The sequence below is a fragment of the Melospiza melodia genome, chromosome 4 (assembly GCF_035770615.1).
Source record: "Melospiza melodia melodia isolate bMelMel2 chromosome 4, bMelMel2.pri, whole genome shotgun sequence".
In the NCBI taxonomy this organism is placed as follows: Eukaryota; Metazoa; Chordata; class Aves; order Passeriformes; family Passerellidae; genus Melospiza; species Melospiza melodia.
The window spans coordinates 88,736,896-88,839,581 of NC_086197.1; the positions used below are offsets into that span (position 1 = coordinate 88,736,896).

Sequence of the window (102,686 nt, forward strand, 5' to 3'; positions counted from 1 at the left end):
TCATAAACCTCTTATTTCCTTCTGCAGCGGTGAAAACATGAAAATCAAAGATTATTGCCTGACAGATGTTTCCATAAAGCAATAAAACAAGCAGGGAGAAGAGCAGTCTTCCATGAAGACAATAATTTCCCTTTGGATGCTTGACTGCTGCTTCACTGGGAAGTTTTCCATGTCCTGCTCCATCCCCCTGACTAGCAGCCATTCTTCTCTGTGAGCAATTTCTAGAAGCCATGAGGGAAAGCCTTGGGACAAGAAAACCTCTGGAGTGGGAAACCTCCAGAACACACCTCTTCAATGCTGTGTGTTCTCTGCAACCTCCTGCAGGGAAACTTCTCCCAGGGGCTGTTTCAATACTCAACAGAAATAACTTTCCTGTGTTCTCTGTGAAGCCATGTGTCAGAATTACTCCAGATATTTTATTAATGGGACAATGCCCACATGCAGTGTACTGAAGCCAGCTCTTGGCCCCTCCAGACCAGCAGCAATACCTCCATAAGGGTGAATAAGTAATGCCCCAAGCAGCTAAAGCTCTCAGGTGCTGTTTTATCCTCAATACCAGTATGTGAGAGTGAAGGTCTGGTTTTGGAATTGAAACTGCTTATTGCATCCCCAGCATTTCTTTGGCCAGTGGGGAAAAGGCAGTAATGCAAATTTCTGTTTTGTGGTATGATCTGAGGAAAGCTTCATTTAGTAATACCCATGTATTATTTAAACATTTATCACTTTGCTCTTTCTCAGAACTAGTTCTCATCAATTTATCATGTGCTTTACATTTTGCTACCTACATTTTCTTCCTTTTTGTAAATCTTTTAAAGGCAACCTTTAAAAGTTACAGCACCAACCATGAGCCACTTTGCATGCTGGTGGCGGGTGCCTGAATTACTCTGCTGCTTAGGGTTCAGAAAATTGTGTCTGAAAACCCCAGTCCCACTCTTCTGATGGTAACATCCCACTCCCAGCACCCTCCCTTTCCACCAAGACACCCACCCCCAGACAAGGCACTGAAATAAAACCCTAGGGATGTGAAGGAAAGCATCTTTTGGTATCTCTCTCTGCCTCCTCTGCCCACCTTGGCATCCAGGCCCTGGGCAGTGCTGGCTGGGGCACAGAACTGTGCCCCTGAGGGCTGGAACCAACCTGCAGCATCTGGCTGCAGGGCTGTGGTGAACAGCTGCACCAGTGGTACCTCCTACCTAGACAGGGCATTGGGGTCTTTGGTAAGTGCTGGGAGTGCTCCTCTGAGTCTGGGCTCACAGTCTGGGGTCTGGGAGGTCTGCAAAAACCTGGCTGAACCCTGGCCAGAGGAAGCTCCTCAGCCACCCCACTTCACCCATTATGGATAAGCAGCTTCCAGATACCCTGGGGGCAGTGAGCACCCAGGAAGTCAATGAGGAGAGATGGAATCTCTCCCTGCTGGAACAGAGGTCTGGGGCAGCTGAGCCCTCTCCCCTGCTGGCATGGGGAGAGCTGGGACTGGCATGCTGCTTGTGCCCATCACCCCAAAGTGTTTCACAGTGCACCAGATTCCAGCTTTGAACATTTAAGTGCAGGCTGGCTGCTTCCCCTCTTCACAAAGGAGTTGTTTCTTTGCATGTTTTATTTATAGATGAACATTAGCATTTGCAAGAGGAATGACTTAGGCTCTGAGTTATCACTTCCTATTAACCTGAAATTATTGAGTGTCTGAAATTCGTGAGGAAACCCAGTGAGCAGAAAGTATAAGGAAAATGTTCCTCTCCTTTCCTTGTAGCACAGAGAATAAACAGCCTCCCCCCTTTGGAGGGCTGTGCACAGAAATGTCAAACAAAAGTGACAGCAATTGCCTTTTAAAGAATCACAGACATTATCCATTTTCCATCTCATATGTATACAGCTCTTAATATATATTGCATAACACGCACATTATCGGATTCCTGTTTGCCATTAATAATTGATTTTAGATTGCACAGAAGGGCAGGTCCTGCAGCCTTCTGTTGTGCTTTACAGCCCTTGCTCCTATGAAAATGTTTCCCTCTAGCAAGAGTACAGCAGCCTTGGGGTTTTGTTTAAACAGGATCTGTGGGGGCTGAGGAAGAAAAAATGTACCTTTCAGCTACAGGGCTGGGCAAGGGATGGGGAAGGACAAAGGCTCCTTTGCCCCACTGCTGTGGGGCCAGACCCATTCCCATCCCCAGCAGTGAATTTTGTGTTGGCTTTTGGGTGGCTTGGGATACAGGGCAAGGCTCATCTTGGCAAGTTTAGATACCCACAGTTTAGGCACCTCAATCTGATTGCCTGGGTCCCTCCTCCATCCTGCCTGGGGGCCCGGCCCCACACAGAGGCGGCCAAACAGGCAATCACAGACGGCTGAGCTGCTCTGCCCTCTTCCCCAGGGACAGCAGGGAGCACCTCCCCAATCAGCTCACCCGAGATGCTTAACTTCTTTTCAGGTGTATCAGTGATGCAGCAGGAAGCTTAGGCTGTGAGGAGGAGGGCATTCCTCACACCCCTAGAGCAGAGCCTGCAGTTTTACAGAAGGCCCCTTGCGGTCCCTGAGCCCAAATATCAGGGCAAGGCTCGGAAACGAAGCCTTCATCTTTTAACCTCCACATCTGAAAGGCAATATTTTTAGTGCCTCATTTTCAGGCATTCTTCCTCTTCATTCATCCAAATCACGAATAATCATTTGCATTTATCTAGCAACTTTGAGGCAGAACTCTAAAATGCTTTACAGATCCAAGATGGCTCTTTAAATTGCTTTTTTTAAAAAATCCTCCTTATGTTCTGGATAGGGACAAGCTGGTATCAATCAATTCTTTCCGTGCTTATGAACTTCCATGATCTGTGACTGACAACTTTAATAATCATCTTTATAAGCCTAGGCAGCATCCAGAGTAGCACCTAAATGGCCCCCAGGAGCTGTAATTAAAATTAAGCCGCCCATGGGTTGCTTTGATTACAACGGGGCAGGCCAGCTTAACCTTCAATTTATGCTGACTTAAAAGATGGCTCATACAGAGAACCTGTTTGCCAGACATAGATTTGAATTAATTATGCTGATTCTCTGGTTTTATTTCACTATCTGATTAGGCTTACAAATGAAATCATGGTCCCATCTTTTGCAGAGCCTTTGGTGGAATGCCACGTCCCAGCAGGCTGCTGGGGGTACCTGTGGGCTTTCTGTCCATTCCCCAGCACAAGGGAGGAGTTTGGGCATCTGTGGGAGCTGGTGGCCTGTCATGTGCCCACTGCTGAACTACTCCTGGCTGCAGACACAAAGCTTCTAATTCGATCTCAGAGCTGCTGGGCTGGAAATGCATACTGAGCATAAACAACCAAGCCTGGCAAACCCCAGCTCAGCCAGATGCACTTCTTCCTCCTGCTTCTCACAAATGGAACAGGTTTTCAGGCATTTCTTGTCTTCCAGCTGCAAGGAATAGACTCTTAATTAGCAGCAACGGAATCTGGAAAACTAATCAGAAAATATGATTTCTTAGGTAAGGTTATTTTCTAACTCCTGTGTACCAAAATACAGCTTCATATAGGGCATTTTGCATAAATTAAGCTAGGTGTCTCTCACATTGTGTGGTTTGAAAAGCCAGAACTGAAAGGTGGTGGATGCATTACAACAAGGCTGTAATTTTGTTAAAATAACTTTTTGAAAATGTCAAAATACAGATATGAAACCTCCCCCTCAGCAAATTTACCAAACCCATTGCTAGTTGAGCAGCACATAGCATTGCTTCTTATCAAACTTTTTTTGTTAACTTAATAATTATATTTTTATTTCTTTTTCTTTCCTAAAAGCCTGTATCATATAACCAGCTGAGCTACAGTATTGCTTTCCCATAACTTGACAACATACATGGAATCAGGGAATTTCTTATGTTTGTTTTCCTCTGTGTTGTGGTTCAACCCCAGCCAGCAACTCATCCCCACAAAGCCACTCACTCCTCCATGGTAGGATGGATGAGAAAATCAGAAGGGTTTAAGCAAGAAAAATTTGTGTGTTGAGCTAAAGAGTGTTTAATAGATAAAGGCTGTGCACACAAGCAGAGCATAACAAGCAATTAATTAATCCCTTCCCATGGGCAGGCAGGTGTTCAGGGGTTCCATCATGGAAAACAATGACTTAGGAGGACAAACAACACCATCACCTGGACTGCTTCTGCCTCTTCTTTCTTCTTCCCACAGCCCTACATGCTGAGCATGATGCCCACATGGTCTGGAAATCCCCAGGGCCAGCTGGGGTCACCTGTCCTGGCTGTCCCCTGCCACCCCTCGAGGTGGGGTGATGGGCAGGAAAGGTCTTGACTCTGTGTAAGCTCAGCAGGGACTGAAACACCCCTGAACTGGCAGCACTGCTTCTAGCACAAATGCACAGCACAGCCCCATGCCAGCTACTGTGAAGGAAATTAGCTCTACCCCAGCCAAAGCCAGCACACTGACAAAATATTATCCTTTTCCAGCAGCAGAGACATTCCATGCACTTTTCCTGCAAAAATCCAGACTGCATTTTCCATTGGCATCTTTTAATGCACTACAGATAAAATAAAGCTACTATGTGCCTTTCTTGGTGAGTATGGCACAAAACAGGCTTGAACTCCTCTTATCAGTCCATGGACAGATGAGTAGGTTGAGATAAGAAAATACTAGAATGGAGTGACTGCCAGTGCATAAGACCATGCATATCCCTGGTGATCTTGGGGTGCCACTGTCCACAGCTGCCTACCCCTGGCTTTCCAGGGCAGAGCTGGCACCCCCACCTCTTGTGGGACAGCAGCCAGGGGTCCTGGGTTGGCTAAATGGGGGAGAAATCTCCCTCTATCCTTGTACCTGCAGGGGGAGATGGATCCCACTTGAGGATGAGGGCCCCCCATGAGCAGACCACGGCACCAGCCTGGGCTCTGTGCACACAGGAACCTTGCACAGGACAGGAAATGTTGGCCAAGCACAGCTTATTTCTCACATGTGATTTTTAAAGTTTCAAGACACTGCTTTTGCAAGTTCAGGTGGTTGATGTGATAATTTCTGCTGCTCTTCTGTTGAGGATGTCTTTACAGAGAATTATTTCCCATCTTCTGTAAAGTTATTGGCTCAGCATGTGAGCAGCTTCTTCAAACACCATCCTAAAATGTCCACTGCAAGGATAGCAGAATATTGAGTGCTTTGGTAGGAAGGTTTTGGAGAGTTTAAGCCTAAAACTCCTCTCCTCTGTCAGCTTCAGGCACTCAGCTCTTGCAGTGAGAGCCACAGTGCTGCAGTTGGAGTAGGTCTTACTCTGAAAAGAGAATCAGGAATTTGCCAGATACCTGGCTTATCCTGCACTGTGTTCCAGATGGTTTAGGAAGACTTTAAATACAGGGCATGAGATTTACTTCTTCATTTACACAGATTATTAAACTGGCAATCTTCATATTGCTGGTGAAACTCTATTAAAATTGTTCAAATTATCATTACAAATTGAATCTTCTCCCGTGTGTCTCATGTACTGAGTCTTATTTTCTTAGCACAGCAATATTTCAAGTCTAGAATTAAAGCCAGAAGAATTGGTATAGCAATTAGCCTTTGAAATAACTCTATCTGCAGTACTCTAATGCCTTTTAATTGGTCAGTTTATGGCAGAGCTCTTCCTAGCAGCAGCTCTGTCTCTGCATTTTTATGATGCCATTTGAAATGGGAATTGGTTTAACTGGGAAAGGGCTGGGTCCAATCATGTGCAGTAGCTGAGAGATACCTTTGGATGGTGACTGTAAGGACAGGAAAGGAGAAGGACCAGGCTTTGCCTTGCTTTCAGAGGCTCTGGGGACACAGCCTGGCAGGGATGTGTCTCCTGTGCCCTGCAGCAGCAAGGGAGGAGCCCAGAGCCTGCCTTTGCCTTACCTGTATGTGAGCTCCCAAAGATGTGTCTCAGTGACTGGGTACAATCCTGCACCTCCTGGGACCACCTTACCTGCATATGTCACCTTCTGCTAAGTCCTGGTCTGTGGCAGCCCACTTCCAAGGCAGCTTCTCAAAAATGTTCTGCTGACTTGACCTATGTAAACCTCAGCCACAAAATCACATGTAATCAGTGAACAATAAATTTCAAAGTTTTGAACAAGTGGGACTGGTCAGGGAGGAGAAAGAAGAGCCTCAGCCACACACAGATTTTGCCCAGTGGCAAACCCATCACTAGCAGCTAGCTGATTGTTTTTCTGGAGTCAGGCAGACTCCAGCCCATCCCTCTGCTTTAATCCCAGTCTTGTGATGGCTCAGGGGGACAAGAAACTGGTTTAAAAGTTTCATAGGCATGGTGGTTGGAAAGCCCTTGTGCAGGGATCCAGACCATCCTTGAGAAAAAAGTGGGACAAAACGCAGTGAGGCCCAGTAACTCTTATGTCCTACCTGAATGCTGAGGATCTCCACAGCCTCTCTAGGCAGCCCCTCTCTCACTGCCCTGATGAAGGGAGCGCAGCCTTACCACAGCTGATGTGCCAGGCAGCAAGGCTTGGTGTGTCCTCTCCCAGCAGCCTGGAGCCAGAGTGAAGGCAGGGGTTATCCCACAGGGGATTTTGTTCCTCTGCTTGGAATACAGACAGCTGGGTTTGACTGCCAAAGCTGCTCTGCGTCACTGCTGGGAGGCAGCACTCTTGAGGCACAACTGCTGGAGGTTATGTGGAGATAGCTGCTTTTTTTTCCTCCTGGATGTCAGTGGAAAGTAAAGCTGCAGCTGTGACCACTGAGGACGTGAATATATCTCTAGCGCAGGTAGGTTAAGTTTTAATTTACCTCCTGCTGTGTTAGTCAAATGTCAAGAAGAGAATGTGCATCATAAAGTGCCACAAAGAGCCAAGGTAGATATGGGAGGTCAGTTAATAGTTCAGGTCCTTTAAAAATCCTTTAGGTTTCCTTTTCACAAATCAAATTAATAAGGCCATTTTCATAGCTGCTTTGATTATATTGTTGCTTCCTTCCTAGAGCTCTGGAAGCATCATGAGTGTGCAGCTGATATTAACTGCTAAGGGACAGATTATTAAGGGTAACAGCCCTTAGACAAAGAATGTGGGAGAACCAAACCAAACAGAATTAAGTCAATCATCTTCAAGAAAGATATTTAAGTAGCCAAAGGGAGATAATAAATAATAGTTTGTAGAAAAACAATCTGAAAGTCAATCATTCAGAAGAACTGTCAGTTCCTTGTACAAAATGATGTTAAGATACAATTCTACCAGCATGTAGTCACACTGGAAATTGCAGCAGGAGACCAGTTTGGACTACTTCAGCTCTTCAGTAAACTCATACAAGAAAGAAGTGCAGAAAAAATGGGCTTGAGGTCAAGTGAGCAAGGATGGCTGTCAAAGAACACTATGTGCTGGAAGTGAGAAAATCAAATTCAAGAGAAGAAGAAATAAAGAATAACAAACCCCACAATGTGTGGAGGCATTGGAAAGAGAACTATCAGATGACACATTGGTTCAGTACTCACTGCAGAAGGAAAGTTAATGACAAGAAATACCAAGGAGACAGAATGCCTTTTTGCGTCTGTTGTTACAAGATGCTTTGGTAGTGATTGAACAGCCACTCTAACAGAGGGGAAATGGTTCAAACTCAGATTAAAAGAACAGAAACATGAAAGATGTTACAAAGTACAGCAATAAATAAAATATTTTCAAATTGCTGGCGCCTCATGGAATTTGAAAGTTGGATGCTCTCCGAGGATACTTCAAGAAGTGCATGTAAAATATCAGAGTAGAAGTGGAGAACCAAGAAATTCCATAAAATAAAATTGTATCTCTCACTGAGAGAAGGCAAAATCAGGCTCTGGTAAATGCACATAATTTGGCTTATTTCTGAATCTCAGAAGAGGTCTTGAAACAAAAGCCACCCTACTTCTAAGTGCTTCAACTGTATCACATATACAAGAAATAGCCACTGTAGGTTTGTCATACACCAGCAGTGTGTCTTGATGACTTTGGGCTGTGATCTTCTTGGCACCTCACAGATGTCATGGGGTGGCTCCTGGGACTGGACTGCAGGAATGGAAGGATACAGGCTCCTGAGGAATAAAGGCAGGAGAGATGAGAAGGGGGTGTTACCCTCTAGGTCAATGGGCTGTGGGGATGTGCAGCCATGGCCTGGGAAAGGGCAGTGGGAGTGGGTCAGACCAACATCCCACCCTGATGTGGGACGGCTGATCCTGTCCCTGGGGAGTGTGGGAGAGGTGCTTCTCTGGCAATGAGCCTGTGACACGCTGCTCCAGGCACCTCTCCTGCCCTACGGAGTGAGTGGTACCGAGATATCCACAAGGAATTGTGGCAGCTCTTTGATTTCTTCAACAGCTGATGTGGGAGGGACTTTGAAGGGGCCAGGGCCCCCCATACTCCAGCATGTGCATCCATGGGCACTGCAGGGGGATCTCCCTTCCCTGATCCCAGCTGTGGCAGGCACGGGAGGAGCTGCTTCCCTTCTCCGGAGTGGGGAGGAGCAGGATCATGGGTGCAGGTGACCTGACCAGTGCTGTTCCTGGTGACACCAAAGAATCAAAATGTAACCAGTTCAATGTGGCTGCAGGTGACACTGAGACAAAAGCTGTCACAGGACATGTAGGAATTAATTCAAGGGATTGTCAAATACCATCAATAAAATGATGGAGGAAAAAATGCATCCTGCTTTAACAGGTCTCAGCACTCTGGCCTTTCCAGTTGATTGTTAAGAGACTCACAAGGAATTTTAATCCTATCTAGAGAGTTCTGAACAGTGTCCTTCAACTGATTTTAATTACCATAAACACTGTCACTGTTTTTCAAGTTTCAGTATTCAGATGCAGTGAGCAAAACTTGCTCCATAAAAAAAAAATAAAAATCGAACTACACAGTGTGAAGATTAATTCATGGTTGCTGTCAAGGAACTTGGATATCATAAAGGAGAAATAAAGTGTTTCTTGTAAACCTAATATTAAAACATTGTTCCTTTCTGTTCTTCTGCAAAGAACATTTTAATGGGACTCTGTAGGTGAAAACTGCATTAAAAACAATTATCTCTGTAATTGCTATCTTGCTGCTCTTGACCTCAGAACACACAATCCTGCACTCACTGCGAGGGAATTATTCCTGGGATAGATGCCTATGTAAGTGGGGTCAGATTGAAGATCGATGGAAGCAGGAAAGCAGAGTGATCAGAGGCTACAGGTGAGTTTTCACTTGTAGGGCTTGTGCAGAGGCTGAGCTCCCAGCATTTCTCACCCCTGCTGCTCCAAGCATTCACACAATCACTGCTTCTCTGGCACTGAGCAGCCAATATTGAGGGTGTCTGACAGCAGCTGTACTCTGAACTGCTTCCAAACACTGCACTATTTACAACTGCAAATGAGTGCCCACGAGCAACTGAGGCTCACATTCCCTCCTACAATGGTACCTGGCACTCAGTCAAAAAATATCCTGGCAATTGCCTTTGTGTCAGATGATGAACCTCAGATTTACTGTGCAAGCCACAGATTTCCAGTGGGAGATGTATTGAAACAACAACAACAAAAGTTTAATCCCACCTTTTTACATATGACTAGATTAATATCTATGGCACTTGGCTGCTGAATTAGGATTCTGGATTCTGTAAACTGTCCTGTGCTGTTGGAGAAGGGCTTCCCAGTAGCCCTGATGGTAATCATCCAGTTGAATTAAAATGAAAGCAGGTAACAGGACTTCTTAGAAACCTGTAACCTTTCTGCTTTTGCACTGGAAAACGGGAAAACAGCATTTTATTTCAATCCCTCTGGCAGGATGGCTCTCCATGATGCTCAGACACCGCACCCTCAGTGCTGCCTGCCAGCAGAGGGAGGGAGAGACAGTGCTTGCGCAGCTGCTCCATGCACCCTGTGTGTGTGAGGGCTCTGGTTTGCCCACTCAGCTGAGCTGTTGCTGACACTCCTGGCAGCAGTGTCCAGGGGCTCAGGACAGCCCAGCACCTCATGGAGCATGGATTTCTGTTGGAAAGGTGCAGCTGCTCAAATGCTCTGACCTAGAGGTTGTTATGAGCCATCCCCATCACAGACGCTACTTTTAATCACTTTAACCATTGTAACTAATTCAACAAAAGGCCCTAAAATACCTGTTTGTTGTGCCTGACTCATGATGTTCGACTGGGGAATTTGAGGATTAAAAGCATTTTTCCCCATTATAAAAATGGGTGTCAGGCACCCTGCTGCCATAAATGGCATGGGGAATTTCTTCCCTACCTTTTGCACAAGACAAAGGATGTTTCTAGATCTTTTTGTCTGCAAGGCAAACATGGAATACTCTGAAACAATGTCCCTGAATCTGCAGAGAAGCAGAAGCACCAGCCTGGGACAGTGACTACCACATTTACCTGAATGGAGCACTAAGTGTCAGGTCCGGCCATGCCACAAAGAGCTGAGCTGAGAGGACTGGCAAGGGTCCCCTGTTTTTGTTCTCAGGGGTTAGAGTGTTAAACTGTCCCTGATGTGCTGGAGCAGACAAGACTGAAGGCCCTAAGGAGAATTACAGCTGATCACACACAAGGAATCAGGGAGCACACAGGGAAAGAGGGACACGTGGCCTCTACTTTTGACTTAAACTGAGTGCAGATGCCTGAAAACAGCAGGTGAGTCAGGGTTTATCTGTGGGCATGACAGCAAGTAGCTCTGTACTGGTGAGTGTGTCAGCTGGACACAGCACAGTTACAGCAATCTCCTCTGCTTGTACCTAGAGCAACTGTGGAGGAAATGCTCTGCCTCTGACCATAACCTTGTTATAAACATCTCTGTACCAGAACTGAGTCCAGACTCTTCAGAGGAAAATGCCTCCTCGGGAGAAGGAATGACCTCCCTGCAATGCCTGTGCTGCCTCCAGCTGAATCTCCAGCTCCCAGGCAGAGGGCAATTAGATGGCCAAAGCTGCAATTCCTGGGTCACATCAGCAGTGAAGCTGCTTCTGGACGGTGTCAAGTGAGTTTGTTCAGTGATACAAAATGCAAATTTTAAATCAGTGGGAATTATCAGTTTTATTGGGTTGGTCTCACTCTTTAAAGCCCAAAAGGAACTTTCATTTTATTTCTGCTTACAGTTTCAATGCCTCTTGCATTCGGAAATGGTTGTTCCTTCTCTCTGCCTGGCAGTGTATTAGTCAGAATACTTTTCACAGGCTCCTTTATATACTGAAATTAGTTTTAGAAGAGGGCACCTTGCCAGTTATTTTCCTTCCATTTTCTTGGAAAAGGATCAGACATATTTATTGTCCTTGTATTTGTAACCATGGCAAAGTATCTTATCTTCTCTGATGCTTATGTGGTAACGCTGCTGTTTTCCCCTGGAAGTGTGTCAAACTGCCTCCCAGAGCTTTTAAGTCCATTAACATTTTCATAGGTACCTTTTTTACAGATGTACTGGAGTTGAACTATACAATCTCCTCAGCAGATTTTGGGCTTTGTGTTTTGTAATGACATGAGTTCTGTGCTTACATGATCAAGGCTAGAGATCAGTGGTTTTGTTTGGTGGATATGGAAGAAAAAGGAGGAGTATCATTGTCCTGCCCAAGAAATGTGAATATCCCCAAGCAATGCCAAATCCCTGGGACCTGTCTGCTGCAGAGAAAGACACTGTATTTTCTCCAGAAATGTACTAATCAAAAAACAGATCTTTTGGGTGCAGAAAAATGACACCAAAGCATAACAAAATAGGGAAGTACAGGTGTGCAGAGATTGTGTGAAAGAATAAAGTTGCATGAGGAAAGCAAAGATAGTAGGATAAAGTGTAAATGTTCTAGATGCATGGAGGCAGTGATGACTAATAGAAATGATATTGGAGGAATATTGCAAATTGCTGCCTCCTGTATTAAACAAATTGTCTTCTATTAAGATCTTCAATACAGCAAATTTTCTTGCTTAGATTTTTGACCACTCTCAATTTCAATTGATTAAGCACAACTAAATCAGTTAAGGATATCTTTAAAGATGACCTGAAAGGGAAAGAAGTACTTCTGCTTCATTACCAAGTAAGCATCTTTTTCTTAATGTCACACACCAAGGGTATAGCACTTCTTGTTTTCTTCAATATTTTTAGTTTTTCCTTGTGCTTCGGGAATTTCTAACTGATTTTCACAAGGTATTTGTGTACTTTTTGTTGTGAGCATATACAATCAGATCATACAATTATTTTTCTGCAATACTGGAGACCAAATATATTGACAATAGAAAGAGAATACCATTTGAAAAACTGACAGAGGCAGAAGTTTTAGTCAAGCTATTTTAAAAGGTTTGACTTTGTTTTTAGGATTTACCTAAAAGGTAGGGTTTACTACCTCCAGCTTCCCACAGTGCTGTTTGTATCAGCAAAACTGTGGCCAGCAGGTCTAGGACAGGCATCATTCCCCTGTGCCTGGCACCTGTGAGGTTGCGCCTTGACTCCTGAGATCAATTTTGAGCACATCACTATGGACAGGCACTGAGGTGCTGGAGCATGTCCAGAGAAGGGCAATGGAGCTGGGCAAGGGTCTGGAGCACAAGTCCTGTGTGGAGCAGCTGAGGGAGCTGGGGCTGTTCAGCCTGGGGAAAAGGGGGCTCAGGGAGACCTTGTTGTTCTCTACAGCTGCCTGAAAGGGGGCTGTGGCCAGGTGGGTGTTGTTGTCTTCTCCCAGGTAACAAACGACAGGATCAGAGAAAATGGTCTCCAGCTGTGCCCAGGGAGGTTCAGACTGGATTTTAGGAAACATTTCTTCCCTGCAGGATTATCAAGCACTAGAACAGGCTGCCCAGGGAAGTGGTGGAGTCACAATACATGGAGGCATTTAAAGAACGTGTAGATGTGGCACTTAGGGACATGGTTTGGTGGTGGATTTGGCAGGCCTGGGTTAACAGTTGGACTTGATGTTCTTAAAGGTTTTTCCCATCAACAGTTCTTTGATTCTGTAATATTGCTGCCTGCAGGCAGAGGTAGAGCCCAGTGAGCTGCACAATGGAAAGATCTGGCATTGTAAGCAAATACAACATTGTTATCAAACACAGCAAACACTTTGCCCTGGGCCCTTCCTCCTGCAGCTTAGCTCACCTCTTCATGCACCTGGAGAAAAGGTTCAATCCTCTTACATTATTGGGATGGTTGATTTAAGAGTCACGATATTAAAAGTAGAATTGGAGATGAAAGAGAATGACAGAGTCTGTCTCAACAGGGATGAAAGGCCCAGAGGTGTCAGAGGGCAGCCAGAGCCTGCGTGTGCAAATGGCCACATCTGAGCTGGCCTTCCTTTATAGTCACCAGGGAGAAACAGGCACAACCTCTGTGAAAACTCACTGCATGCTAAGGAAGGTGACAGAAACAGTCCAGCTTAGTCACACCCCGTGAGAGCCCATTTCTCACTCTTCACAAGAAAGAGAGCTCAGGGTGATGGGCTCATCTATAGATATTTGCACCACAGATTTCTAACATTAAGGCAGATGGATCCTTTGATTCCTTCCTATCTGGCTTCAGTTCCAACACCTCCTTCCTCTGTGTACTTTTTCCTGTCTTCAGAAGTATTATATGACTTACAAGACAAGCTTCTTTGGGAAAGAACAAACAAAATTTATCAAAAATGAACTATGCCCTCTTGATACAGCAAATAGACTTAGATGAAATGAGATAAGAGAAAAGCCTGTCAATATTTGAAGGCCTTGTAAATTAGAATTTTGGCACAATTGTGCTAATTTGCAGCCTGTCTGCTGCTGTAGAATCCAGAAGTGACCCCTTGATGCTGTTATTAGCAGTCATTGATTTCTATGGTGCTACAGAAATGCAAATTTCTTTGCCAAAGAAATTGATCTTTGGAGGAGTGCAGGGTTCAGAAAGCCTGTTGGCTGTCCTGAAAACTGAGGCCACTCATGTAGGACATAAGACAGGCCCCAATCTCTCCACAGTCTATCCCAGCCCCGATGTTCAGAGCTTTCCCACCAGCTCCCTTTCCCTGGAGGTTTGAGCCAAATGAATACACAGGCTGATATTAATGATTTCATAAAAGTATTCCTGTTCCAAATACCCCAGCCAACAATTCCTCTTTAAAAAGGTAGGCAGTAACCCAGTACTGCAGAATATCCTATCATACAAGCACTCTCTTATTGGACTTTCTTCCACTGTTTGTTGGCTTTCTTCTTTTGTCCAGAAGGACATTTGATTTGGTGGTTCTCCATCAGCCCTGTGCTCTTTAACTCTGGATGTTGGACTGCTGGTGAGATCTGGTGAGTTTGACTTGATGGGACTGAAAGGTGAGAGAGAAAGCAAAATCTGTGGTGTGTCACCTAAGGTCTGTAGCTAACACTTCACAGTTGTTTTACTAACAAGTGGTCTGTGCTCCTTGGTTTGTTCAACTCATAAGGACAGCCTACAGGGCTTTGGGATCCCAGAAGGAGATTAGAGCAGATTCAATCAGCAATTTAAAGCCAGGCTTGAGAGGGGAAGAAAAAGCCACGCTCTCCATGGCTAACCAAAAACACGAAAAATGAGTTCACAGTTGACTGGTGGCACAAAGTTAGGATAGGAATAGATCATTTAGTGCAACACTTGGCGAGATCAAGAACCAAAAATTTTGGCCTGAAAAGAAATAGGTCTAAGGTTAATGGAGTCCTCACAAAAAACCCCCCTGTGCTTGTCAGTCAGTGGAACTCTGTTACAACAGTCTTAGAATCAAAGAATCACCAGCAAAGGCATTGGCAAAAGCAGATGCTGTTCATCAGGGCTGAGGCCAAATGAGCATTTCTGGGATCATGGTGCAGCTCAGGGGCCTGAAGGACCCTTCCCTGCTCCTGCAGGGACAGCCACGTGCTTTGGTGAGGGACAAAGCAGGCATCACCCTCAGCTCAGGCTGCAGGCAAATCTTGATAGCACTCGGGCAACTGCAGAGATTTATCATCTAGCCTGTAATGCCTATTTTATGTTATCAGTTTTAATTTGGCCAGGGCTTGTGTTATGCTCTTTCACGGTATCACCCTGCTCTTGGGGGAGAAGGCTCACAGAAGTACCTGATTTATCTCCCTTCCAGCACTTATTGCTTTTTGGTTACTGCTGCATCCTCTTCTGTGTCTTAGCTAAAGCCTAATACATCCAACTTTCTTGGTCCTTTCACACAGCAGTCCCAAGACACTGCTAATGAGAATAAATTATATTTTGGCATTAAAGTTTTTGAGATCCAAGGGGAGGCCTAAGGTACAAGAACCCAGAAGATATGTACCATCAATTTGTGCAATGACATTAAAATGGGGCTCTAATGACTGGAAGCTGATCCTGGATAAATTTAAGCTAGCAGGAAAACAATGACTTTCAGCAGAATAATTCATCAGTAAAATAGCTGGGCTGGGATGATGAAATACTCAATTTAATTGAAGATGAGGTGTCCCCTTCTGGAGAGGTGATTTGCTTGAATTTCTTTTCTGTTTTTTAAATCTATGTGGGAATTCTCTTTTACTGGCTTTTTTTTTCCCTTTGCCCAGGTTTGCATACTTTGTAAATCATTTTGTCTAGTTGAAAAATCAATAATCACAGGGAAGTCCACAGGAAAGTACTGTCATGTTGGCCCTGCTGAAGGGAAGAACAGATAGCTGCTATCTCCCTCACAGACTTGTAGGGCTGGTTTTGAGTTTAAGCTCTTGTCTGCAAGCACCCTACTGCTCAGTTTGCATTTTAACCCGAGTGTCCCAAGGAAGTTCATTACTTCACAGCCAGGGTAATCCAGAGCTGTGTTGGGTTTCAGCAGCAGCAAGGGCTGCTGTAGACACAAATGGATCAGGCAGCTGCTGTTGAAGGTCCATCTTCATGTCCAGGTGTAGCAGATATGTGACCCTGCCTCCCTGTGTGCTCCCCAGCTTTGGCTGGTGCTCACCCAGGAGTCCCCCAGCTCCTTGGGCAGAGAGGCAGATAAAAACCCAGCACTGCAGCGGGTTTGTGCCTCATCTGCTCAGAGGATATGTGTTTGTTAACATCACCTGGAGAGCTTGACATTCTTGTGTTGGGGAAGCAGGGAGGTGGAGCAGTGGGATCTGGTACCACATTCTGCCACATCCCCTACATGTGCTGGAGCAGCAGTATTGCCCCTCTCCAGACTGGGGAAAGGATCTGCTTCCAAACACTCTTCTGTTCTCTGTTCCTCTGGTAGGGAAGGTGGTTTGGAGGAGAAGTCACACGAACTTATATCAGGTCCAGCTGATGGATATTTCTCATGTGTTCCAGTAAAGGATTCCTCCTTAAGACAAAGGATCTGCCTTGTGTGAGGCACCACAAAGCAGAACATCAAACACCTGCACTCACTGACAGAATTCAGAAAGCTCTAGCCCTGAGCTGAAACTAATACCCGGTGTCAGGATTTCAGGAGGCCATGGCTGTACTTGGGAAGAGTGATATGGCACTTATTCTTTGTGTAAGGATTTTTAATCTGTCTTCTGAAAAATGCAGGACACTTCAGCCTTCGCCTGTTGAGGTTGTCTTAGAATGTTATGAGAATTTCTCTGACCTATGTTAAATGCAGATCATTGAGTCTTTTTTGCTACAACAGTAATGTGTCTTACAGGAGCTCCTGACAGACAGTTATACAGGTGGAAAGAAGACAGAAAAAGGCCCCCTGCTCCAGCTGGAGCTTAGGCAAATATCCTCCAGGAGCCACTGTTGGTAGAGCCATCATCATCTCTGCAGCCAGGGGCTGGGGAGAGCTCCTACTGCCACACAAACACTGCTCTTTGAGGCAGCCAAGCACAGCAATGTATCCTTCCAGTGTCTATGATAACTGGTGAAGAAAAGAGAATTCCTAAGTCCTTCTTAGCTGACAGTAAGATTAAACCTGGCCCGGCTCACTAGGCTCAACAAACGAGCCAAGAACCAGCTGTCCACCTGAAATATGTGGCAATGGCCAGACCCAGCACAGCACTGTCCCACCTGAAACATTTCCACTCCTGGGGCACCCCTGGCTCTGCAGACAGAGCTGTGGCTCTTGCACCACCAGCAAGATATTGGAAATTCAACATGGTTTATTACCATCTGCCTGTTGTCTATTACAGCATTTATAACAAAAGGAAGGCAAATTTTTCTCTGACAGTAAATCTACACTGTAAAACAGAAGAAAAAGCTTTGTTTTGACTTGTAATCTGAGCAAACCTGACAAGGAAGGAACAAAAAAAGCAAAGGAACAAAAGGCCATTTTTAATAGCAGTTTTTTACAAAATAGAAATCATGAAGCCGAAGTAAAACAGCTGAAATGTTCAAAGTGTTCCTGCTAGAGCCATTTCCTCTCAGTATTTTTCCAAAGTCACCTTCTAAACAACTAATGCAGCTATTACCTCTGTAACCATGTTAAAAACATTTGACCACTTGTTTGCAAGTATTAAGGATTTTCAAGGAAAGAGGAGTTGTATATCTGAAATTCATTCTCAAAACAGTTAAAAATAATCTAGATCAATAATCTAGGGATTGGGGATTCCCTCTGAAACCAAATAAGCAAGGCAGTAAGGTACAACTTGCTCTGATATACCTGCTGTATCTCATCTCTATCTCCTCAATATACAAGGAATTATACTTTTCAACACGTGTGCACCCCAGACTTGCTGTCTTGACATGCTTTTGAGCATGTCAAACTCCAAATCATTAAAACTTCAAATCATACAGAAAGCTCTTACATAATCACCTGATTTTTGTCCTTGTACCTCCAAATGGAAAGGGCTCTGCCTCACACACCAGGGAGGATGTGCCACAAAGGCACAGGCCCAAAGGGAAATGGCAGCAGCTCTTCCTTCACTGCTTCACTGAGGGAAAAGTAGAAACTCCAAAGCACAGAGTAGCCAGCAAATGTAAGGAATGTGGTCATTTTACGTTATTTATTTAGAGCCACATCCAGTGTCTGAGCCCTGCTCTGCCCTAGCACCCACCTGCTCTCAGTGGGGATTGCCCCATCGCCCTTTTCTCCTGACAGGGAAGCAAGCAGAAGCAGCAGTGATTTACAGTGCTGTTCTTGCCATTCCCAGCTCCTACCAAGAGGAGTCTGTGTGGTACAGAGGCCTCACTGCTGCCCAGGGGAGGTAACTGCAAGTCCAAGTTTAAGAGCAGAAGCTTCACAGCCTCTGTGGGTGAAAAATCAAACAGAGCAGACTAAATGGATTACACTAATTAGGGGATGCAATATCCAGAGAAGAGCAAGACAGTGCTTTCTTTGGGGGTATTAGTTGTTTCACAGATGAAAAATAAAGTCTTCCCAGCTGATCTGTCCTGGCTAATGTCCTTGCAGATGGGCTTTGAAATATATTTGCAAAGTCATTGGTTTGGATTTACATCTTCAGTTATCCACATCCTCTAAGACTTTTGCTATTGAAGTTCATTCCATGAAAGAATAAATAAAAACTATGTTTAGTAATTGAAAGGGAAACTAATGCTGTTTTCCCAGCACATGGGAACATGTCACACTGCCTTGCATTCAGCTACCTGAGAGCTAAGTCTTGTTATGTGACCACGGGGAGGTTTTGTTCTGCACCCTTCTGGCCAGGAGGCTGCCAAGACTGCCCCAAATTCACCACTGCCCAATGTGATTCACAGCATTGCTGGTGCAACCAGGGTTCAGCCCTGCACTCAGGAGCCTCTCAGAGCTGCAGCTGCTGACAGCTGTGCCAGGACAGCAGCTGCTGCTGCCAGGGACATCTGCCACACCCGTGCTTAAAAAGGGAACGGCAGGACCTGGAAGCAGGGTGGGGTTGGGCATTGGAGCTTGGGAATGAAACAGAACCATCAGGGGTAGGGCAAAGAGCTTGCTGGTGCATCCAAGCCTATTTAATACTTCTGGGCAAGTGGCAATGCAGTGTGCTGCAAGCAGATAAACACTGCTGAGATCTTTGTTTTGTAAGGTTTAGTCACATCACACTTGCCACAAATAAATGCTACACCCAGGGATAAATTAGTGAAGGAGGTCTCTTTTCTGACTGAAATCGAAATTATTTTTATGCTGCCACCTGAACGTCTCCAAATATTACAAAACCAGTCTTGACCCTAGCAAGTCATCCCTGTGGGTAAGGAGTAGAAGGATGCTGCTGGCAGCTCCACTGCTGGGCAGTGAAATTGCTGAGCTCTCCTTTCCCCTCCCTGCTGCCCAAACTCTGGGCTGCAGGCCTGGAGAGCCCCAGCCCCCTGCCCACACCCGCTGCCCTGGCAGTGCAGGGCTCCTCCAGGCTCCTCCTGGTGATGGGCTGCACTGCAGGCACATCCTCAGCCCGAGCTGCCTGCCCCCAGCCACATGCTCCTGGTGCAAATTGCTCTTTACAGAAATGATGTATCTTCCCCTTTGGTCTCTGTTTTCCCTTGTGCAGAATCTCCCCAATTAGGGATAGATTTTTGGCTGTTTAGTAGATCAGTCCCATGTTTATGTATTAAAATTTTCTTCAGCCTGTTTATTCCTCATCCAAGGGTTTAATCAGCAATTGTGCTTCAGGGTAGCCTGTGTTTTTATTATCTACTTAATCAGATGAAAGAAGGCTCTTTTGTCTTTTTTTATTTATTTATTCCTAATTAAGAAAATGGTGAGACTTGTTCCATAAGAGGAGTGCAGCCCTGTAGCTCCTAGGCAGGAGCAAGCAATGCTGCCAGGGGAAATATTTTGTACACAATCTTCCTTTCAAATCTGATTATAATAAAGTAGTGGCATGGACATGATCAATTTGATAAAAACCAACTGCTCACTTACTGAACCCTCCACCAACCTTGGACAACTTAAAATGCACTAATTAGAACAGCTTATCCATATTTATTTTTATAGATAAATATATAAAGTTTAAATATATAAACTAACATATGTAGTCAATACACAAACATTTCTTTTCTTTGAGGTTAGTATTGATTCCAGCAAAGCAAAATTATGCTGAAAGATAGGAAAATATATAATAGAATACATGAAATTCTAATCCCCTAGAGCAGTTCTCTGGTCTTCCCAAACCGTCTGCTTCTCAGCCACGTGTCTCCTGCCCTTGCAGGAGGAACACATACCTGGCTGGAAACCAGGCTGCAGAAGGACCCAGTGTCACAGCAGCTTCCCCACTGCTGGTTTTAGGTCAGTGACAACTCATCAGTTTTATCCCTTCAATATTCTTGTCGCAGCTTCGCTCTTCCCCTTGGGAACCAGCGCTGTGCTCAGTTCCCTTCCTTCACTGCACAGAATGTCTGATCTTTCCATGGGATCTCCTTCAGTGAGCTCCTTGTGGCCACTTTGCTGTTGCACAGCCAGGCCTGCTGGGCAATGGCATCTCCAGGGCTGTCCAGTGTGTCCCCCGTGTTGGTGTGCCCCGTGGTGACAGTGGTGGCAGGGCTGCACACCCATCCTGCGCTGTGCTTGTTCCTCTCCCCATTCCCCACATCCCTGCCACGGTGCCACTGCCACCCCTCCCTGACCACACAGCAGCCCAGTGCAGCTCCAGTGCAGTGCTGTGGGGCTGCCCTCTCCTCTGGGAAACACACGAGAGGAGAAGCTGGGTGCCTTTGGCAGGGTGACTGTGTTTGCAAATCCCCTTCTCCCCTAAGCCCAGGATGAATGCTCATGCACACTCAGGTGCCAGCACCTCTGCTCTGTCCTTCTTCTTCCACTAGAACTCACAGCAATAAATGAAACCCTCCAAGACAACCTTTTCTGGCAGCACAGCCAACACTTGACTTGGAAGATTTTCATCAGCTTCACAGAGCACTATCATGGCATTACTTCAAGTGCCAAGTGCTTGAATTTAAGCCTGGAGAATTCACTGTAGACCAAGACTCTGTACAATCACTCCTGGACCCTCCAGTGATAATTGGCCATCAGTGGAGGCTGCCAGCTCTGCAGAGAGCTGTATTCCAGGACAGCCTGTGCAAGGATGGACTTCAGCAGAGAACCCAAGAAAGGAGGCAAGAAACAAGACAGTTTCTCATGGTTATCATTACTATACAGTCTCTTAATTGAAAGCATCTACTTGGCAAATGCTTTCTTTTTGTGTCGGTTTTGTTGGTTTTTTACTGAGTTCCTTGTGAGGGCAAACACCACCCTGGTGATTCTGACAGCAGGTAAGATCTAAGTTGTTGAATTTTACCCATTTCACATCTTTGATCTTTATGAAATTTGCCTCCCACTCTTTGATGTGACAGGACAGGGGGTTATTCTTGCTTTTTCTGTCAACTCCTACCAGCAGCTGGGAAAATGGTGATTTCCTTGCAAAAAAAGCACATTCCAAAACCCATCAAAGCTGTTGATTCTACCTACATTTTGCTCATGTTTTGCTTAGGTTTAACTGAAGGTTTGTCAGCAGCTGCACAGGTATAAATGAGAAACAGCTCCATGCCTGACTCATCCAATACTCCACCACATATCCTACCTGGCAAGAGCTCCTGTTCATCTGCTGCAGCACAGATTTCTTGCTCTCAGGAGGGGGGTGAGAGGCCAGAGATCCCTTTCAGGATTTTGTTTAAAACAAAAATCTGTGAGGCCACAGCTTATGCCCTTTTATCTCCCAGGCTGGCTGTGCCCACTGCCAGAGCCAGACCTGCCCCGTCTCCCTGGCTGGGGGGCTGTGCTGGCACCTGGACCACAGGTCTTCAGACATCAACTCTTCTGCCTCTGCCAGATGGGAACACTGGAGGAAAGAAATGTGCTCCCAGAAACAGTGGCTCCCTTTGTGGCTTTGAACAGCCAGGTGTCACTCACACTCCTGCTGAGTTAGGTACAGCTGGCTGCTCTGGGTAAAGAGGGCTATTACTTCTTCCCAGAGCAGATTGTCCAGATGATGGACATACACAGTAGTTCAATCTCTAGAGAAGCCCTAAACTCCAGGAGAAGGGCTGTTGAACCAGCCCTAAAGGCCAGGACAGAGGCAGCAGATGGCAGTCCTAAAGGAGGTCACTGCCAGCCCCCACTGGGGTTTGCTCCCTCAGCTCCTGCCTGTGGGGCTCAGGGGGTGTCATGATGAAACAGGGGTGGCTGTCACTGCAGTGCTCTCACACTGCAGCCCTGTGTGCAGCAGAAGGTGCTGGACAAGCCATGAGGGTGGAGGGATGGAAAGCACCGCAATGGGAAGACAGGGAACAGAGGGAGGTGCTCCTGCTCTGTGTCTCTGCTGAAGCTCAGATTTGAGGTTAAATAGCACACAAAACAAACAGGTGGGAGAGTTTTCAAATAATGCAGGGACTTCTCCCTCCTTCTTAACACTTGTGACATCTGCCTGGGCACAGGCACAAGCCAGCGGGGAAGGCAAAGCAGTGCACGGCCAAACCCCTGCACTCCCACTCCTAATGAAATTCACACAAATTTTAGAAAGCGATGGAGATGTCTTGAGCTTCCTCCACCTGTCACTGCCTTATTTCTAACAGATGCCATAATGAGGCACCTGGAGGACAAGATCATTTAGTTTTCTTCAGAGTAATCACAATTTGGATGGTCTGTAATTTAATAAGAGTGAGAAGGCAGCAGCTAGAGGAAGAGCTCTCTGGCTGCTCAGCCTGATGAGCTGCAGCACAGGGGCCCTGCCATGTGGGCAATGCAGCTTTGCAGGGCTCACTTGCAATAGAATCTGCCTGCTGCTGTCCCTGGGGGTGGAGCATGCTGGCCTGGGGCACAGCCACCCAGCAGCTGGGTGCCCTGGCTGCCCTGCTGCTCCTCTCAGAGCATGCAGCAGTCCAGCACACAGCAAGAGCCACCAGCTCCTGCAGAGAAAAGCACATATTGCAGCTCCCGCCTACTCAGGAGGGGAGCACTCACCCACAAAGTACAGTGATACTTTAAACATCCTCTTTTTCCTATTCAGTCTAACAGGTTTTAAATAAAGCAACATTTCCGTTGGTTTTGCCATTGTGAAAAGGGTTTTTGGAAGCCTGGTACTTCCTTGCAATGACAGGTAATAGACAGATCTATTGATAATGACACAGTGCATGCATGAACGAGCATTTAGAGTCTTCTGTACCACGAAGCACCCAACAGTGCCAGAAAAACCTCTCACTAATATGGTGGGTGTGTGCTTAAATACATTTCTTTTCTTACTAATTCTTCCAGGACAGTGGGCAATGCTGCAGTGCAGCTGACAGCATATCTCCAATAATGACATGCTGTGATTCAGTGGTTTTTCACACTCACAGTGGCATCACATTCCTCCTGCCTGCATTCTTCTGAGAGGCTTAGCAAGATGGGAAAAGCTACTTCAGAAGCAACTGTGGTCTGTCTACAACTGAGGTGAAGGTTTGGGGTTTTATATGCTTGTAAAACCTCTTCCTGTGCGGGAGGGCACTCATCAACAGGTGAATAGCCAATTTCATTAGCAGGTGTGATTTCTCCATAGTGTCAGTTCTAGTGATTGAATCACTGAGTAAAATGCTAGAAAGCAGTTTTATTTTAGGCTTTTTGTAGGGCTGCCACAGTGGCACTTGCTGAGATTTGTATAGGTTTGAGTTATAGAAAAAGAGACAAGTTTTGAGGAGGTCTAGATAGGAGAAAAGGAGGATGACTCATGTTTAAAACCAGAGGGGTTCTTGTTATCAAATACTTTTCATGGTTACAACCAAAGAGTGAATGTCTGCAGCTCCAACTGGAGGAGAAAACCATGAGCTCAACAGCAGGTCAGTGAGGGAGAGCAATTACAGCTTGCATTGTAAAGTGATTTCCCCTCCACACAAAGGGGGCACTTATTTCTGAATTTTAACATGATAAACATGCAAAGCACAGATTTAAAGGCATCTGATAATGTTAACCTAACAATAGCTTTATTCCAACATCCCTTAAATATTCTTCAATGTTTTTATGCAAAGATTTGCCAGCTATCAGTGAGTGAATCAGAGATGTGAGGCAAACACCAGTTTTTGTTTCTGAAGGAACTGCATGTTTCAGTACAGCCTAGAAATTCAGTGCTATGAATCTCGAGGAGCTGAGAGCATATTGTGTGCTGTCCCTTTTAAAGGAATCACAGGGAATATTTTTGGGTTTTGCTGGGTTTTGGTTGGTAAGATCAGTTGACTGAGTACGTCAAGCCAAGGTGTCACGACTGTAGAATTGACTGTACTTAATTATCAATAATGGGACAGTTTTCCTGCTCTTCCTTGTTGCAAAACCTCAGGTGTACAGGTGGGGACTCCCACCTTGCTGTCCACTTACACCAATTTCCTTGGCATATCCTGCCCCTCAGCTGACCTTCACCAGGAGATTTTCCCTCCTCGTGGCCTTTGGTCACACACAGGGGCTGGTTACCTCTCCTGCCCACTGGATGCAAGTCTCCTAAGGGTCTCTGTGTCCATGAGCCTCTGAGCCATTACTGTGGAAACAGGTGACTGGAAGCACACATGTATTGCAGACAAGATCTCACCAGGGCTTTCTTCAGCCCTCCTGGTGCCTTCCTAACCACCCATGCACTCCAGTCCTCTCCCTCTGCATTATCCTTTCTTAATTAGGCCACCTACCTTTGCAGGACTTACTAAGGGGGCTTTAGGAGGATATTTAACTATTTAATGGATTATTTCCCTGTTTAGAAGGAGGCTGCACAATGAGGGAATCCCTAGCAACTCTCCAGTGTGGTCTGAACAAATTTCCAAGACGAAGATGATGTCATTTCCCTGAGATGCACCAGAAGGGGCCTCCAGACAGTTTGGGATGTTTGTCTGTCTGCCCATGGAAGCCACCCCTGCTGCCAAAGACAGCATCACCCATCAGTGCTGGCCTTTGAGAGCAGCACCCTTGCACAGACACAGTCACCACACTCCTCCTGGTTAGCTGCCTACAAACCACACCTAAGTGCTTTACTTTTTTCCTCACAGGTTAAAAACCATTTGGTTTTTTTCTCTCCTGGACTCTTTCAAAATTGTCTTTGTTCCTGAAGTGTGACCCCATGGACCAGACACAGCTCAGGCTTCAGCACAGCTGAGCCTGGAGAAATTATTCTCTCTCTTGCAATATGAACACACCTGCTGTCATCATCTTCCAGGGTGATCTTTGCTTTTTATGCAGCAGTATCACAATTTGATTCATATTCTGTTTGCAGCTCAGCTGTAATCTACAAATTATTTAGTACCAAACTGCTGCTTATAAAGGTGTCTTTTATTTTCATTCCATTTGTGCTTATTTATCTCCCTCCTGCATGTAATATTTTCCACCATTTTTTCCCCTGACCTTCCCTTCCACTCATCAAAACAATTTTTTAATTTATTCAGGCTTCCCAGCCTGCAATCCTGATGAGCTAATACCTTCCTTCACTGTAAAAATGTAGCCTTTAACTCCTTTGTTTACTGCATTAATGGCAACATTTGCCAGAAGCTGTCATGAGAGACTCCTGCTGGACTCTTCCTTTCCTCCAGGTTTGGCACCTATTGATATTTTCCATTCCCTCCTGCTCACAGAAAGCCATAGACCAAGGCTCCTGGTCACTCCTGTCCTTTCAGAGCCTTTCTGCCTTGTACCAGGGAAGTATTTAATCTTCTCCTCAGTCTGCAGTAGCCCTTTCCTCATGGAAGAGAGACAATTTTCTTCTCCTTGGATTCCCTCTGGCTGGTGATTGTGTGCTGATGGCCCACTCAGTTTAAAGCACAGCATTCAGTGCTAATCACTGTGCACATCCAGTCAATTGCTTTGATTCCATGATCAGCCTGGAGCAAAGCAAACCACAGAGCAACCTGTGGCACAGGGACACACAGGCCCCTCAGTCATCACTGCAATCTTGTTCTTCTCAGAGCTGGGCAGGATTTTTGCTGCCTGGGAAGGCTCTCCCACCACACTGCATGATTCCTGGGCAGGTGTCTCACAGGCCTTGTGCACCTTCTGCAGGATGGGATGTCTGTAAGAACACTCAAGTCACCTCAATGCCTTCGTTGGTTTGCAAAATAAAATCATCAAATAAAAATTCCAATGCTGAAATTTATTGTTGTCAAGTGTTCAGCTGTAGGCACATGCTCCAAACTGAAGTACTCCACACCCTTTCTTCAGATGGCCAGCTTGAAAACACCAGTCATCTACAGCCACTTGCACACTCATGGCAATGCATAATGCTGGCTGGAAAGAACACCTGAAACCATACCCTACCAACTCAGTGGCAAAGGAGCAAAAATCCACCATGGAGTGCTGCAGAAAATGTGTCCAAGTGCTACAAGCCAATCTAAAAGTGGAGGGCATTTCACATGAAAAAGATGAACAGTATAAAACAGCAACCCAGCAATGGGAACGGGCAGTCTGTCCTTCTGAAAATGTCTCTGCTGCAGTGACACCCCCCTGCTTCCCCACAGCTCCATTCCGCAGGGCTGGCCCCTTGTTCTGGGAGCTCAGAGTCAGACATCACCTCTGGTGGGGAGGGCACCCCACAGAAATCCTCCCTGATCATTTACCCAAATTGTTCTGGCAGTCCTCAGTGCCCCTCTGAGCCTTTCCAGTTGATCCATATGATATCTGAAGTCTCAAAACTGCATGAGCCAAAGCCTTATTAATGTGAGAACATGGATTATCTCAGGTGGCCATTATTCAATGTTTTACTTATGACACCCTCACCTCGCTGTTTTGTGATCCCCTACAGCCTCAGACACTGTTCTAAGGAATTGCTGCACAGCCAAAAAGTGCTGTAACTGTGCAGTAGATTTTTGTTACTCCAGTACTCTTACCTATTTGTCCTGATTGAATTTGTTCCTCTCTTTTAGGCAATTTTTCTAATTCATAAAAATAATTTCAAGTTTTAATTCAATTTTTGGAAGTGATTAAATTATCTCCAGTTGATAAAATCCAATAATTTAATAACAAAATATTATATATTGCTTCATCAATGGAAATGGCCGAGTAATATCAAAAGCAAGAAGGTGCCTAGGGAATAGCAATTGTTCTGTTTCTTGAGTTTGATGATGGAAGACTGATAGCATTTTCCTGAACAATCTAACCAGCCTTAGAATACTTCACAACACTTCAAACAAGGCCAGTATCCTGCTTTGCTTTTAAAATGTCTTCTCAAAGCAGTTGTTTCTCTTTTTTATCCTAAAGCTCGTTATATTGCTTTTTAAGAAAATTGTTCCAAAACTGTGTAGTAGTAGCAAATTTTTATTGGTAGAGGTAAACCTTAGACTGGATGTATTTATTTTTAATTGACTATTTAATTGACTATTTAATTCAATGATTATCCCTCTTCTGTGAAGCTTGAAGGAAAAAAAACCCACTGAGTATTTAGGTTTTCCCTAATGGACTAAATGCTCATCCTTTTGTTAAATAATTGATTTAACTTTCCTTCCCTTCCTAGTAGAGGTTTCATTAGGCTTTTATATTCCTAAAATTATTTCAGTTTTTCTGCTCTTTTTTACACATATCTTGCTTTTACATTTATACATAGCTACACATTCTTTCTATTCTTGCTGATTTTTCTTTTTAAAGAACTTCTGGAACAATTATAATGGCCTCTTACTATGCTCCCAGGTTTCCCACTGCACTGGTGTAACTTCTCATTATGTGTCTTTTTATTAGTTCTTAAAGATGATAAATAATTTATCATTCTGTTTGTTTCAACCATTTTATTAAGTATCCTGGAGTGAATTTCATCTGTTCCTACTTAGGTGAGAATTTCCAGCTTTCCAAAATGCAACTTCTTAGAGAGAATCCCTAAACCCACCTGAATCCTCTTCATCTCCTAGAGACACCTCCCTGTGGCACCACACAACAAACTTTTTTTGTAGACCAGAGCTGATTTGAAGTCCATGTAAATTCTACTGTACAGCTTTCCATCTTTGCCTAAAATGACAAAGTTCTAGTTTGTAACCAAGATCAAACCAGTTTCTTCTTCCAGATTGGCATCAATTCCTCACCAGTCTGAATCAAACCTAGGAGTCACTCCTGAATTAGACTGAATGAGCCAGTGGAGTCTAATTCAAGAGTGAATTTCCTCATTTGAAGGAAATTTGTGCCAGAAAATTTTCTGTATGTATTATGAATATCCATTCCAAGACGGATACCAGTGGAAGAGAGGTTTTATCAAGGCCAACAGTTTCTCTCAGGACAACTAATTTGTCACATAATGTGTCACCTTTTACTTTTTTTAAACATAAAAACCATCTGCTACTCTTCAGGTGTGGCAAATTAGTATATTTTGATAGCAGCTAGCATTTCTTGGGAAGGAATAATAATTTTGTGTTCCATTCTTCTTGAGAATAAAGCCAGGAGTAAAAACAGCTGGTGATTTTTTGGAGAAAAAATCTGCAGGTGATTTTTTTTGAGAAATTCAAGCTCAGAGCTTTAGCTCTCGTCCCAGAAAAACTGGAATGAGAGTTAATATGTGAGATTATGTAATGATTCCCACATGTTACAGATTCAAGATGCCAAGCATAGAGATAGGGAATCTCACAGGTCTGGAAAGAGCCCTTTGCCACTAGAGTCCTCAGTCCACTTATCACAACTATTTCTTTCCATTAAATATGTTTAGAACCCAATACTGAACAGAAGAAAAAAACCCTGACAGTGTGGAATAGGATAGGATAGGATAGGATAGGATAGAATAGAATAGAATAGAATAGAATAGAATAGAATAGAATAGAATAGAATAGAATAGAATAGAATAGAATAGAATAGAATAGAATAGAATAGAATAGAATAGTGCTTAGGCTGGATAGACAGAATAACTTTGATGAAGTAACACCTTTCTTTAAAAGTTCTTTCACTTGTTAAATGAACTGCTAGATTAGTTTTGAGATTAATCTTTAAACTAATAAATGTACTGGCTAAATGAGAGCTAATAAATTACTCTCAGCTGAGTAAGTTTGTTTTCTGGCCTTTTAGTGATGAATACATGGCCCACTGGGAACCAGCACAAATATCAGCATAAAGATTTGCCTAATCAAATGAAACAAGAGAAACATAGTATAACTTCAGATTTTTCAAAAGTGCCAACACTGTTTGTGCAAAAAATAAATGTAGAAGATGAAAGGAGAACACCACCACCATATATTAGATTTAAACTTACTCTTTATGATGCACTTTCATCAAAATTGTAGTTGCCAAGTATCAAATTTCACTCATGCAACATCAATCCACTAAGAAATACATATTTTGGTGAGAAAATTAAAGTCCATATTTATGTAAAAACTGTTTCAAAATAAAAATAAAACAAGATTTTTTTTTACCAAAAAAAGATTTTTTTTTTTGTTTTTGTTAACAGAATAATTATTTGGAAAACGTAATTTCCCACATGAAATAGTTAAAGGAAGTTAAATATATTTAAAAATGGAAGATTCTGCATTTACATAGTTATGCCATTAATATTGAAGATATGTTTTCTGGCAAAAAACTTCTCATGCTTAAAAAATGCACCTTAGTTTTATACTGTACATTACAACATACAGTAGTAAGAAACAGAATTAGTAAACAGGTTATATGCAAAGAAAAAATTACGTATACAAGACAATTACAACTGTGACACAAAAATAATAATGTTCAGTTTAAACAGTATCTGAAGGCAATTCACAATCATTTCAGGAGTTCTGTGAAATTTAAGGCCATTAGTTCTAAATAAAATGTATCTGACACAAACTCACAAAACTGTGTATTTTGTACAAAATATACATGCAAAACCATTTTGTAATTATATATCAACAGGCATATAATAAATTCTTTTGGGTAGTTCCGTACACAAAATTGTGAACAAAGCAACATAGTTGTGCAATTTTAAAACCATTTAATTACCTTTATTATTCATGCACCCTGAATGGAAATGTGATTAAATAAGAATATTAAACCCAAATATTATTAAGCCCAATATCCCTTTGAATGGGAAATCTAGACAAAAAAATAGTTAAGATTTAAAATTTTTTGAGTTTAAAATGGTCCATTATAAAACATCTGCTGTAATCACTTCAAAAGACATTTCTGATGCAAAATTTCCAGTGCTTTAAGGAATGTATTATATGATTTAATGAGCTCAGTGAGTCAACTATAACACTCTGATAGTTCTGGATTGAGGTAATTTTCTTTAATTAATTACAGCAAGTAACTATTCTAATTTGTTTCAGTAGTTAGTTTAAAAAACTGTAAACTTAGATAAACTCAGAAATTGGAGAATCTCTAAAAAAAATACACATACTTCCCCCTCAGTCTGGAGCCAGTTATAAGTCATATGCCATTATGTTATTTACATTTAGGAGTTGAAGTTTTCAATACATGAGATGAATGGATTACTAAGAACTGATTGAAGCACTTCAGTTACTTTAAAACACATTGATATATTTGTCCTTAGCTTTCATTTGTATTTGTCTGGACAAACATTCAAAGAGATATTGCTTCTCTTGTTATCTTGTGACAAACTATTGCAAGCTAGAAGACATGTGAGTCAATATTCCAAACTTTTATTCTTAAGAATAGTTATAAAAGTACTGAAATTTAAAAATAGTAACATGTAAACATTGATACAGAGTAATAGCATTCCTATACATTTATATACACTCAATATTCAGAGAGGACCCAATCTTCTGAGTTGAAAACCCGACTTGTGCTTCCCCCCTCCAATAAATCCATCAAAAAAGTTTTAGTTTGGACTAAAAAAAAAGTCTCAGAACATCAACATTTTGCTCCTAGCATTTAAAAGCTTTCCAGTTGCTTATGCAACTAATAGGAGAATTTTGGTATGTGAAGAGAACTTTTCTAGCTCCAAGAAGTTATCAGAAGCTACTGCTGCATCCAGAGATTTGTGATAAATGCCCAACACCTCAGAGCAGTCATATCTGAGTCTGCAACACGTGCACTGGGGGTGTGTAGGGGGGCGGTGCAGGGGATGGCTTTATTCCTCTGACTCTCATGTAGGACAGAAACTGCTCTGGGATTTCAGCCAGCACATCTTTGGCCAGTCTTGCCATGCTCAACACGTGGTTTCCACTTCTGTCAATGTAATCCCGGAATGGCACAAACTGCAGCGCAAGAGAGATGCTCACTCAGACACAGAACAGATCTTACAACATTAAAGTAAGAAAGCTTAACCTAGGGGGTTTAGAGTATACCAACATGTTACCTTACACAGTTTTAATGTACCCATACATAAGTTGCATTTTATATTATATATTTTATAAATACACATTGTATCTCAATTATTATAGACCTGCCTTCTAATAGAAATAGTGTAACACTTTCACTTGGGTGAACCGTTTCACATGAGCCACGGCGAGCTCAGGTTGGTGATCAAGTGCTTCACTGATATATTTGGGTTATCTCTCAACCCTTTCCAAGCAAGAAGGTAATTTTGTCTCAGAAAGCCATTCTCAGCTTCCATTCCCTGCTCCTGCACCACCCACCAGACTGCTTCCACTCTGGCACTTGCTGGGTAGATTTTTTTGACCTCTGAAGTGAACAGAATAGAAAGGATGACTTTGAATTTTTGATCATTTTGCATTATACCTAGTAGAACTCTGAACCACATGAACACTTTTAATATGATATTAACAAATGCATAAAGAAGCTAAGCAAAAATGATTGGATCAAAAAAGAACTTGTGATGTGATATGCAGATGTTCAACACCTAGAGCATTTACCTGCCCAGCCTTGGCTTGATTTTTTAATACTTAATGAGAATCTTGTGCTACTGGCATACCAAAAGGAAACAATCCAGGCTCCTTTATTTTTTACCTTGTGTAAAAAGTACATGCAGTTAAAGAACATGTATCCCATCCTGAGAGATCCCCTCATCCATTAGTCTGCAAACACGAAATCTCAGACCCCTGTTCTGTAGCAAAGTGGGGCTATTTCAACAGTGTAATTCTTGAAATGCAATTATACAACATATTTGGCCTGATTTAGCTCTTCTCCTCCTCTCCCCACACTGCAGAGGTGCCAGAGCAGCTGGAGGAACTATGGGCAGGGAAACAAACCTAGAGATGTACAAGGACAGCTAACATGGAGATGGCAGAGGAATAGAATGAAAGGCATAGGAGAAACCAAAGGGAAACTGATGGAATGCCAAGTGCATTTTCTGTAATTTAAGAGTTTAATTAAAAAGGCTGATATGCAAAATTCTCAGGAGAAACAGCAGGTGCATCACTATAAGTAAATATTCTCCTAAAATGCCTTAAACAGCAAAAGGATAGGAAAGGAGCAGAAATTAAAACCGAGGAAGAAGTGGTACACATGTAACACAGAGTCCCACAACATGTATCCACACTAGTGAGGAGAGACAGTGAAGAACATGCTTCTACATGAGGTGCAGCCAGTAGCAAATATAACACACAGAGAGACTCACTGTTAACAGACAGACTTTAGTACTAACTTAATCAAAATATTTCACAATACTTTTAGAATTAATAGGTAATTTCACTAGTTAATTTTAATTAATCTAATACACAAAAAACCCCACTTTTTAATTTGAGTAGTTAGTTTTATAAAGGCAAATCAGTTTCAGCTTGCTAGATACAAAATAAAGGTCAAACCAAATTTAGACAGTTTGACAGAATTCCTTTTTATTTATTTAGTTAGTCTATAAAGTCAATATTTGTTAGTATTTAGACAGAAAAAGAGCACAAAATAATTCTGTCTTTGGGTAATTCAATATGGCATGGGGCAACATTCTGATTAAAATATATTAATAATAAATAAACATTTTATTACAATTCTGATATGCAATGAATTCCAAAGAAATACAAAAGGGCATTCACTGCATTTTTTTTTCAGCACAGGTTAGTAATCTCAAGGCAAAGCATTTTCACAAATCTTGTTTATAATATGTTAGAACTCTATCCATTTATGCTCTTTAAAGATTTTTGGGCTGTTATTATTAGAGAAATTATGTTGCTTATATTTAAATGAATTTAAACATAAGCGCAACGCTTGCCAGAAGGTACGTGAATTAGCTTTAAAAAATCTGAGATGGCACAGAGGGCTTTGCAGAGCTTGGGGTCCACCCCACACACTGCTCTGCTGAAAGCACTGACATTTCCAGAGCAACACACTGCACACAGCCCCTCTCCAGCCCAACGCGGACACCAAGGAACACTGCAAAGACTTTGACAAAATGAGAAACTATTTCCTATCTCCTGTTCAGCTGTCTTACATCATCCCTACCTTCAAAACTATCTGACAACAGTTACCAAAGAAACCAGCATGTTTTACTCTTCAAAGAGTTTTGATATCTCACTTTCTCATCAGCTGTTATCTCTGTATGTTGCAAAAATGAAAAAAGTATCCTTCTCAACTATCAGAATTCAGGAATCCATGACTTTCTTTAATGTGTATCCATAGAGAGTATGAAAGTAATTTAATTTCTGTCTTATGTTCATTTCTGATCCCCATAAAAAAAAAATAGAGGGAATTTTAATGTTGTATGCAAGAAGATTGAAGAAGACTGAAAAAAGAGTTCTGATCATTTTAATTTCCATATATTTATGTAGTTTTCTTTATTTTTCTGTTCTAATAAAACCAAACTATAAAATCAGGTGTCAAACACATTTTGAACACGTCCTTGGATTGAAATATTACATTCACCAGCAGTTATCAATCAATCCTTAAACATTCACTTATCAGTATTTGTAACATTAAACATTTTGAAGTTTCAGTTCCTGCAGATATAAATGGAAACAAATAAACATATCCCAAAATTCATCAGCTGCTGTCTGACCTTAACTATCATGCAGTATGAGCTATTGATATGGCTCACTTATTCTTCCTCTATATATATTCTATTAGACAACAATATAAAAATCCAACCTGTCTTGAACAGAAATAAGTGCAAATAAGTAAGAGGAAAAATAAGCGAACAGCATGAAGTTTGACAAATAGGAGGAATAAAGGACGAAGAAGAAATGGCAGTTCTAAGGTGAGGTTTGAATCTGTCAGTGTTTAAGAGGCATTTGGACAATGCCCTTATTAACATGCTCTGACTTTCAGTCAGCCCTGTACAGAATGGCCAGGCAGTTGCACTGGATGTCTGTTGTAAGTCCCTTCCAACTTAAACACTCTATTTTATAAATGTATTCAGCCACTACCAGGAAATATGGCTTCCACAGAAGATTTACTTTTAGCCAGAAACCATTTTTCTAGAAATACCATGTTTCTCTAAATTCTCAGTAGCTAACTCTTCTCCATGGCTGTATAACACCAAGACTTTATAACAATGCCCTGCCAGTTAGGGGTCATTTCCTAACAAATGCAGATCCACTCTTGTGTGTTACAAAAAGGCTTAGAGCTGTCACAGAGAGTTCTGAGCTTGTTATAAACACCTCAAGATAAAGTATGTCAGTGCTAAGGTGAAATGAAAGGTAGGAATATAGATAGAAATGAAAATTCAAAACAAAGAGGAACAGTAAAATCTATCTATGAGAATATATTTTCTCTCCCACCTGCACAATGTCTCTTTCTGCAAATCTTCCTCTTGAAGAAATCCTCACTACATCCCCATCCAGTTCTTCCATAGCTTAAAAAAATGAACAAAAAACCCTTATGAGTTCAGGTACACAATAAAATCATCTTACTGAGGAAAAGTTCATACAAATTACGCTTTTGAGCAATAAAAAAAACCAACAATTCTTCTTTAGGTAACTCTGTTAAGATCATTTGCATCAGAAAATACATCATGTTTTGTAGCTGTTTTGCACTTTTTCATGGTGACAATACATACTTTTACCTTTATTGTACCTTCAGAAAAGAACAGACTATGACAAATACATAGTCCTTTCATCTCTCAAAACAGTAAGTACATCTGGTTTTGTAAGGCAATATATATATACTTTCAGAGGTGGAGAAGAATTCATCTTCAGCTATTGTTACAGAAGATATCAGAGGAAACAGCACAGAGAGGTAATAACTCACATTCACACTGAAAAATCAGTATCTTCTAATGCTAAGGAATGAGGAGTGCTTAAAAAATATTAAATTTATTGGGCAATTCTTCTTGTATCTTCTGAGCAGGATACAGGTAAGCTCTGTTGTCTAGATACCTGGAAGCTATTCCAGGTGGAAAGATGTACTTGCTCTCTTGTCAGTGTTGAAATGGATGGATTTGGGATCTCAGGTTATTGCTGAGATGTTGGATCTGCAGTTCAAAAACCTTCTTTTGGTGTGTGCCATGAAAACCAAAGCCCTGCACCTCAGTTTCTCAGGGGCTTCCAAACAGGGCTAAATTCACTGAAACCAGCACTTCAAACCTAGTTCTTCTGAAGCAAGAGCTAGAAAGTGCAAATGACACCATCAGGAGCCAAGCTAACAGAATTTATTTGTTCAAAGAAACAAATCAGTGTGTCTGCAGAGCATGTTGCCTGATGATGCTGTTGCAAAAATGTACATGTGTTCAAACCAGGAGACTGAACAAGTGTTTGAAGGAGTTTCACTAAAAAATTTCCAAAACAGACATGAAGCACATCCTGCCCAGCAAACTCCAACCTAAAGCCAGTATTCAGGGGAATATCAAATTTGCTTAGTCTGTTCTTAATATTCTCTAGGGAACTAACCATGGCAATGTCAGATACAGAACACTGGGCAGAAATGCTTCTGATGTGACCTGTTACAGTCACCCTCACATCCTTTAAGTGAAGCTCTGCCAAGTGTATTTGTCATCTACCCAAATTTCAAATTTTTAAGAACCCCTCTGGTATTCCCCAGGGGCTGGGAGATGCAGGGAACAGGGAGATCTGAAGAGGAGCAGCTTGGTCTCTCCAGGGCAGAACTGAAGCTCCAGGGACACTGGAATGTGCAGACACCCTGAACATCACCCTCCTGCAGGCACAGCAGACAGGGAGTCTGTTTATTGCAGAAGGAATTTCTGTTTATTGCAGAAGGAATTTCTGTTTATTGCAGAAGGAATTTCTGTAGATGGAAGTAATTCCTCTGTCCTCGTGGGCACTGAGGGACCAAAGATTTGGCATGCAGCTCAGGGTGAATCTCCCTGAGGCAGCACATGCTGAGGTTGTGGCTCCAAAGATGGAAACTGCATCCTGCAGTACAAACAGAATCCAACACCCCAAGAACATGTCCTGACTGAGAAAGGGAGCCTGGGCAAATCCAAGGACTAGACAAACGGGGAGAAAGGGAAAATGCAATGGAGGGGTCAGAGAATGGTAAGTAACACAGGACTATGTTGGAATTCCCTGGAATAAAAATGAAGTTTACAAATTTCCATCATATGGATTTATGAATATAAACTGTCCTTTCTCATTGACTGTGGCATACAATCATCTGGAGTGTAAGTGTTCACCTAGACAATTTCTTCATGGAGTAAGATACTTAAAATTATTACTATTATACCACTTGCCAAGCAGCATAATAATAAATGCTTATACTAAAATAAAATAAATTTTATACAAAATAATTTTTGTCTTGTTTTTGCCTCTTTTTTCCTACATTTAGAGTATTTGTACAAAAATTAACATGTACAGTCATTAGTGAACACTAAACATCTGTGGTAGTAGTGCTAAGTATATTTCATGTACAACAGAAGGTATACTGATGTACTAGAATTAAAAAGAAATTATTTAGGACTTTGAGGAACAGACACACACAATGTCTACACTTCATAGGGCAGTGATACACACTTAATAAATTAATACAAAAATGGAAGCAGCTTAGTTATTACAACAGAGAATGGTGTTCCAGAATATCACAGAAAGAATATATAAATAACCTGGTAATTTCCCTCCTGCTGTAATATTCTGTCAATGCTGCTGCACAGCAGGGCTCACTCCTGTCACCAAGTGAAACCCTGTTTAATCCAGACCACCTCAAATGTATTTATTTTTCTCAAGATTTTATTACTGCAGTAAGATCAATATTTTCACTCAACTGACACTTCACAAGGCATCTAAATATTTGTGTTGAGGAAATGGAACATTTATTGAGTATACTTACTTTACTGTAAATGCTGAGCCCCCATATGGCTCTGGCTTGAACAGAGAGCCTGAGGGGCTACACAGCTCCACATGGTAGCTTGTAATCACACTGAGTTATCAATCAATCAATCCAGCTGGAAATGCCAGCAGCGCTCACTCCTCACTTCATATAATGTTCTTTTAAAGACCAATATTTGTTTGAACAGCTACATATTACTAAATTGTAAGCAAATCTAAAAAACAATTAGAAAAACCACTAGAACACTTACCATCAAACTCTGCTGGTCCTACCCCCACTATAATTATGGACATTGGAAGCCTTGAAGCCTTCAAAAGAAGAAGAAAAAGAATGTTTAATGCATTACATAACCTCTACCAGTAATAGGAGATCTGAGAACAAAGTGAACAAAACTACACAGAAATTATGTTTTCAAGAACAATTTTTCCCCCTAAAAAGTTGAGTGGTGTAAACTGTCTGCTTAAGTGGTACAAAACATCTTGCATGAAGACAGAAAGGCACATGACTGTTTTATTTTTTCATTACCAAGTCTTTGAATCATATAGGATACTAATTAAAGACAACAAACCATGTTAGCATTTAATATTAGTATAACAACTAAGAGGACAAATTTCTACTAGAAACTTTTGTAAACTGACAGCAATTGCAAATATGTACCTAATAACAGTCTGACATTTACTTAAATGTGCTTTGCTGTTTCTTGATCTTACACAGCTGCTTGCAACTATGGGACACTATTTTGTACATTGATCTTATGCCAATTTTTAAAAGGAAAGAAATAATCTATTTGAGCAATCTGTATATTACATTTATCCCATTAATGAAATTTTACTCAAGTCAATCATCCATGCCACAGACAAGCAAGATATAGAATTGGCCTGTGGTAAGATTTTTCATTTTACTTTATCTTATTCATTCAAAGATATCTGGCTTTCTCTGAATAAACTCTGTAAAATCTTTAAAACTGCAAAGACACTATCTTAAATATTGGACTCTCCTGTCCTGATAGTAGCATCAGTTTATAGAAATAATGTGAATCTGCCTCTGATGAAGAAGGGATCTACTAAAACCAAAGAACACTCAGCAAATGTCAGGGTTGACAATTTACTGAGATAATTCTGGTAACTCTGTTGCTTATTGAGATATTGTGATAAACTTTAAAATGTCTACAGTCATTTTAAACATTAAACAGGAGCATACACTGGTCAAAAAAATCATAGATGTAGACTCTCTTAGTACAGAATCTTCTGTTTTCTAGAATGTTATTTTTTGATTGTAAAGAAAGTATCCTTTAAAGAGATTCCTACTCACACAGACACAGAATTATGTGATATAATGAAATATGAAACAGTAAGTGGCAAGGACAGCATAAAGACAAAGAGTTAAACTTCTGCATATAAACCCAAGTGTTGGCATTTCCTGAATGACAGCATAACCTTTAAACAGTTTGGTAAAACAGAATGTGTCTGACATATATGCTGTAATGAGAAAGATGCCTAAAAGCACAATTAATGTTAAAATTGAAATATACTCTGACTTTTATACGCATCAAGTTGCATTGGACATCATTGCTCTTTTTAGTATTATGGATATTATTAAAACTAAAAATACTGTTATTGAATAGCATTTAATTAGTTCTGTCTTGGTATACTGTGCTCACACTTCAAGGATTATGCAGAAAAATGAAAGCAACTTCATAAAAAACCCAGACAGCAAATATTATCAAACTTCCACCTATTCCAAGCTAACACATCTGCTGTGTTTCCAGACAGTCACAGACTAGCAGCCATTATTTGTTGAAATGAACCATTACTGAAAACAAGGGTAGTCTGTATGTCTTGGTGGCACAGGAATTAATCTCACAAGGTATCAGCCAACTGCACTCGCTGCTCCCTTATGCACTGACTTCAAATGGAAGGGTGAGTCAGAACCAAGAGCTGCTCCTTTTTTCTGCACCGAGTCTTTCTGTCACCTAAGAGCAGCTCATCTAAAAGAAATTATGTTTCAAACCTCTAGTCTGGGCTGGAGAATGAATTCCCAAGCTTGCTATTACACAGACTCTGTGTCTGTGCTGCAGGCTGGGACTGAGGGCATCTTGGTCCCCAGGGAGAGGCAGAACACTGGGGCAGAATTTTCATGTGCACCCCACAAACTGAAACAGCATCAAATCTCTACGGGAGGTACTAAAAGTGGATTTTCAAAACTGTGCCACCTAATTCTGCACTATTCACTTGGACATGATGCTAAATTACTTTAATGTAGGCTTTTCAACTCACCACTCTGCTGCTAACTAGATCCACTGTGGTATGTTAAAAACTATTGGTAGAGATCTTTTCCAAACATGTCTGGGAGTGTTTCTGTGAGTACTTTTATCTGAAATTTCCCACAGGCAAAAGCACAATAGAACCTGCTCATAATACAGAATATTACCTATACCCATGGCAGTTTGGAAGAGAAAAATACTGAAAACAATGCAGAAACTAAAACAGAAAATGCAGAAACTAACAAATAAGGAACTTACAGAGTTTTAGGGACTGTTTTGAGGGAAATCAGATAATTGGTTTGCTTGCCATTCGGGATCAGAAAGTTGGGGGCAGTTTCAAAAAAGTGTGGGGATCAAAACTGTCAATTATGAGAAAGACAAAAAAAAGAGTTTACTATGAAAAACTGCATGGTGGGATGTGTATGAGGAAGCAGGATGCAAGAAATAAATTAGTAAAATCATACAAACATACAGTGCTAGAGAGAAGAGTATCACCACAAAACACTATCTAATTAGGTCAAGTTCAACTTTTGCTTCCTTTTCATCTTCATGCATAATAAACTTCTCCTATTTGGTAAAAAATGGGTACTCCTGGAACAAATCTAATGCCTGAACTATTAATCCACTTGCTTTATTGCCTAAAATTGAATTCCTACAAACATTATTACAACACTTTCAATAAAACTTACATTCACTATGGATTCTTTTGTCTGAGCCATATCAGATATAACTCCATCTGTAATAATGAGAAGAACAAAATACTGGGAGCCATCTTTTACTGAAGCAGCATATCTAAGGGAAGAGAAACCAATATTATAATAGTAAAAAAACCTTTATAAAAGGAATTAATATGAATACAAGCTGGATTTGTAAAATTTGATTACCAAGGGCTAAAAAACACAGTGAATTTCAAAAGTAAAGACATTCATAACTAAGCCAGACTTTATACTTTTAAATGAGAACATTGAAAAAACAAAACTAGTACAAGATTGACAATCTGCATGTGTTGCATCAGTGAAAAATGGGAACTGCACCACTACCAAAAGGAGCAGGGACAGAATGTGCTTTATAGAATGATGAGATGTTAGAAAGCCTAAGTTGTTTAATAGGTACTACCTATGGGGTACAGAGCTTCCTATGAAGGGTATACATGAATACTGAATGGTTGGGTTTATAGCACAAATAAAACTTAATAGGAATCAACATATTGCCTATTTTTCTCTTATTTTTTTGTCTTACAAATCCAGGTTACTTACTGTTGACCATGATTGCAGATTTATAGTTCACATTTATGTGAAGGTTTGTAAAAGACCTGAACATGCACCCTGCAACCCTGGCCTCAATATTAATTTCTGTGCCCCACTCACAAATGTCCTTTCCTGCAAGACTCAAGGTTTTTCTCGTGCTGTACAGGAATGCAAGATAAAACACACACAGTGACACCCAGTGCCATTCCCACCTCAGTCAAAGGACCCAAGAAGCAACTACTCTGTGAAAATGAGCAGCTTTTGAAGGATTGCAAAGTCCTGAAAGAGAGTGAGCCCAAAAAGCCTCACTAAATTCTATGGCCTGAACTGAAGAACTTTTTGTGGGAAGCTGTTTGCTGCTTCAGAGCCACTACAGCTCCTGCTTTTATGAAGGCTCTTGGTGCTGTGAAGTCAAGAAGTAGAACTTTGTGCAGTGAGTTGTAGAGAGAGCAATAAAAGAAAAAAATTAGTTGCCTCAGGAATACTTTTGAATACATGGCCAAATACCTAATATGACTGTGAAATAACTCACTATTTTATTGGCCACTGAATATGAAAGGCCTGGCTCACTGAACAGACCCTGGGTCACTCAGTGATGGGCATGATGCTTGCATATACTTAGAAAACTCTCTAATGATAACACAGTGCATTGGCAGGCAGCTACTTCTGACAAATACAATGCTGCAGCCACAACTTTTATAAGAGCTTGGAGAAAGCCACAACTGATTTACAGAACATCAGCATCTTCCAGCCACTCCCCAGGATCCAGATGGGTAAAGAAGCCATACAAGCAGTGACCCTGTTGGATGTCACCTATTTGCATGCTGGAAGTAGGGACTGATAATTAAATATTGAGATTAGCAAGACCTACCATGGAACACGTTTTTACTGCCAAGCAGAGACTTCTTTTATCTCACTTTTCCACACTGCTTATAAACTTTACAATGATGATTGCATTGACAAGCTATGATGAGAGAGTAACTCAACACTGCCTACATACTTACACTGAAGAAATGGAACAGAAATTTGGTTATTTCAAATTTTTCACAGATTAAAATGCTCCAAAGTCTTTTGCAAGAAAGATCTTACATGAGGAAGGGAGATGGGAGGTGACACTAAGTCGAATCTCATGTAGTTTAGGTAACTCTAACTGGGGGAAGGATCAAAAAATCATTATCTGCCTAAAGAGTTTCCAAAGAATACCAAGATCACAACAGGACAGTAATATCTGACATTGGTTACAGAGATTTCATCAGAGGCACTCTTTTAAGTAGGAGGGATGTGGAAAGAAGAAATTTCTTTGAGGATGAAAGTAGGTTCAAAGAGTAACTGCAGGGCAGTACCATGTCAATGAGAGTCACCAGAATAATCAAAAAATTGAACCTTGAAGGAAATGGTGTTACTGGGAACTGGACTGATAGACAGATTGCTCTAGGGATGATCACGCAGCAGAAATCCTTGTGAAGACACTTAACTTTCCCACTATAATGTAGTCTGATTTGCTACTAGGAGGAGCTCCCTAAGTTTGCAACAACTTGGTATTTAGACAAAAGTTCAGTGGAAGGACTACTAATAGTGGTGGACAGTCTTGTGTTATTCTGCAAATGTTGGCAAATATTCCTGAAAAACAACTGGTGAGGAAAAGAACTAATTTTATGCCAATGTTTTGATAAAACTGGATCGAAATTTTCAATTTTTGCAAGGAATAGCAGGCTTGAGATAAATTTCCAAGTTCTGGGTGAGGCATCTCAGCTGCTATGACCAGTTCTGAAGAAAAAGAAAGAGCCAGAAAAATTGTTGGGTTAGATTTCCAGATAATGTGGCAAATGCAGACACTGAGTGCCACATCTATGGAAAACTGCTCCAGAAGAGATCATCTCAGAGGAAAGATTAAAGGAGACACATACTCTCAGATGACAAGCAATGTAAAATACATGTACATCATTTTAATTGTATGATCTGAAGACAAAACAACTAACCCTAATGATAAATAACCGAAATGAGCTATCTAGCCATGCTAGGGGGCACAGAAAATTCTTTGCCCCACAGAATTTGCAAACTATTTTCTGCTGGTCAGTAAAACTAACAACAGGAAACCAGATAGTACATAAATATCTCTTGCTATTAAAACCAGCTATTTTGCAAGCTCATAAATAAAACATTACCAGTACAATGATTTACACATCCCTGCTTTTTTATTTTGTAACCAGTAGCTCTTTGTGTCTATAAATAAAATAAAATCTGTTCAGCAAATCACCTAAGCCATATCCCTTTCCTATATAAATTCATGGAGGTATTACACTGCCAAGGTCTTGAGCTCAAGATTATAAGTCAAGATCTTGTCTGCCAAAAATAAGGCAATATTATCCTTCTTAAGAAACTTTCTACAAACACAGGGAGGTTTTTACTGTGAGGAATGAGATGAGGTGTTGCATAACAGCACCATGGCTCCTCAGTGGTGACAGCTGCCTTGAAAGTGCCACTACCAGCTGGGAATTGTTGGCACAGAGAGGCCTGGAAGATTTTGTTGACATTTGGGGCATTCAGAGATTAGAGAAACTACACATACCTAAAAAAACTCGGAGCTTATCAAAATTTTTGATAGATGCACATATTTTCTGTGAAGTAATAATTCTGAGCTCTAAAGGACAAAAAAGGAACATGACGTGACAAAAATTTTATTTCCTTATGATTTCTGCTAAGATTTGGACTCAGGCTGGTCAACTGGATCACCTGTATTTCTTTTTAAGCAGCAATTAAATTCTGCATAATACCAGCATATGATCTTCAAACCTACTCAAAGTCACAAGGTAATTAATTATGGGACTGAATAAACAAAACAACTGTCAATAAATACCTTTCTCTGTAACTGTCAGCCTTTTATATGCAGCACTTGTTCTGACACAAAGAAGTTTCTGCCCAGCACCTGCTGTGATGCTTACCTGGCTACATGATTAATTACAGGAGCAAAGTTTGTTGGTCCATAAAGCTGTACAGATTTTAGACTCCTGTAGTATGCCTCCATTACACCATCAATTCCATGGCAGTATGGATTTTGAGGGTTTCCATTCTAACAAAAACAAGAGATGATTAATCAGTATAAGTAATTATGAAGTAAAAACTACACAGGTTAATGAACACTACCCAGAGTAGATATTTAAAAGGCAAAGACCTAAGCATTCTAGGATCTACTCAGAGAGAGTTTACCACAAATGCCCAGCGTATGTGCCAAGTCTGCTTGTGGTGTTACCTGCTGAGGTAAGGAGGTTCCACCAGCCCCAGCAGTCTGGATCACTGGGGCTGGCTCCTGGACATAAACACCACCTTCAGTGTAATTAAACCCTCCTTCACACATACAACAGTAACAGGCATTTCCCTGTGTGGATTTAAGGTATGAATTACAGGTCAGATGTAAGCCTGGAAGCATGTTTGGGAGCACAGTTCAGGCTCAATGATTTATTCTTTTAAAAATGTGAGAAAAAGAAATGGCAGCCAGACCCTGAGTTCATACATTTAGAAGTGTGTAAGGTAAGCAGAAAACTTTCCATTGTTTTGGCTTGATATTTCTGCATTGAAAAAATTATTTTTGACCTGGTATAAGCAAAAGAAGAAAGGAATTTACTCTTTGGGAGCCCACAAAATGGCTGATAGTGTAAATTCTCAGGGTAGGCATTTTACTACCTATCTCCATAATGAGTCTTTAATGAGGATACCTATTAACAGATGGCAATACAAACACAAAAGCAGAATTCCAGACCCATGTCAGGCCAGGCAAATGATCTATGATCTTTCAAATAATTTTACTCTCCTTCACATGCCAACACCTCATTGGCTTAGTGTGCCAGTACTCATTCGGAGGTAAAGTGTGCTTGCCTGAGAATCTAGACAACCAAAGGGGATTTTGGACAGAATTTGTCTAAAACATTAAAAGGGAGAGCTGAAAACACTGCTAGGCATTACATGGGAGACACCTATATAAGTTTATATGTGGAGGAAGGAAATACACACACACACACACACATATATATGTATGTACATGTATGTATGTATGTACATATGTGGTGCTTTTTCTTCTGTAAAAGTATCACAGTGGCTCATAAAGAAACTAAATTAATTTTAGAAATATCCTTAAAACTGAAAGATGCGTCAATATATTTGGACTTGCTATACAAAGTCCAAAGTCTGCAATTTAAATGAATATTTGCAATTGCACCTGTTTTAAATTAGATCTGTGTGGAAAACATTTCCCTGAGGTAAGATATGTTGCACTCTTTTCCAGCACAGGCTGACAGAAGAAATACACATCCACAGTCTCCAATCTGCTGCCATGTCTTTGATGCTAACTGATTAGCACTCCCCTGGTACACCTACATTTGCTATAATTCTTACACATTTATCCTACCCCCTGAGAAGAACAAAAACCTCAAAATAAGCAAGTAGATAAACCAAGACCAATCACAAGCATCACCCTTCTGGCAAATCCTGGTAGATTTTAGGTTGGAAATTTAACTGATCCTTGGAGGAATCTCAGATTTATTCTTATCAACTCATCTTTTAGTCCACTTAGATATCCCTATGTCTCTGAACTAGCAGCCTGTAAAGACAGAGATCCCAGAAAATGAGACAGAATACTAAGAATAATAATGAAATCTTATCTAGGAACATGATTTGTTTGCTTCTTTAGAGATATTAGCTTCAGTCTGAAGTCTTTAAAGCATCTGTTTCTCAAGCTGCTACAGCTGAAGTTAAAGATTATTACTTTTCTTTATTACGATTTTTGGCCTACGGGGACTTCTTGACTCCAGATTTCTCTCCATAACTTGAACTGAAGTAACTTCAGTATGATGAAAAGTTTTGAAACAACTATTTAGAGTAAGCACAAAAGATGTAGCACATTCTCTGTTCTTTACTTGTCCAGTAACTGCTTAAGACTACAATCTTAACTCCCAAAAAAGTATATGTTTATTTACTTACCAGTGCAAATTCATGTGATACTCTTCCATCTGGAGGAAGTCTAGCTCCAAATCCTAGAGCTGGGAACATTTTATCACTATCATAGTCCTGAATTATTTCACCAACAGCTCTCAGTGCCATGCCATAGGCATTCAGCTGATAGGGATTCATGTAGTGCAGTGAAGTTGGCTGTAAAGGGTTACCTGTTGAAGCAAGGATCAGATGTACTTTAAAATTAAATCACTTCATTACTTGAATTTTCTCTCTTAAACAGAAGTTGTATCAGTTAAAAATGCAGTGTTCCAAATAAATCTTAAAAGTAGTATATAGTTCTAAATACATTTCATCAGAAGTAGCTTCATTTCAGCATTGAAAGGGCAGCAAGAAACTTGTAGATTTGTGCAATTGATACACTTTTAAGACAAAATTTACAAAAGCACTACGACATTCTGAAAGCAGCTTTGGAGGAGGATCACAGCTTATCTCAGCCCCACTTCAGCCTCACTCTCCCTGGAACTATTTGGCCCTTTTCAGTGGGTTCTTCTAAGGTTTCTCCCAGCAGTTCCAAAAACCAAACAATAATTCTGATCAAAAGCTACACATATTTGCAAATGGCCTCTGGCTATTAAATTTTATATGTAGCTTTTCCAACTTTTATCTGTTCTGTTTGTCCTGCTTTCCTAGACAGGAATTGGCCTCTCATCTGTTGCTTGGCAAAATGGAATCCTGAGTCCAGGTGGTGCCAGCTGAATACTGTTACAAACACACACATATGTGCACTTAGAACTGAGCACAGCACAAACACACACAAATAAGATGTTTATTTTTATTCTTACCATTGGAGGCTGTGAAATCAATAGCAACTGTGAAATTGATTTGGGTTCTGCAGAAAAAGCAAACACAAATCTTATTAATAGTAGTACTGCTATGGAGACAAATAAACAAGAGATGGTAACATCATTTGTGGACAAACTGTAGGACACTGACTTTCTAATAGAGGAAATAAACACTGAAAATACTCTTATATAAGGTTCAGGCCAAGGGCTACACAACACTAACTTATTAACACACTGAAAACAGTTACTTGACTCCATCATTCTTTTTCTCATTGTTTATTAAAAATCCTAAATAAATAATTAGTAAGAACTTTACTTCCATAAATATTATTAATTCCTTTTAGCAGTAATACTGATTTTCCCATGGACACATTTTAACCCTGGTCATGCAAGATGTTCTCTCCCAGCTGAGGTGGAATACCAAAACAGAGCAATGTGCCTTATGGATTCAGTGCTGCATAGATCACTACTACTTTGCCATAATTTAGTTGGCATAGAAATACATGATCTACTTGAAAGTGACAGGTGATTTTACCCTATCCTCCTATACACCACAAGAAATGAAGGAAGTATCTTTAAAGGAACAGTAATCCTCACCTCACAGCCACAGAGAGAGCAAAGTGAAACCCGTCATCTTTTAATATGAGTTCCATCAGTACTGACACACATAAGGGAACAAATTAAGTCTGAATGTGGTTTTTGACTAGGTTTGATCAGGGTTTTTTAAGCAGTACATTGGAAGGAATCGTGGATTCCCTGTGGCGTCAGGATGACAACCAGCTGCTCTGTCAGCAGGGGGGAGCAGTGGAAGGTTTGAGGACCACTTACTGCACAGAACTGTACAACAGAGCTGTCAGAGTAACTAATTCTAAGAGGCTGCATCCTCTCCATGGCATCCAAACCCCCAGTGCCACTTATAATTTCCCCTTTGCAGATGCTTGTTGAGCCAAATGCTGTAACAACATACAGAAGATTTTCCCGATGAAGTCTCTTCAAGATCTCCCTCTTACATGGTTTTATTACTCCTTGATAGTCTCCAAGGATACAAGAAACACATGGCAAAGCTAAAATACTTAGCTATGGCAGCCCTTGCTTTGTAAGTTTCTCATGCCAGGCCTCCTGTGAACAGCAAATATGCCTCCCATTACAGTGGAGAGCGTGCTGCCTGGATTAAAACAGCTGTCAGGAAAGGAGATCTGAATTCCCCTTTTGACCATCAATGATTCAATGCAGTTCAGTTAAAAATATATGACCAAATCCTTTCGAATCCAAAAAATGTATGGATGCTCATTTCTAAAGACCTGGATGAAGGTAAGGCTTTTAACATGATGGAGGAAAACACTTCCTCTTATCTTCCACTAATCTGGGATAGAAGAGATGACCAGATATTTCAGCTGCAAAAGGATTCAGTCCCTGAATTTTACTGATTTACAAATAACTAGCTCACTACCTTTTCCAATAAGGCAAAACAGCTAGAAACATTTGCCAAAAATATCTTTTCTGTCCACAAAGTCTTGGAGCTTTTGTCTTTGTCCCATACACAAAAAAAGAGTAGACACTAAACTAGGTTTGACAGACATTCCCCTAAATTCAATTGCATTCCTTTACAAGACTGTATCCCTTACATTGTTGAACTTATTAATATATTTGGAGGGGTTTTGACAGGAATATGTTACTAACTGGGGGCTGTATTAAGCAGCAGGAGAAATGTGATTTTGAAATATACATTATTTTTAGCACAACATGTGGATAGGTCAGTGTGGCAAAATTTTGATTAAGTATCAAGATGTAAAGAAAAGTCAGCTATTAAGGAGGTGTTATTTGATGTAATATTCAGATGCAAAAGAGACATCCTCCTCTTTTCTGCCATACTGCTATAAAATCCAGTCTTATGGAGTAAAATGAAATCTGAGTTTATGGACAAACCTCTGTTTCATTCTCCAAACTTCTTTAAGAAAACAACAGTCTATATAGGTGATACTGGTAATGGAATATCCCAATTGAACAGATGCAGACTCAAAACATAAATACATTTTAAAAACCCCATAAATAAATACTGTAATTATAATTTGTTAAAACTGTAAAGATTTCCACGATATCTCCATTAATTCTAAATACCTCGAATTACAATGGAAGTTTTGAACATGAAGTATTTTATTAGCACCCATTTATGGAAGAGCAAATAAGCAATTGTGCCCATTGCAGAATCAGTGCTCTCTACCTCCTGCCTATCTAAATGGAAGAAAAACAGGGAACTTGAAAAAACCCCAGTTTTGGAGGACATGATGGGAAAACAGACTGATTAATGACAAAATCTTCTCTTTCCCCTTCCTTCAAATATTTGCCAACTGGACTTTAACTGATATGAAGTCATATTAAATGAGACAAACAAAGGAAGGGAGAAGCCTAGAAAATAACTGAGTCTGAGCCTCCTGACATGAGCCTCATGTCATGTTTATGTAACTGCATATGTTGCAGAAAGAAAGGTAAGATTCTACACAAGTACTTCGACAGTTTTCACTGGCATGTACATAGAAATAATTGTATGAATCACTCAAAAAGATTCTATATAAAATAATTAAATAAGTATCACTGCTCATACTTTTAAACACAGAGCATTCTACTGAATGATATTGCTCTTCTGTCAAAAGAGCAGAAAAAAAGTTTAAGTGGAATTTATTAATATCACAAGTTTTCTCTGACTTGCAGTTAATGGGAAATACTTGTATTGTAACATCTCAGTGAGGAATGTGACAGACCACCCTGGAAAGATTACATAAGCAGCTCCTATACAATTTTCTTTTCAAATTCAGACACAAACCTCAACTCCTCAGTTCCTTATACCTGCTCCTTCTGTAGAGATTAATTTTGAATGAATGGGGAATAGGATGGTCATGGCATATTTGTACAGCACACTTCAAAGGAAACAGCTCCACTAGAGGCAAGACTCTTTCTCCATGCATTTGTGCATACACAGACTTCAATCAATAGAAATTTCTGGTGAGCATGGATGGATGGCCATTTTCAGCCTCTGCCCAAGTCCCCAGCAGGAATGTAGGACTGTCACTGCTGGGACCAAAGCCCCATATAGTACTGTCAAAACACAGCACAGACTTTTATTTCCACTGAACTGTGGTTGAAGACTTAAAAAAAAAACCCCAAAAAATAGAACTTGTTTCTTCACAGGTAATCAATGCTCTTAAAACCATGTGGAATGCATATGCAGACTTTATGCCTCAAAAATCCAAAAATAAATGCCTAGGAATGCATAACAAATTTCCATTATTGTAGAGAAGTATAGTGTTCTGGCAGGGATGTTAAGAGCCAGGCATTTTTCAGATTTGGTACCATTTCCAGGCACGTTCTAGGGTAAGACATTCGACACTTCTGTCTCTACTTCTCTTTAGAAAAAATGATGATAAATGAGAAATCCAACACGTTAAAAATTTTAATTACTATTGAAAAAAATGCCTTTGAAGGGGAAAAGGTCTAAATGAATGCCAATATTAAATACACCAAATCTCAGTATAATTGGAAGAAATAGGCAGCATTTAAATAACTTAATATATATATTAAATAACTTAATATATATATATTTTGTTTTATCAAATTTTCTCTGGCTGGTCAGAAGTTACTCTTTCTCAGTGTTTTAGTATCAAGTCCAATTCCAACAGTATGAGCAAAGTCCCATAACTTAACTTAGTAACTATCTGCATGCTTTATGTAGGAAAGTACAGCCCCTAAATGAGGAAATAATCCAGCTCCTTACAGATGCTACTGAGCGCCATAAACAAATGGTGAAAACAAGAAAGGTTTGTTGCTAATCACATACCCGCCTTTAATATAGTCAAGGAATGAAACTTCTGTTTCAATTAGGAAGGAAAGCAATGTTACCTGAAAGCAAATAAAAGAGAGTCAGACATGAATTGTGTGTTTCCCAGCTGAACAAGCAGAGACATAAGCACAATGTTTTTCGAGCTCTGTCCTTAGGATGTAATTTCCTACAGTATTAAGGGAAAAAAGAAGATTAAAAAAGATATTAAATAATTTCAGCAGGCAGCTCTTGAAAGGGAAGAGACAGGTTGAGAAGTCTATAATTGCCTTCTTTTTTTTTTTATTTAAGGAGAAGGTAAGGGGCAGAAGATTGTATTCCAGAGCAGGTTACCATATATATGTTTTCTGATTTCTGTGTACTACACCTACATCTGAACATTACAGGGTATATGATAATGCATCTGTACCATGAGCACTTCAACACTGTTGAAAGAACTCAATTACAATTATTTATGTAATTACTCATCTCACATTAAAGGTCATATTGAGTATTGATGCAAGCCTAGACTGCAAAAATCTAGTAAAGTATACACATATAGAAAATACATAATTTTTTTAAAAGTAGTATATAAATGTATGTATGTATATGTATACACATATATCTGTATATATATAAAAATGCACTGGTAAGAAATTTCAGCAGTCCCAGATTTTATCATTCAGAAATGACAGAGATCCAAAACACAAAGTAATCTAAAGGTGTTATGGGCATTTTCAGCAATTGAGTCACAGAGGTATAAGCTCAAGTGGAAAAGATCCAGCATTCAAGATTTTCATATATTGTGCAATATTTATGAAGCAAAGAATTAAAATTTTAATTTTATTTACACAAATTCTTTCATTATATGTGCAGCAAGCAGGCAGTGAAAACTGCTTAAGTAACTACTCAGCAAATCCATGAATAAAGATACAAGGAATAAAAAGGGAATGGAAATCTATCACAAAACTTTGTGTCCACTTGCAGCAAAATATAAAAATTGAAAATACTCCTATGTTGTAAACTTAGACTCAGAATGAGATTACATGTAGTAATTCTGTCTTCCATCCAACTTCCTTTGTCACAGTTCTGTGTGACTGAGTGATCAGCTAAGCTTAAAATCACAAACTGCCCTTCTAGCTGAGAACAGAAGACCATAACAATCTTCTACCAGGCTATTAGTAGCATAGCCTTGCAAAAAAGACCAAAATTTCTATGCATTTTCCCACTGGACACAGTAATATTATTGGTTGATCTGCTCTTACAGCTGATTCTCTTCTTCCTAATTAATTTAAGCAAATATTTTCACTGCATCTGATTTTAAAAGTCAAAAAATGGAAACAAACAACTCCCAAAGTGGCTGCAGTACTTACTTACATATAGGCAATGACTACTAATGCTTCAAGTTTTATGCAGGGAAATTTTTATTTCTCTATTAGGCTTTGTTTAAAACTAACCATGAATTGTGAAACACTTCTGCTTAGTATGCAATTTGATTGCATGAATTCAAAATGACCCGTTAAGCAATAATAAATTGAGATATGCACGGTATGTACATAGTCCTTAAAGGCAGTAGTGAGATAACAGTCAATTATTTATATCCACTCTAAGTTCTCCAGAATTCTACCTCCTATTAATGAAAATTATGGTCTTTCAAGCCTATGCCTGGCTTGAAAATTTAAAAATTTGTGGGATGAAGAATATCTTGGGTAAATGATGAGGACAAGAAAAACAAAACTGCAGGCAAACACATAAGAAAGTGACCATGTGGAGAAGCAGAAGGGAAGCCTGAAGGACTACTAGAAGTAAGGGCAAATGGGGACAGAGATGACTTGATATAAAAAAATAAATTACAAAACCAACAGAAGAGAAGGAAAAAGAAAAGAAAAGGTAAAGAAGGAAAAAGGAAAGAAAATTGCTAACCGTTTATTGGAAATTTTGACGTAGTTGGAAGTAAAGAACAAGACACAGTTCATTTTGTCTGTTCAAATATGAGTAAAATGTTTTTTTCAAATGAAGACAGATACTTGTGAAGATGTTAAAGTATTTTAACCCAAAATTAACATGAAAATACATTTTTTTACCCTTCTGTACCCTATGACAGATTTCATACCTAAAATTTAGCACTGGTTGAAAACAACCACTTAACATCAGTTTCTCACTCACTAGTTCAAGACAATGGACTTGCAAATTGATTTTAACATGATACATTTTAGTAAAAGAAATATGTTAGCAAAGAACAAATTACCTAATGAATTAGATATTGCATGGTAATTTTTAGCAGGCAAGCTGCTTTTGCCAATTTTTCATAATTTAAAGCAAAGGTAGAAGAAGAAGTGTTTATTTTCTCACTGGTAAACAGACTTAGACAAGAATGTGAGAATTTCAAAACATTCCTTCAAGGCTACTTTTCAGCATGAAAATAGCCCTACTGAGCCCTACTCAAGAGTGGAACTGTTCATGTGGAAAAAACCCACATGGTGGATGTGTTTACAAAAAACATCTCTCGTAATTGATTAGGTTTTCCAATATACCAATCCTCAAAATTTATCTTCACTTTTTTGTAAATGATGGTGTGAACATCATGGATGCCAGGACACCAAAGCGGAGCAAGTGCTGAATGGAAATAATTGCATTGCTACCAAATGGTTCATAAACATGAGAACAGAACATGGAATGCAAATCAAACAAGAGAAATTCTCATTCCAAACAATACTAAGAGATCTTTCAAAATAAATTTACAAACACCCCTTGGTAATAAAAATTGTTGACTCTTTTTGATTTTGCCATGATAAGCATACTAGCTTTTAACAATGCTAACTGAGCAGATACATTTTAAAAGAAAATTTATTTGTAAAAGTGCAGGTATGTTTCAGACAAAAATTAAAAAGTGTTTTCAGTCCAATGGTTTCAATTGTTTAACTGAAATTTTTGTAGAACTTATTTTGAAAACCACTGGCGACTTGACAGCACATTTGGACAATTTTTTAATCAAACCCTTCAAATTAAAATCATCTGAAAATAAAATGCTGTGTAAAAGTAAATAGTTTATTGTGGCCTTGACAGAAAGTTCTATTCTAATCCTGTTAAATTACAAGTCAACTACACTCTCTTTGAAGCAAGAAGAAAAACATCCAGTAACATAAAATACATTTACTTACTGTTCCAGAATTAACATACTTTTTCTTTTTTCCTTTTTTCTTTGGATTTATTACCTAGAAACACAGATACAAGCATTAAAGCAGTATGATCCAATATGAAGATAAGTGTAAGGTATTTTCAATGCAGAAAGTACTCTATTTTCAGTGCATGTTGGAAACCAGAGAATTTATCTTCATGGTACTTGCCAGGGAGCCAGTGCTGGTACTCATATTAGACAAATAAGGGATGGGGGCAACAGGTGAGAAGGTTCATTATATCTGAGAGCTCAGTGAAACACTCTTTGAATTTTCCCAAAATTCTGCATTTTTCTGCATTCCTGATCACAGTGTTTCAGTGTATGGTGTCACTACTTTGTCACCTCACAATGCATCTCTTCACAATCCAGTCAATCTTTTTCCATCTGCTCCTCACAGCACCTGAGAAACACCTGAGTTGTTCTACTCCCAATTTCTGTACTTGGTGCAATACAGGATATGCTGACAGGAAGATCAAGTTTCCTGAAATAGGCAATTTCATGAAAATGTTCAATATCACCACTGACTGGCATACAGGAGTTTGGGGGGGCTTTAGTGCACTCCCCATACCCAAGATTCTTCATGGAGCTGGACCACAAAGCATTAAGCATTTTCTTGAATGTCTGGAACCTATGGACATAAAATTCCTCACTGTAGCCACCAATAATTTTCTTCCCCTCCTGAATACCTACAAAAAGCAAGTCTCAGTTAATTTTGTTGCATACACATGAAAATGTACTGCTGGTTTTCCAGAAATGCACATGGAATCGGAAGCAAAACATTATTTTGTTAATTAGGTCATTCAGCCACCTCCTACATATCTAGGAAATTCAATGCCTTATGGCTTACTGCCAAGTTTTACTGTAAACTACTCACAGATGTTCTGAACATGATAAGGAATGAAAACATTCCCAATTGAAATGTTAGTCACTTATCTGGTATAAAATATTTAAAGAATTTTGCCTGAAAATGGGCAAACTAGTAATGCTTGTCTTCTAAAGATTTTCTCCCCCAACCAAAATGAGATTACATTTAAAGATCCCATTCCTTGCACAACACAGAACAGCAGTGAAATGTAAGGCAGAAGGAGACAACGATGATTTGAATTCTCCCCAAAACATGTTCAACAAGTGAGTCCCTGTTCCCCCAGTATGCCACACTGGTGCTATACAGTAAATATTCTGCCAAGCTTTTACTCCTTTACACACATATACACCCATTAACACTTAAAAAATCCCAAGTAGCTCCTGCCCCTCTATTTAACAGTGTCTGATGAGCAATAGACTAAGCCTGTGTAAGGATGGCAATTAAACAATGCAGCAATTCTTGTGGAACCAAAATTTTAGCCAGAAAGTGACTCCTGCTGACATCTGCCCAGAAGAGGAAGATGAAGGTAACAGGCTGCCTGTCTGCCCTGTGGCAGTGCATTCACTGCTCTCCAGAATTCAATGGTCAGGCCTGAATTAGCAGCATATTGCTTGCCAGCAGTCATTAAATGCCAAAGAGAAGATTCATTTGAACTTTCTGCTTCAGGTAACTTGGCAATTGGCTTCTCAGGAATTGCAAGAAACTGCACTAAAGCTTGGAGTGAAATATCATGGGAAACAAGGCATATACTTGGAAGCAAAGATGAATTAAATGACAGCTTGTTTCTCTCCTATAATTCACAGTACTATAATGATTATAATATTTACATGGGGTTCTTTTTCAAATTTCAGATAACTTCAGCAATTAAACAACATTTTTAGCCTCTGAAAATTTTACATCCCAGCAGGAACCTAGAAAGCTACGTGACTTATAATGAACCTATTAAAAAAAGCTCAATTGCAAAGAGGTGGTTCTAGCAAAGTTCCTCATCTTTAAATATGGGACACTCACTCAAACTTCTCTACCTGCCTTGGGTTAGTTTGTAAAAGCAAAATGTTTAAAAGAGAATTTGCCCAGTATCTTGTGCTCTGATACTGCACAGACTAACCCAGAAGAAGCAGTACCCAAGTATGGAGGATTGCAGACATGAGCTGTTTAGGAAATGTATGCTGTCCCTGGGAGTATGATACTGACACCATATTTAAGAAACTGAAAAATTACTTAAGATGTTATGACAGAATACTCCTGGCAGGGTAGGATTTGTGTCAGTGATACAACAGGAGAGGACATTTTCACTGCACACAGTAATCTGTGTTATGACACTATTCACAGGAAACTGCAATAACTTGCTGTAACTCTGGGGCTGATTTTGGATCTAACTGAGACAAAAGCCATGGCTTTCAGTTATCTTGGTCCTGCTCTGCACAGCAGCACCTTTGCTCATCTTTGAAATAAGAATGCAGCACATAATTGGAGCACCCTCCTTCCCTGCCTTCTTTAGTGTTCACCTAAACCATTATATTTGCTGTTACCTATATTAGGACTATGAAAATACTGAAGTTTAATGGCAGCAGTCTGAGACCAATTAAAGGATACCTTAAGGAATACCAAAGACCTGCACATCATACAGAAGCAAAAAAAAAAAGGGTTATAGCCATACATATGCCTTCTCATTAGTGGCAATAATAGCCTTCCTTTGTTTTCAGTGTTGTCCATTGTTGTTTTCTCATTTATTTCCTGAGAGTGAGTAAATACTTGTAATACTTACCTCATAAACATTGAACTGAGACTGCCCTCTCGACAACTCTCTGTAACTTGTTGTGAATTCTCCAATGAAATCATGGCTGTTTGAAAAATAAGATTTTAAATCAAATGCACAATATTTAGGAATTTAAACATGTGTTTTAACTATTAATGCAAAAGAGACACACAGCCAATATGAACTGACACCCAAGAGACAAGTAATGGCAACAGATATAATTTGCTTAAAAATCTTTATTATTCCTTCTGTTTTGTGTAATGCAAATTTAAAGTTAGAAAGGATAAGCTTAAATCTTTTTGATGTCTTTTGCTTAACTTAGCTGCTCTATGAGGACTATGTTGTAAATCAGTGACTGACCCCAATGTAAGTTTACAGAACCTGAAAAAACAGAGCAGGCTGCCAAAAACTGTCACCACTTCCTCAGTGGATGACCACTGGCACTAGAGACTCTGAACTGTGTATGAGGCTATGTGAGAGAAAGGGAGTTACTGAAAACAGGAAAGAAGTAACTTAAACCAGAAAAGACCAGTGTCACAGACATCTTTTATGAAAAATCCTTTCCTTAGGTTTTTCCTCCTGAGAAGCTGAGAGGCCTCAGGAACAAAATGTGAACAATGGTTATCTGCTGCTGTGGAATGCAACAGGTGCATCTGTGATTGGTCTCATGTGGTTGTTTCTAATTAATGGCCAATCACAGTCAGCTGGCTCAGACTCTCTGTCCGAGACAGAAGCCTCTGTTATTCATTCCTTCTTTTTCTATTCTTAGCTAGCCTTCTGATGAAATCCTTTCTTCTATTCTTTTAGTATAGTTTAATATAATATATAATAAAATAATAAATCAGCCTTCTGAAGCATGGAGTCAGATCCTCGTCTCTTCCCTCATCCTCGCACCCCTGTGAACACTGTCACAGAGCAGCCCTCCCAATCTGTGTAACATGACACTGAAATTGTAAGAGGAGGACCCAAAGCTTATTTCAGCTCCTCTGTCTTCCCATCTGGGAAGAGAAAAGCAATCCATTGAGGCTACCCAGCTTATAGTATTATTGGAAAGCAGATCTCAGCCTAACAACAAAGCAGAGGTTATCAAGCTTCTCCTTTCTAAACTCTATTCCCGCTCCAGGCATACATTTGGCACTCCTGTGCTGTCGTTCAAGGTTTAAAACTGCTTTGCCAATGCATAAGCAGGGCTGGCACTCTGCCCAGGAGCACTGTGAGCACGGTGCCCCAGGGGGATGTGGCAGGGGAAGCACCCTGGGGAAGGTGCCCAGGCTCAGGAGCACCCACAGGGCTGCCAGATGTGACTGAGCTGCAGGTCTGTACCTCAGAGGCACCTGGGATGGAAGGGCTGCAGGGCTCAGCCCCAACTGCAGAGCTCCCAAAAGTCCCAAAAGTTCTGCTCCATTCTCTGCTCTGCCCAGCTGAACTTTCCCCAGTGCTGCTCCAGCTGTGCCCTAAGAAGGCATTGCATTTCCTCTACACTCTGCCTCCACATCTGGGGAGCTATGAAGCTAACTGTTCTACCTTCCCTCCAGTGGTAAACTACAATAGAAATGCAAAGTTTTATGACTTTGTGACTTGCAAAACTTCTTTTTAAGAAATTCAGCACAGTTCTAATTAAGCTATAAATATTAAAAGCAAATTTAAATAAATCTGAATGTTGCAAGATGAAAAATGGAAACAATCCGTAGCAACATGAAATTTCTTTCTTGCTTTATTCATAATGAAATTAAACAAAAAAACCCTCAAATATAAAGCTCATTTTCTGAAATCAGCATGAATTCACAAAATATGTAAATCAAACAAATAAGAGGTTCAGTCCTCATGCTGATAAGCAAAGCATACTGTAAGAAAGCTTGAGAAATACTCTATGTTAAAGATATTTCTCATTACCCAGATTCAAAAGGGACCACCTCACATGAAACACTCCCCTTTCAGCTGGGAGATCATCAAATTGCTTCCAAAACAAAGACATCTCTTAAGAAATTTAGTTTGGAGGTATATCTCTGCTGAAATGCCCTCCAGTCTGCAAGGACTATTTGAGCAGGGAATAGAGGAAGCATCCACAAGGTGTATTTGTATTTAACCTTGGGTAACCATGGCACTGGAGAAAAATATATATTGCTTAAAATAGAACTTTTCCCTTTCCTAACAGTTCTAACCTTTCATTTTCAAATCAGGTTCTATATTTAAGGCAGAAATCCAAACAACAGTTCAATGACTACCTACAAACATGCTGCAGCAAACAGGAAACACGAGCCATGCCAGACAGGACCGTCCCTGGGGAGCAAAAGAATCTGTACTGCTCAAAAGTAATTGCTGCTGTAATTCCAAGAGACATTGGAAAGCTCCTTTCCCTATGGCTATATCCAAACATGAGCTAGAAAGATGTGATTCCTCTGATGAATCACGTTGCAAAGGTTTGGGCAAACATAACCAGCCTGAGAGCCCTGTGCACTTGGAAGAGCATCAGCCAGGATCTTTGCTTTGGGCACTCAGGGGGATGGACGTGCCACCACGAGACTGGCACTGATGGCTGAGTGCCTGCTGGACAAAATGTGCCTTTGACAGATGTATAAGTCATCAAGAAAATATTGTAATATTAATCATCACACTTCAGCAAATGGATCTCCTTATTAGTCTCTGGACTGAGACTCCAAAGTACTTACTCTCCTTGCCTGCCCAACACCAAATTTTCCTAAATTTTCATCCATGAGTGGCATATCAGAACATTGAACAAGAGAGTCTTAGCACGCAACATTATTTTAAAGCCCATCTCCCTAGGTTTTCCACTTTTAGCCCTGTGTTTTGAAGTGCTGAAAATAATTTTAAAAATTGTATAAACTTTGAATTTTTTTATTATCTAAAGGAAAAAAAAAAAGAGAGGAAAGGACAATCATAATCAGAAGCATGTCAATGAATAAGGATAAAACGCAAGAATGTAAAAATCAACTACCTAGGTGGAGAAGGAAGATGAAGGACAAAAAATAAGGTGGAAGAGCTTAGAATCTGAAATTCAAAATCTCTCCTGCAGTATTGACATTCTCAGATGAATGCTTCTGTGGCCCCAGCTTAGCATGACAATATTTACACCTTTATAAACCCCCCCCTTTTTCTATGTAACAGTTCATAAATGTCAAGACTGTGAAATGACTTTCGCAACATGTATACAAAGCGATATTTTTTCTGAAATTAAATGAGAAACTTTTTAGAGAGAACTAAAAATATCATAGTATTGCTAATGTGAAGTTGTGCAGTATCTTATTTTTTTTCCTTCTGTTATATCTGTCTGCTTCATATATAATGACACTCAATTAAAAAAACCCAAAAATGTGACTCTGTCAAACAACTGGCCCAGTAACAAAACCAACTTTTGTGACTTCTTATAGCATTAAATATTTTGGGGTTTGTCACAGCTCTTAGAAGCAATAAAAGGGATCAGAACAAGTTGTTCACATTTTGACAATCTTAATGCAAAATTTTTTATGCAAAAACTGGTTTGACACAAAGGATGTTTAGTAATTAATAGTGTTAATGTTACCAAGGGCATGCATTACTTTTTGTCAAGAAGCTTTGTGTAATATTTGAAAATAAATAAGAGCTATTTGATGACAACAATATGATCATGATATTACATTTCAATTACTTCAACAATGTAGTTTAGGAACATGAAGGAAGCAGCTCAACCCAAAGCACCATGGTGCTATTTGCCAAAGCACAGGTAACACAGCATGGGGAAAAGGGAAAAAAACTTCTCAGTCAAGACTCAGGAAGTCAAAATCCAGTCAAGTCATGATTCAGAAATCAAGTATATGTGCTGTAATTCTGTCTTCCTGATTGCAGAACAGCCTGTAATATTCAGAACAACTTGCTTTGCTATCTGGAGAGCAGGCAATCTTTCAAAGATTGGACCTGCCCAGTCTGCACATCTCTGGAGCAAAAAGATCCAGTGTGGTGAAGTGTCCAGCTGGTGTAACAACAGCTTATAAAAACTGTCCATCACAGATGGAAATTAATATAAACTGAGGAACAGCAGAGTTGTACAAAAAATTGTTAGAGTAACTCTTAAACGGGAATAATTTCAGATATACTTGGCAATGTCAGAGTTAAACTGGGCACTTAGGTTTTGCTATGATCACCCTGTAGGTTTACAGACACCACCAGCTGGCAATTTATTCCAGGTAGGATGGATTCAATCAGACCATTTTCCCCTGTAAGCCTCTGAAGTAGCTTAAATGATTAGTTCAATCTACTTGTCTGATTTTTGCATTGTCTAAAGTCATGTAAGATGAGTTCCATGTCACCTTTCGGAGGAATTTTACATTAAAGATGTCAGTGCTCTGTGTGCTTCTGAATTTAAAATAGACAGAAAGCAAAAAGCAGCAAAAAATCGTATCATTAGAATAAAAAGGAAAACATGTAAATGGTATCCTTCATTTTGTTTTTTAGATATTAACTTTATAGGTATTCCAATTGTGATGTGAGGAAACACAGGTAATACTTGAAACTATTTGAGACTGGAGAGGCTGATGATTGCCTGAAATGCACAGTATGTTCCAGATTTCAATCAGACTGGCAGTTACTTAGTGTTATTTGTCAGATTTCTTCCTTTTCCTTTAAATCTTACAGATTTTGGATAAAGTGCGGCAGCACATGGGGTTTGATACCTTGATAAAACATAATCCTTGTTTTTTGTTAATGTGGCAATACGATTTAACTTTTCATTGCTAGCTTATTTTCAAAAAATGTGGTTTATACACAAACACATAAAATTTTTAAGGATTTGCCAAATCTCATTCAGAAAAGAATGTTAATAGAAATTCTAATAGGGATGCAATGATTTTTTGCTAGCATGACTTTTTAAATTTAGATACACTTATTTTAATTGCTAGAATATGTTATGTATATATGTTATTTCTCTCCAATGAATATCTAATCAAGAAGGATGAATTTACACTGGCAGGTATTCATAGAGGGTAAATGTGAGATAAGAATGCTTGTAAATCAACAGGATTCATGATGGAAAACCAAAAAGACAAAATTATAACACAAGAGAGCTGAAAAGGCTTTTGGATCTTGTCAGCAAGTTAATGAACAGTAGCAGGATAAATTTGCCTACTATGATTACAAGACATTGCCACAGAAGCACAATATCATTATCTATAGTACTAGAAGCAAATTGCTTTGGCTGTATTAGAGACATTACTGTAGAATAAATAATATGGTTTTAAAAATCAAAAGGCAAGTGCATATCCATATATTTTAAAATATAAATTATGATTAATAGGAAATAATTAAGCCAGACTAACTTAAAGATAAATGGAAATAAACATATTACTGTATTAAATTTCAGTTCTAGTACCAAGATTTATGAATACAGTTTCTATTTAAAGTATGAAGATACAAGCTCAAACATTTTTAAAATAACAAGAGGTATCAATCCACTGTGTTAAATGATAATTGTACCTTGTCTGTCAAAATAAAGGCAATCTGCTAGGCTCATTTCTTCAGAAAGAAATGTACAGCCAGTACACTGGGGTTCACAGCTCTTAAGAACAACAGATCCTTCCTGAATTTAGCAACAGAAATTCCACGTATATTCCACTGTCCTCTCTCAAGGGGGTTATACAAAATTCAGGTCTTCCAACTCCAGAGTTTACAATAACATTTTGATGAAGACAGATGTGGAAATGAACATTCAGACCCAATGTGAAATTAAGGCAATGAATAGGTGTCTTCTATATTCCAATATTTAGGCCACCATGAGTAGCCACTGCAGGCATTTTATCATGTTCCATGGATGAATATACACACAGCAGGTTTGAAATAGGCTAATGCATCAGCATTTACCACAACTGCAAAACACAGAGCTGTACCACAGAAGAGTTTTTTCCAGTACCTGTACCTCTAAATATTGACAAATAACTAACTTTCTCTAATATTATGCTGGACACTAAATATTTATATGTTTTGCAATGTGTAGATACATGCAGGAATAACCCTTAAGTTTTACAGAAATGATGTCTTACCTTCCATCTCTATCCCAGTCGTACACTTCTACTTTAATTGTCCTAAAATAAAAAAAACAAAACAACAACACAACCCTATTAAAATGTTAAATATGTACCCAGATTGCCTTTAAGATTAATAACATAGGGGTGCATTAATTAAGTCAAACTCAAAAACCAGAATTTTTCAGTCATTTCTCATGGGGCAGTAAATAGCCTGTCAGGTTACACAACACTTCTTCATAAATCAATAGCTAAATACACTGGAAACTCAGGAAACAATTAAACACATTGGAAGTTTGACCAACATATTTTTACTTGCTGATGCTCTGAATTTTCTGTGTTTTTTAAAATAAATGATTCTTTAAACTTTAAAGTATTATCAAATTTTAGAAGAACTGTTTCCTTCTGAGTAAAGTGATCCCTTGAGGGCAGCTCTAACCTTGCTTCAGGGATGACTGGGAAACAGATAAAAAGGAAAACCAAGATATTTTCCAAGTAAAGATCAATCATATTTCACATACTTCAAGAGTGGATTTCTTAAAATGCAAATATTAAAGAGCATATTATCATCAACATCCTTGATGAAAGAGGAAAGATATATGAGGATACAGATATTAGGCAGTTTTGTTCATCTCCTTTTACCACAGAAAGTGCACATATGTAAGCAAATTCAACTACCACTAGCAGTTAATTTGGCCTAAAATCAACTGAACATGGGATAGAAAAATAACACCTCCCATATTTTAAGCAACAATGTAACTTAGTTTTATTCTTCAGAACAGTTTCACATGAAGTGAAGTCATCAGGGCGGTCTTATTAATAGAGGGGACAAGAATCTAAGCAATTACTTTGTAATTTGCTTCCATGGAAGCTGCTCCTTATTCTTCCAATTACATACAGTCAAATAATATTGATTAATTTTCTTTACTAAGAAGGGACTCTTTGGAGATAAAGCTGAGCAACAGCTGATATTATATACAATATAATATCAAACAATTCACACCTGGATGTTTTTCATATTTTTATGTTATTTCAAAATACGAAAAGAAGGACTTGCTCCGTCTGCATGTACCTCTTTTCAACTCAAATGTAAAGGCTCCTAACCACACCATTTGTTATATTTTACAGCTCTTGCATAATTCAGGTTGGATTTAAGTTCCCTTACAATGAAAACGGATGAAAGTGAAAGTTGTTCTGCAGAACAAAGTGAAAAACAACTCCAAACCTCTTACCCTACCAAGTATTTCAACGTTCAAAGGAAACTACTTTCACCTTCAGAGGAATTCAGCAAAAAAAGGCAATATCACAACATTTTTTTCCCTAGACAATTTATTTTACTTCCATTTCAAAACCTGTTATGACAGACAGAACACACCACTACTTTAAGATTTATGTAAGGTTTAGTGGGATTTAAGTTTTGAATAGTCTAACAAATCTGTGTCCAAATAGCAGAATCATCTCAGTGAGAAAACTCAGATCAAAATAAATTATTAAGAATATCAAGATAAATTCCTGAGAAGGATCTTCAGACAGGTAACTGCAGTAAGAGCAATTCATCCTTGAATAAAGCTCCTCTCTTTAATATGAAATTTATTTCATATTAAAGGATTAATTACGGATCTTGACTTTTATCTATTTTGCATGATTTGCAAGATATTAAAAGACCTTTCCAATCTTCACATACTGAAACTTAACCTTTACCTTAAAGGACACAGTTTAGAGGATGGGTTTCCTAGCTTAATATTAAAAAACCCCTTTCATTCAAAAATAATCAAGGTTAGAGATGGGTATCTCTGTTTTAAAACTTTTATGCAGAAAGTAACTGTAAGTGCTTTTTGAAAGCTCATACTAGGAGAAAAAAAGAACAAAGACACATTAGACACTAAGTACTGAAATGCCATTCCTGTGATGTCTGAAAACACTGTATAATTGCATAGTTTGAGAAAAATTAAGCAAATCCTGGTCATTCCATATGAAAATGTGGACAGAGTTCAGTCAGAAGCATGCACTAGCTGAATATTTAGTGTCCCCAACACCAGAATAAACATTTACCATGACATATTTTTACTAATGACATTATTCCCATCTTTCACATCTCTCACAGAATGCAGAGCACCAAAACTTTATCTGTGAAAACTATCACTATCTGAAAGAGACCTCTGGGGTTTGTGTTTTTATGTGTTACCATGTGGATGTCAGGAAGTCAATCCTCACCATTAGAAAGAAGGGCTTTCTAACTAAAAAAACCCAAACCTCTGAAGTTCTTTCTGGACTATCAGCAGGTTAATTTGAATCAACCTGAGAGCTAAGGACCACTTCTTAATTTGAAACATGATTGCTGTATGCAGGACTATGAAGTTCCATGGAGCCTCTATTCACTGAGCACATCATGTTGAAAGCAGGTCAACAGTAGATACACAAAAATAATTTGAGGAGTGCTATTACACTTTCAAGTTCCCTTAATTTGGAATGCTGGAGTTATTTCAATATGCCTGCACCACAACATCTTTTCTAATTAATATGAAAACTTATTTCTTTAATATGATAAACAGTGCAGTGTTCAGAGACTAGCTTAATGAATACTATTTTGCTTATGCATTATGCACATTAACCCAAATACAAGTAAAAAATTCTATTTGAATATGCTCATTTAAAAAATTGCTTCGTTTTTACTGCGTCTAAGTGAAAGAGTAACCAACATGGCCATTTTTAAGGAGTCTAAAAATACCCATTTCCACTGAACTAATTTGTTTCTTATTAGTGGTAAGATGTTGATTAAAAACATGTTATTATTACCACCTGAAGATAGATCCTTTTGCATGGCACCACTGAAAACCTCAAATCTGGAGATGACTACCTTCTGTGCTTCTCATCTACTGATCTACGTATTTTAAAGGCTTTAATTTATCAGCATCCTCTGACATTGCATTGTCACTCAAGGAAAACAGATCATCATTGTTTTTCATTGAAACATTAAAAAATATTTGTGTACACTTGTCACAGAGACCATGCTTTAAATCAGTCTTTTATTTCTGTTTCTAATTCACACCATAGAGAGCAAAGAGCCTTTTCCAGAAAACACCACTAGCATTTCCTACAGGTTAAGCATATTTGCTTTATTTTTCTAAATTCTTTAATGTGATGAATGGTTTTGAACACCTATTATAATTTCAAAATGTTGATTAAATAAAGAACACACAAATTAGGGAGAAAAAATATGTATATGCAAAAAAGCTTAAGCTACACCTTACCGGTCATAGTCTCCATTACAGAGTGCTCTGACAGAAATCTTGAATGCCTGCCACACTGGATTCAATGTATTTTTCACAACTTCTGTTTTGTGGCAGATTGTAAAACTGCAATTAATACAAAAAAATTAATTAAGATACATTTTGTATTATTTACTTTTTCTTTTGCATCATCGACGACGGAATGAAAAGAACTGTAAGAATTCATATATACAATGTGCATATAAAATATAAGGTAAGAAAAAGAGAAATATGGTGAAATCAGAAGGAAGGGAAGACTGAAGAGACCTGCTGGAGAGAGATTACAGACTAAAGTGCTAAACAACTCTTAATCTTAAATGTTTTTACCCAAAACTTCAACAGAAACTACAATCACGCAGTGAGTATTTCAGGGAAGAGCAGTTTCCACCCCACTAATTGAAACAGACCTTGTACATGCAGGAATTAGTCACAGATCCAGAAAGGAAACAATCTTGTGAGGATCTGACTCTTGCTTAGAGATTAAGAAACTGAGCCAAGGGAATAATGGCTTTCAGATTTTAGTTCCCTGTTTTATGTCCATAATTTTTTAACCTGGGCTGTCTCAGGTAAAACATGTAATTCTCTCTGAGACTGAATGATCATTTTCTCTCATGAACTGTATTCACATATTCTGCTTTCTCTAAATGATGCAAAATTAAAATACCTCTTTTGAACCCCCATCTTGGGGACTGAACTGTTCAAAAGAAAGCAAGAACAAGGTCACTGGTGAAATCATTACTGAAATTCCTCATCCAGTTGCAACTGATGTTGTTCTCTGAGGGAATGTCCTCCTTGCACCCCAACCAAACACCTACACTTTCAGGCTGCACGTGCCAGCACTCCCAGTAACACCCAGAGAAATTTCACAAGTGACCTCAATGCCACTCACAAAGGAGCCATAACTCCTCCAGGCTTGCAGTGTTTACTCAGGATACTGTTCCTATCATCTGCCTCCAAGACAAAAAAAAAACAGGTAATAGATGCACACACCCATAAACAGATTTATGTTAACAACTGTTCCAGTTAAGCTACACAGAAAAGTAGCATCATGTATGATGATACTTGGTTTGGTTTGGTACATGTTAGATGTGAGGACTTTCAGTTTCCAAGAAAACTTAACATGCTAGTAGGTCCCCACAAAGGCAGAGTGTTGCATTGAGCAGTGCATGTCAAAGCTTAGCAGTGAACAGAAGAGATCAGTCTACTTTAACAAATTAAAGCATTAATGAAGCAAACAGCCATTTGTAAAAAAATTAAATTCTATTTCAGGAATTTTAAAATTCAATTTCCTGGAACTATGTCAAAAAGATAAAAGAGACTTCCTAATTTAAATTTGCATCATAAAATGTTTTTATCTAAACACAATTTCTAAGCATTAGCGTATTTTGTATCTAAAATTTTTCTGAGAATTCTATTTAATTCAAATGCATACCATAGCTTCACAAAAGTAACACTATTTAGCTATTTCATTACTATTAATTGTCATAGTGCTCTATATTTATGGGACATTTACCTCTTAAAATCCTCAATTGCAGTGTTTGATCAATTTCTTGTAAAAGTTTTATTCCTATATTGCCTAACACGACAAATTGAAATCCAACAAACATTATAAAAGAAACACAGCTTAATCTGGAAAGTGTAAAAAAAAAAAGAGAACTATATTGTCTGTAAATAATTAAGTTGCCTAATGATTAGCAGCAAAAATACTTAACAGGCACCTACCTGCCATCTTCATTGCTTCGATGAAACACAAGGAAAGGATCAGATTTCCCAAAGAAGTCCTTCTTGTCTAGCTTGTTTGCACAAAATTGCATTAAAACTGAATCCTGAAATGGGTAATAACAAAAAATTACAGACTGCATGCACTCTACTATACTAAACAAAATTTGACTAAACTATGCAAATAGGAAACAAAATAAAAGGGGATATCTGTGTTCCAAATGCTCTCTACATATCCACATTTGTGCAATGTCTTCATAGTGCAGTTTGAATGGTTGGTACCAAGAATTTCTTTGTAGGGACACCAGAAAAAGAACAATTTTCTATGCTAAAAAGGCTTTGGATTTTTCAAGGATTTCCTGATATCAAGCATTCTGAAAGAAGTAGATGCATAGGCAAGGAAAGTATATTAAAAGTAATTTTTAAAATTCCAGTCAGGCACGGCTCAGCCTCATTCCTTCAGTGACTTAGAGCTGTTGTTGTCTGTTCCTACTGCCTGTCAAGCAAATGGCTGCTGGCTCTTAAGAGTCTGGAACCTTCAAGAAAATGAGCCTGAAAGGTACCAAGTACATCCAACCTGTCAACAAATAAGAGACAAGTTTCTTTGCTGTGATCAGGCGAACTGGAAGTCACACATGGCATCTCTTTGGGCAAAGTCAAGAACAAGAAAAAGATTGTGAATGCAAAGATAAACTTGCAGCAGAATCACCAGCTAACTGGGGCAGGGGCTGCTGGAAGATTGTTCCATAAACAGATCTTGAGGTGCAACAGCAACAAGAGGATGATGACAGAAAATGTGGGCTCACCACTGAGTGGGGCAGGAGACCAGGTGACAAAGGACATTGCAAGGTCCATGTTTCTCACAGCCTTTCTATGTCTTTCTCATAGCTTTCTATCTTACTGCTAAGATTTGCCTTGGAGACTCCTGGAAACCTGAAACCCAGACCTGAGAAAGTCTGGAACAAGGATAACTTGTGCTTGGTAGAGGAGGACCAGGAAAGGAACATTTGAAACAGACCAGACATACAGAAGCCCATGGGACTTGATAGGATGCACCGGAGAGTGCTGATGGAGTTGGCCAATATTACTGTGGGGCCACCTTCAGTTACCTCTCTAAAGTTATGATGTTCAGGGGAAGTTCTCCTGTCTTTGAGAAAGGGCAAGAGGATCCAAGACAGTTTTATCTCAAGCCCTGAGATGACGAGAGAGCAAAAAATCCTGGAAAACATATGTAAACACAGGAAAAGCAAGAAGGTGGCTAAGAGACATCAGAAAGGATTTACAAAGGCGAAATTAATGCCTGATCCACTGGAAACCTTTCCTCACAAAATGAGTGGCTGATTGAACGAGAGGAGCCTAGTGGATGTTGTTTATTCTTCACCTTAGCTTGGCCTTATACAGTGCCTCCCCTAAATCATTAACTAATGAATTATAGAGTAGAAAACTGGACAGTGAGGGACACTGAAAAATGGCTGAACTGCTGGGCTTCAAAGGGTCATATTGAATGGCACAAAGTCCACCTAGGACCAGTCACTAGCAGTGTACCTGAGACATCAAAAATGGGCCAAGAATGCTGAACATCTTCATTAATGGCCTGGATGATGGATAGAGTAGACCCACTGCAGGTTTGCAAACAATACAAAACTAGAAATAGCAGTTTATACAACAGATGGTCATGCTGTCATTCAGAGACATCTGTACAGGCTGGAAAAACTAACGAAGATGAACCTCAAGGGGATCAACAGAGCAAAATGCCAGGTACTGCACGTGAAGGGGAAAAATCCTATGCAGCAGGACAGGCTGCAGGCCAAACCTTGGCAGCTTGGCAGAACAGGACTGAGAGGGTTTGGTGGACACCAAGTTGATCAATGGCAGCAAAGGCCAACAGCCTGCTGGGCTACATTTGGGAGAGTGCTGACAGTAAGTTAAAGAGAATCAGCTTTGGTGAGGCCACTCCTGAAGTACTTTTCATTCCTGGAGCACTGTTCTAGGCTCCCCAGTACAAGGAAGACACAAACATCCTGAAGCAATTCCATCAAAAGCATCACTAAAATGATTAAAGGATTGGACCATCTCTCATCTGGGGAAAGGCAGAGAGAGCTGAAACTATTTAGCCTGGAAAACAGAAGGTTTATCAATTCCCTAAGTACATGGTACTAGGGAATAGACAGCCTATGGTTAGTGGCATCCAGAGGAAGAAACTGTTGCAATATGTACATACTTGAAATGTGAGAAATTAACTTAAATATAACTTAACTTAAATATAAGGAAAAAACCTTTTTACTCTGAGTGTGCTGAAAAGCTTTAACAGAGAAATTGTGGAGATTGCTTGGACTCAAAACCCAACTGCACAGAGCCCTGAGTAACCTGCCCTAAGAGGGGCAGGAGTATTGGACTAGACAATCTTCCAAGGTCTTTTCCAACTTCAGCAATGCAATGATTCCAAAACTCATTGACATTCTGAATATGAGCTGTAAAAATTTAGATAAAGTACAAAAATCCAGAAGATCAAGTATGTGACAGCTGCTGAGACATTACAAGAGACTGAGAGAGTGAGGACATGAAGGAGCATTAGACAGACTGCAAGAGATATTGAGCATTGGCTTCTGCTTCTTTCTGCTTCTTCTCCCTGAAACTAAGAGCAACTTAAAGGAAAACAATATTCTAACTTCTTACATAAATCACAAAATGCAAATTTCTAAGTTATACCATTAACTATCCAGTGCAGTGTAAAATCACAAAATAATTGTCATGTTATTTTTGGAAAGCAATGAGCACACTTACTCTGCAACACCCTAGTTCCTCTGCTGTTACTATGACTGTTCCACACTTCTTCCCAGGAATTCCTCTGCAAAATACACAACCACATCACCTTAGTTCCTTAATATCATGTATGAAAATTACAACTGATACAGAGAGCATAAGGTAAGTTTTCAAGTCACAAAGCTGATGGCATGCAATTCAGTTTCCCTCTTCTGCCACTTGTCCTGCGTAAAAAAGTTGGTTTATCCTAAGTGAATTGGTAAATAAATAAAGGAAAATAAAATGTGAAAATCTACATTTCAGTGTGCCTACTGGCTTGAGAGTCCAGAACCTGTAGGCTTCTCTACAGTGATCACCTCTTTTTGGACAGTATTTGAAGGAGCAGGTAGAGGAGCATTGTTAGAGGAACAGAACAGACAACCATTATCAAAGAAAGGTTTTCAACAATACCTGCATGTCTGTATAAGATACAGTCTTGAGAAATAATTATTGTCTCCTCAGAATAAATGATTCCACAATTGAGACACCACATCTGCAGCACCAAGAGAAGTTTAAAAGGACACTCTGAAGAATACTTGGGCTTTAACAAGGACTGAAAGGAGGACCTTTATAGAGCCTGTGTAAAAGATGGCCATTTATGTGGAAATTCAAACCTGAGAGGTAAAAAAAGAGCCTCCAATTTTGCAAGCTGGAATTGCAATGAGGCAGAGGACGGAACATCTTTCAGGTCACTCAAAAATTTACAGGCTTATCCCTGAATTTGCAGAGCCTGGCCCTCTGATAGTCACACCCACAGATAAAAGGACAGGACAAATATAGGAAGTTCAGGTATTTTTCTATCAGTTATGTTCACAGCAAAATGACAGGAAAAAGAACTCCACATAATAGGCCAGCTGGCTCCAGTAGAGCCTCATTAGCAGGCAGTGGCACTCAGATGTGAATAACTAGCATAGAATGCTCATTAAGCTTTGCAATGCCCTATCTCCTCATCAAAGGAAATCCCTACAGGAATGCACTTAGCAGATCCTGAAAAAAACCATTGCTCAGAGTTATAAATGTGGCTAGCATCTTCTCTCAAGGAAGACAGAATGTGCAGAGATCTAATTCTGGATGGTGTCTGAGCAGGTGACGCTCTTGAGAGAAAAAGGAAACCACAGCATTTTGGGAAGTAGAGGAATCTGCACATTATCTTTTCATGCCAGTACAGCTGGAACACGAGAGCCAGGCAGAGTAAATCCTACACATGGAGCTTGTCTTGAGAAGGCATTTAATGAATCTAGTAACCCAACAGGAAAAGAGAACAAACATTACTGTTAAAATGTCACAGTATCCATTTCACCTTCTTTGAATTACTAGAATTATTTTCCAATACAAATTATCCAAAACAACAGTTCACATCTGTATCTGGCCAGCCTGTAAAATAAAGTGCAACACTAAAGTATGTTCTTGAGCAAAAAATGCTCACTGTCACAAGGACAACAGGCTACCACACTACAATACTGGGAGCCAGACACTCTCCTGTGACAGACTGCATAAAATTCCAAGTCCTTAATGGTCTCAGGAAAAGAGAGAGAGGTTCAGGGGACAATCTCACAACTGCCAAGAAGAAATACTGTAAGGTTCATGCCTCAGAGGTGCAATTCACCGGTGCTTGTAACACCAATGAAACTGCAAGGCATGCATGCCACGTAGGCAAAGAAAAATGTGAATTGTGTACCTTCACTTTTGTACCTGCCATAAAGATCAGTGCAGGGTGTGTTTCAGCTTTCCTGCCTGACCACAGCAATGGTGAAGCTCTAGGCTTGAGATGTTTTACTTTAACTCTGAGGAAGGACAAGACTACCCTTTCACTTCCTCAGGGAACCTTTCCTAATAATACACAATCTGACTTGAAGCTGGACAGTTCACAGCAGCCATGGAGTCCTGAATTGTGTAAGACTTTTGCAAATGCCTAAAGTAGATAGAGCTTCTTCTAGACAATAATAAGCTTCAAGTCTTTCTAATTTTCATTTTGAAGGAACATCAGAGCTTACTTGAATGCCAATCAGAGAATGGAATTCAAGCTTCTCAAACTGCTTAAGGATACAAAGTGCTACTTCTGTAGGGTGGCTGATTGGGACTAAAACAGCACCAAGCTTTCTCTTTGTAATCCATTGGCAGAGAACTGAAGAGGGAAAATGTTAATGAACTTCAGAAATATGGTGAAAAGATAAAGCTCTCTTAACTCATAGATCATAAAGAGCATTCATGCTGTGAGAACACAGAGTTGACTTCATAAAGAGAACAGTAAACTCAAAGCAGTAAATATCCCTAAGAAGGGAAGACATGCAATATTGTCAATTAAATTCTCATTGTTTGACTATTAAGAGATACTAAACACACATCTACAAAGCAAACAACCTTGAAATGCATTGCAAAGTTTCATGAATAACAGAAATGTGTCCTTGACACCCAGACTTCAGAGAGTCCAGAAAGGACAATCACTCAGGGACAGTTGTCAACTCACAGCACTGTCAAAAGCAGCAATGACAGAATAAACAGGGACACTATGAAGAACTGATAAAAAGTCAAACATTCTCTCATTAACATGTGCCTACCCACGTGTTGGGTCCACTTAGTAACTACCATACAAGATAGTATCAGAACCCAGACCTGAGAAATGCTTATTTACCTCTGAGATAATATTTTACACAGGCCAAGAGGTCTGTGAAGACCTCTTTTCCACTGATATTTTTTCTTTTCTAATAGATAATTTCAAACTTTAAACTTCACTTGTTACTCATTTCAGACTTCATTTAACCTGTACCAAATGCTAAACTGCTGAATGAATGCCTTTTAATCTACATATTCAAAATAAATTTCAGAAAAAGTGTTCTGTGCTGAATAATTGACTAATTGAGGACAGAACCAAATCTGAAGACTTTTTAAAAGTCAGGTAAGATTCATCTTACTAAATATAAGTGTCTTCAACGTTAGCACTTTCTCTGACCAAGTGACCACAGGCTCCCAGTAGAACCACCTGACAATGACTTAGCTCAGTCCATGGAGCTGTGGCAGTGCAATGTGCTGTGGCAGCTGGCATGAGCCAGGCCTACACAGTGAAAAGTCAGTGAGCTGTTGTTTTAGTAGGGCCAACCTGTAGTTCCAGCTGACAAGACAGGATTTCTGTGCTCAAACTGTGCAGCCATCAAGAATTAAAACATGTCCAGACCAAGCAGTGACTGCTGTGCGCTGCTATCCCCCAGTGCTGGAGCTGGGCAGGGGTTGTTCCCTTAATTGTGTTACTGGAGCTCCCCTGCCTGTGCCTTGTGCCACTGTGATCTTTGAGTGTGTGGAGATGGGTTTCCACAAGCTGATGACTCTCCTGGGATGGATCTGAAAGCAGCCAGGGCAAGTATTTGGCTCCCCCACCTACCACTGGGACACTCTTCTTATTTGTTCACAGACAACCTTTTTAATCACAAATCCTAACACAACTTCTCTATTATTACACTTACTGTACCGGTCCTCAAGGTTATTTCCTAGATATGTTTTTAAAAGTTTAATATCCAGAATGGGATTAAGGGGAGAATCACAAAATACTGTTGTCTAATAACCACAATATTTGCTGATGTTAATAATTTTGTGCGATTTTATTAGAAATCTGATAATCTGGTCAGCTGATTCTTCACTGTGTCTTTGGGAAAGTTTTTTGCAGGAACTCAAATGCTTGAACAAAAGGTAATTAAAGTTTTATGATGTGCTAATTTGCAAAGCAAAACAGAAGCATTTTTTAGATTAGTACACTCAAGCTATTTCTAATGCAAGATGTAACAAGATTGACAAAAATTATGGATTAGTTAATTCCTTTGCTAATTGTCCAAAATGAAACCTAAATTATCATAGCCTATATAAAGTAAGATTTCTATTGCATGTAACTGTTATACTCTCTCTTAAAAGCCATATCTGTCAATTCTGCATATCAAGATATCTCACAGCAAAACAGCCCCACAACTCTAGCCTCATGTAGCAGTATCCATTCACCCAACATTCCAGAATACTTACACAATTGATTTTTCCAGTCTGCTCCCCTGTGATCCTACTATTTCTCCCAGTGTGCAAAACATCTGTCCCAAAAAATCCTGAAAAGCAAAAACATAAAAACTCAGAATTCATATTTCATACATTGAAATTTGGTTTTCCATTTATTTCAGCTGTTCCCTACTGAAGAACAGATTCTGCTGAACACCACATCTTAGTAATAACTATGCAGCAGTCAATCATAAACAGACTCACTACCACCTATTTGATATAACAGTAGGTTACACTTGAAGATGTAATTCTAAGGCACTACACAACCACTACAGTGAGGATGTAATTGCAGATCAATGGCTAAAAGTCTCATCTTTTCACTGTGAAGCACACACACAGAGTATTCCTTCTACTATCCTCTTTTCCTTTGCTCCAAGTTCTCAAAGGTTCTCTTACCAAAGCCTTCCTGTATTTAATTTTAAAAAATTAACTGATAAGACTCTGAATTCTACTCCTGCATCTCTAAATGTTAAAGTTACTATTTCATCACTCTCACTTTTATATTCATGTTGTCTTGAAGGTTTCTTCTAACATTGAGACACAATAAAAACATGCTTCAGTTTTAGGACCCAAAAATTATCAACTAATTGCAGCATATTACATATCTGAAAAGGTATACATGCATGCTCAAATATTCCCTTTGCAAGAGAAATGTCCCATTAACGTTATACTGATTATACTTATGTGTTTTCACTCATAGCCAATCACTGTATTTGTCTCTGTGTACCTGGTATTACTTAGAGTCAAAAGAAAATAAACAAACTTAAGAAATGTAAGCACTTTAACACAAGGAATTACAGTAGTGAGGAAGAACTTACATGTTTTGACAGGTTAGGACTCTTCGAGTCAACATCATAGCTTAGGAAAAAAAAAAAGAAAATTTATATCAGAGTTGCCAGATGACATATCTGAGGACAATTAAGAAAAGAAACAAAAATGAAACAATTCTTTCACCTATTGACATGTGTGAAATGTATACAGATTTGTGAATGGAAGTTCCCCAGTAAGGAAGACAAACTGAGTCATCATATATAGGACTATGGTTCACTAGTTATTTGAAATTAAATCATTTTCAACAAAGTGCGAACTTTAAAGAGAAATTCTTCTGATATTCCTTTTTGAACAGTGAAAGATGGCAAAAAGCAGACCAAAAATTAAAAATTAACCCTAGAAAACAAACTAACTTGTAAATTATTTTCTTAGGTAATTGTTCAGTCATTTGAATAAGCAAATAGAAATAACTAACAATAAACTAAACTGCTTTCAGCAAGAGTTTTACTTGTTCTTTTGAGTTTATCATAATCTTGGCATTCCTCCAGCTATAAAATGTCATTTCCCTTCCATAATCAAGTCAAAGAGTTAAAAAAAGTTACTCTCTGAATTTAAGAGATATTGAAAAAAATAGTGTAAGAAATTCATACAAGTTTACTAATCTCTATACTTTGATAGTCTTTCATCTTTATCAGATAATCCAAGTAATAGTTTTATCACATAATCTGTTCAGATTCAATGCCAGTTACTAAACTGAAAAAGTTTTCATCTGTTATGCTACTGCCCATGTCAGGCTGTCCTGCATGGAATGTTCTGTGCTGTGCACAGCGTTGGCTGTGCTGCCACAGCTGGTGCTGGGATGCATCATGGACCAGATCACAGGTCAGGATGGCAGGAATGCCATAACACAGCTGGATGTGCTGCAGCACAGCCAAAACCTCAGAAACATATTCATAAAGAAAAGAAATTCCTACAAATACTATTAACTTCAGTTAAAACCTCCAGTTAAAAGCAAGCTGGTGAAATTGAACAGAAAAACACAACTTATAAATTGACCTGAGGGATAGCTGCAGAAGTAAAACAATCAACAACTTCACTGGCAAAATCACTTCCTAAGTACCAGCAGTGAGCAGAAAGGGGCCTGTGACATTGTGGCTATACGTTTTGGGGGAGGTCATGCTCATTTATTGATGCACTAAATATCAAAGATATACTTGCTGCTTGATTTTTTTCTCCCCTTCAAAATACATGATTCATATAAGGCATTTCTTTGAAAAATAACACTTTGGCCAACTGTGGTACACAATTTTGCCAAGGAACTGAATATAGGAAGCGTTCTAAAGCTTCAGAATTGGGATTTAATCCATGAGTGGCTATGTGAGATTTGCATTTCTAATTCAGAGTTCTAAGATATTTAATTTTTCATCTATCACTGTTACAGGGCTCTACAGTAAATTCACACAATATCACTATATGGCCACTTGCAGGCAAAGACAGCAACAGCTTTGAGTTCAGAACAGACTTGTGCCCAGGTAACCCAGGACAGCAGCAGAAAGCAGTCAGGTCTTTCTGATGAGCACAAAGAACATGTCATATTTACAGCTTTTCATAAACAGACAGGAGTCCATTTCTCTGACTACATAAAGAATTAAACAGGGAACTGTGTTTTCCGCCTCAGGTCCAAGTCCCTTCCAGACAACATTTATCCAGAAGGTCTTTACAGACTCCCCTTTCTTTCTGTTGACTGAGCTTTCTCTTTTTCAGTTCAGTTCTTTCACTTCTCATTTCTGCTGCACTGTTCCCTCCCCATACCCTGCATCCTACGAGAAGCAGGAGGCAAACAGACACAGATTTCCACACAGCCCTCACTGTGTGGCTATTCCAGCACTGCCTTATACCTGGAGAAGAATCCTTTATTTCACAAATTGATTAGCTCTGACTTAAAACTTATTTTAAATAACCCACAACAGTTATACTCCACAGACTGAATGACATTAAACCTAACTTTTAAGACTACAAATAAAGTCTGCATCAGACTTCCATTGTGGTTTGTACCCAGCCACCTCAAAGCACCCTGTAATCTTCCGGGCTTTAGTATTTCCTTTCACTCCTTGAAATAGGTGGTCTAGTACATCTTACAAAGGAAGTGAAAAGAAATAGGAAAAGGGGTTTTCAACTAAAAAAGGACATACAAAGAAAATTTGTGGCCACAATGCATAGTGTATGATGCAAAACTGCAGCAAAAACTTAATTATCTGTGAGGGTTATTCATACTCTCTCCTAGGGCAGGGTTAAGAAAGAACTGCTAATAAAAAAAGAGGATGAAAATTAAAAAAACAAGACAACCTTGATTATCACAAAGACTGAAATAATCAGAAATGTAAGAGATGACATGCAAAGGTGACATGACCTGGTAACTGGACTCTCAATTCTGTTTTCCAAATAATGAAGTGAAAGTCAAAACAATTCCACCAGTAGAATGAAATGAGCACATCTGGAAAAATGTCAGAAGCCATTTACTTCTTGAACAACTGCTGTTGTTTTAAAATCTTAAAATTTAGTATATTTAGATGCATAGTAAAGAAAATTTTGGCTCTGTACAGTATTTTATTTCTGGACAGTGTATCTGTACCTGATTTGCTGGCTGTGTTGCAAGAATATATTAACGTTTTGACATCTTTTCATTTCTATTTTCTGAAAGTAATAATTGCAAGCATAATTGTACTTTGACTAGTTAACATCTGCCAATTTCTTAAAATTCGGTCATTATTATATTACACATTTATTTCTGAGGATGCAATGCTAAATCAACTGTGTATTACATTAATTTATCCTATGTCAATAGATACCATCTCTCTTCAAGTAAATTTTATGCTGGACAAAACTTTACATGCTCACAGAGGCTGCAATATGAGAGTCAAAATTGCTAACTTACAAATCAAACCGCAGATTCTCTCTTTCTTCAAAGAAGTAGTCCATTATAAATTTTCTCACAAAATCTGGATTTAAAGTATTATCAATTACTTCTGTTCTTCCAAACTGTAAAAGAAAACTGTAAGTTTAAGCTATATGCTATGAGGAAGTATAATTAGACTGCCAATACCAGGAATATGTGAGACACATGACAGCCTGTAAAACTCTCCTAAACAGATGCCATGAAAGAAAATTACTGCATTCACATGAATAGACCTGTGGATGAAGACAGAATGGCAGAAGACCTCGTATGTCAATACAGAGTGGTGCATAGCTTGTATTGTATGACCTAAACTTCATCAACATCATCTCCCAAAGCCAATAAAAATCCACAAAAATTGGAATCAGTAACAAAAATCCACTGCTTCCTGAAGAAATGCATACCAAAGAAAAACCCCAACCAAACACAAGAGCAAGCAAAAGCTCGCATATATTGTTTATTTCAGACAGCTTTAAATATTAGGGAACACAATCCTTATATTGCAAATGTATCATTTTTGGACTCTCCATCTCCTATTTCACCTCAGTTCAGCTCTCTCTTCAACACTCCCTTCTCTGATGCATGCAAAATGCATGGTTGCATTTTAGCAAATGCCTTTTCCTTCTTACTGTTTATAGGAGGTGCCTCAGCCCCTCTCAAGTTGAAAATATTTTAATTAAAAGAAAAAATTCAAAGGTAGATCTTTACCACAGCTACAGACTAGTTTTGTTGACACTGACCACCACCACAGCTCAGTCCTGTTTGAATGTTTGAATGTCTTCCTCTCTTGAGAGCCACAAACCCCATCCAAATTGACAGCCAAGTCTGGTTTAATCTATCTGAGGGAGACTGTAAAATGGGAAACTCATGTGTTTTCCCTAATTTGTTTTCTTTTTTGATGGAAATGTGTGATACAGATAAGGAAATTGAAATCAGTGTGACTATATTTTAAATGTTTGCTAGTACACAGGACCCCAGCCTTAAATATACCCAAAAGGTTTATACACCTATGAATATGCAGCTTACCTCTCTCCATTCTTTGTTTCCAATTGCTTGTGTGTACAAAACACAGACTGTGAAAGGAAAAAAAAAGAAAAGTTTGGTTATTTTCAAACTTTAACATATCCTTCAATTAAGTGAACTAATTTTGTAGTCTCTTGTGCTGTGGAAAATAGTAACTAGGACAATTAAATAGTAATGTTTTCCTTCAGCTGTCAACAAGCCTAACCAGACTGGTGATCATGTGGTCTAGCTGTTGCAGAAATCAGCTAATAAATGGAGTGCTTCTAAAATGGGAGGTGGCACTTATGCCTGACCTCCAGCAAAGCACTTGACAGTCTTTAAAGACAAAATTGGATAAAAGCAGGTCTTCTTTAAATGTGGGTGGTCAGTCTATTCCAGATTATCTAATGCACAATTACCCTAAAATACACTTCCTGAGAGAGAGAAGAAAATTAAAGCAAAAAAAAAAAAAAAAAAAACCAACAAATTAGGACTCTACTGAAAAGAAACAGGGGAAATAGAAGTAAAATAAGGGAAAAAAAAGACTTCTTGGGTTTTCTTCCTCAATTTTGCTTCAAATTATTTATATATATTTAAGCATCTCACATATGTGTATTTTATTTTTTTAAACTAAGGCCTGATAAAAAATAGAATCAATTAAATTTGTTGACCTAACCTGATTTTGAAAGACCCAAGGAGAACAATCCCACAGGTGTCACTCAGATCTCTATTTCCAGTAGAGCACTCACTACACATTAAGCTGCAGCTTTTATCACAAGGACTGGTGACAGGGGTGCAGTGATTATAATCAGGTCTTTTAAACACTATTTTAAGTACAAATCATTTGCACTGAAGGAGCATTATAAACTTTATTTTCTACAGTCTTGAACTAGTTGCAGAAAACTATGATAAAGGAATATTTACCTGAAACTCCTCTTCAAATCCTTTGTAAACAAGAGAAATACAGATATTTCAACATTTTATTCCTCAACAACATTTTATTCTTTTCCTGCACGAATCATTGTTTTTCAAAAGAAGGTAAAAATAATACTGTTTTAGACTGTAGCCTTGAAGAGCAAAGGTAGAGGTTTGATTTTGTTCTCAGTGAAGTCAGAATCATCAAGAGACGAAAGCAGAAATGAAGTCAACCTTCTAACTACATTTTCTTCTTACTTAAAATGCACTTGCTCCATACAAAAAAAAAAATCCCCTTAGGCAGCAGCAAATAAGAGGAGAAACAGAAAAAAGCAATTTCAATATTTCAGCTCACATAGAAGCTAAAAGTTAACACTTTTATGTTTTAAGTAAGATGTCTTGTAGATGAAAAAAAGCTTTTATAAAAAAATATTCAAAATAATTCTCAGGAGATGTCCATCTTTCTCCATTTACTCTAAATAAACCCTTGACAATCATGTGCCTACCTTTGGTTACTGTTTATAGTAAAGTGAAGCCAAACCAAAAAGCCTATTTTTACAACACACTCTGGAGTAGCCTGCTGGAGTGCATTACACGAAGAATGAAGTGAAAGGGGAAAATGTGAGAAAACAGAATGAAATAGAAGCTATGAAATCAGCTGAAGAAAGTTCTGTAGGTTACCGAACTTCTGCCTATTCATCCAGAATTGTAGAATCATAGAATATCCTGAGCTGAAAGGGACCCATCAGGATCATCGCAGCCCAGCTGCTGGCCCTGCACAGGACACCCCAGGAGCTGCCCCATGAGCCTGAGAGCATTGGCCAAGCACTTGCAGAATTCTGTCAGGGCTGGTGCTGTGACCACTGCCCTGGGGAGCCTGTTGCAGTGCCCAACCACCCTCTGAAGAAAAACATTTTTTTCCAATGCCCAACCTAAACCTCCCCTGACACAACTTGAGGCCATTCCCTCAGGTCCTGTCACTGGTCACCACAAAGAAGAGATCAGTGAAAGATCACAGAATCACAGAATGACCAGGTTGGAAGAGACCTTCAAGATCATCAAGTCCAACCCATGCCCTGAACACCTTAACTAAAGGTGTGTAAACACCTCAACTAATGGTTAACTAAACCATGGCACCGAGTGCCACATCCAGTCTTGTTTTGAACACATCCAGGGATGGTGACTCCACCACCTCCCCAGGAAGGCCATTCCAGTATTTTATCAGTCATTCTGTGAAAAACTTCTTCCTAATATCCAACCTATATTTCCCTTGGTGCAGCTTGAGACTGTGTCCTCTCGTTCTGACAATTCTGCCTGGAGAAAGAGTCCTGACCTGACTACAACCCCCTCTCAGGGAGTTGCAGAGAGAGATAAGGTCACCTCTGAGTCTCCTTTTCTTCAGGCTAAACAACCCTCTACTAGCTGTGGACTGCAATAAGCCCTTCTAGGCTGCAGATGTGGCCAATATTTTAAATATAATAAAAAATATAGACTAATAAGCAGCCACCTCCTACAACATTTTACTGTTAGTAAAAGGTACAAGTCTGACATACACATGTGCATCTCAAACTGACATTTCAAAAAAAGTCAGCCCTAATGAAAGCTATAGAAAATACATATATTTCAGTTTTTCTGATAAATACTTTGTAAATGTAGAAAATTTTTTACAACTTTTCTATCTTTCCTCTAAAATGCACCCCATAAATTTTGGGAAACCAACCATGATACTGTTCTCCATCAATGTTAAGATTCACTATCTCAAATGGCTCTTGGAGAGAGTTTTGTAAAGATCCTGGTACACTAATTGCAATAAGCACTAAAAAACTTTTGTCAAATTCATATCCAACTGGAGAAATGCAGATAAATATGAAAAAGTTGATCTAAAGCATTTGAAATGCTCAAACCAGAGATTAAAGGCTCCATAAAGCAACCCAGAAAACAGTTAACAGCATTGTGGTAAGGGAGAAGAAGGAATACAGGAGGATAAATAATATTTCAAAAGCCATCATATCATGCAACTACATCCTAAGACAGAACTAAAAAAAATAGTTTTTCTCTCATATTCTCAAAAACGGAGGGAGCAATGAGAAAGTTCACAGCAGCACACTAATGAAGAGTAACTGAGAAACCCTTTTGGAAGGCTTTGCTGTATGAGTTGTTCCCAGAGCAGATACAGCTACATCTATACTCAGGAATATTTAGTAATTTTTAACTCTGGGCACTGATACCACAATGTCATACTCAAGGTAAATTTAATTAAGCGTTGTAATGAAAAAGAAGGTGGAAATGTCAACACTTTTACTCTGTTATAGACACAGTTCCCAAAATATTATAGATTATCATAGCCTGCACTTCCTGTTTTCCCAAACAGACTGGGCCCCCCATACCTGCTCAGGTCCCTTCCCTTTCAATGAATATATGCTTATCCTTTAGTCTGGCAACTGCTGTGACATCAACATTGCCCATCCCCGTTTTCCCAAGCACAACAACACATCCATTCCATTTCAAGGAAGACTTACCCACAATGAAAATGACCTTTTCTCTGTAACACCTAAATCTTTCCATGGTACCAGTTCCAGCAGGGCTCCCCAACACTCTCCACTGACCAGCTTTTAGACCTTCCAGGCAGAGATGCCCTAAGGTCCCATCTGCCAAGAGATTCTCCTAATTGTTACTATCCTCCATGGGGAGATTCCCCAGGGAAGAGTTTTTGTGTTGTCAGTCATTGATCCTGGGCTCTTCAGATGATCAATACTCAGCAGCCACAGGGCTCCCCAGGAGGAGTGTGCTGCTGCCAGCACAGCTCTGCAGGGCTCAGCTTGAGTTGTCAGAGCACGGGAAGAAAACAATACTGCCCGTCATTAGACAGAAGAAACGTGCCAAAATCATTAATCTGTATCTCCTCAGAAGGTCTTATCCCTACCTCATCAAGGAAGCACTACCTTAGCTCAGCTTTCTGCAAGAAAAAACCCCAAATCAATAAAATCCATAGATTTAAAAAAACATATTCCTAGAAAAAATGGTCTCCAAACTAGGAGAGCAGAATGCTCCAAACACTACAGTAAATCAATATATATGATTGCTTTCACTCCACTGAGCAGAAAGCTCTGTCAGTAAGAGGATTCAGTATTGTTTGAAATACTTCCTGAACAATGGCTATCCAATCTATATCTACTATCTCTACAGTTACTTCTGTCACTTGCCTCTGGGCATGCAAAGTGACAGATTCCACTTGGCATGAATATTCTAGATCCCAGGGAAGTGGTCAGAATTGGAATACTGACTAGCAATTACAGTATAAAAAAGGCCAAGCATATCTCCTAAGAGAACCAGGAAAATCACAGGTTTGTTTTTAATTTCAGGAGAAGGCTGTTTATATTGACATGGAAGTCAGCTCCATTCCTGTATGTCCCTCTGAGAAAAAGACCAAGAAGATAAAATTGCATTTTCCCTACCAGTATGATCCTTAGATAAATACACTGGAGTATGAAAAGCATATTAGAACTGGCCTAGCCCAAAGCAATGAGACCTCAGCATTCAGAATGACTTTACATGGTTCTTTCCTCTGAGATCTAATGGCTGCAAATTCAGTGGCTGTAAAAGTGGAAATTGTGGCAGTGGCAGGATGCTGATTTTGACCCTTTTTAGCTATAGAATAAACCTACTGTATACAGAACAGTCTAAGAATGGCCTTTGTCCAATGAATAGACACTGAGGAAAGCTGTCCTGCTGTCCTTCCAAACAGAGAAGAACAAGAATGTTTTATACTACTCACCCCTTTTACAGTAGGGCCATATCTCTGTGGCCAGCTAAAGGACAGTACAAACAAACTAAATGGCTATTAAAAAACCTGCAGAGTACTAAAACTGGATGTACCCTGTTTGGAGAATACCCAAAATCAAAGCTGCTCTGACAAGGAATTTCTAGAGTGCAAATACAGTATGAGTACTTCCAGAGTCAACAGTTTCCCCCTTCTCTCTTCACCAAGGACAGTATTACTGCACTCCATGGTTTTATACTGCTTACCTGTGACAGACAGGCCTGACTGGCAGCATAATTGGGCACTCACAACTGGACACCAGAGCCTAAACCACAGCACCAATTTGAGTGCTTTAAAAAGCTATTTACATTAATTGAAAAATAATATGTCTCAAATTGATAAGCAAGTTTATGATACTTTTAAAATATTTCCATTTACTCTGAATCCATTAAAACACACCACTAGTTTACTTCTCAGAAACATTTTAAAATAGATACTAAGATTTCTTTAGGTTATCCTGCCACTTTGTTTCCATGTTTTTCCCAGAAGGGGTCACCCACCTGTCAGGCTCACTTTGGTTTGCCCAGCTGCACATTCTGGGGCTGTGCACAGGCTACAGAGCCTTTGGAGGGGCTGCCCTTTGCATGGAGCATCTCCTCTGCAGAAGGCATCCCCAGCAGTCTGTCTGCACACGTGTGGCTCTGGCAGTACCTCCAGCAGCCCTGTCTCTAGCTTGCAGCTGCTGGCCCATTCTCACTGGGACAGGTTTGAGCAGGGCACTGTGTACAGGCAAGCACTACTGCCGTGGTTTCCAGAGCTGGCTGGCACCAGCTGTGACTGTCACAGGGTGTTCATGGCCTTCCCCACACAGCTCACACTGCAGAGAGCTCAAACACACCCAAACCCTGCAACTTATGCCTCACACAGTGCCCCAGCTGAGAAAAACGCGAAGCACTTGTCCTTAATAATATTTGAGCTTAAGAACTATAGACACCCTATCGCTTTTGCCAATATGAGAGATCTCTGAATTCATTACAGGCAACAGGTCACTGAGCATTCTTCAGAACAGCTTAACTAAGGGTCTTTTTTAACAGAATTACAGAATTGTCAGTGGCCTTTGAGGAACATCCAATCCAACCCCCAACTAATTTTTACCAAATTTTTTAGTCAACTAAAATTTTTTATCAATATGCAAAACACTCAGTTTTGTTTCTGTATGATCTTCACATAAAGGCATGGCATTGCCTATGTCTTCTGATTTTTTGTTTGTTTTTTGTTTGTTTGTTTTTAAAGCTTTACAGGTTACAAATTTCAAAGATACTCCTAACTTCTTGTCATTTTTCCCCAGGAAGTAGAAGCTTTTCCCTTCAAAAATTTACTGTGGAGTCTCTCCTAAGATTTTTTCTTGATGCAGAATGAAAACATATACTCTAACAAAAGTACACAAATGACTCAGTATTCAAATATCAGGACATGGTTGCATGTCCAGAGACTTGATACAAGTATATATGTCTTGGGTTATTTCCAGTGCCAGTAAGCACAATATGTGGTATCTCAAGGAAGAAAAGCCCAGGCTTAAAGAAAGAAATTGAACTTATGGATGAAAGCAAATGGAGAGTTGTAGGAGAGACGACACCACAACTTAAGGACCAGTCTATTAATCACACAAAAATCCTTTGAGTAACATTATCAGAAAAGAAAGGAATTTTTTGGGGATCTCGGTTCCATTATTAAAGTTTTCATATACAGGAAAATAGCAATGGATTTTAAATAAAAAATCCCATCATAAATTCATGGACATGAGAGTTTTAGGGGATCCTGTCATAATTCAATTTATGAGGAAAGTGAGTGTCAGTAGCTTACAATTCTGAACAGATTAACTAAAAAACCATCATACACTTTTGATCAGGAAAGACAGTGTTTCCCAGAGATTAATTAACCTAATTTTATTTTTCAGTATTTGACTCTAAGATTAGTGGACAGTATGTACTAGCAGCAACAGATGCTTCTATTTTATTTAGTATTTTGCCTAATAGCTTTGAAAAATATCTAAAACAACAGATACTAAAACAGAAACAGCAACCCATCTTTCCAGAATTTAATAATTTTAGGAAACTTTAGGTTAAATACTAAATAAAAGACTATTTAGCTCAGGAAAGCAGTATTAATAACAGTCTTTAAATTTCCAGTTCACATAACATTAATTATAAGTGTACCTTATTCAAGTGTAGCTTAATTATTCTAAGCAATTGTCACAAAGTCAATGTAAACCTAACTGACACTGAAAAGAATCACCCACCTAATTTTATTCCAGTGTTTGCACATTTAAAATACATAATAAGAAGAAACAATAAAATACTATATACTCACTTGGATCAGATTTAGAAAATGTATCTCTGTCCAAAAGATTTCTAAAAAGAAAAAAAAGAGATAAAAATAATCTTAGGTATAAAAAAAATTGTGAAATATGCAAATCAGATACCAATGCACACGCATTTTTAAAATTTTTAATCAAGAGTCAGTTCAGTCTTCTCCCCTCCTGATACACAAGACTTAGCCAGCACTAACACTGGAGTCAGCTTACATTTCATTTTATTATCCATTTTGGATTTGAGCAAACTGTGTCTCATATACTCAAATACCATGAATCAAAAAACAAACACATGTATGTTATATATACATGTAACAGGCATCAGGAAGAGAAATACCTTTAAATCAAAAGGTCTACCAGAGATTAACTTGTCAGCTCAACCCAAAAACCTTAGACTTTACTCAAAAGCTTGGCTATGAGATTTCAGAGCCATCAGGAAGTATCCCCAAGAATATGTCATGGACAAGTAAGGTAAAGAGAACTAATCCATACACAGGACACACCTGGGAAAAAATATTCATTTTGTTATGGAATGCAGTCCCAATATCATATCCCCATTTCAGCCAGCTGAGAATCATTCACAGATAAACAGACTTAAATCAACAATTCTAAAGAATCAGGACTGTCCAGAAACCATTCTCAGCACAGTTACCAACATTTCATCATTAAAAAAATTAAATAAATTGTAAAAACTGTCTCATCAGACTAGAAAAATGTTCTGAAAACAGGATGCCATTGAAAAGAGATAAGAAAGAACTAATAAACTTTGGAAAGTATTAAACTTAGAGCAAAAATGCAGCATATCTACATGGAGCTGGATATACAGCAGTTATGTCAAAATAGTCCTAGACATTACAGCTGACCACAAACTGACTGCAAGTCAGGACTCTTGTACCTTTGGGAAAAGGAATACTGGAACACACAAACAAAAATGCCATTTCAGACTAATCATCTCTTCTTCATAACAGTGACAAACACTCAATTCAAGCAATAATGTTTTGGACATTACAATTTCTTGCAATCTAAGACAGATATGGAGCCACCGGGGTTCAGTGAAAACAGAAATAACCAGAGGTATACAGACTGTATCTATGAGGGAAAAACTGCTACAAATGGAAGCTGACCTCGATGCAGACAGAGCAAGTAGGAACAAGTTTAACCATAAATTGAATCTTCTGCACCACAGGCAGAGAAGTTGAACTTTATTCCATTGTTTTACCATCTTTCACTGTTAAAAGTGGGAGACATGATGTGAAATATCCATTGTCTTCAACAACATGTCAGATAGCTACAATTTCTAGTAAAGGTCTTTGATCCTACACCAGAGCAAAAGGAAGGAAAATAACCAGTTTATATCCCTTATAGCTGATTATTTTTAATAACTAGTAGAGCCTCTTCAAGGGTCACCATTAACGACTCTCATTCAATCTAAATTCCATTATTTTTGTGCTACTGAACAGTGCTGAAAAGCACATTAATATTTTGTTCAATACAGGTGTTCTAAGTGGTCCAATTAAGACTTCAGCAATGAAAAGATACTGTATTCTAAATTTAGGTATTGCCAAGTTCACACTTTCAGCACAAGCAATATGAACAAAAAAACAGCTTGAAAAGAACATTGGGCAGATCTGTTTTACTTAATCTAGCTAAAGTACACACTAGCTTTAATATCACTACTTGTGAATACACCTGATTTCTGCACACACTAATTATTCTGAACTTCTCTAGTCCATTCAGAAATGTAATTTTTATGCATACAATTATACTCAGTGAAACCATATCCTACCATGATGAAAATCATGCAAATATAAATTGGAAGTATTAAGAAACCCAGGAAAATCAGTGAACCCAAATCAGTAGTTGACAACAATCACTACAAACTGCTTTAAAAGACAGTACAGCAAGTTCTGCAATATTGGAATTGCCAACCCAAAATCAAAATTGCCTCCTATTCCTCCTTAATTATACATACCTAGATACACCACTAATTCCTGGTAGAATTGGATAATCCCAAAATGAATTGCAGAAAAACCTCAAAATCAGACTTATATGGAACAAATAGTACATTAGATTTTGGAACAGGCCTCCCATTAGAATTCCAAACAATTTTAATTCCTCTTCATGGTGACCATACAATGACCTTATAATTGCTATGTTAGTGCTTGTCACTGTAGATTAGGATTAAGGAATTTTAGTCATGCTTATACTGAGATAAGGTGCTTTGAGTTCTTTAGATATTTCCTACTCTTCTTCTGCTCCTTTTCAAGTTTTGTTCCCCTCTATTTTCCCATATACATACTAGCATAAAGAGTGGCCTGGGACTGTAAGGCTCAGTTGATCCTGATACCTTCAGCAGCTGCAAAAAGCAGCCACCACAGGAACAGTATAAAAAGAAGGTAAGAATCTGTAGATGAGAATCTACAGGTTCTTAAAGAATCCTAAAGAATCTAAAGATAAAGAATCTTTAATGAGTTAAGAACATTTCTACAGAAGCAGTATCCCTGAAAGGATTGCAAGTTTAACACTATAATTCAGGTCAGTTCGTGTCACCATGATATTTTCTGAAAAATCTTCTTTGCCCAGGATTTTTCTCCTGAGAAGCCTCAGAAAAGAAATGTAAACAATAATTATCAGATTGCTTTGCAATGTGCTTTGGAGGTTGCTTACCAACAGGTGCATCTTTGATTGGTTCCATGTGAATTGTGTTGACTTAATGAGTCAATCCCAGTCCAGCTGTGTCAGGACTCTGGTCATCATGAGTTTTTATTATTCATTCTTGTTTAGCCTTTCTCTTTCTTTACTATAGTTTTAGTATGTAATTTCTTTTAATATAATATAATAAAATAATAAATCAGCCTTCTGAGAACATGGACTCAAATTCTCATCTCTCACCTCGTCCTGGGGACCTCACAACACCACAAGTTCATACAATGAAGTCATGGTTTTGAACTAGTACAACTTGCAACACCCTCAATTCAACCCTTCACACACTTTCCTACAAATAAACAATGTCTTCAGCAAAGTTTGCAGCATGCCTGACTGTCTAAATCACAAAGAGCCAACTAAAATAGTCATGTAAGAACTTGGCAAGCTGTTCAAGCAATGCAGCCAATTTCAAAAGGAACTTCAAAGAAAAAAAAAAACAAACAGGACAAAAACCCAACTCTGATTTGGCTAGTAAATAACCTAACACCTCAACAGGCTGCTCAATTACATTTGTGAGTTTTCATTTCAGGGGAATAACAATCAAAGTGCTCCTTTAAATATAAGAAAACTACACAGTAACTGTGCGTAGGACAATCTACAAGGAATGGTAACACAAACCAGAAAGCAGATTGAATGTATTTCTAGAACTTTAGGTGGTCTTTGCACTCTTAATTTTCAATGGCACTTTCTGAACATGCTGAGCAATACAAAGTGTATTTTTTTAGTGAGAAAAGTATTTGTCTTTGGTAGTAAGCTGTTTTGTCTCAGGAAAGCTCACAAACTCAGAAACCAGAAATACCTGAAACTTCTTTTTCTTTCTTCTAACCGAAGTATTGAGAGAAACAGACTTGTATTTTAAATGAACTTGGTGAGTATATTTTTTGTCTATGTCCATTAAGTCTTGCAGATAAAGAATGCAAATAGAAAAGGATTTCTATCAATTATGAGAGAGGGGGGAAAAAAACAAAACTTTTTTCTTGTGAAACATGAAAAACTATAGCAAGGAAGCCTGGGAACATCTGTGCAGAAATCATTATTCTACTAGCACAGATCTGGAAGGAATTCCTTCTGCACCTGCCCATTCTGGTGTGGGCCTTCCAAAACAGTTGCAACATCATAGCTGTCTAAGGGGAAAAAAATTAATGGGAGCCATGGCAATAATACTGGAAATGCCGGGATCATTTTTTTTTTCTGTATAATGAGAGCCATTTCCCCAGGGTGGGAAAGAAAGAGATCATTAAATAAGATAAAGTTAAAACATATTTATCTTTGTTTGCATAGTTTCATAAACTCTGTAAGAATTTATCAAAATAACAGTCCAGTGCTCAAGAAGTTATTTAGAATAGAATGTTTCAGTCAGAAGGAGCCTAAAATGATCATCCAGTCCAAAGGCCCAACCACTTCAGGGCTGACCAAAAGTTAAATCACATTATTGAGGGCATTGCCCAAATGCCTCTAAACACTGCCAGGCCTGGGGCATCAACCTCTCTAGGGAGCCTGTGCCAGCACCTGACCCCCTCTCAGTACAGAAACGCCCCCTAATGCCAAGTGATTTGTAATGTTTTACCTGAAACAAGACACATGTATAAAACAGATGCTTCGCTGATCTAGTCAGCAGTGGTGGCTCACCAGGAACCATCACAGCCTTTGATGCTTCCTTCAATCTCTAACCCACTATGTGCTCTGTGTATGTTGTCAGATGTATGCTAAAAAGTAGCATTTACTCTCCTTATCCAAATACACTTCCCTTCAAATTTTACTTTATTTTAGTGATCAATATCCGAACTTCTTTCTCTGTACATTTTTAAGTCTTTGTTACACCAAGCTGATAAGCAGAAGTAAATTCAATTCTCCCATCGGAAATCACAGAATTCTGGCCTTGAAGAATAGACCACAGTAACTACAGAACTGAGCAATTTAAAATCTGCTTTTCTAGTTTCAAAATTTTAAAAAATTAAAAATTTGTATTGACTGGAAAAAATACTTTGCTTTCAACAGCTCTGACATCTTGAATGATAAATATGGGGTTCACTTCAGATTAATCTGTCAAAATCTCTCTGGGTTTATGTTTCTCTTCCTCTTTAGACTTACATTTAAATGCATGCAAAGATTTCTTGGTTGTGAAATAAAGCACTCAGCAGTTTGCAAACACAGTTGGTTACTCATGCAAATTAATTTTTAGAAAATATATATTTTCAGTATATCATATCTGTATTATATAAGCACACACTAGTTCTCTCGCACTTTTATCAATCCATGGGGAAAGGAATTGTCCCTAGTTCATTAAATAAAAGTATTTCTGTTTCCCTCACTTAATGATGGGCCCATATCACTTTTTCACAGAAGATCCTGACAATGAAAGGAGCATCCTAATCTCATTTAAATGTGCAGAATAGTACTCATTGTACTCCTAATTGTAACAAAACTGTATTATTACCTAGTAGGCACTACCCCTCAGCCTCAATGGCACCACTGAACGTGCAAGGATCAGTCCCAAGCTGATGTAGGATCCAAAGAGCCCACTCCAGTGAAGAGCCCACTTGACCTACCTGCAGAGTAATTGCACAAATTACTCAGTGGCAGCTTAAGCAGTCACCCTTCCACAGCTATTTACCCTCTCCTTCTCTATTCTGTCAGAGCACAACAAAGGCAGCTATTACCCTCCAGATCTCTAGACTCTAAATGCCCTGGACCTAACAGCAGATCAGACAATCTCTCAGAATTTTACATTATTGTCAGAATAACTGGTTTTCTTCCAATAGGCTCACAGGTGAGACAACAGTGACTCTACTGACTAACAGGCAATTAGGATGACCTGTTCATTTCTGTTCAAACCATTCCCACTCTTCAGGGCACTGGAAGAACTGGAAAGAAAGCAAACATATCTCTGATGTGCAAGCTTAAGAAAACATTCACAATACCTCTTCATAACCTCTGGAGAAGTAATTCACCAGAAAACAAATAATTTTCAGCCTCACAGTAACTTTCATTGTCAAGCTATATTGATTCAGAAGCCATAAGGGAAAAAAGAAAGGGAGAAGCAATGAGAAGGGTAAGATCAGCAGTGCTTCCATGAGTTTCCACACAACCCACAGCCATCTCTGGCTAGATGTACACAAACAATTTTAGGATGAAACCTCTATTAAAACTGCTGATTGCTCCTGAGGGTTAAAAAAAACCCAAAGGAATTGCCAAGTTTATTTACTCTAACACAGCAATAGTTTTACAGGAATTCTGTTGGAACAGATGGAAAGTACTGGGTTATAAAAATACATTTGTACAGATGAAACAGACCTAACATAATCTTAGACTATCCCAGTTTATATTAAAAAAAAAGACCAATTAGTACTATCACAAACTGGTGAACTCTGCTTCAGTACCAACCCAAAATTCTATTTGAAATCAACAGAATAAACCATCCACATTTATGTTGTTAGGGCTGGGCAGGTAAACAGTCTCTGGCTCCGAGCTTCTGGTGGTGTATCCTGGGAAATGGCACTAATGACTGCTGGTGGTCAAAAGAGCTTTTCAATCTAGTGCCAACTCACCACTCCTTTCCAGTTACTTTCACTCAGACCATCCAAATTCATGGATATGCTGCCCTAGGTGAGTTCTGATTTCTTTAGGAATGGATAATACATCTAATACAGTGTTTCATTAATGTACAACAGCATATAAAACCTAGATTGGTTTTGCAGTTTTTCTGAAACAACTCTTCAAAAGGTATATCCCAAAGAAGTAATTTTAAAGGGAAGTACATACCATCAGTGTAATATTCATCCTTTCTCTGCCAGTGCAGGACTGGTGGTCAGTGAGCCACTGCTCAGATGGGCAGATAAAAAATTGAGAAAAATAATACTACCACAGAAGGTCTTCATGAAAATAGTTATTGCACATTTCCTAGACCTTTCCCTGCTGCCAGGCCTTCCTGTTTGGCACCTTTCTGGGCCTAGGACAGGGGGCTTCAGCTGAGGGAGGGTGTTACAGTGAGCCACCCATCAGTGTCCCACCTCCTGTCTGAGGACAACCATGAAGTTTTCAGTGGTGGCAGGGGTGGAAGAGGTGCTCTCAGCAGGAGAATGATGTTGACTTCTTCCTCCCCACTCCAAGAACCCCCAGCTGAGTTAACATGCCCTGGCTTCATTCATCTGCATTCATCCACATTTACTGCACACCACACACAGCCTGTATGACATCTGCTTGAGAGCTGCTCCTTCACCACTTTTGGTTCTGCCCAGCTCCCAAACTGCCCTTCTTTACCAACCACTGGTGACCTCTTTACAGCACTGGGGTTCCCAGCAAGGGGAACATCCTGAGTACCCTCTTTTCACCCTCTGCTGCCACACTCCCATCCTGTGCCCCCACCTGCAAAGCCTCTGCTATCACACCGTGAAAATTCTCCTCTGCACTGCACCATTCTGTCAGGGTCACAAATACATCATTATACACATAATAATTACTAGCTAGCTACTACTGAAGGAAATATGGTTATACCACACAATTATACAAGCACAAGCCAAAATGAAACTAACTAAGCAGCAGCCACCCAGTAACTAGAAAAAAAAAGAGAGCGGGCTTGGGTTTGCAGCTAAGTAAAGCCAAACAAAGCTCCACGTAGGCAAAGGCACGTTCAGACACAACCTAACAAGTCCTGACACTCCCAAGGTTGTGTGAAACCTGAAGCCTGCATGAGAACTGACATGTTAAAGGTTAATGACTCAAAAATCAGATTTGCAAAAGCAACAGGTGCTTTGCCGAAGCCAGGTTGGCACCCCCTAAACAAAGGGGAGGAGAAGAATTTTTGGGTGTGTGGTGAAACCATTGATCTTCTAAGAACAGCCCAGCTGCAGAGGAGGTGCACACCCAGCCACCAGGGGATGACCACACCATACCAAAAAGGCCAGTAAGAAGCAGATCCTGCAAGATGGGGTAATGCTTCTTATCATGCCAATGTCCTCTCCTGATGAGACTCAAGTGTAAAACCACCCCCTGGGGGAGGTATGGGGACACTCACAGGTAAGCCTGAAGGTATTAATTCCTTCTGGAAAGTCACAACTGGCTCAACCTGTGCAGTCATGAGAAACAGTGGTCATGCCTTAGAAAGGGCCACAAACCTTCAAAGTCCCCTGAAGCAGCCCCAGACTGTGCATGAGCCACAATATTTCATAGTGTAAGGCTCCACTCCCAGGGGAGGCACCTGGGCCTTCCCACCTAAAGATATATTATCAACCCATTGAATCTTTGCTTCCCACCCATCACTTCCCTGTATTTCCTCCAATCCAAACCACAACAGGGGGACTTCTCCAGCCCCAAGAGATAAAGACTGTGACCACAACTTTGACCAAAAGAAAACAATATTGCAACAATCGAGTCTCCGTGCTGGACGGGTAGTGCTATCTTTCTTCTTCTTTTGTACTCTTACCCTTTCTTTTCCTTGTATATTTTCCTAAGTGATATTGTTATACTTTTATATATTTCTATTAATAATAACCAAAGCAGATACACACCTCCTTTGCAATGGAACCACACTCTTCTGAAATAAACCAGCCATGTGTATACACAGTGGTCATTCAGTCTCGTTTCACTTTAATCCACCACGAGGGATCTAGAAAGAACTTTCAGTTACCCTCTGAGGGGTGGGTAAAAACAGCCTGTCCCCTGTGTGTGGAAAATCACTCCATGACAAGCTACTGTCCATGAAGGAGACAGAGGAGTCCTATGCCATTATTTGAATAAAGGGAGAGTCCACCTGGCCACACGAGTGTGGGGTTTCTCTCTCGAGATTTCTGAGGATGCAGACCCCCTTTATCCTAAAATCCTGGCCACACGTTGACCTCTTCCCTTCCCCAGTGGCTGCAGTTCTAGGAAGGCGCAGCCTTCCCAAACCACCTACCACATTCCCCCTTTGAATATGTCATTTTCCACCAGAGTTTAGAAATTTGGGCTATGTGGGTTCTGCAAGAGACTTTGTGCTGACCCACTTGTCTATTACCCTCAAGTTCAGGAGTCAAACTGTCTGGGTTCTGCAACTTGAGGTTGGCAGAGGCACTAAGACCCATTTCAAAGACACTGACTCCCATTTCTCCTTAAGACACTCACCCATGAACTGTTTGTAAAGACACTAGCATCCATCTTTCCATCACCAGCTGTCGTTAGACAGAACCCGTAGTGCAAACGATCTGCTTTGAATTCTATTAGTCACACTGCTGCATGTTTAAATTTCAAACAATAGAGACACACAGGTGAAAACTAAACTTGCACTCTATCAGGAATGCATCTCCATGACTATGGACACTGTAAACCATGTATGTTTTTTCTCATCTGAAACCAGCTGGTTCTCTAGGTAGTATCATTTCAAAGAAAAAAAAACAATGTAAGATCAACCTTCTGTTGCCAGTCACATAACCACTCCATGGACTTTTAATCCAATCTAGTAATAAATACACAAAGAAAGCAGGAAGATGAAAACCAAGTTTACAATCAAAATTAATTTTATATTCTGTATTTTTACTATACAGAGTTACAAGCTTGAATGATTCATTATGAATATATCGTTATATCTTTCTGCGACAGACACTTCTAACAAATTATTAATATTTTTAAAAAACCCAGAAGGTAAGTGTGATGGCTGGAGAGACATCTTGCCAGAGATCAATGCATAGGATAATCAAAAATATAATTTAACATACTTTTAGGTATTGCAGACACTTGGAAGTGGCTGGTTAAGACTTTCACACCACCAAACAAAAAGAAAAATTCTGATGTGGTACGCTTTGTTTGTTTGTGCAAGAAACTTGAAATTGAATAATTTCAATTACTGAGAATAGGGAATGCTTAATTCCATTCAGCTCATTCATTAATGTTAGATTTCTGTAGAAATTGTGAAGTGACTGTGTTCCTGTTGAACTAACTGTGCCAGGTGTTTGTGGTGCCTTTATGCACATAACGCCTGTGGTGGGAACACAGGCAGTGTAGAGTTTATCCAACATAAACCCAGACCAATAAAGACACACTGCCTGATTGAACATAAAGCCTTCCAGAGCACTATTACCATAACAAACGTTCTGAATTAGCAAAGTGACCCTGCACTCTGTCAATATTTTAGAACCATCTTTCCAATAACCATGTCATCTTTGATATACTACTAGAAGTCAAAATGATAAAACTACAGCTTCACTTTCCTACAGATATTAAAAAAACACTCTCAATAAGATAATTCTGATTGATAAGTCTATAAATAAATATTAACATGAGATATAATAAAACTCTTGACTTTTTTATTAACATAAGACTGCAGAATGGCTGCAGATTTATCACGTACTACAGGAAAAAAGCCTAGGCCTGTCCACACAGTAACCATGATAAACAGAAACCATCATTATACAGATCATAACAAAAAAATTAAAAACTTGAACCCATTAAACTACACTGAATTTTGTATGCTCACACAGAGCACAAACTTCAAGCTACATAACCACAATCTTGCAATTCTCAGCCTTAGATAAACTACTTCAGACAACACATAGTAACAGCACTAACAGAGGCAAGATGGGAACAGAATATGGAGTTTTTCCAAGACTTAACTAGATTGGAATCAGTGGAGGACCTCAGCAGAGGGAAAACAGGATGACAGGTATATGGCCTGGAGCTTACCTGAAGCTCACATAAGACCACAAGCTTACACACAGAGCTGGTAAGAGAGAAGTCCTGTCTAGACACAGGGTTATAACCTGCAGGCAGTGCAAACACCCCTGCAGAGGAAGAGGAATCTTTGGGCTGGAAAACATAGTGAGTAGAAGGAGAGAGTGCAGCCTATTTCCACTCTTTCACACAGACTGCAGGGACAAGGTCTTGGTCCTTCGCCACATGACAATTGTGTAAAATTATGCCAGGCAGCGACAAATGAAGGTTGCATGGCAGGTGACAGTAACATTTTCATCAGATCATAAATGCCCTTCAGCATGTGTGAAGAAGGGAGAGACAGGGTGCAGAGGGACATGGCTGCTACTGCAATTGATCCAGACAACAGTGGACAATTACCAACACCAGAGGATGCTCTGGGATACATATGTAAGTTCTTCCGCCAGATTAGAGCTGGCTCTTGAGTCAAAGACTTCTGCTTCCTGATAAACTACATCTTAGAGAGTCAGGAAAGAATTGTGAAGTTTTTATTTGATAGGTATGGAGTAGTAATAACTAGAATTAAATTAATTTCTTTCTATTCTAGCATTTTTTAAAGTTACAGCTAATGTTGGCATTCAAAAGCTATGGAGCTGATATAAAAACCTTTTAATCATAAAGAAATTCCAGAAAGAGCATTACCTGACAACCAAAACACTTCTGGATTTTACAATTTTTACAGAATTTCTCATCCTATGAGACACATTTCTCCTAAAGGCAACCTGATGTGACCCTGAAGCTAAACCAGGTTGGCTTGGAGAACATCAAGTAGTGCAATGCCATCTGCATAGTGCTGAATCTGGATACTCTGGCAACACTGGCAGTGTGAGGATGCCAGTAAACTGGGAAATGCTGACAAATAAACCACATGAAATTGAGAGCTAAAGGAATAGAAAGTGTGTCCTTAATGAATAAGACAGACAGAAAGACAGAAAAAGGGGAAGAAGAGTCACAAATTTACTTTATAGCACAAACACTGCTTCACTGACCACAAGTTACACTACCTGTACAAACTGGAAGAACTTCCCTCATGTCCTCCAAGGAAAACAAGCAAAAACACACACAACAACAACAAAAAAAAAAAAAAAAAAACAACCAAAAAACCACAAAACATCACCACAACAAAAAAACCTCAAAACCAAACAAAAAGAAAAACCCAAGAAAAAAAACCTAGGAATAAATTACAGTTATCAACTAACAACTGTTGATGTAAATTAGTGACCACATTGGTCCTGCAACTCATCAAAATCCAAAGAAAAGAACCAGCATGACCCAAACTGTTGTTAAAAGCATTTCTCTCCAGGTATTTAGGAATACACAACTGCTAATTATTACAGAATTTTCAGCATTCTCTGAATTTTGCAGTTTGCTCTCGCAGTCTTTCACAGTTTCATTTAACACCACATTTCACAAGCTTTAGCCAATGAATGTGTTTACAGATGAATCACAAACGTGTTAACCATTAATCTCTGCCCTAGTGTCACTCATTTTATACTCTGCTCTGAAGCATAATTTTGTAATCAAAAAGTGTCATCCAGCACATAGAGAAGAAAGGAATCTCCATGGAAATTCCCATCCTTCTGCACTTGACATCAAGACAAATTAAAAAGTTTTAACAAAACTGACATGGCTTTTAACAACATCTACAGAGAAACTGCTGCTGCAAACTGTATCCTGAAATTAGTTACAAGTAAGGTTAGAATCGACTGACTCTGTTCTGTACCTGCATTTCTATGGAACTACCTGATGGATTACTGTGAAACATGGCAGGTATACACAGATCATACCTGGAATTAAAGGAACTCCCATACTAAGTGAATTGGGTCAAATTCAGCATAAGTGCTCTGATATCTGTAACTGTGACAGGCTATCTGAAGAACTTAGAAGTAAAGTAAAGGTCCTGGATCGTTTTACACATTACAGCACACCTTTCCTCAGACAAAGTTGGTGCTTGTGAACCTTGCAGAGACAGCAAGTACAACGGGGTGTTTGTATGTCAGCCTGGCAAGTGTTTCAGTATTAAAAAATTAATCTTACTCTATTCCTCACTGCTTCAGCCTTCTTTTGAAATTCACACTTCATGAAACATCAAATCAGACTTTATTTACTAAGGAAAGAGAGGGAGTGGTCTGACAATCTAAGTTTACACTGCCGTTCTATCGTGGTAGTACTACAGGTAAACAGCAACATTATAAAATGAGGAGCTACATTACAAAATGAAGCACCGGACTGCAGAAGAAACTCTGTCGCATTTCCATCAGGAAATACACGGACAGTTCAAATTTTCCGCTAGAAGCTGCCAACTCTGCTGGCGAAAGGCGTCACCGCTTTGCAACTACTAGGAAATACTTAAGGAAGTCGCGGAATGTGAACATGAATAAAAAAGCGCACAAATAAAAACTATTTTTGGACCTCTAACGACAAAGCCTCTGCATCACGGGAGAAAACAGGACTTCTGAAACACCGATAAACAAGCGTCAAACGAACAAAACCACAGACACTACATTTGGCGTTACGCACTCCCTCAATTTCTCGGCAATTTGGGTTGGCACTCCCTCAATTTCTCGGCAGCAGCGTTACGATAAAACATGACGAGGCAACACAACACGCCCGTACTCCCAAGTTTTGCAAGAGAGCCTTGAAGAACCCGTGACAGGATTGCTGCGGACGGAAAGTCTCTGTCCCCACCGAGGCGCTTGGGACAGCTCCAGAAGTTCAACATCTGCCGGGTGACGCGCCCCGACTCCCGCTCCGGGCAGGGCGCGGGGCGGCGGCAGCCGCTGCCCGTCTCGGCAGAGCCCGGAACCGGCGCTTGGCTCCCGGGCCCGGCGGCAGCACCGGTGCCCGGACACGCCCGGTGCGCGGCCCGCGGGCTGCAGCGGGCTGGCAGCCGGCCCCGGGCTGCGCCCGGCTCTGCCCGAGGATGCGCCGGCGGCATCCCCGGCTGCCCGCGCTCCGCTCCGAGGGCAGGGGCGAGAGCGGCTCGCACAGCGCGGGGCGTGCGGAGGGCGTCCCGCACTGCCCTTCTCCCGCCCGCTCCGCTGACAGCCCGGGACGAGCGGCCCCCGCCCGTCCGCCCGCTCCGACGCCGCGGGGCGAGCGGGTGGCGCGGCCGTGAGCCGGCTCCGTACCTGCAGGACACGGACAGCTCCACCTTGGTGGCCGGGATGCTGGAGCTGAGTACGTTAAAATCCCCCACGGACGCCATCTTCGGAAGCCCACCGCTTCTGCCCAGCTCCTGCTGCCCCGCCGGCTTCCCCAGCCCGAACATGGGACAGAGCGGCGCGGGCGGGAACGAGGGACGGACGGACGGAGGGAGGGAAGCAGGAGGCGGCGCCTGCCGGCCTCCACGGCGCGGTGCCGCTGCCGCCCGTGGCGCGGAGCCCGCTCCGCTCCGCACCCGCGGGATGCGCCCGCCGCCTGGAGCGGCGAGGCGGGAGCGGGCCGTGACGTCACCGGCAGCGGGAGCCGCGCGTGCCCGCCCCGGGCGCGGGGAGCCCGACGGCCCGAGCGGGGACACGGCGGAGCCCTCAGGGAGCGCTGCACCGGGGCCGCCGCCACCCCACGGCCGGCGCGGCGGGCAAGTGCCCTGCTGGAGGCGTGCCCAGGGTGCCGCTCCTCCTCGGTCTCTTCCCTCCTGAGCCCTGCACGGACACTGCCGTTCCGTCCCGTCCCGCCCCGCAGGCTGTCCGGGGAATCTCTTCCCTGCGCTTTAGTGAACAAGGGAGCTCCCCGGTGTCTTCCCCTTGGCTCCTGCACGGAAACTCCCGCGCCGTTCTGTCCCGTTCCGCGGGCTGTGCGGGGAATCCGCTCCTCCCGCGTTAGTGCGGGTGAGAGATGTGCGTGTGCGGGTCCCTGCGCCCCGAGCAACCGCAGCGGCGGCTGGGGACAGCGGCTGCGGGCCGCACTCCAAGGCCGGGCGCGGGGTGCCCCTGCCGAGGCCGCCCCCACCAAAGCCCCGGGCGGCCACGCGCGCGCTCGGCGGGCACGGCGGGGCCCGGGGCAGGGCCGGGGCCGCCAGGGGGCGCGGCGGAGCGGCCGGAGGGCAGGGCCGGGCCGGGCCCGTGAGGGCCGGTGGGGGCTCCGGCGGCGGCAAAGGGAGCGCGGCGGCGGTGAATGCCCTCGGAAAGCCTGCAGCCCTTCCCATTGCAAAACAGGCGAATTTACCTCGGTTACTGCGTGCAGTGACACACTGAAAAACGGGGGCTTCACTCTCCCACACGTGCGCAGACCCATTCCTTTTTTTTCCCCCAAGACCACCAATCCAGTTGCCCTGAATCTGTTCATAGTAGTTCACAATAATCATGACAATTCCATCATCTTGTATGTAATGTGTTCAACTTGTATCCATTATTATGGCATCTAAGTAGTCCCCAATATTTATTTCTCATCATAGCAGTTTAAAGAGAGATAGAAGAGTTTCCATTCCTATGTCAGAGGAGGGAAGTTAAGGCACAGGCAAATTAAATGTCATGTCTCTAGCTACACAAGATGTAGGACAGGTTGAAGTCCCCGAAAATGATATACTGAAACCCAAAATCATGTACTGAATTCCTCTACTCCTCTGTCTGTTGAGACTTTTACATACAGCAATAAAGAAGTTTAATGTGTTTATTCGTAAAAGAAATGTAACTCCAAAGCCACAAACATTACCAAAATACATTCATTTTGAATTTCATTTCTAGATTCTTGTTGCTGTAATTCAAGTTCAATGCTTGATCTCAGGTAGTACATCATGATAATGGTAAGAGAACCTGAATGTCAACACCTGGTTAGCTCATAGCAAACAGAAGGAACAGCAGTGGGAATGCAGAAAACAGTAACGTGTTCTTGTGTACAGGAGATATACTCCCTGTGCACAGCACGTCTGAAACACAACTCCAGTGGCAGAAACTCAAGGAAGATACCATGGATATTTGATTCAGAAACTCCTGACCACATCCCAGTTCTAATCTTCTGGCTCTTTGTTTTCAGGAAGTTATCACCTGAAATCTCATTTCCTTATTTTCATTCTCTTGTCCAGAGCAATTTGTTAAGCACAGAGCAATTTCTCATCAGATATCTCCAAAGTACTTCCTCTTAAACCAATCTGTCTGAAGTTCTCAGTACAGCCAAGAAACCACATACCTTCACAAGTATTCCAGGTATGTCTGCAGGCAGCCAAACCAGTAAGCCTACAGCTAAAATTACTTTAAAAAGCCAAACTACAAAACCTCCAAAAAAAACCAAGAAGGAATTTAGTTCACTACTGTCTTTGTCTGTACAGTAATGTGATGGGTGTAGGACCAGTGCTGTCTTGAGAGGCTAATGCTGAGTACAAACAAGCTACTAGATGACTAAAAGCTAAAGAACAGTTTTTGAGAAAAAAAACCAAACTGTTTTTCAGCTTTATAATACAGTTCCTCCCTCTTTTATAATCCCCTATAAGGATCCAAACATGATCAGTGTATCCCACAGGGCATGGCATGAATAACTGAAAATGTTTGAAGAGTTATTAGAATAAGGATAGTACATCACTATAAATGATATAGCTGTTACAATTCTATAGGTGTGAGTAATTTAAATTATATCATGTAAGTGTGACATGATCTTACATTATTCTCTACTAATCCACTTTACTTTTGGTTACGTGGGGGTTTGTTTTGATCCTTTTTTATTATCTGATCTTAATATTTTATTCTACTTATAAAAATGGAAATTGTTGGCGATTGCTGATTCCATAAATAGAGCATCCTATGAAAATAATGGAGGAGTTAAGGAAATTCAAGTCTTCTGTGTTGCTGGGGAAATATCCATCTTCTCTCACCACATTTATGAAGGCACAACTATTTTGTCTTTGAATGTTTCAGCTTAGAGTAAGTACATAGTTCTCATGCACTGAGAGTGATTTATATGGGAAAGAGAAACTAAAAACTAAACCAAGGGGTAGTTGAAAGATAGGCACCAATGGGACTAAATATACATTATTAAAATTACAGAGAGGCACCTTGTATTTTCTGATTCTTAAATGCCACTAAGGTGTGGGGACTGGAACAATGTCCAAGTATTAGGAGAGAGGCAGTTTTAGTATCTGAAATTTATGTACAAAATACCTATCAGATTACAGTGCAAAAAGAAGCATAAGAGCTGTGTGTGGTATATGGTAAGCTGACGTTTGGATGACATCAGTGACTCTCTCAAAATTTTGCAATGGAAAGCAGGACATATTTTCCTTGCTTTCTTTTGTGATTGTTACTTTATTATTACTAGCTGTTGCTAATTATCAGATGCCTACATAACTTGTTTCAATACTTGCAGCCTAATTTAAGGAATGAGGGATATATTTGCAGTAATTATAGCATAAACTATGAACAAACTAGAGATTCCAGAATAGCTGTAATGCGTAAAACGGGATGATTGCTTTAAAACATCACAGCTTCCAGGTTTCAGCAGCATAATTGCAGCCGAATGCCACAGGATGCAAACATTGATTACTTCCCTCCACCCCCTCAGCTTTCTGCCATTATTAGACATCTCAAAAAAGAAGTTTTATGATTAAATCTTTGTACTACTAAAAAAAATAAACCACACACAGACAAATCTGTAGGAAGTTAAGGAACTGGAAATGGCATCTATTCTAGTTATGTGATAGAATAGGTGGATGATTATAGAAGTGAGCTTAGAAGTGAGCTGCAGCATTATTGGAACAGAACAATGTGACTGCAACGCATTTTCATGACAATGACATGCCTACTCAGTCTGTATTTGTGATGAACATATTCCCTTGTTCTTCTTCAAGCATTCATTCAATAGATCTCTCAAGTAACATTAATCAGATGTCATATTTTTATCATGGATGCCACCAAACTGCTTCTATCAAGACCCTGAAGAATGGAGTGAACTTAGCCATAACTCGGTCCTTTCTGATAACTGAACACAGCCCTGAAACAATTCTAATATCCTAATGCACACTGCAGTTTGAGAATTGTTGTATCTTTCTTTCCTGCCTTTGATTAATATAGTTAATTTCCTCCTTTGCTAGTGCTGATTGTTTCAATCCATTGAACAGAGACAAG

The 102,686-nt window shown here is 39.9% G+C and overlaps 1 protein-coding gene across 1 annotated transcript; it reads right to left on the bottom strand.

The window, feature by feature from the left end:
* Positions 1-28,862: 28,862 nt before the first annotated feature.
* CPNE8 (copine 8) lies at positions 28,863-98,982 on the bottom strand. The gene is made up of 20 exons (XM_063155464.1): positions 98,763-98,982; positions 85,245-85,285; positions 78,224-78,270; positions 77,180-77,283; positions 74,292-74,331; positions 73,447-73,523; positions 69,424-69,487; positions 66,643-66,746; positions 64,903-65,007; positions 61,670-61,711; positions 55,650-55,725; positions 53,000-53,053; positions 49,860-49,921; positions 46,028-46,074; positions 45,213-45,394; positions 43,181-43,308; positions 39,681-39,783; positions 36,979-37,036; positions 34,229-34,302; positions 28,863-30,814 (listed from the first exon to the last, which is right to left on the bottom strand). The coding sequence occupies exons 1-20, from the start codon at positions 98,900-98,902 to the stop codon at positions 30,626-30,628; spliced, it is 1,737 nt and encodes a 578-aa protein (XP_063011534.1). The 5' UTR covers positions 98,903-98,982; the 3' UTR covers positions 28,863-30,625.
* Positions 98,983-102,686: the final 3,704 nt, after the last annotated feature.

Excerpts from the sequence above, each read along its gene's own strand:
- CPNE8 (XM_063155464.1), bottom strand. The coding sequence starts at position 98,902 with ATGTTCGGGCTGGGGAAGCCGGCGGGGCAGCAGGAGCTGGGCAGAAGC. Across the intron at positions 65,008-66,642 it reads CGAAGCAATGAAGATGGCAG|TTTTACAATCTGCCACAAAA; the intron begins GTAGGTGCCTGT and ends TATTAATTGCAG. Across the intron at positions 55,726-61,669 it reads GACTGGGATAGAGATGGAAG|CCATGATTTCATTGGAGAAT; the intron begins GTAAGACATCAT and ends TTTTTCAAACAG.